The sequence below is a fragment of the Rhea pennata genome, chromosome 1, assembly GCF_028389875.1.
Source record: "Rhea pennata isolate bPtePen1 chromosome 1, bPtePen1.pri, whole genome shotgun sequence".
In the NCBI taxonomy this organism is placed as follows: Eukaryota; Metazoa; Chordata; class Aves; order Rheiformes; family Rheidae; genus Rhea; species Rhea pennata.
This window is the reverse complement of record NC_084663.1, coordinates 121,279,066-121,398,528: the sequence shown is the minus strand read 5'-3', so window position 1 is coordinate 121,398,528 and position 119,463 is coordinate 121,279,066. Positions and strand designations below refer to the sequence as shown.

General features: G+C 43.7%; 1 protein-coding gene and 1 non-coding gene across 2 annotated transcripts; both read right to left on the bottom strand.

The window, feature by feature from the left end:
- Positions 1–55,699: 55,699 nt before the first annotated feature.
- On the bottom strand, positions 55,700–55,772 carry TRNAR-CCG (transfer RNA arginine (anticodon CCG)). Its single transcript has one exon. It is a non-coding gene; the product is annotated as a tRNA-Arg (tRNA).
- Positions 55,773–64,855: 9,083 nt separating this feature from the next.
- UMODL1 (uromodulin like 1) lies at positions 64,856–117,881 on the bottom strand. The gene is given in 23 exon segments (XM_062576598.1): positions 64,856–65,229; positions 66,609–66,793; positions 69,603–69,704; positions 73,253–73,412; positions 74,993–75,229; positions 76,282–76,424; positions 77,120–77,577; positions 79,248–79,385; positions 81,177–81,390; positions 87,446–87,558; positions 88,231–88,485; positions 90,094–90,831; positions 91,356–91,493; positions 95,092–95,311; positions 97,194–97,306; positions 98,929–99,183; positions 100,509–100,628; positions 101,405–101,545; positions 102,523–102,715; positions 105,295–105,401; positions 105,802–105,963; positions 115,132–115,374; positions 117,773–117,881. Coding segments are annotated over 22 exon segments (4,524 nt in total). The 3' UTR covers positions 64,856–65,229; positions 66,609–66,628.
- Positions 117,882–119,463: the final 1,582 nt, after the last annotated feature.

The window sequence follows — 119,463 nt, the reverse complement described above, 5'->3', positions numbered from 1 at the left end:
TGACACCCTCCCTTCAGATACTTGTACACAGTGATAAGATCCCCCCTCACTCTTCTCTTCCCCAGGCTGAAGAGGCCCAGCTCGCAGCTGTTCCTCATAGGGCAGGTGCTCCCGCCTTCTGATCATCCTCATAGCCCTACGCTGGACTCTCTCCAGTAGCTCCATGTCTCCCTTTTACTGGGGAGCCCAGAACTGGACACAGTACTCGAGATGAGGCCTCCCCAAGGCTGAGGAGAGGGGCAGGACACCTCCCTCCACCTGCTGGCAACACTCTTCCCAATGCACCCCAGAAGACCATTGGCCTTCCTGGCCACAAGGGCACATTGCTGGCTCACGGTCAACTTGTCATCCACTAGCACTCCCAGGTCCTTCTCTGCAGAGCTGCTCTCCAGAAGGTCAGCCCCCACCTTGTACTGGTGCATGGAGTAATTCCTCCCTAGGTGCAGGACTCTGCACTTGCCCTTGTTGAACCTCAGGAGGTTCCTCTCCACCGAGCTCTCCAGCCTGGCCAGGTCTCTCTGAATGGCAGCACAGCCCTCAGGTGTGTCAGCCACTCCTCCCAGCTTGGTATCATCAGCAAACTTGCTGCGGAGGCACTCTGTCCCCTCATCCAGGTCATTGATGAAGTTGAACAGGATGGGACCCAGTACTGAGCCCTGGGGGATGCCACTAAACCACAGGCCTCCAGCTGGACTCCACACCACTGATGACAACCCTCTGAGCTCTGCCTTTCAGCCAGTTCTCAATCCACCTCACTGTCCGCTCGTCTAACTCACACTTCCTGAGCTTGCCTAGGAGGCTGTTATGGGAGACAGTGTCGAAAGCCTTGCTGAAGTCAAGGTACACAACGTCCACTGCTCTTCCTTCATCTACCCAGCCAGTCATGCCATCAGAGAAGGCTATCAGATTGGTTAAGCAGGATTTCCCCTTGGTGAATCCATGCTGACTACTCCTGATCACCTTCTTCTCCTCCATATGTCTGGAGATGACATCCGGAATGAGTTATTCCATCATTTTTTGAGGGATGGAGGTGAGGCTGACCGGCTTATAGTTGCCTGGGTCCTCCTTCTTGCCCTTTTTGAAAACTGGAGTGACATTGGCTTTCTTCCAGTCCTCAGGCACCTCTCCCATTCTCCACGACTTTTCAAAGATGATGGAGAGTGGCCTGGCAACAACATCTGCCAGCTCCCTCAGTACCCGTGGGTGCATCCCATCCAGGCCCATGGATTTGTGGATGTCTAGCCAGCTCTACTGAACCCTCTAGTGCCTTAAGCCATGAGACTCCACCAATTAGGTCTCTGAAAAGCCCAAAGCCCATTCTCCTTAAGTCCAGGGTTGCAATCCTGCTTGTTGCCTTACTTCTTTCCTGCAGGATCCTGAACTCCATCATCTCATGGTCACTGCAGCCAAGGCTACCCCCAACCTTCCCTTTAAGGGCTCAGAAAGTACTTTATTGTCTTCATTGATCCACTCATGCCATGTAGTTCCTTTACAGATAGAGAGTAGAAATAATTACTAACTTATTCTACTCTTTTCTTTAGTCTTGTCAGCCATGTTGCATTGATAGTGGGTCTGTACTATACACAGAGCACTGCTGGAACTCTTCTCTGTTGCCCAGCTTTGATATATTCATGTATGATTTACATGGTGGTAGACCATCATCAGTGGACCCTCAGCAACCATCAGCTTCCAGTTCTATGAGATCCACAATATCAAGTTACCCTATACTAGGCACAACGTTTTTCACTGTTACCAAAAGGGTATTTTTCAAAACTCCAGCAGTGGTTCACTATGAACTGTCATGGAATTCAGCGTATTTCCCACATTAAAATCTTTCTGCTTTTATTTCCACCAATTTGCACTCTGTGTAGTGTAGAACAGTAAGCCTCATTAAAAAAAAAAAAACAGATTACTTTGCACATCATTTGCGTGTGCACAGCTGACATCTGGAGTTTCCAGATATAAAGGAGCCTTTGGAGAGATGTTCCATGCCACCACGCATGCGTACACTCGTGGTATCATCTATGCCCAGTGGCAGCAGGATTTCCCATTAAGAAAGGCAGGACCATACATCTGGATATCTCAAACAAACATAGTAACTCCCTCAAACCCTGCTCAGACAGCTTTTCAGAGTAGAAGAGCAGGTACCTGAGGGACATAATATAAGGTAATCACACAGAAAGTGGAACTGTTTCAGTGCCTTTTTATTCAAGACACTGAATATCCACCTTCATAGCAGCCTACTAGCTTTTTGATGGGAAAGGGAGGTGAAGAGGAAAAGAGGACTAGGAGAGAAGGCTAAAAAGGAGCCTAGCTCTGTGACAGACCTTTGGGCAGGTCATAGATGGAAGTTTTCATTTCCCAACTCCCTGCCAGCCTACCTGGCACAGTGTGCTGAAGGACAGCCCCTGTAGCCTCCCTGGTCAGAGCCTGAGCAAGCTGACAGCAAAACAAGCAAGTTCCTGCAGAGCCATTTGACTTTGGCAATTTTCCACTGTAATGGTTTTGGTCTGAGAAATGACAACCAGTTTTACACTTTGAGTCTATCTCAGAGTAGTTCCGAAACTGAATAACCATTTCTCTCTCTTTTATGCCCCTCACCTCCCCTATGTCTTTTAAGAGCTGAGTAGTCAACTAAAAAAGAAAAATTAACTAAAAATGTCACTTGTAACCTTAATGAAAGAATGAATAATTAAAGTCATTATGAAATAATTACAAACTGAATTGTACAATGTAGGGAATGAAAAAGGAGAATGTTCCTAGCTACCATGGAGAAATCATTTCATAAAAGAGAGCAAGACAATTGTGATACAAGCTGTAGCACAAAGCAGGAAACTTTCCTCATATTTAAGATATCAATCACTTCTGACATTGCACAAGCAGAATGAAGTCAAATTACTCCTTACAGTGACCTGAGAGCTTCATTTGCTAGGCTTTTTTGTCTGTGAGAGCCAGACCATATTTTCTTGTAAGTAAACTGTAAATACATAGAATCATAGAATTGGTAAGGTTGGAAGGGACCTCTGGAGATCATCTAGTCCAACCCTCAAACAAGTGGCCTGTACGAGAATCGAACCCGTGACCTTGGCATTATTAGCACCATACTCTCACTGTAAATACACATTTGCACTATCCTGTTACAGAAGTCATTAAGGACAACCCAGCAAATACCAAGATATTTTAGTGCATCAGATTCCAGTTCCTAGGGTGAGATTGAACAACGCAAGGTAAATGGAATTTTCAAACATGACACAAGCTGGAAATTCTCTCTCACTTCTAACTAAGATTTTCAGCACTTCTTGCTAGAATTAAGAAAGTTGCATGTAGACTACGCTCATTAGCAACAGACCAACTCCAAGGCCCCATGCCCATGCAAAATATAACAGAAGGGGAGGAGAGGTTTATTCAGTTTTCATTACACTGTCAGAGGAGACACGCAGTGCTGCCAGCTTGTTTGTCTGAGACAGGCAGGTCACTAGCAGAGAGAAACAGAACAGGCGTCTCCTGCCAGGCTTGCGCAGCAATAACCTGCCGCTGCTCCCTTGCTGCTCTGAGAGCCAGTGCAGTAGGCTCCATGAATTTGCAAGACTGGGTGATGATTGGTCATAAGGAACTGAAGCAGTCACTGTTCTCCTTCACTAGTTTCCTTAGCTCTAGCAATATGCACTGACAAATCCTCAACAGTTAGTATAAAAGGAGTTTTCAGCTTATCCTTGCTTTAATCCTTTCTTTTTCTCCTCCCCGCCCCCTACTACATAATCCTCACACACACATACCTTTTTTAGGTCCTGCACAGTCTTGCCGACGTATATAATCTGGCTGCAGCTCTGCATGCTGGCTGCACTGGATGGGAAGCAGCAGCACTGTAGGGAGAAAAGGTCACTTGCAACAGCATCTTGGTGCAGCTGTGCATCCTTTCTGACACAGGCATGGTGGGGTGAAGATGCATGTCTGTCCTGACATGGGTGGTGCTCATAAACCTCTGTTTATGGGATGGAAAGGTGTGAAGGCTATATATCGTACCCCACACCCCTGTAGGAAGACCACCCTCCCACTTATACTTGAAATCAAGAGGAAAGGAAAAATGTTGGTCATGAATGCCACTGTCGTAAGCAAGCCCTATGGGCCATTAGTGCTTAAGACTTGGAGAAGAAGAGTAAAATCTTCTTGTACTAGCTGTGCCCCTGCAGAACCATAGTCTTTGCAATCAGATGCTGCAACTGCTAAATGCCCCGCTCTTGCATAAACTACTGCTTTTTCTCCATGATCCACTACAATATCCTGCTTAGGCTTGTAACGCCCCAGACTTGCTGACACCCCCCCACCACCCGCCCCGAACCAGGCCTTGGCATGAAGGACAACCTGGTACCTTCTGCTGAGGCATGACAGCTAACGGGGTGGAGGGTCTTGTGATCTCATATGGACATCTTATAATGCAGACATCTATGAGTTAATGTTGTTCTACATTTCTTTCATAGTCAAGGGAGAGAAACAGGTATCTCTGGGTGATTTCATCGTATCTAAAGCAGACATCTAGGCAGGGCAGATGAATCCTGCCCTGAAGATGCTAGTTCCTCTCTGTTGACAGTAGAGGCCAACCCAAGGCAAGATGGATGCCCTCATGCCTGTCACAACCTCATGCAGCAGAAACCACCACATCTTTGGAGCAAACGAAACCATAGTCCCTCAAGAAGGGCACCCTGCTCCATGACAGCCCTGCTTCTGGCCACCAACCCCTCTCCCCCACCAGCCTGGGGTGAGCTGCTCCCTCTGAGCTTGCTTGCCTTTGCTGCCCGCCCTGGTGCAAAGTGGGACCCCCAGCACTATCCCTGGTGAGCCCCACTTGGCTACCCCGGAGCTCCTGCCTGCCAGCGCCTCTTGGGAAACATCACCTTGATGCATCATTTTCACTGAGCAAGGCAACTCTTCCAGCCCACCCCAATGAAACCAGTTCCACCCACGCAAGAGCACAGTGGGAGCAGGATGGAGTGGGACAGCTTTCACCCCCTGTTAAACAAAAGCAATAGCATACATGTGAAAAGGTGGAAAAGAGAGTGGAGATTATACCATTCATCCCCTTGGCTCTGTAGGACTGTTTCTAGTGCAAGACTATAGGGTTACAGATTACTGTGCTCCTTGGTCACTGCCCTCCCTTTGCCCTATAGGCTCAGCAACACCCAAGTAACAAATCTGAGGTAAACAGCCCCAGGCTGTCTCATATTACCAATTACACATCCTTATCTCCCTTGCTTTGGTTCCATGTGTGACTTTAGTGAGTACCAGTCAAGGATTTAGGTGCTGTTCAGCAGAAATGAAGGAAGCCAGCTCTTTTCCTTAAACACTATTTAGGATTTAAAACCTAATGAGCAATATTCTGGCTGTGCTATTTGTTACTCAAGAGCAAACCAGATTGCTGATAGCCTGGCATTCTGCAGCTATCCATTTCCTTAGACAAGAGGAATGATTAAACATATGAAATGACCTTAATGATAGTTAAGGGAAATGACGCTTGGAATATCAGTCTTTTTAATTAGCTGATAGCTAATATTTAGTTACATTTTTGATTTATAGAGTATTTTTTACACAGATAACTTGGCCATGCTCGTAAAATTGTATCTTTTTTACACTAATTTACTCTAAGTTGCTGATTCAGTGAACCCAGTGTAAAAATCGCCATGAGAAACAGCTGTAATGATGAAGAGTCCACACAGTTGCACAAGGCGAATGTGTGTGAATGGAAATCAAATTAAGATTTTGAATGTACTTGATGTGCAATTAACCCTTTAATCAGAAGAACAGGTTGTTAGTTATTTTAATAGGATGAATAAAAGTTTAAGAGCTGCTATCAATACCAAACCACAGTGATAATGGGTTAGTAAATCTTACTGCCAAAACAGCAGTGGCCAAGTCCAATAAGCATATCAATACCCCGCCTGAAGCCGCTAGTGACTGCTTCTTGCTACTTTATTGCTGCATAAAGTTCACAGGTTTTACAAGTGCAGTCCCTTGCTCTCATTTCACCTTGTGCCAACCCAGAACATACAGAAGAAAGCAGAAGGAGTGGAAGAAACAAGTTAATCCCTTTTTTTCAGGACCATGTTTCAAATGGTATTTAGGTACTCAAAGGGATAGGCAGGATCACAGTGAAATTCCCATGGACACCTTTATCCATTGCTACTTTTGACTGTAATTCCACCAAGGGCTTAGCTACATGTGTGACTAGAAAGCTACATGGGTGTGCATGCCCGGGGTAAACAGACCACAGAGTTTGCTTCCAGTACATGGTCAAGGTGCAGAAGTTCCCACAGCCTTGCCAGCACCTCTTTGTTCTATGTCGCATCTTCAGACCTTACTCATTTCCCTTGCCCCTCTAGCTCTTGTGCGAATATATGGGACAATGGTAACTGGGTTGCAAAAAAGGATGTTGAGTCAGCAGGCTGACCCTGCTGACTAAGCTCACTTTGTAATTCAGATTCTGAAGGCAGTTTTACCAGCAACACGCATATTGTTTAGAAAAGGGATTCACTGAGACTGCAGGTTGCATCTCCCACTGTGCAGAAAGCAACCAAGGTTGTTCCCCAAACTGTCCACTCTCACTCTGGGCATGAGTGTTGTGTGCTTTCTCACACATTACTTCCAGCTAGCCTGTACCTCCTTGGTTTGTGGAGCTCAGCAGAGACAGCCTCCTTCCTCTCCTTTGAGTCACCTGCCCACCACAACCAGGTGACAAGCATATGGGAGCAGAGAAAAGACTAGTGGCTGCTTACACACAGGTGGTCTTAGGGCTTTTGACTTTCGTATTCCTCATCTGCAGGCCACCACCATGGGCAGGCTACCCCTACTTCATCCTCATGCACTGGGAAAAAAAGATATTTGTATGGCATTAATACAGGATTCAAGCTTGCTTAAGCATTGGAAAGGGGAGTAAACTTCCAGCCTGACCTGTCCCTGAGACTAAATCGGTAATTCAGGAGTTCCTAAAGATTTTAGTACTAACAGTTCCAGAAGCAGCTTATATGGGTACAGAGAGCACCATCTGGTGGACAATAGTGCCCGGTGCTGCATTTCTTAGTTTGACACCTTCATAAACCTGACAGTTTTCTGTCCGTGTCTAATCATGGTATTAATACGATTTTCAAAAACATCAAACACATTCAGTGTGATCCAAAAAATCCGAAAACCTCTCCTTGCAAAGGCAGTAGTTGTTACTGCAGTAGCTTTGAAGTCTGCCCTCCCTCCTTTTTTAATTAGCGTTGTAGGTTTTTTACATTAACTGCTTGACAGTGTATGTCTACTGCGGTGGAATCACATGGCTGCACTGAATCAGTGCAATAACTCAAACCAAAAGGGAAGAGCATAAAACTACAGAAAAGCAAGGTTGAACTCAGACTGAGCGACCTGAGTGGTCATGCAGGCAATGTCTGGATCCTGTGGCAGCATCAAGTCTACCTGAAAGTATCCTGATTTGCCTAGGCTCCTGTCTAACCTGTATTAATGTTGCTGTCAGCACAGGATCATGGAGTGCTTAGAGCAGGGCATTTATAGTCCCAGTAGCTGAAGCTCATATTGCCTTAAATAAAACGTCTATTTTTGCTGTGTTACCTAGCATGATTTTAAGTATATCCAACAACGCTAAGATCACGTCTCCCCAAGACAGTATGACAGACTGAGGAAAGAAGTGACCTACACCATACCACAGAGAAGAACTTTGGCTGGTTAAAAAGTTTGGCAGACTTTTTAACCAAGGTCATAAGATAGCCAACTGGACATGAACTCACAAAATCCCAGTTTCTTCATGAGCTTTCTACCTACAAACCAAGCACAGCCCTGCAGAAGCTGAGCATAGCCCTGTATTTATTGATTGCTTGAAAACAGAGTCCTTAACGAACCAGTTAACACTGGAGACAATTGACACATGGACATGTTTGTATAGCAAAGGTTTTTTTCAGAAGCAGTGCTATTCTGCTTTTCTTAGAGTGAAAAGTGGGTTTCCAGCAGACATATGCACCAGCATTATCCAGTCAGTGATAGCTAAACAGATATGTAATTGATCTGGGACCCCAGAATGCTACATCCTGGGATAACCCAGCTCTCATAAAAAAGAATAAAAATGATGCAAGTTTGGTTGGTTGGCTTATTAGTACTAATACTTCTAACGCTTGATTATTTCCATGCTATTACATTTTACAGCAGATGATGGCAAGTTCTTTATTACAAAATCAATCAGAACTAGCCACTGTCCCCTAATCAAGCCAGGCAATATCATGTGCAGGTAATCTGGGCCTGAGGGACTGAATATTCAATGTCTCTGCAGCTTGCACCTCTTTTTTTTCAGGGCCATAGAGCAAATAGCTCTGTGATGACTATGATATCCAGTGCATGCTTCCTGGTACCAGCTGCTAAGATCCTACCCAGACCCAAATCCTACAGCTCATGCCATTTTTCCAGGCCATGCTAAGTGCATGCTCTAAGGCTCTGCTCTCCTGGGTCTGTAGGTCAATATATACTTAGGATATCCTGAAGTCCCATAGCATTTTCATGCTGTTTGGGAAGTAAGAGGAAGTAAGCTTGCATAAGTCAATACGGACCACTGCTGAAATCACCGAAGCTGACTTACACCAGTTGCAGATTTGGTCCTTCTTGGAACTGTCTTGTCTAACTTTAAGGTAAATACACAGCTACATCAGCAAATGGCAGAGCCAATTCTCTGCAGAGGGGACTACTGCCTCTGTGGCCTCCCAGTGCTCATCAGCCAGTTCCCTCTGTTCCTCCAGCACCTGGCTCACAAGATGGACAGCAGGGAGCTCACATTTCCAGTGTTTCACAACTCCTTCTTGTTCAGTATGAGGATGTGTCCTATTCCCTCACTCCTCTCTCTTAAAGGCAGCATAATCCCCACTCTCCCTCACCAGTCTACAAGGTCAGGTGTACAGTGGTACACCTTCCTAGCACAGCCCACATATGTCCAGTTCAATAGAAGATGGTGACAGCACAACCTATTCATCCACAGCACGGGTAGATCCTGCCCTGAAGTGCCCATGCCCATGGGAATACAATACAAAATTTGAGCTAGACCTTGGTTTCTTATCACTGTCATTGCCACCAGAATATCTGATAATTTATCAGTGAAGCGTGGATAGAGCTTTTAGGTTATTGACAGCAACTGAAATAATAAATTGTGGAGAAGAGAAATTATTTAAAAATATTTGAAGTCTGGGTCTCATCTCATCATTTCCAGGGATATCACATGACATAACAAAAGCCAGAAGCTGGACCCACATTCATTTGTAGAACAATGAAGCTGACTGAGGCTTGATGTTCCTCTAGAAAGTCAATTTTCAGGTTGCTATCAGTTTCAATAAGAACAGGAACAGACCCTATAAATTGATGTTGAATTTGAAGTGACACAATAACCGAGAGACATTCAGTACTGCAAACAACAATCTCAAGACTGACCAAAATAATTTGTTTTTCACACAGTTTAGCATTAGAAGGAAGGACTCAGGACACAGAATTTCATACAGCCTTGCTCACAATTTACATAAAGGGAGAGATAGTTTAGGTGATGAGAGCTTAGAAGATATCTGAAAACATGAACAATAGAGATATCACCCACCATAGGATGAGACCTGCAAAACAGGCAGATTGCCTTTTTATCTGCAAGCTCTGGTATAAGGTAATGTTCACTTTCAGAGCTGGGATACCATGTTAGGTGGACCTTGTTTTCTAAGATAGCATAGCAATTCTTACATAGCAAGGTGAAATCTTTTTCTAGATACTAACACTACTGACCTTCAGTGGGAGGAATTCGTTAGGAGCCTTCTTAGAAGCCAGAAGGCTAATGCTGCTGTAAAAGGGAACATCTAAAACCCTTAATTGTTGGAAAATGGTGTAGAAGCCTGGCAGATGTGGTAAACCTTAGCAGATATGAGAATTCTCATATCTGCTAAGGTTTACCACATCTGCCAGGCTTCAGATGTAAACATCTGCTCAAGGGTGTCAAGAGGGCAGGTCTTGTGGAGGCTCATGGTTAAAATATGTATTATCATTATATATACTGGTATATAGACTTATACCAGATTCAGTGAGAGAGGCAGGAGAGCTCCAGGAGGGCCCCCAATTGGGAAGCAACAGCAGCAGCCAGGAGCCTAGCAGTCTGCAGTGTCTCAGCAGATGTTGGCCCCAGTAATCTTTGGTGGCTCAATTCCTCCTACAGTCATGTTGACCAGCCGGCTCTACAGCAGCACAACTGCCAGTCGTGTGGGAGAGCCCCGCTTTGGGAACTGCATTTGAAATATTTGGGTGCATTACCTAATTCCTGAATGGATGCTTAGCAAATATTGTTTAGACTTCTGAAGAGATGAGACTTGTATGACTGGACTGGCTCTCAGTCTATCAGCCCATCTGACTATTCAGCTGCCTTTGCCTCCCCTCCAAAAAACTTCTGCAACTGTTGGCCAACTGCAACTACTTTTGAAACCAAGTAGATGCCACCAAAGGCTCAGAGGTCTCTAATATAATGAGGTCCCTGAAGCTCAGGGAAAACAGAGGCTTATAATACTGCCTGTACAAAAGGAAAATTCAGACATTACCCAGGCTACACCACCTCTCATGCAATCAAACAGGTCTAGAGGAAGAAAGGGAGGAGGCAAGACTAGACAGGCTCTGAGGGAGAGGCTGGCACCATGGCATGACCTATGGGCTGAAGGCATAGGAGGTCACAGAGGACAAGATGGATGGCTGGTTTATTGCAGTGATGGGGTAGAGAGGATGGAGGAGGCCAATCTCTAGGAAACCAAATTTGTGTAGTTCTGCTGTTCACACACCAGTTCATCCTTACTTCTTCAGCCTGGAGCAGTGTAGGTCATTCAGTTTTGAGGGAAAAGTGTGAGTCTGAAATCAGCAATGTGCTTTTTCTCAGCCTTATGGGCTTCGACCAACAGAGGAATGTGGGTCTTTTAATCACACTGATACCAACAGGAGCCAGCCAGTAAGATATTCAAAGGTAACAGCCATTTCTTTGTCCCACCTGTTGGGCACACATCTCCCCTGGTAGGGTATGTGCCTACTGAAGCCTGACTGAATGCTACTTGAAACTGAGGAAGAGATTCCCTGTGGAAAGTGAAATTGTGGCAACTCTGGGTCTCATTTTCAGAGAGTTCCTAGGGTCTAGATACCACAGCATGGCTGTAGAGAGAGATCTTTTTTGCAATAAGAGGAATAATAAAGCCATATGTATTATATTTAGTTTTTCTTGTTTAATCTATCCCAACGAGATTGTGCCTCTGTTGAATCACACACTGGACCAAGGTTAGCTCTGTTATTGATAGCACTGGCCCCTTCCACCTTCATCAGGTAAAATAGGCTCCAAATTGTGTGGCAAAATAAAAACAGAAGATTCCTTAGGAATGCAAAATTGTAAAAATAGAGATTTTATTTGTAAAACATTAAAAAAAACCACTTAAAATAGCATTTCTATTCAGAGAGTTTAAAGATATTTTGTATGAACAAGTCCCAAAATTCTGTAGTACAACCCTGCTGTACCTGATCTTTAGTTCAATATTATTTCCAAGGACATCAGAAGTCTTTAATAACAATGGGCATTTGCTATTCAATGCACCCCACCCCCCCAAAAAAAAAAAAAAAAAAAGAAAGAAAGAAAACTGATTAACATCAGCAAGAGCACTCAACTGCATTTTCAACACACAACTCACAGAGAACTTACATTTACTGACAGAATGCATCATCAAATGACTGCTCAGAGAACACATCTCCAAAGCACATTAGGTTTAAAATCCAGATAAACCAGCTGTAACAAATATTAATCACACTGAATTTCCTTCAGTGAAGTGGGTCATGACTCCAAATCCCAGACCTGCATAGAGGGACAGCCAAGCGGATAGAGCACTGAAGGAAAGGCAGAGTGATTCATACAACAGCTCTCTTTCATTGGTCCCTGCAAAAACATATTCCAGCCAGGAGCATATATCACCAGCACAACTGTTTGTGTAGAAATGCTCTAAGTGCTCACATAGCATTCCCTTCTCAACTGCTGCAGCCCATCAGCCCTTCATGGTAATACTGCTGCTAAGCTGAAGACAGAGGAGCAAGGCTGGGTGCAACCTCCCTCATCATGATGATGATATAATCAAAACCAAATCAGCCTATGTGTGGTGAGGCCAATGTCTGGATGGGTTAGCTTTCAGCTTAACCAGGGTCTTCAGCAGGGTTCCTCCAGGAGCTGCACTGCAGCATGGGAAAGGAAGGATTAAAAAAATATCCCCCAAACAAAAAACAACAAAAAAAAAACCCCCAACCACTGGCTGCACCCAGAGGACAGCTGAGTAGTTTGTGCTCCACCAGGGTACCGAGGTTCCTTGTTTGCTGATGTCTTACATCAGCAGATGTGATGCTATAGGTTCCGGGCACCTCCTTGCTCTAACTCATGCCAACTAAACATAATGTAATTCTCCAAGACAAAGGGCCTAGGCGGTTTAAGAGGCATGAGCCAGGACCTCAGGATACTCAGTACCCCAACATGAAAGCTGGGCACTGGCATACAGACAAAACACACAGATGCAAGAAGAACTGGTTTAAGATGAGATACATAAATCCTAATATGTACAGTGATATACTACCATTTATTATTTGTTCAACAATACACCTCAAGCGGAAAAGTACACAACAGGAAAAACAAATTGTAACCTCAATGGGATTTCAGCTGGGAGTAGTGAAAGCAAATGAAGACCATTTCTTTTTATTGCTGAAAAAAAAAAAAAAAAAAAAAGCCTAATCCAATACCACAGGATCCTTCATGTTGGTTTCGGTGGATTCCACATTGCATTTATCAAGAGGAAGGTAAAAACGACATTCGATGGCACACCTTTGTTTAGCCATTTTTGATAAGCATGTTAAAGCTATGTAACTACTTATTTCTTATTAAATCACATCTGTATCTAGCATGATATATATTTGCCACAAGAAAAAAGGTTTTGTTCTTTCATAGCCCAGCAACCAATCTTGAACTCTAAAGCCTCCAGATCAATTTCCTGCTCCACCAAAGACTGATAGAACAAGTCTCTATAGCTTGGATGCTTTCTATTTCCCTTTAGGTTCCTAGCCAAGCCACAGGTGCTAGAAAACTAGTTGTCCTGAGTTCATTCTGTTGTCAGGGAAGAGAAAGAGGCACCCTCAAATGGTGATTCAAATCTCAGGTGAGGTGAATCACCTTTGGCTACATACATAAAGCTCAACACAATGAATCTGCGCTCAGATGTATAGTCAGATCACCTGCTATAGATGCAAAGTTCAGTCACCCCGATTGCTGTGTCATCTGCATTTGAGAGAGCAATGAGTCATTCAGATCTGGCCTGTTTTTATAGTCAATGAATAGGAATCATTGCAATATCTATAGTGGATAATCTGAATAGAAGTTTCTGTGACTTAGTTTCCCACTGTACAATGAGGAAAATTACTGTCACATACCTGAAGGCAATGTTATAAGGATAATTCACTAGATGTTGTAGGTATTTGGGAATTTAGTGATGGACATTGGGAAGGACAGTGTAGAGTTGTCTTAGGTTAACAAAAACAATTAACATAGAATTTTAAAACAGAATTATATTAACTTTTCTACATACCCTAAATATATAAAACAGACTGATGGCTTATATTATAAGTGCTTGTAGACAAAATTTCCCAGGAGTCCATTAGGTTCAACAAAGTATTTACTCGAGCTTTTCTTCTTGAAAAGGTAGGCCAATGTTATCAGAAAAAGTAGCACTAATGCAACTCCAAGTAAAACTCCAAGGACAATCACTGCAACTTTCCAAGCAGAACTTTCTCCAGGTGATGACTGAGCGGACAGTGCTGTAAATTTAAAGCACATTTTAGAAATGTTAGCTAGAAACAGTCAAATGTAAAGCAGGCATAAGAAAGCTTGAGTCCTGAGTGACAGTTCTATTTCACTTTCTGACAGCAGATGTTTTAAAATGTCTGAATAATGTTTAAAATGTTTTTGTACGTAGTAAAAAATATCAGCTAGGTAATTTTATGGCCCTCTCTCTGTTTCTGAAGTCACCTGTGGATGACATCTACAGTCAGTAACTCCGACGATTTGCTCACTGGAAGGGTCGAGGGGAAAGAGCTCCAGGCTGCACCTCCACAGTCACGCCAAGGTGTGAAAAAAGAAGTGCAAAATGAAACTGTAGATAATTTAATCCTCCCAGTCCAAGTTTATACCTACAAAGCAATTCTGAAAAACTAATTGTGGCTTAGCCTGCCAGCCACAATCATACCTGCCCATGAGCAGTTCACTGAAACCAAAATCTCCAAATTAACAGGCCAAATTCCTAACAGGCCAAATTCAGAAAGCTTGCTGACTGCCAGCTGAAGGCAATCGAAGGCCCTAGAACCACATATAAGATTATCTCATCTCTGTGGTAAAGATGGGTGTAATAAAGGTGGAAGGGAACACAATAAGTTATATTTCTGGGGAGCATTTCACAAAGGAAGGTTATTGACTGGGGCAGAAAGAGCACCTATTTTGCATGAACAGTCCCCAACTCACAACGGCTCAAGTGTGTTACCAGTACCACAAGCCTGGCAGATACTGTATTTTGCATGAATATCCTTCTGCACACATTCTGCTTTCTCTCCATGCTTCTCAGTAGCTCTGCACTATATGACAAAAGCCATGCCGCCGCTGCCCGGGAAAGCAGGGGCCAAAGGTTTTTAAGGGTTGTCCAGCAAAGGAGATGAACCCTTCCATCACATCCATGCCCAGGCAGCTGTATTGCAGATGCCACCACAGAAGAAATTGAAGCCTTCCCACTCCCTTCTCCACTAAATGCCTGTTTTAGGATCAGTGTGGATGGTTCAAAGACAGAGGACACTACAAGAAGCTCACGTAGCTCTCCTAGGTGAACAAACCCATCCTTTGAGCCTCAGATCCTGGAAGGGTAAGTGTAGTGGCTCTTTAAAATAGATCAGCAATCTACATGATAGTTAGAATATGTTTTCTGTGAATGTTGTTCAAAAGCTTGTGTGAAAGAGTACTCCCTTAAAACAAAAAGGTCAATTTGTCAGATTTTGGGTAGAGCATATTTGACCCTTTTAAATTCCACACCATCACAGACAAGCTGTTTTGACATCACTTACATTGTACAGTTACTTCAGTTTGGTCGCCAAACTTGCTTTTTAATATATCACTTAAGTATGCCTGCAGAACATTCACATCAAGGAGCTCTTGTTTTTGCAGTAGAAGAACGAAATAGACAATCACGCTCCCAGGTCTGAAGCCAAGCATCACAATGTCAAAGTGGTCATCTTTCAGTTTCATCTGCATCTGTCCAACAACCTGTATGAATGGAAATTGAAGTTTGATCCATTGCGTCAGTTAAGAGGCAAAGCAAGAACTATTGTGTACCCACACCAGGACATTCATTTCCTGTACTCATCATTCTTTCAGGGCAACCTCTTCAGAATAGCAACTAATTGAATAAAGACAATAATTTTGCCTGTAGCACAAAAGTACTTACTGAAGGAAGATTCTGGGGCAATGTACAGTCTATGATTGAAAATATGAAATCAAAGTCTGACTTTCAAATCAGTAATCTGTTTAGCTATCTATCAATGAATAATTCATAGAAATCAGTTAATTCTCCTCCACTCTCTATAAACCCATATGGGTCCTTGACTGCACACAATTTGGTATCTCCAAAGTGCACATAAAATTTCTAAGCCTGTCTTTAGGTTCCCCTGCTTGTTTTAAGATGTACAACTGAACTTCCAGTATGGTTGTGCATATGCTACCAGGGCAGAACCTGACATTAGAGATTTGGAACAGGCAAAATGGTGTTCTTATCACCAGATTGTCAGTCATGACATTACAGAATAACTATGCAAAAACAGACAAGGGTCTGATTTGTCTCTTAATCATTCTGGCAAAAATTAAATGTAATTCCATTGCGATGATTAGAAAGATTTCAGGTTTACACTGATGTGTCTGTAAAAACAACCTTGCCTAGTGCTTTCACATGGCTAGAAGACAACAGGCAGCTCCTTCCTTCTAAATAACACCAGATGAAACTTTTATGTCAGGACTGATTTTGATCCAACCTATTAAGAAAAAAAAAAGTATCTTCTTGCTGTGGAAAGATCTGTTGTTTTACCAGAAAACAAGTTTAAAGGATTATTATTTTTCATACATGATGGTGGTAGGACCCCTGCTCTGACTGTCTACCCTCAGCTTTCTCTACAGGATAATCTCCCAGCCCAAATTATATGTCCCATGAAGCTGTATAATAGTCACTGTGGCATGCTGCACAGAGTACAAGTGAAAGCTTATAAAAGGCAGTAGAGAGGTTCCTATTGCATTTAGTCATGTTTGGAGGAAACCTTTTAAATTCACTAAAGTGAGTTTTCTAGCCATGAAAGGCAGATGCTAACAGTACTAAGATAGGGTTATGGCTCAGCTGACCTTGTGGGAACACATCAATTACTGCACAGGAAATCCACAGAGATTTCGCTAAAAGGTATGATAATCATATTAAAAAATGATTTTTACTTTTGGTTATTTAAAAGCAAGTCTATGCCAATCTTGCACTAGTTTCACTTCTCCAGCTGGCTCAAGCATACCAGGATTCCTGAGAGCTGTGTAAATTATTAGTCCTTCTTAACATCCTGTTGAAGGCAGCTCAGTTGCAGGCTGCTGTTTTTCTCTATGTCAGCTTTACTAGGCTCTTCACTGTTTCTGAACTTCCCTTTTCTGTCCTGACTTCCTCCCCAATATGGTCCCCTTCATACCTCCTTCATTCTAACAACCGCTATCACAAAGCAAATTCACAGTAACCTGAAGTAACAGTACCCATTTGTAAAGGCCCCATATCTCCAGGTATATGTTGAAATGTTATTTTAGAGCATTAGTCTTTTTCCCTCTCCACAGGCATCTGCTTAGCAAGATGGAGAAAATAAATAGAAAGGGGCATTTCCTATATTTATAAAAGAGATTTTAAAAGTACTTCTTGCTAAATATTTTACATTTGTGGACAGGCTGGGAACATATTCCTCTTCACTGGACAATGTGCTTTCACTCCTTCTGTCACGGCAGTTCCTGTTGAGCAAGTGCTTCATATACTGTTTTATCAAGCTGTTTTCTTTTTCTCCTACCTAAATTTTGAATTAACTATAAGTCAAAGTGACTGATGTTGCTAATCACAAGAATTTTTTTAGTCCATTCATGATAGTAAAGGAGATTACAGCAACTTACATCTGTTTTGATACTTTCAGACGTTGTCTTGTACTCTTCACTATCAGAGTTATAAAGCGTATGATTAAATGTCTGTGTTTTTAACAAAACACTGCAGGAAAATGCTTGGTAATCTGGAGAAAAAGAAAAAAAAAGTGAGTCCCAGGACATCACTCCACAATTGCTTTTTGGACTTTGTTAACTCATGCTATTAGTTTATAATGCTAATTGATAAAAACAAAAAAATAATCAAATAATAAGAAAGAAATGTATCACATATGTGTGTCTAATGCATTGGCTTCTGATCCTTCAGAGATGAATCCTTGTCGTCTTCAAACTTGTCCCCCATCACATCTTCACAACTTGTTAATCATTCCTATATTATTCAAGGCACATCCTACTCCTTAATTCAACAGCTACTCTCCCACTGATTTCAGCAGAAGTAAGATCAGTCTTCTAGTTCCTGCAGGATACTGAGCACATTTAAATCCTCCTCAGTGGGTGGATAAGCCCTAAGCCAAAAGTACACTTTACATAGAAAAGTCCAGTCTAAAAATAACGATGGAAGTTGATGCTGAAGTTTGATGGAGGCAATTTCTTTGCCTTATGGCCAAAGAAATGAGGACTTTGGATGCTATCTGAATTGACATAATAAACTGGATGACAAAATACTCATGGAAGATACTATATTGTGAAACAATACACCATAGTTATGAATAAATACATTTTAAAAATACTATCAATCTTACTTGAGCATACAGTTTGTTTTAAGTCAGTACAGCCACGATTTTGTGGTGAGCAAAATTCAGTTCCACTGAAACAGGAAGCAGGATCTGCAACATAAATAAAAATCAGGATAATTGCCCTCTCTGTGCACTGATGATTGTTGCAAGTAAGACAGCAATGTGGTGAAAAATCTTCTCTAAACTCAAACCAGTGCATCATACCTCTAAACTGAAATAGGTGAAAAGTGTATTCATAATCAAGGCATCATTTAAACAGCATGATGTTTCACCCTGCAAGAATTTAGAGCTGCAGGCTGTAAAAATGGAGTACATTAGAAGAAAGGCAGGTGGTGGGTGGGTGGGTGGTTTTTGAGCATTTCAGTGAGAAGATGTTCAGAAAAGCCACCTGCAATTTCATTTGAAAACCATATGCATCAGGAAGGCATGAAATGTTAGTGTGCTTGTCTAGACTGACTTATCTGAATTACTTTAAATAGATCAAAACAGTAGTAAAGGGTGGTACTGGAGTTTTTACATGGTTAACTTATTGGGTGTAACATTAGCTTCCCTCACAAAATTGAACACAATATTGAACTCAAAGCGAAATCCAAATGACTTGGTCTTTATTGCTGTTCTTAATTAGCTCACAAACACTTTTCTTTTAAGGCAGACTGACTTCAGACTACAGAAAGGTTTGTTTTCTTTAAAAAAAAAAAAAAAGAAAATAAGGGAACTAATGAATAAAAGCCACAGGTCTGAAGTACTGAAAGATTTGATTGGAAATGATTATGAGAATTCCTTGACTCTGTGGTTCTAACGCCTAAGCCAGGGGAAAAGTCTGTAAAAATGAACCTCAAATTTAACTGCTAGAATAATACCCTAGAAGAGTTTTGAGAATAATCAGATAATTCATTAGAGAACAAAAAAAAATGTTTGCAACAAAGACAGTTATGTCTTAGAGGTCAAGAAATGCTAGAAGAAAGTAACAATTGCCAAAAGTCAAAACAAGTCAAAGGAAATAAAAAGAAATCATGAGAAGTTCCTCAGCCACTGAGAATATACGATAAAAGGCAATAATGTTTTATCAAAAGGGTATCATGCCTGATTAACCTAGTACCTTCCTTTGACTTTAAGATCTCTTCAGATGATAGAAAAGCAGTATTATACAGTGCCAAGTGGTAATTTTTTAGTGGGAAAAGACACAGCTAAAAGAATTGGTTAGTGGGGAGACAGCAATAAGTAGCACTGAAAGAAGCCCTGCCCTAAAGAAATGTTACAAATGGTGTTTCCTGAGAATCATTCTGGACATAGAACTTGTTCAACATTTCCACTACAGACCTTGCTGTAAAATGCAGGAATGTTCTCATAAAATATGCTGATGATACAAACTTAGCAGTTAGCACCAGGGAGAACTGGGATATCTTACAGAAAGAATTGGATGAAATTAAAGACTGGAGCAACAGCACTGGGGTGACTTTCTCTGGTACAAAATCAAACAGTCATGTATTTTGAGATTAATAATAGAAATATATTCTCTAACCTGGGAGCACAAGCATCAAAGACAGAAGGACTTCAGGCCCTGTGTTTATCACAGCTGTGATGCAGCTATGAAAAAAGCTTTTGTCATCCTAGGATGCATCATTCAGTACATTTCCAGTAGAGATGGGAATATTTGTAAAGGCACTAATATAACCTTACCTGGAAGCCTCTGTGTCACCCTGATTGCCCACATTCAAGGAAGGTGATCTTTAATTGGAAGGTAGGAAGAGAAGAGTGGCAGAAGTTGCCCAGGAAAAGAACTTCTCTCAGAAAGGGAGGCTAGAAAAGTATGGCTAGCAAACAAAGGATGAGAGCACTGTCTGTAAAAATGTTTAAAATTATTCCAGGGAGGGGAGCACAGGAAAAGAGAAAAGGAAGAGAGTAATATGTAAGCCAGAGGGCAATGCTGGCACAAAAGCAAATGGATGTGCATTAGCCATGGATACTTTTAGCCTGGCAACTAGATAATATTTTCAGAATGTTTTCAGGTAAACTTCTTTTCAATTAAGGAGGTCCTTTTAAGAGTCCTGGGTGCTAAAATGTTGGACCTAGATTATATGTGCAGTCCCTAAATGACTCGTAAGGAAGGCAATGTCATCTGGAAGGCCCTGTATGTCACATAAAAAATTTAATGAAAAGAATCAGGCAGAGGGAAAGGATGTAAGCATGGTAGAGTGAACATTTCCCAAAATATGTATCTGAAATTTTAGGAAAAAAATGTAGTGCATTTTCTACTTTTTATGATGTAATGCAGGGCTACAATTAAAGTTTATCATAACATCTATATTCTAGGATGAAATGAAAAAGGCAACAATGAAAATGAAGTACTGCCTGCATTGACAAAACAATGTACAATCTAAAATTTGCTTTACCAGAATATTTAGCATTACATCTGTAATGAAAATATCCTAATATTTGCACAAAAATATCTGGTCCAACAATATAGTATGGTCAGAAATTTTACAGAATAAGTACTTCCTCTTGCAAACTCTCGTTTTTATTCCAAATAGTCCCTTACAAGTGAAGGGGATGAGTCAGATAAATAAAGATGTTTTACAGGACTAATAGCCTAGGAAAACAGACTTATATCTTACAATAAAAAGACATTAAAGTATATTAATTACAAAGAAATGACAGGGAAATACCTGTTCGGACACTCGCTGAAGTCCTGCTGTTCTCAGCACAAGATAATACTGCCACAGATATTGTGTATACATGACCGGGAAGCAGATGGTTAAACACAGTTTTTGTCTCATTTGTAGTGGTTTTATTGATCTCCTGGTCTCCATCCATGAGGGAAGCAACATAGAGGCTGCCTCTTCCGCCACCCTCTAGGGTCCAGCCAAATTGTATTGCTTCCCCAGTCACATTCTGAACTTCGATGGACACTGGTACTGCAAAGAGAGAAAGTTTCTTATAGCTGAGGGAAGTTAAGTTCACTTCTATATTTCTACTCATTTAACACTGGAGGAAAAAAAATAAAAAATAAGCAAATACAAATCTTTGCAAGTTTTCTGAGGGCTGATTTCAGCCTTTCACTCTATTCTCCTGCAAAGGCAGAAAGAAATTCTTTGCTCTATGAATGCAAACCATACATTAATATACAGCATATGAAGGCTCCAACATAAAAAAGGGTGACATTCTCCTTGCTTCTAGTCTTTCTCACTACAGGCAAGGCAGCTGCTCTAGTGAGTATTAGAGATGGACTGCTTGGTATTTGACCCAAACTGGTATCTCAGGAGAATGGGTTAGTAAAACACAGTCAGGAAACCCCAAGTTCAGAGCAGTAGTTAGGCATCTTAAAACTGTGCTTCATAACAACTTCAAGAAAAATCACCTATCATTCTAGTTTATCCCTGGGGGTAGGCGCTTTTTCCCATGTAGGGCTTTACTAAGGTATAGAAACTTCCTTGACTGGAATTTGTACGATTATACATCTTCAGTGGTTCTCTCAGTCTTCTCTTTCTGAAATTTAGCTGCAGATTTTACTTCATAGCTGATGTCACTGGTGAACAAGAATACCTGATCTGATTTTGATAACGTTATTCTACATAGTTTTCATTCTAGTATGCAAGATTAAATATTTACTCACTGCAAGGTCCTGATCCAAATGCGGTAGTTAAAATGGAATTGGCTGTGGATCCTGTAAATCTATATGTAGCCCTTTCTGGAGGGACTGTAGTCATGTGTTCTGTAAAAATAACAGTTTGGAGGTCGTGAGTAGAATTACTTTTAATAGTTTCACCAAGTTTATGCTATTTAATCACTTTCTTTTTTTAATAAATAACTTACAAAAACCAAGTTCAGAAATACACTGACATTTCTGGTCTAATTTATTACCTGTAATGCTCATTCTCACACAAAATCCAATGCATCAAAGGCCAGTATAAGTAATCTTAATGAACTATTATTACCTCAAGGGAGATCAGGAGAGGGAAAAAAGTTTATATGCAAATTTTTAAAGCTTAAAGGAATGATAGAATAAAGCAGTTACGTGAAGGTATGTTCTGGTTTTTTTGACAAATTCGCCCTGGAACTTGGAGACTGTTATCTGTGAATCCTTCCTTGCATTGACATGAATAACTTCCTCCATCAGCAGTGCAGATGGCATGTTGGGAACAATCATTTAATCCTGGCTGACAACTATTCCTTGCTACAGTGAAGGTAAACAAAACAGAAAAAGAACAACATTTTAATTCATCATTGAAAAAAGGGTTAAACAGAATACTATTTGCAATTGCCTTACCACACCTAAATCCTATTTCACTGACTGTTCCCACTGGTGACAGGTAAACTAATATTTTAATTCATAATAAAGCATGAAGTCATACCTTCTATAAAAGTCCTTTTAGGATCAAATTTCAATAATGTACTCATGTTAAAGGCCTTCATAAAAACATCTGATATCTCTCTTTTTGTTATATTTTTGCCTACATCCAACACAATGTTGAAGTCCACAATCACACTGCCATTCTTGAGACTATTAATTACAATATGCATTTTTCCTTCCTTTATTAATTTTAGGATCTCCGTCGGCAGATATTCTTCAATCTGCAAGGTAAAAAGTTTAAGTTATTTTTTTTTTTTCTCCTTTACCATCAAGAATTGTTAGAGCAGTATACCAGCCATAATTTATCTAGAAGCATCTTTCATAGAAGGAGAATCTGTGTACCTGCCAGAGAGACTTTCATTTAAAGCAGGGCCTCCAAGGACCACAATATAAACAAGAAATAACACCTCAGTAATCACTACTTTGATTCCAATCTTCATCCCATCTTTCCTAGCCACAGTTAAGATTATTCATGCCTGCATCCTCATGATTATTTACATTAGAAAGAGCTCAACAGAAAAATGAATTTTATTTTAGAAGTCCTAAGTAAAATACCTCCTTAATGAACATAGTTTCAAACTCCTTAAATGCTGTACTCGATTTGTTCTGGTATTCAGGTATGAAATCTTCATTGGTAATCCTAGCGGTTCCATTGAAGACTTTAGCAGCTGTGGGGATATTGAAGACAGAATAACCAAAAAGTACAGGCACTGTTTAAAAATGGTTCCCAGCTAAGCACCTCTAAGGAAAGAACAGGCCAGAGATGAAGGTAGATAGGTTAACTCCCTGCACCACAGCTGGCCAAAACACAACTCATAAACACTCTGTACCACTCACTCACCCCTGTATTCCTCCCCTCCTCACCACTGTATTCCTCAGTTGATGCATCTCTGAGGGCAGAGGACAAGCTGTTACACGATGGGAAAGGATGGACCACTGTACCCCTGGGATATATTCCTCACAGCACAGCAGTTTTGAACCCTATCCCTTGCAAGAGACTTTTCCTTGTTCTGTAGTGCATTGACTATGAGGGCAGCTGAATATCAGAACAGGCTGCCTAAGAGATTGTAGAGTCTCCATCCGCGGAGGTATTCAAAACCCAACTGGATACAGTCCTGGGTAGCCTACTCTAGTTGACCCTGCTTGAGTAGGAGAGGTTGGACCAGGTGATCACCAGAAGTCCCCAATTATTTTGAGAGTCTGTGACTCTGCTCCTTCCAACGTGTGGCTTCTTGTACTTTGCATAGCTGCTCTTAGAATCACAGATCATGCCAGCCCATAGGGGTCACAGAGTAAGACTAAAGGTATTCAGTTGTAAATTTAACTACCCTGGTAGTTAAATACCCCGGAATGTTGCAGTCAGCAGTGGGAGCTGCAGGACTCCAGGCAATCCTAGGGCTGTGGCTTTGAATCTGGTGGCTACCAAAGGGAACTCAAAAGAGGGTACAATTTATATAGGAAGATGGAGGAGCAGGCCAGGCTTGGGAAGCAACGAGTATGGAGCTGGGAGAGACCAACATGTGGAACTGTGGATCAGGTTCAGCAAAATATTGAATTTAGCAGGAAGAGAAAGGAGGCTATGGATCTCAGCCTCATGAAAAATTTGCAGACTGGCTTCTAGCAGCTGAAAGTTTGGCCTCCCTTTTCCTGTTCATTTCAGGATATAGTTTATTCGTGTCTAAGGTGGTGTTCAATGAAAAATAGCTTCATCTTCCAGCCATGTATGTGTTAGCTTTGTAATAGAAAAAAGGAGAGATTACTGACGAAATACCTGTTCGAACTACCATCGAGGTACTGACATTCTTAGAGCAAGATAAAACGTCCACAGATATTTGGTATTCATGATCAGGAAGCAGATTTTGAAATGCAATGCTTGTTTCATTTTTGCTTTTCTCTGTCACTCTGGAGCCCTGCCACAGACGCACTGTGTAAGGACTGTCTCTTGTGCTGCTTAGAGGTCTCCAGCTGAACTGTATCATTGTGCTGGTCACATTCTCTAGACGTATAGAGAAAGTGGTAAGAGCTAAAAACGAAAAAGGAAACTCCTGTGAATAAGACATGTACTTACAGTTTATATGTCTCTAAAAATAATGTATCAATGCAAAACTGATTATGTAAGGAACAATTTAAGTCTCTACAAAGCTTCTGGATAAGTGTGAAAGACCAAATTCTGTCTTATCATGCCTATGCATATCTCCCTTTGAATACCATGAAAGCACTGTGCTCCATCCTGAGGTAGGAATAACACCTCAGCTCTTGCCTTCCAACTAGAAGATTGCTATTTTGCTGTAAAAATGAAAATCATATCCCCCCAAATGTCTTCTATTTTTGATTTGTTCAGAAGAGAAAAGGTCTGTATTCTCCTATTTTCTTTCTTTACATTGCTTTTATTTTTCCTCCATTACAAACTGAAGAGAGCTTCATTACTGCATAGTCTTTGAAGCAGACAGGTAGCCGCTTGACAAACAGTATGCACACAGTAGGAAAGAATTATTGGAAAAAAAAATCCAAGAGCTGCCAGAGCTCAAAGACATATCTGTGGAATTCTCCCAAGGACAGAACTGTCTCTAAACCAGCAAAGGGAATTTCAGAATTGAACTTAACAACAACAGCTTCAGTACCTAGCAAGATTACTTCACCTATGCAACATATCTATGCAACATTTTACCTCTGTTGAACCCTCCTGCGAACAAATACAGAATCTACCACTGCAGATCAAATTGCAGACTGCACTAGCAGTTTGTGGGAATTGCTGCACTGACCTACAGTTCTGGCTTAAAGTCACATTCTAATGGAGGTATTTGTCCACAATTAAACTGCTCAGTGCCAATGGCATGGCAGAACAGTCTACTCAATTATAAAAAATACTCTTACCTTTACATTCAGGATTAAATATTAAAATACTCACAGCAAGTTCTCGGTAAAGAAGCTTTTACAGATGTGAATCCAATAGGACTCTTAGCAGAAACTGTAGATCCTGTTCTAAAGCTAGCTGTGTTATTATGTAAATCAGTGCTTCCAGACATTGCTATCATAGTGGAGATTTCTGCATATACTCTGGGTTTAGAAGTCAAAGGAGGAGTACTCATTTCTGTAAATAAATATGTAGTAAAATCATTGGTACTGCAATATATAAATATTGAAAATAATTTACATAAATTTAACAGATATTGAAAAAACAGTATATGACCATAAAAAAGTACAAAATAATAAATAGCCAAAAAGCAATGAAAAAATACATTAAAAAAGAATAAAATATAAATTAAACACCACAAACACAAAAATTAAAAAAGTGGTAAAAATAAATTCCCAATAGCAAACAGGACATGAAGTGAAAGAAAAAACTGATTATTATAAACAAAATACAATAAAATAAAATTCCTCATGCAGGAAATAGAAATAATAGACAATATTAAAGTATTTCTCTAATGAAAATAATAAAAAATCTACCAGCATGCGCGGAGACCGACGCCTCTGAGCTGGCTGAGTCTGCAGCTGGGCTGTGCGTTGCCCCCTCGGCCGCCAAGGTGCCCAGCGCCGCACGCGTGGTGCCCCGACTGGAGGAAGGGCCGGAGGAGGAGGCCAGCGCCGGGGGGCCATGGGACGCGTTGGCCGAGGCCTGGCCCGTGCTGCCGCTGGTGGTGCTCTGCTGCGTGCTGGCAGGCGCCCTGGAGGAGCTGGGCACCGAGGTGGAAGAGACGCTCCTTGCCGCGGAGGAGCTGGGCGTTAGGGACACGGAGCCAGCACTGCCGCTCGGAAAGCCCACGCCTGTCGCAGCAGGCTCGGGACTGGCGCTTGCGAAGGAGGCGCTGGGTGCCTCGCTCCCGGCAAACGCTCCCTGGGAGCTCGCGGTCGTAGGCGCCGAGTGCCCGTCCGAGGGAGCGGGCGCAGGCTCCGTCCTCACTTTCCCACTCTCCGCCTGCGCTGTGGGTGCCGTCGCCGGTGACGTTGTGCGGAAGGCAAGGGTTGTCCTGGCGTCCGTCTCGAGGTCAGCGGTGGCGCCGCTCGCCTGGTTGCTGGTGGCACTTGCGCCTTTGCCCGCAGGAGTCGTGGCAGCGCTGGGAGCGGAGGCGGGAGGCGTGACAGGTGCTGGGCTCCCCGAGGGCAACGGGCTGGCCCCAAGCTCCGCGCTGGCGTGTCCCTGGCTGGCGGCGCTCAACCTGACACCTGCTGCCTCTGTGTCCGCACTGCGAGCCAGCGTGGAGGACAGCCTTGCCCTGGCCGTCCCTGAGCTCACAGCGGTGCCGGGCTGCGCGGAGACCGACGCCTCTGAGCTGGCTGAGTCTGCAGCTGGGCTGTGCGTTGCCCCCTCGGCCGCCAAGGTGCCCAGCGCCGCACGCGTGGTGCCCCGACTGGACGAAGGGCCGGAGGAGGAGGCCAGCGCCGGGGGGCCATGGGACGCGTTGGCCGAGGCCTGGCCCGTGCTGCCGCTGGTGGTGCTCTGCTGCGTGCTGGCAGGCGCCCTGGAGGAGCTGGGCACCGAGGTGGAAGAGACGCTCCTTGCCGCGGAGGAGCTGGGCGTTAGGGACACGGAGCCAGCACTGCCGCTCGGAAAGCCCACGCCTGTCGCAGCAGGCTCGGGACTGGCGCTTGCGAAGGAGGCGCTGGGTGCCTCGCTCCCGGCAAACGCTCCCTGGGAGCTCGCGGTCGTAGGCGCCGAGTGCCCGTCCGAGGGAGCGGGCGCAGGCTCCGTCCTCACTTTCCCACTCTCCGCCTGCGCTGTGGGTGCCGTCGCCGGTGACGTTGTGCGGAAGGCAAGGGTTGTCCTGGCGTCCGTCTCGAGGTCAGCGGTGGCGCCGCTCGCCTGGTTGCTGGTGGCACTTGCGCCTTTGCCCGCAGGAGTCGTGGCAGCGCTGGGAGCGGAGGCGGGAGGCGTGACAGGTGCTGGGCTCCCCGAGGGCAACGGGCTGGCCCCAAGCTCCGCGCTGGCGTGTCCCTGGCTGGCGGCGCTCAACCTGACACCTGCTGCCTCTGTGTCCGCACTGCGAGCCAGCGTGGAGGACAGCCTTGCCCTGGCCGTCCCTGAGCTCACAGCGGTGCCGGGCTGCGCGGAGACCGACGCCTCTGAGCTGGCTGAGTCTGCAGCTGGGCTGTGCGTTGCCCCCTCGGCCGCCAAGGTGCCCAGCGCCGCACGCGTGGTGCCCCGACTGGACGAAGGGCCGGAGGAGGAGGCCAGCGCCGGGGGGCCATGGGACGCGTTGGCCGAGGCCTGGCCCGTGCTGCCGCTGGTGGTGCTCTGCTGCGTGCTGGCAGGCGCCCTGGAGGAGCTGGGCACCGAGGTGGAAGAGACGCTCCTTGCCGCGGAGGAGCTGGGCGTTAGGGACACGGAGCCAGCACTGCCGCTCGGAAAGCCCACGCCTGTCGCAGCAGGCTCGGGACTGGCGCTTGCGAAGGAGGCGCTGGGTGCCTCGCTCCCGGCAAACGCTCCCTGGGAGCTCGCGGTCGTAGGCGCCGAGTGCCCGTCCGAGGGAGCGGGCGCAGGCTCCGTCCTCACTTTCCCACTCTCCGCCTGCGCTGTGGGTGCCGTCGCCGGTGACGTTGTGCGGAAGGCAAGGGTTGTCCTGGCGTCCGTCTCGAGGTCAGCGGTGGCGCCGCTCGCCTGGTTGCTGGTGGCACTTGCGCCTTTGCCCGCAGGAGTCGTGGCAGCGCTGGGAGCGGAGGCGGGAGGCGTGACAGGTGCTGGGCTCCCCGAGGGCAACGGGCTGGCCCCAAGCTCCGCGCTGGCGTGTCCCTGGCTGGCGGCGCTCAACCTGACACCTGCTGCCTCTGTGTCCGCACTGCGAGCCAGCGTGGAGGACAGCCTTGCCCTGGCCGTCCCTGAGCTCACAGCGGTGCCGGGCTGCGCGGAGACCGACGCCTCTGAGCTGGCTGAGTCTGCAGCTGGGCTGTGCGTTGCCCCCTCGGCCGCCAAGGTGCCCAGCGCCGCACGCGTGGTGCCCCGACTGGAGGAAGGGCCGGAGGAGGAGGCCAGCGCCGGGGGGCCATGGGACGCGTTGGCCGAGGCCTGGCCCGTGCTGCCGCTGGTGGTGCTCTGCTGCGTGCTGGCAGGCGCCCTGGAGGAGCTGGGCACCGAGGTGGAAGAGACGCTCCTTGCCGCGGAGGAGCTGGGCGTTAGGGACACGGAGCCAGCACTGCCGCTCGGAAAGCCCACGCCTGTCGCAGCAGGCTCGGGACTGGCGCTTGCGAAGGAGGCGCTGGGTGCCTCGCTCCCAGCAAACGCTCCCTGGGAGCTCGCGGTCGTAGGCGCCGAGTGCCCGTCCGAGGGAGCGGGCGCAGGCTCCGTCCTCACTTTCCCACTCTCCGCCTGCGCTGTGGGTGCCGTCGCCGGTGACGTTGTGCGGAAGGCAAGGGTTGTCCTGGCGTCCGTCTCGAGGTCAGCGGTGGCGCCGCTCGCCTGGTTGCTGGTGGCACTTGCGCCTTTGCCCGCAGGAGTCGTGGCAGCGCTGGGAGCGGAGGCGGGAGGCGTGACAGGTGCTGGGCTCCCCGAGGGCAACGGGCTGGCCCCAAGCTCCGCGCTGGCGTGTCCCTGGCTGGCGGCGCTCAACCTGACACCTGCTGCCTCTGTGTCCGCACTGCGAGCCAGCGTGGAGGACAGCCTTGCCCTGGCCGTCCCTGAGCTCACAGCGGTGCCGGGCTGCGCGGAGACCGACGCCTCTGAGCTGGCTGAGTCTGCAGCTGGGCTGTGCGTTGCCCCCTCGGCCGCCAAGGTGCCCAGCGCCGCACGCGTGGTGCCCCGACTGGACGAAGGGCCGGAGGAGGAGGCCAGCGCCGGGGGGCCATGGGACGCGTTGGCCGAGGCCTGGCCCGTGCTGCCGCTGGTGGTGCTCTGCTGCGTGCTGGCAGGCGCCCTGGAGGAGCTGGGCACCGAGGTGGAAGAGACGCTCCTTGCCGCGGAGGAGCTGGGCGTTAGGGACACGGAGCCAGCACTGCCGCTCGGAAAGCCCACGCCTGTCGCAGCAGGCTCGGGACTGGCGCTTGCGAAGGAGGCGCTGGGTGCCTCGCTCCCGGCAAACGCTCCCTGGGAGCTCGCGGTCGTAGGCGCCGAGTGCCCGTCCGAGGGAGCGGGCGCAGGCTCCGTCCTCACTTTCCCACTCTCCGCCTGCGCTGTGGGTGCCGTCGCCGGTGACGTTGTGCGGAAGGCAAGGGTTGTTCTGGCGTCCGTCTCGAGGTCAGCGGTGGCGCCGCTCGCCTGGTTGCTGGTGGCACTTGCGCCTTTGCCCGCAGGAGTCGTGGCAGCGCTGGGAGCGGAGGCGGGAGGCGTGACAGGTGCTGGGCTCCCCGAGGGCAACGGGCTGGCCCCAAGCTCCGCGCTGGCGTGTCCCTGGCTGGCGGCGCTCAACCTGACACCTGCTGCCTCTGTGTCCGCACTGCGAGCCAGCGTGGAGGACAGCCTTGCCCTGGCCGTCCCTGAGCTCACAGCGGTGCCGGGCTGCGCGGAGACCGACGCCTCTGAGCTGGCTGAGTCTGCAGCTGGGCTGTGCGTTGCCCCCTCTGCCACCAAGGTGCCCAGCGCCGCACGCGTGGTGCCCCAACTGGAGGAAGGGCCGGAGGAGGAGGCCAGCGCCGGAGGGCCATGGGACGCGTTGGCCGAGGCCTGGCCCGTGCTGCCGCTGGTGGTGCTCTGCTGCGTGCTGGCAGGCGCCCTGGAGGAGCTGGGCACCGAGGTGGAAGAGACGCTCCTTGCCGCGGAGGAGCTGGGCGTTAGGGACACAGAGCCAGCACTGCCGCTCGGAAAGCCCACGCCTGTCGCAGCAGGCTCGGGACTGGCGCTTGCGAAGGAGGTGCTGGGTGCCTCGCTCCCGGCAAACGCTCCCTGGGAGCTCGCGGTCGTAGGCGCCGAGTGCCCGTCCGAGGGAGCGGGCGCAGGCTCCGTCCTCACTTTCCCACTCTCCGCCTGCGCTGTGGGTGCCGTCGCCGGTGACGTTGTGCGGAAGGCAAGGGTTGTCCTGGCGTCCGTCTCGAGGTCAGCGGTGGCGCCGCTCGCCTGGTTGCTGGTGGCACTTGCGCCTTTGCCCGCAGGAGTCGTGGCAGCGCTGGGAGCGGAGGCGGGAGGCGTGACAGGTGCTGGGCTCCCCGAGGGCAACGGGCTGGCCCCAAGCTCCGCGCTGGCGTGTCCCTGGCTGGCGGCGCTCAACCTGACACCTGCTGCCTCTGTGTCCGCACTGCGAGCCAGCGTGGAGGTCAGCCTTGCCCTGGCCGTCCCTGAGCTCACAGCGGTGCCGGGCTGCGCGGAGACCGACGCCTCTGAGCTGGCTGAGTCTGCAGCTGGGCTGTGCGTTGCCCCCTCGGCCGCCAAGGTGCCCAGCGCCGCACGCGTGGTGCCCCGACTGGAGGAAGGGCCGGAGGAGGAGGCCAGCGCCGGGGGGCCATGGGACGCGTTGGCCGAGGCCTGGCCCGTGCTGCCGCTGGTGGTGCTCTGCTGCGTGCTGGCAGGCGCCCTGGAGGAGCTGGGCACCGAGGTGGAAGAGACGCTCCTTGCCGCGGAGGAGCTGGGCGTTAGGGACACGGAGCCAGCACTGCCGCTCGGAAAGCCCACGCCTGTCGCAGCAGGCTCGGGACTGGCGCTTGCGAAGGAGGCGCTGGGTGCCTCGCTCCCGGCAAACGCTCCCTGGGAGCTCGCGGTCGTAGGCGCCGAGTGCCCGTCCGAGGGAGCGGGCGCAGGCTCCGTCCTCACTTTCCCACTCTCCGCCTGCGCTGTGGGTGCCGTCGCCGGTGACGTTGTGCGGAAGGCAAGGGTTGTCCTGGCGTCCGTCTCGAGGTCAGCGGTGGCGCCGCTCGCCTGGTTGCTGGTGGCACTTGCGCCTTTGCCCGCAGGAGTCGTGGCAGCGCTGGGAGCGGAGGCGGGAGGCGTGACAGGTGCTGGGCTCCCCGAGGGCAACGGGCTGGCCCCAAGCTCCGCGCTGGCGTGTCCCTGGCTGGCGGCGCTCAACCTGACACCTGCTGCCTCTGTGTCCGCACTGCGAGCCAGCGTGGAGGACAGCCTTGCCCTGGCCGTCCCTGAGCTCACAGCAGTGCCGGGCTGCGCGGAGACCGACGCCTCTGAGCTGGCTGAGTCTGCAGCTGGGCTGTGCGTTGCCCCCTCGGCCGCCAAGGTGCCCAGCGCCGCACGCGTGGTGCCCCGACTGGAGGAAGGGCCGGAGGAGGAGGCCAGCGCCGGGGGGCCATGGGACGCGTTGGCCGAGGCCTGGCCCGTGCTGCCGCTGGTGGTGCTCTGCTGCGTGCTGGCAGGCGCCCTGGAGGAGCTGGGCACCGAGGTGGAAGAGACGCTCCTTGCCGCGGAGGAGCTGGGCGTTAGGGACACGGAGCCAGCACTGCCGCTCGGAAAGCCCACGCCTGTCGCAGCAGGCTCGGGACTGGTGCTTGCGAAGGAGGCGCTGGGTGCCTCGCTCCCGGCAAACGCTCCCTGGGAGCTCGCGGTCGTAGGCGCCGAGTGCCCGTCCGAGGGAGCGGGCGCAGGCTCCGTCCTCACTTTCCCACTCTCCGCCTGCGCTGTGGGTGCCGTCGCCGGTGACGTTGTGCGGAAGGCAAGGGTTGTCCTGGCGTCCGTCTCGAGGTCAGCGGTGGCGCCGCTCGCCTGGTTGCTGGTGGCACTTGCGCCTTTGCCCGCAGGAGTCGTGGCAGCGCTGGGAGCGGAGGCGGGAGGCGTGACAGGTGCTGGGCTCCCCGAGGGCAACGGGCTGGCCCCAAGCTCCGCGCTGGCGTGTCCCTGGCTGGCGGCGCTCAACCTGACACCTGCTGCCTCTGTGTCCGCACTGCGAGCCAGCGTGGAGGTCAGCCTTGCCCTGGCCGTCCCTGAGCTCACAGCGGTGCCGGGCTGCGCGGAGACCGACGCCTCTGAGCTGGCTGAGTCTGCAGCTGGGCTGTGCGTTGCCCCCTCGGCCGCCAAGGTGCCCAGCGCCGCACGCGTGGTGCCCCGACTGGACGAAGGGCCGGAGGAGGAGGCCAGCGCCGGGGGGCCATGGGACGCGTTGGCCGAGGCCTGGCCCGTGCTGCCGCTGGTGGTGCTCTGCTGCGTGCTGGCAGGCGCCCTGGAGGAGCTGGGCACCGAGGTGGAAGAGACGCTCCTTGCCGCGGAGGAGCTGGGCGTTAGGGACACGGAGCCAGCACTGCCGCTCGGAAAGCCCACGCCTGTCGCAGCAGGCTCGGGACTGGCGCTTGCGAAGGAGGCGCTGGGTGCCTCGCTCCCAGCAAACGCTCCCTGGGAGCTCGCGGTCGTAGGCGCCGAGTGCCCGTCCGAGGGAGCGGGCGCAGGCTCCGTCCTCACTTTCCCACTCTCCGCCTGCGCTGTGGGTGCCGTCGCCGGTGACGTTGTGCGGAAGGCAAGGGTTGTCCTGGCGTCCGTCTCGAGGTCAGCGGTGGCGCCGCTCGCCTGGTTGCTGGTGGCACTTGCGCCTTTGCCCGCAGGAGTCGTGGCAGCGCTGGGAGCGGAGGCGGGAGGCGTGACAGGTGCTGGGCTCCCCGAGGGCAACGGGCTGGCCCCAAGCTCCGCGCTGGCGTGTCCCTGGCTGGCGGCGCTCAACCTGACACCTGCTGCCTCTGTGTCCGCACTGCGAGCCAGCGTGGAGGACAGCCTTGCCCTGGCCGTCCCTGAGCTCACAGCGGTGCCGGGCTGCGCGGAGACCGACGCCTCTGAGCTGGCTGAGTCTGCAGCTGGGCTGTGCGTTGCCCCCTCGGCCGCCAAGGTGCCCAGCGCCGCACGCGTGGTGCCCCGACTGGAGGAAGGGCCGGAGGAGGAGGCCAGCGCCGGGGGGCCATGGGACGCGTTGGCCGAGGCCTGGCCCGTGCTGCCGCTGGTGGTGCTCTGCTGCGTGCTGGCAGGCGCCCTGGAGGAGCTGGGCACCGAGGTGGAAGAGACGCTCCTTGCCGCGGAGGAGCTGGGCGTTAGGGACACGGAGCCAGCACTGCCGCTCGGAAAGCCCACGCCTGTCGCAGCAGGCTCGGGACTGGCGCTTGCGAAGGAGGCGCTGGGTGCCTCGCTCCCGGCAAACGCTCCCTGGGAGCTCGCGGTCGTAGGCGCCGAGTGCCCGTCCGAGGGAGCGGGCGCAGGCTCCGTCCTCACTTTCCCACTCTCCGCCTGCGCTGTGGGTGCCGTCGCCGGTGACGTTGTGCGGAAGGCAAGGGTTGTCCTGGCGTCCGTCTCGAGGTCAGCGGTGGCGCCGCTCGCCTGGTTGCTGGTGGCACTTGCGCCTTTGCCCGCAGGAGTCGTGGCAGCGCTGGGAGCGGAGGCGGGAGGCGTGACAGGTGCTGGGCTCCCCGAGGGCAACGGGCTGGCCCCAAGCTCCGCGCTGGCGTGTCCCTGGCTGGCGGCGCTCAACCTGACACCTGCTGCCTCTGTGTCCGCACTGCGAGCCAGCGTGGAGGACAGCCTTGCCCTGGCCGTCCCTGAGCTCACAGCAGTGCCGGGCTGCGCGGAGACCGACGCCTCTGAGCTGGCTGAGTCTGCAGCTGGGCTGTGCGTTGCCCCCTCGGCCGCCAAGGTGCCCAGCGCCGCACGCGTGGTGCCCCGACTGGAGGAAGGGCCGGAGGAGGAGGCCAGCGCCGGGGGGCCATGGGACGCGTTGGCCGAGGCCTGGCCCGTGCTGCCGCTGGTGGTGCTCTGCTGCGTGCTGGCAGGCGCCCTGGAGGAGCTGGGCACCGAGGTGGAAGAGACGCTCCTTGCCGCGGAGGAGCTGGGCGTTAGGGACACGGAGCCAGCACTGCCGCTCGGAAAGCCCACGCCTGTCGCAGCAGGCTCGGGACTGGCGCTTGCGAAGGAGGCGCTGGGTGCCTCGCTCCCGGCAAACGCTCCCTGGGAGCTCGCGGTCGTAGGCGCCGAGTGCCCGTCCGAGGGAGCGGGCGCAGGCTCCGTCCTCACTTTCCCACTCTCCGCCTGCGCTGTGGGTGCCGTCGCCGGTGACGTTGTGCGGAAGGCAAGGGTTGTCCTGGCGTCCGTCTCGAGGTCAGCGGTGGCGCCGCTCGCCTGGTTGCTGGTGGCACTTGCGCCTTTGCCCGCAGGAGTCGTGGCAGCGCTGGGAGCGGAGGCGGGAGGCGTGACAGGTGCTGGGCTCCCCGAGGGCAACGGGCTGGCCCCAAGCTCCGCGCTGGCGTGTCCCTGGCTGGCGGCGCTCAACCTGACACCTGCTGCCTCTGTGTCCGCACTGTGAGCCAGCGTGGAGGACAGCCTTGCCCTGGCCGTCCCTGAGCTCACAGCGGTGCCGGGCTGCGCGGAGACCGACGCCTCTGAGCTGGCTGAGTCTGCAGCTGGGCTGTGCGTTGCCCCCTCGGCCGCCAAGGTGCCCAGTGCCACACGCGTGGTGCCCCGACTGGAGGAAGGGCCGGAGGAGGAGGCCAGCGCCGGGGGGCCATGGGACGCGTTGGCCGAGGCCTGGCCCGTGCTGCCGCTGGTGGTGCTCTGCTGCGTGCTGGCAGGCGCCCTGGAGGAGCTGGGCACCGAGGTGGAAGAGACGCTCCTTGCCGCGGAGGAGCTGGGCGTTAGGGACACGGAGCCAGCACTGCCGCTCGGAAAGCCCACGCCTGTCGCAGCAGGCTCGGGACTGGCGCTTGCGAAGGAGGCGCTGGGTGCCTCGCTCCCGGCAAACGCTCCCTGGGAGCTCGCGGTCGTAGGCGCCGAGTGCCCGTCCGAGGGAGCGGGCGCAGGCTCCGTCCTCACTTTCCCACTCTCCGCCTGCGCTGTGGGTGCCGTCGCCGGTGACGTTGTGCGGAAGGCAAGGGTTGTCCTGGCGTCCGTCTCGAGGTCAGCGGTGGCGCCGCTCGCCTGGTTGCTGGTGGCACTTGCGCCTTTGCCCGCAGGAGTCGTGGCAGCGCTGGGAGCGGAGGCGGGAGGCGTGACAGGTGCTGGGCTCCCCGAGGGCAACGGGCTGGCCCCAAGCTCCGCGCTGGCGTGTCCCTGGCTGGCGGCGCTCAACCTGACACCTGCTGCCTCTGTGTCCGCACTGCGAGCCAGCGTGGAGGACAGCCTTGCCCTGGCCGTCCCTGAGCTCACAGCGGTGCCGGGCTGCGCGGAGACCGACGCCTCTGAGCTGGCTGAGTCTGCAGCTGGGCTGTGCGTTGCCCCCTCGGCCGCCAAGGTGCCCAGCGCCGCACGCGTGGTGCCCCGACTGGAGGAAGGGCCGGAGGAGGAGGCCAGCGCCGGGGGGCCATGGGACGCGTTGGCCGAGGCCTGGCCCGTGCTGCCGCTGGTGGTGCTCTGCTGCGTGCTGGCAGGCGCCCTGGAGGAGCTGGGCACCAAGGTGGAAGAGACGCTCCTTGCCGCGGAGGAGCTGGGCATTAGGGACACGGAGCCAGCACTGCCGCTCGGAAAGCCCACGCCTGTCGCAGCAGGCTCGGGACTGGTGCTTGCGAAGGAGGCGCTGGGTGCCTCGCTCCCGGCAAACGCTCCCTGGGAGCTCGCGGTCGTAGGCGCCGAGTGCCCGTCCGAGGGAGCGGGCGCAGGCTCCGTCCTCACTTTCCCACTCTCCGCCTGCGCTGTGGGTGCCGTCGCCGGTGACGTTGAGGCGTGACTGGAGGAAGGGCCGGAGGAGGAGGCCAGCGCTGGGGGGCCATGGCATGTGTTGGTCAAGGCCTGGCCCGTGCTGCACTTCTGAGTGCCCCCAACCTCTGGTTTGCATGCTTGCCCTGTAATTATTTAACTTTATTAAATACTCTTCATTAATCCTAATATTTTTTCACTCAGATTGCTTTTATCTCAACTCCAAATGCCTTTTTTTTTCTTTTTATTTATTTTAGTAATGTATACCTTTATTTTTTTCCCATTTTTCTTATACACATATTTTAACATTTGTGTACAATATCCACTTGGAGAACTGTTTGTTATTTTATATAGTTCAATTATTAATGTTTCTAAGTTATAGGTATTTCTTTTTTACACATATTTTTCAATATTATTTTTTCTTTTTTCTCTCTAAACATCCCGTCTTCCCATCATATCCTTCCACAGCAAAATTTCTGGAGATATGGCTAGAATAAGCAATAATGAAAAGGATGTAATTTTTCCATGTAATTTTCTTTTTTTTCTGCAGTTCATGTATGTTCTATAATTTCAATTTCTCTACTTTTCAAGACAAGTATATCTTTATTACTTACTGATGTACCGATAACACACAAACATTTTCTCTGCATATATTTGTAGTCTGATACCTTCTATCATAAATAACCATGGTATAACATTCACTGCTTTCCTTTTTTTACCTGTATCACTAAGAATGAGTAAATATTAACTAGTGTAGTTTGCAAGCATGAACATTTATAAACATATCTAACGCTCCTCACATTTCCTTAAGTAGAAAAATCACATATCGTTTCTGTTTTGATGAAGTATTCAGGCTAATTCAGACTCATTTCTTGTACTTGCCACACTATTTTTACTTTGATTCTGAGGAGTGTTTTTGTGTCTACTGAGAAAACAGACACTATCTGCTGTCTCATATTAACATTCTGCCTTAGCATCCCTTACTTAATATCCTAGTTCTTTAGTTTTGGCTATTTGAAGCTTAAAGGATTCTCAGCCACGGTATACGGGAGTAGCTCTGCCGAGTTCTTAAGAGCTACATTAAGTAAATTCTTTGGACTCTACGTACCTGTAACAGCAGAGTAGGATTTGTCATACTGCGAGGGAAGTATATAACAGCATGTAACTTAACAACACATACTTTGCAAACTTCTTCCTACAGACTAATATATTTTCTGATCTGCCACACAGCTTTAACTATATGACCCTGTTTTTATATCCGTTGAATTCTTAATAGCAAGTATTGAATTCCAAAGAATCTAACTCTAACGCTGTATTGAATGACATGAAGCGAGACAGTAAGAATCGAATAATACAGCACTCTGAGTTCCTAGGTGTTATTTCAAACTGCTCTCACGTTACAGTGAGAACAGAGCATAATTAATGTAACACAGTCCGTGTTTTCTTACCAGTCTTTATTCATAAAGAGCCTCTCAGGGGAGATAGACTGGCAAAACAGGTATGTCATTCATAGGTCTCATAACTAAAAACGCTAAGACTTAAGGCTAAAAAGGTCATAAAATCTAGACAGTCACTGCATGTTTTATTTTTTAGATGAGGCATTTTCATATAAAGCATTTATCCAAAGAGAATTTATCTATATTGATTTTTAGCCCAAAAAACATGAGATTATTATTTCAAATCTGTTTCATAACGTTTTAAAATACAAAGCAAGGGTACATAGTCAAACAGATTTTAACTTACACAGGAAAAAACAGAAAATGAAATGCTGAAAGTCCTTCCAAGTTCCCATGACGAGTTTTCACCTCTTTGCAGCACTCTTTGCATTTGTGGAAGTGACATTTTGGGTTGAAGGCGTCAGTATTTTAAGCGGGGTGAGGCTGCATTGTTACGTCTCAGCCTCAGGTAATCCCTCACATTGGCAGGATCGCAGCCAATCTCATGAAGTTCTCACACTTGGCCTTACTACAATAAATTCCAAAACTTTCTGTCAAAGTAGGCTTGCTCGTCTTTCATAAAACAAAGTCAGGGTCTGGTCCAAAGTCTATTGAATCAAAAGGAGAGACTCTTACTGAATTTGGTGGGCACTGCATCATGCCTGAACATCTCTGGATATTTGATAGGCAGAATATTTTAATAATCTTGTGCCTGGTCAATGCACGACTAAGATACAGAACTGAGGAGTCTGGGGTCCCAAACTTTTGCCTTAATCAGGAGATAAAACTTTCTTTGCCACATTTCCCAGAACTTTAAATTATTTAGGAGTAGATGTTGAAGTATTCGATCTTAACTTGAACTTTTATTTAATTAGAATGCCAAATCACCAGCAATCCACCAAGCAGACCTCAGTCTTTGGTCCGTCCATCTTGTAAAGAGACTGGAGCAGGTATACATCTCTACTACCTCACCTTTTTGAACTAGGTGGAAAATAATAGATAATCATGCTTCTCATGCTAAGTTTATGCACATTTTCTTTAACAGGTCACCTCCTCCTAATTATAAGCAGTTGGTGCTGACCGATAATACCACTCACTTGTTCTGAATCATACCCTCAACTACCAGTGCCATACCCACTTTTCTTCAATTTAGTGACCTTTTATCTCTATACCTGGGGGTTTATTGATAACTTGAACATTTATGTTATGTCATATTTTTAATACCTTTTCCTGCCTCAGGTTTATGCTGGTAAGAGTCTTGATTAAACTATTTTCAATTAGATTTTTTTTCAGCACAGATGAATGCTTCTAACTAGACAGCACTTCTGGGCCTTTGCAACTGGGTGTCTTGCTCTGTAGCACAGCGGGAGTCCATACTGCCTCTCAGGGGAACGCTACCTGTACTGGCACAGCAAGTGCTGTGGCTATGCCTGTATTTCCTGCAGGGAAGGAGAAAAGAGTGCAAAAGGAAGGTTCTTTTATGTTATTTTTGTATTAGTGCAGCCTTTAAGTCACAACCTCCCATACCTTATTATACAAAAATATATTCTGTGTCTTTCCTGTTTCCTTTGTCTCTCTAGGTGGCTTTCACTCTGTTTCATCATTTTGCTTCTTTGAACTATATAGGTCCTGTTTTCTTAGTCACAGTCACTGAAGACACTAATTTCAGTTTTCTCACCATTCATTGGGAAAGAATGAAGAACTGAAGGATACAAATGAGAACAGAAAAATCTGATTCATAGTTACTGGGAGATTTACTCTGGCTTTCTACTACTACCCTATGTGATGTGGTTAGGGGTACAGGCTCAAAGGAGGAAAACTGTTATCTAGCTAAGCATTTTTCAAATTTTCAAAAGCTGGCATATCTATGGCTACATAAATCCTAGATTTTGCTCTGGAAGATACATTTTCTAAAATCAGTTTCACTTGGTTTCGCTTTGACACACAAAAGAGATGAAGGCAAATAATACTTCTGATGAACCCAGCAAAGGGTATTGTTGTTCTTTGGTGCGAGGTAGCAGATTTCTGCTTTGTGCGTTCATTGATGACGCAGAGTCAGGGTGTTTTCTTAGCAATCATTTGTTTACACTCATACATTCCGGCTTTAACTGAAATGTTTAAAGAACGCAAACAAGCTATTTCCTCTTGCAGAGATCATTGGAAATCCATCCTCCTTTTAACCTGGAGTCCAATGCCTTTGGGCTTCCCTCTCTCTTGAACTCTCATTAGTCTAACATTCATAGTCAGCTTGGGCACTTATGGTTGAACCATTCTACATACAAGGAGAATGTTTGGACCTTATCTCCTCCCTCGGCCTCTGCAAGTCCTACTTCTCTCCCAGCAGTGTATTAGAATCAATTCTCTTGCAAACTGCAGCTCTCTGTCCATACGAAGGAAAGGGCAAGATTTGCTCCTCCTTCCTTCTCTCAGCCAGTATCATCATGTGTGCACTGACAGCCATAGAAAATTGGCTTCAAAATACTAAGTCAAGATTTTCACTATCTTGGAAGAACCACTACCATTCTGTAGTGTATAATGACACTTAACTTTTATGAAAGGGGAAGTTTTTCATATACCAAAAGGGCAAACCAAGTTCAGAATTTAGCAATATGAGTCTATTTTTACTGACATATAACAAAAGGCATATTATCTTAATGCAAAAAAAAATAAATCTCTTTTTTTTTTGAGGGATAGATACAGTGGGCTAGCTAGTTGTTTCATCACAGCCTGTTATCAGAGCTAAGGTTCAAAGAAGCTTTTCTGTCAGGCAGCCTGGATTCTACAGTCTCTTTTTTTTTCACCAGGGACAACATATGTCCCAAGAAGCAAACTAACCTCTAAGTCATCTTGACATATATTTTCCCATAAAACTCTGCTTTCTGGCAAATGCAGAACAAGTTTTACCACATGCCTTAAAGATATCAGAGTTCCCACTATCAAACTGCTGTCACTTTTCAAATTTTTCTAATGCTTTTGACTCATCTCACACACCTATAAATTCAAGATTTGACTGACCACCTACTTTTTATATGTTTCTTTCATAACTTATGAGGCAGCTTGTGTTACACCTAAATGTAAGAGATGAAGAAACTAGACTGAAACTCCGTACAGTTCACTTGTTCGCTAGTCCAATACTTTGGCTTGGGATGCTAAAGTCTCTGGCCATTACATTGAAACAAAAACTTAGGATATTAATTTCCATCTACTCCAGAACATGTCATTAAAAGCCCACATTTACCAAGGCCTTAGCTTCTCAATAAGATGGAAGAAGTAAAAAGAAAAACAGAGGGTAGCTGCCATTGGCAGAAGTGATATCTTTTATAAAGTCAGCTAATACAATGGGGGAAAAAGCTGAAACTCTTTTGGTCATGTAATCCTCTCAGCCAGCCTAAATCACAGGTTGCAGATATTGGGGAGGGATGTTAGTTACTTCACAACTGAAAGATAAACAACTCATTTTGACGTACTCAGTTTTCTAACACGCCCTTCTACCAACCCTTACAAAACATTTCTGGATCCTTACTTGCCCATCTATTAATCAAAGGTAGAATTTCTTGGGGAAATGAGTATTTGAGGAAACGGGATGATACTGTCTTTAACATTTTTTTTTATCATATCACAGTTCCAAACTAACATATTCAAGAACTTCCAAAACCATACCAGTACTGTTAATGAGGATGTGGTTGATAATATTGCTCTGTGGGCATTGAGAGCAAGAGAAAAGTTGAGTTTTCTTTAATGTAATAACTCTCCTTTCCATATGTGTAAGAATGCTCATGTGGCCATATAACTGTAACTGTTGAAAATCAAAGTCTGCTCCACGGTGTTCTTAGAATAACACAAAAGGAGCACTGTAATCAACTTCTTCCCATACAACTTTCCCTGTAAATGAAACGGCCTTACTTAGAAACATGATGTGCCTGCACTGTCATGAAGCACAGCCACAATATAAATTTCAGACATTCAAACCCTGCTGCCTTTTACAGTCACTTAATTTTTGGTGGAGGAATAGATTTTTTAATACTATCTGTGGGTCAATGACATTTCCAGCTCACATGCAGTATCATTTACAACCACACTTGTGTAAGAATTGCCTGATCACTGAATTTTCTTTTCCGTTCATTTACTTAATGGGTAAACCTCATTTCAGAGCCTTAAACCTTAAGAATGTAAAGCTACATTAATTAGTGGAAATCACTGGATTTGCTCCAATATCAGCCTATTTAATATTAATTCAAGACTATCCCTGAGGTTTTATTTTATATTTGCCTTCTCATTATTCATAAATAAAAGTGAAATTCTCCATTGCCCAGATGTATGCAAGTACCTTCTCATTTACTGATTTCAGTGTCAGAGAATGTTCTCTTTTTAACAACTCTACTGCTTACTTTGCCACTGCAATTGATTCCATTCATTTCTAAATTCATTCAGTGTGATGTCTTGATAGCATATGCATGAAACATATTTTCTACTGCTCATAAAAGCCCCAAAACATTCAAAAAAATGCACAGATTTAAATGTGTGCTCAAATATTATTGCCTATGTGGTTTTAAAGGGCCACAGCGCAAAAAATAATGCTCAAGAGTACAAAAAGTTAATCAGATATGGGGAAATTAGATGATATTAACACCACACATTCACACATGATAATTATCTTGGCCAGAGACGAGCTCCTTGCTTTTTAGCACATCATGTGAGCTATGTTTTGTGAGGCCTTTCTCATACATAAACACACTGCGGGCTGGGGACATGTATTATTAACCCATAGCAGGGGTAATATAAAGATTTCCTAGCTGGTAGGCCCCAGAACAATCTAGTTGATAAGAGGGAAGAAAACTCTTCCTTTGTGCTACAGAGGACTTCTAAATACCTTTGAAAGGATCCTATTCATTAAGACTCACTGTCATAACACTGAAAACATGCCTGTGCCTGCTTTCCCTCTTCTCATGCGGTGAGGAACTACAGAAAACAAACCTGAGTATGAACCCTCAGATGTGAGCACCTGTCCAGGGTCCCTTTTACACTGTCTGCATCCTTGATTAGAGGCCTTTTCTTTTTCTTTTAATCTTTTGCCACCCTAGACAACATCTACAGTAAGGCCTGGAATGAGTTGCTCCTTATTAAAGGGGCTACACAGGGTGCTCTTAACATCATGAGGTCACTGAGCATGTGATTTTAAAAAGTCACTGAACAGTCATAATTCCAAAAGTAAATGGGATCTAAACATGTATTTTAAATGTGAATCATTTGCCATCAGGTTTCCAATGAGAGAAAATGGATTTCCTAGAAACTATTCCTATTTCAAGTTGGCAAAGCATATTCCCTTTTGTAGAAGGTTAATGATGCATAGTGTTGAATGGAGAGCCCCAAAGGTAATGAGTATGCTTTAACTAGCTCTGATGAGATGAAGACCATGTTTTCCTACTCAGAATTGTATTATCCTAGAAAGAGCAGAGGGAAGATCAGATATAAAATACCAGCAAAACTGCAAACAACACAGATTAAGAATCAGAAATACAGCTGAACCAAATCAACACCCAGAGCTCACAGCCTAACCTGGAAACCACAGGCCCCAGCTTTCAAACACGCCCCTCATGGATTTGTCAAAATGCTCTATTCTGGAAATAAGAACAGTAGAAAATAGAAAGAATTTTCTGTACAGGAAAGGAGGCATGTCTGCAGGGGAGAGGGGAAATATATTCTGCATTTGGAGAGGGCATAAAAACAAAAGCGTACCATCATCAGAAAATTCATCTACCTCATTTAGTAACACGGAGATCCCTGCGATAAGACCAATCAATCTGGCTCTAGGAGCAGAAGTGCAAAAGCCCAAGTGCCTTTTGACGTCCCACTGCAGCTACTTAGTCCTGAAAAAAGGGCAGCACTATGTTAATGAAGGTGTGCTGCTTCTTTGCTTGACTTTATTCTGCGCTGTGTAGATGCATCAGATTGCTCAGAGCTGTATCAGGGAAGTTCTAATGCAGAAGTGCGCAAGGCCGTGTAGAAAAATTGTTCTTGCAAATCTGGACAGGAAAAGGAAGAAAATAAAATGTCTTTAAATGAAAAGGTCCAGTTGTCCTCCAAGCGTTATCCCTCAGACAGCATCTGTTTCAGAAATGCGTGCATCAGGCCCACTGGCAGAGAATAAATATCCATGTTAAATCATAAACTACAGATCAGAATTAAGAAATTAACTGTGGGTTCCAGAAAAGAATTCCAATAACTGTGCTCAGCCAGGGATTACTGCCAGCCATAACAATGTAACTTTCATTATGGAGAGCTGGCATCCAAAACTTGCTGCATGGGATCTAATGCCTTTCTGGCTAACTAACAAAATGATGATGGCAGACATTGAAAGCAGCTGTTAATTTGGCTACTGATGACCATCACTCCCATGGCTCCGATTCTTGTTTTCTTGATGTTTCATTCTCATAATTCCACAGTCATCTTTATTTTTGTCTTAAATGGGACTTCCTAGGATTACTGAAAAGTTTCCCAAGTGTAGAAGATCTACATTTTATAGCATAACATTTGTAACTCCATATAGCATGTCAAACCTTCTCCTACAGAGAAATACAGCTCCCTTGGAGAACTTCAGACAACTACATGCACTGAGAGAAAGGCCAGTCTGTTGACCGAGACATCAAATTGAGCTCTGTGAAATTAACTCATTTCCAAGTCTCTCACAAGCACCTCCCAAAATTCTGAACATAATGGTCTCATTCGCCAAAATTAAGATTTACTTTCCTTGTCCGGGCTATTAAAATTACTATTCTTTGAAGAAAAGATCAGCTGCTGGGATTACTGCTTCCACATGTGAGCGTGCATACATCTTACATTTGCTAATGACGAGCCTCGTGACTTTTTAGGAGTACAATTATTTTATGCTGCTAAGAGTAGCAGACAGAGAAGGCAATTTTTTACATTTAAGATGTGCTTTGATGTTATGGCTAAGCTGAAATTGGGACTGAAAGGGGCTGTCATGCTCCCCACCTCCAGCACCTGGCTGTGCATAGCTGTGTCTGGCTTTACATTGGTTCAGTAAAATCATGCAGCCACAGCGTGGGGAGCTGACTAGGTTAGTTATCTAGCAGAAAACTTTTCATTTTCATCTTCTTTCTTTTTTGAAGGATTTATTTTAATAGGATCTGCCAGCTGAGCTGACTCTCCCTGAGGCCACAGAATCACAGGACCTGAAACAAGTTTTGCACACATAGGTGCGTGCCGCTAGAGAAAAGGGTGGCCCTGCTGTCTTGGCAGCTCCCAGGTGTTAGATTGGCATGGCTGTACTGTCATGTTGCAGCTTCATGATCTTTTATGAAACAGTTACTGGTGCAAAACCAGCAACTACATGGAAGAAATTTGAGCTAGTTCTAATTGTTCCACCAACGTGGAGTGGGGTTCTTAGCAGGCCTGGTCCAAAACCAGGACTACCATGAATGTACCCTATTGATCAATTTTTTGTTTCACTTACTGCAGATTGGAACAGAGAACTCTTTTGATAAGCCCCTTTCTGCTATGGATACTGTTTTGTGACATTTCTGAGAGAGTGTTTTATAACTCACCTTCTCCTCTTACCAGTCTTGTTCCACAAAAGTTAGCCACACTATTTTGCAATTTCTTCAGGCTCAGCATTTCCAAACATGACAGAAGGCATTAAGTGCCACAGGAATCTCTATTTGTTTCAAGACTTTGAACTTTTGCTTCATATTGACTCAAAGTGTCATCACTCTCCTGAGAATTTCTGAAATTTGTGAAGTGTGCTGATTTTTTTTTGCTGTATTAAAGAAAATTTGGGTTTCTGCCTGAAAGCTCTTGTTCTGACTCTTAAAAATTTAAACACTGTGATTTCCAGACCATATTAAATTGCAATGTGAGCTTAAAATACAAAATGACAAAGGCAAAATAAAAACTATATGATAATATTTTGAAAAGAAGTAATGTGATAAATTCCCTGGTAATTTCAGTGGAATCAGAGTACTTTTGAGGGAGAGCTTCTTTTCACTTAGACAGATTTTTTTCTACAGCTCTGTTCTCAAGCCAGCAAAAGCAGTTAAATACTGATGATCCAATGGATCAGTATTTCTCCCAGAAACTCCCCTAAGTTGATTGTCCTCTCTAACAAAACCTGGGTAATGACTATACAAGAATGCTGTGTTCCATATTAGGTTACACTTTCTTTATACCTACATTCCTTTCATCCACCACAGAACTCTGTAGAGGATACCACCACAACCAGAACTGGGATTTCAGCCTTCCATCACCGTTTTTCTAAAGAGCTATGGTTAATTTCACGTGGCTGCACAGAAGGCACAAGGCCAAGTCCTCACAGAAAGGAGTCTGTCTTTCTAGAAATGGAAAGTGAAAGATAAAAGGAGATGCCGAAAGGTCACCACCATCAACCCAAATATCACTAAATAGAAGAGAGCTGTGGACTGCTTTTGGGCCCCAAGGCCAGAGATACCAGCTATTTTGCAACTGCACTGCTTAAAGTTTGTCCCCCAACAGAGAGGGGGGACAGAGTTTTGTCTTGGAGAGAACCAGAGTGAGCTAACAGGTAAGTACTGTGGAAGCTCAGAGGTCTGGTGAGTGAACTCGCTCCAGTCTCTGGTCCATTTTTATTTAGAAGCAGAGGTAATCACCAGTGAGAATGTTTCTCGCTGTCTGTTGAGAAGTGATGTTCATGGAAGCTTTTCTCTTACTTCCTGTGAAAAAGTCTTATTGACATATGCAATGTCTAAGAGATGCCAGGACCAGAATCAGGAAATAAGAGCCTCATGAATAAACAACCATCATGAAAAAAACACACTCTGCTAAGGGTGTGGGGAATCTTTTGCTTGTGAGGACTAAATGCTGAACACGAATCAGAAAATGTGTTCTATAAGCTGCCACTTTTCAAGAGATCACTCTATACCTTTGGCCTAACCAGCTATGTTTTGTTGCTAAATATTGCCCTACCTGGCATCCATGATACTCATCTCCGTTTTTACATTCTGGGTTGGATCCCCTTCCACAGACACCACAAGGGCAATGTGCTCCCTGTCAAACACTCAGATTGCATGATTGACAATGTATTTCTCATTAGTCCAGCCTGCAGAGGAACCTTCAGGATGCTTGTTGAAATTTTCTTTGCTGCCTTTTCACATTTCACAAAGAACTGATTTCTGCTCACTAATAAGGAGAGAGCTAGAGCCTCTTCTTCTAGACAGGAAGCCCTTAAACAGGATTATCACAAGATAAATCCCTGCTCTTCATGCTTGAATACAGTGAGTAAATGAAGACACAGACCAGGTAAATGACAACACAATGAGCCACTTCAAAGAAGGGAGCATATGCAAAAATGATAGAACAAGTGCTTAATAGGTGATAGTAATATGTATAACACTCATTGCCCTTAAGATGTGCACAACAGAATGTGCACACCTCTATAATAAATATATCATATGACTCCCCCTCGCTTCTGACTCCCCTTAGCACCACAACAGAAATCAGTATCAGTTACAGTAATTTGTGACTAAGTTAATTCTATGAGCATGTGGAATATTAAATGCTTCCAGGTGCCTTTTACTCTCTATGAAATAACAGGCCCAAGCTTAATGGGTTTTGAAGAAAATTAATTCTCCGTAATGACTGTAAGCTGCTCAGTGTACCTGGCATGGCAACACAATCCCTTTTTGTGTTCCAGAGCGATCAGAAATATTACCCTGTGTGACATGGCTGTGGGAATGAGAAGTTGGTGACATTTGTGAATAGGATACAAGTAGCTTAGAATAAACCACCTTGGCTTCCTGCTGTCCCAACCAGCCAGCAATATTTTAGTGCTGTGTAAGTTTGCAAAGGATGACTTAATTTAAGGAATGACTTTTAGTTTGCCTGTGATTATTTATATGCTGTTTTGGGACAATGAGGAGCCATCAAAATCCTTTCTAGGTTAATTTACCCACTGGGCAAGGGCTGCATGGCTTCAGCTAGCCATGCCTGTTCCAGCATTCTTCGGGAGCAACCATTTTGCAAGATGTAACAACAGCAAGGGCATAGCTGGAATGTAAATTACTCTTTGGGGCCTGCCAAATTTAATAGGAGGAGGATGGGACTGGCATTCTTTTTTTTTTTTTTTTTTTTTTTTTTTTATTCCAGGTTCAGGACTGAATACAGTGAAAGATTTTGTTTCTTTGTTATTGTATTCCCCTGTAGACTCCAGTGGAAGATCAATGACTCAAATTTGTCTCCTACTGGTATTTCTGAATGTCTCTGTTCTTTTTTCCGAGAACACTTTTTTCTTTCATCACTTTCTCTAATTTGGTCTGATTTGGCCTGCAGTGGGACATTAATTTAATAAAGTAATTCCTGGCCTGCCTTCTGAACTTTAGAAACCTTCTCCTCTACCAGCCTTGTCTGTCCCTCAGTTTTCGAAATACACTTAAAATAAGCTGACAACTTTATCTGACAAGAATTTTCCTGGAAACTGCTGATGAGGTTCTCACTATTCGCTAAGTAAGGGATTCACTAGAAAATTCTAAGTAGATTCAGCTAATGAAAGTATCGAGGCCTTCAAAAATATTCTTCAGGTTCATATCTGAGTCTTGGAAAGAAATAAGCCTGAGAAAATACAGACCAAACACTAAAGACAATACCTGAATTTTTTTCTCAGATGGTCTATCTGATTCTAATAATGGCTATTTCTAGACTAATCCACTTTTGTACTCCTCCAGTGTTTATGCACTTTGCTACTCTTTGAGTTATGCATAGTTTAGCAGGAATACTGAAAACCCTGTGTTCAGTGTCATTGCTATGACTTTGACAAGTCCTACCAGTATAATGATAATTCCAAAGTCTCTTCAAGGATCTAGATACATGTAGGGCACCACATTATTGATGGTCAGGATCATGTTTTCACTGTAGTGTTTCAGTAAAAAGGAAAGGCCATAAGCACATACTTATAATCAAGCAGGTACTTAAGAGCTACTGGATTACGGCTTGACAACACGAAGCTGAGTCAGGAATACGTCGTGAGTGCAGAGTGCACAAGATAAGAAGAAAAAGATGTGTGATCAGTAGTTAATGAAACAATACTAAATCATTAAAAATAATAGTAATTAACAGTAAATTCCAGGCCTTCAAGCAGTACTATCCCTGGCAAAGTCCTTTGACTTCAGTATCTGAGGACTGTGAAACACAACCTAAAAGTTTTATCTCTGTAGGACCTGCCATTTGAGATTTTCAATCATGGCTTGGCCTCACTTCATAATGATCTGCCCCAATGGTTTCTCTAAGTATTATTACCCTGATTTTACTAACAGAGAAACTGAATAGTTAAATACCTTGCTCAAGGTATTTGCACAGAAGAGTCCCTGGAGACTATGAACATCACTTCACAGAGGCTAGAAATTTGCCCGCTCCAGCCAGGGATAGTTTTCAAGTGAATGGGTAGAGCAGAGACATTGGTACTAGAGAGAAGTGGAGGACTGGTATGGGGAAATTTCAAATGCTTGGAAAAATTTCTATCTTCCTGGGGAAAGTTTAAAAGCCAAGTAAATTTAAGTGATTAAACAACATCAGGATGTGTGTCTTGTTAAGATCTTAAGTACTCTGCCCATACTTTTACATGAGCAGAGTAAGTTTTGGAGAGTTAGAAGCAGAAATTCTTTGTGTGGCAAGTGAATGGAGATAAAGACGCATTAGGAATAACACTGGACTCTTATGTTAAGGAAGTTTAATTTTGAGAAGAAAGCTACACCACTTCCTTATGAAGTTTGTATTACAATAATACTGTGAAACCAATGGTTTCACTGAATGACTAAAAGTTTTAGGTGTTTCATTAAATGACTGACAACAAGGGCATTCTATTACAGTAAGTAATAGAAACTGTTTCTCTAAGGCATTTATGAACTATCTACACCCGTAAGATCAGTCTGGCATTCCTGTTAGTCATGATATGAACCTTACCTCTGCAGACATGTAGTTGCACTAACAGTGGCAGAAGAATTCTCTGCTGGACATTGCCTGACACAGAAATCTCACTTGGGTCCCCACAACTTCTAGCTGATCAGCTATGGTTAGAGACAAGCCTCTAGCCTCACATTATCAGGCTGTAATGGATGACATTATAACAAAGCTAGCAGTATGTAGACTCTCCCCCTGTGCAGGGAAGCTGATCGTTGATACCTTGGTCGGATTAAAATGAGAGTCCTTGGCTTTCAGAGAACATTAACAACTCTTGGGTGTTTTTTTTCTTTTTTTGAGGTGATGGAGTGGGGGATGAAGGAGGAGGTGTTCTTTATGAAGGAGCTTTTCTAGCATTTATTTCTCCAGCAAGCAGAGCAGAGAAAACACAGATACAGAGGGCAGATCCCTCTTACAGTTATCTTCCCAGGCAAGATTTTCTTGAGGATGCACTTTAAGTTCCAAAAGTTGCACCTGAGCCAAACAGTTCACTGCCTTGTGCATCCACGGTCAGGGTATCACTGCAGACCCCAGATGTTAAGCAAGCACTGTCCTCTAGTCACAACACAAATCCACTTGAGAATCTTCATGTCTGTGTCCCATGCAGATATTTATCTCTATAACCATACTGTCAGTCTGGATGACAGACTAACTTCTACAAAACCACCACACTGGGTCAATAATCAACAATCATAGCACATCGCAAAAAAGATCATGATATTTCTGTGGCCTCCCTATAAAAGGTATCAACCCTGGATAAGTGTAACACAGCCGTTTAGGCTTTTAGTCTACACCTTAGCTAGTGGTGTGCCATTTCAGAGCTACCTCAGTATGACTTAACATTTGATAGAAAGTCCTTGCAATTGCTTGTAAACTAAAGACTCTAAGACAAACCTCTCCTCTCCAGATGGATCAAAAAGGGTGCATTACATCTATAGCATGAATGAATCATAGATGCTCCTTCAAGAAAGAAAGAAGGTTACCAACTGATAATCAGAATCAGTACTTTTAGATGAGTTGTCTGTATGCACATTCATTACTCATCTACCACAATCTCTCTCTGATCAACAGATTTCTGCAGGTGAGAGGAAACCACAGCATGCAAAGTACATTGGGTGATGGGTAGTGTAAGCCCTTTTGTGTGGAACACAAGGGGAGGTGTGACCAGAAGTTGCTAGAACGAGAAAGCCTCTGTGCTAAGATCTTTATGGCATATGTGTTCTTAAAGTATAAAAGTACATATAAATTATATAAATATAGGCACATATGAAATACATACCATGAAGAAATGCTAGCTATTGATAAATAAATTCCTTTTCTGTGATTTCACACATATTACTGTATGACTTTAAAATAAACATAGATCTTTTTTACATTAGTTACTAGGCATTTCATATAATGTTTATTTCCTATCAGTTTTACACTGAAACCTCTCTGGAGCAGGGTCAGTTACATACTACAAAGGTCCAGCACCCAGCACTGGGACTCCCCAGCCAGGTATAGCCTCCTTGCTGTACCATAACATAAACTAATAAAAAAAAATTTTTAGTATTTCTATCAAACTTTTCATCTAATTATTGTTGAAGAGATAAAAGGAACTGTGAACACAGCCTCAAGAAGTGCAAACTGGCTGCACAAACCAGATGATTCTGAACTAACCTTGCAACAAGCTGCTCACAGACAGCTTTCTGCTCAGCTCTGTTGAGTAACAGGGCTAGGGGAAGTTATACCAGTGGGGCAACATGAAGGGGAATGGCAAGAATAACACAAGAAAGGAGCCTCTCCTTCACTGTGTAATCCAAGTGCGTGCCTCACTTTTCAGGGCTAATAGTGAGGTGAAAACTGCCTTCTCTCCTCTGCTTATCCTGTTACTGACTCAAAGAGCACATCGAAAAATTTATAGGGAAACATTTATACACAAGTATAAAAGAAAAGTACACAGCCAGGGTATTTGAAGAAAAACAATAATTCAGTTGTACCTTTGAAGCAGGTACTCTCTATAGCTTTCTTGGTTAACTGAGGTATTGTTGGTTGAAGGAAAGTTGATTGAGTTTCACTATAACGGCTGTCCAAATAAAGAACATTACCTGAAAGTAAATGTCAAATCTATAAAATTAGCCTACAAATGTCAGTATTTGCATTTGTTTAAGGAGAAAAAAAAGTGTAAGTGCCAGTGCATATCTTATCATTGTAGATCTGTATTTGTTTTTTCTTCAGTACATTCTTTCCTACTTGCTCCTGAAGCTGAGAAATGTGTAAGTGCCTCATGGCATAGCTTGACATCAGGACTGTTGATGGCTTTTCCCATCAGCCATTACTGTAGTGCCAGCTTAGAGCTGAGTTCACTCAGCTGGCACCAGATGCACTTGAGGAAGGAGAGGACCCAAACTACACTACTTGAGAGGAAGTTTGAGAAGAAACCATGGCTCAGTCACATCCCAGCTCCTTCAAGTGCAAGGATGGTGGATCTTGACTAGGGACAAAGCAAGTCCCTCTGGCATGTCTAGGGTGGCCTGTGCTCTCTAGAAAAGGATAGCAAGATAAAATCTTTATCTCCTCTTTCCCAAGTGCTACCAGAGACCAGTCACCAGGCTAAAAGATATCACAGCATTTATCTGGGGAATGACCCTGAAGCTGTGTCTGAGTGCTAATACTCCTGGAAGTCTTTTCTTCCAGGCACATAAGGGAAAAGAAAGTGATTGGGAACAGTAGTTTGGATTTATTGAGGGCAAATTGTGCCTCACTGGACTGAATGCCTTCTGTGATGAGATGACTGGCCCTGTGGACAGGGACTAAAGAGTAGATGTCTTTTACTTTGGCCTTAGCAAGGCTTTTGACAAGTTCTTCCACAGCATTCTTGTATACAACCTGGAGAGGCTTGGACTGGATGAGTAGAGAATAAGGTAAAAGGAAAATCGTCTGAACTGTGAGGTCCTAAGTATAGTGATTGGCAGATCAAAGTCAGACTGGCACCCAGCTATTTATTCATGTTCTTCAGCAGTCAATACTGGAGCTGATAGTGTTAAATATCAACAATCTGGAGCAAGTTCATGAATGACAGAAAATTAGGAGAGTGATCCTTTGAAGGGAAAGGTTACCATTCAGAGGAGCCTTGATAGGCTGGAATGGACTAATGGGAAACCCATGAGATTCAGCAATGGCAGGTCCAGAGTCCTACACCTGGGATAAAATAAGGTCCTTCAACAGTACAGCCTGGGGGCCAACTGGATAGAAAGCAGCTTTGCAGAAAAGGACCTATGGGTCTTGGCAAGGATGCAGCTGGAAGTTGTGAGGCTACATTGAGAATATTGTGTGAGAGTATCCAGTTTTGTGACTCTCCAATACAAAAGAGTTATTGAGACACTAAGCAAGACCAAGAAAGGGTTACCAAGATAGTTAACAGGCTGAGCCCATGACTCTTAGGTCTAAGACACAGGCTGGAGTTTCTCTTTGGTCAACAGATACCAAATAGAGTCCTCTAAAAAGCTTTCCAATAAGCTCAGTTCTGAGTATAACATGTTCACACACTGTCCAAAGGTGCTTTCCCTTTGTAGGCACTGCTGTGGGTCTCATGCTTCCCCCAGGGAAAGGGAAGCTGTGTCATGCTTGCTGCTGGAGGACATCAGCCTGGTTTGTGCTTGATGCTTGTACTGGCAAATGATGTTAACTCAAGGTGTCCCTTTTTAACTAAGAAAGATGTGCTTGGATAGTCTATAATGCAAGTGTGGTTAGCCTTACATGAAGGTGCCTTAAACTGAAATAGCTTCTGCCACTTCCCACACAGGTCAATAATTCCGGTCTGAGTGCATCCCCAGCAAGGCACTTTCGCTTTCACTGTTCCAATACAGCAAAGGCAACAACACTAACATATAAAGACAAGGCATTTTTGTATTTGAGGAAGGCAGGGGTAGGCAGCATCCTCACTGAGAGAGTCAAAAGCTTTGGACGCCATCATTCTCCAATTGTATGTGTTTTTGGGTGATCGACTCCCACTTCTTTCCCCCTCCTCTCCCCATGTTCTCCTATGACCAACATCAGAGAGGAAGCCATATTTATTTATTTATTCACACAAAGAACCTGTGAGAGGAGAGGTCAATGGCACAAAGAATAGTATGACCCAGCAGAAAAACCTTGACTTTTCTGGATCAAGCAACACACACATGAATTTAATTTATAAATATGTACTCATATTTCTTCCTTATTTGTCTAAAATAATTCTATTTGATTTGGTGTGTCTAAATGGACAGCATAATTCAGACTGGTACTGCTAAGTCTCACACCTACCTGTGTTCTTTTTACACAAAAATCATCCTTTACAGAATGATTACTTCTCCATACCTATAGACAGGCTCCTGATTTTGCTTGTTTCCTCTGTACTAGCACTGGGAAGCAATACTTTTCCAAGCCATATTTGACTCATATCACTTAGAATTAATAGTTACTAATATAGCTACCAATCCAGAGATAGAAGAGGGCTGTTAGAGATTCATTTTCTCACTGGAAAAGCTATTTTTCTCTCTGCTGCATTATTCAAACATATCCTTGCACAGAATCCCAGAAAACTCCCACTCTCATGCCCTGAAGTCTGAGATTTGACTCATTTTGGTTGAGTCCCAAACTCCCTTAACTTCCTAAAGTTCTTCCCTCTTTCTCCAAGTGAGTAAAATCTTTGCTTCTCCCAGAGGAAGACAATACAAAACCATAGTGGGCTCCAGTGAGATTTACTGCCAAAACTGTATTTTCAGCCATACTGTTGTTGCCAAGAGAAAGGGGAGGGGGGGAAGAGAAGGGGAGAGCCTTGAGTTATCAGTGACTAAGTAGTTTTTAATAATGGTGCAATGGCAAATCAAGACACCTCAGAAAGAAGTATAAATGCAGCCAAGTTTTATTCAAGAGATAAAAACTCCTTCACCTGACTGGTCAAAACTGGAAAAAATCAACAGGTGTAAGACAGAATTAATGACATACCTCATCTTGACCTTAACTCACTCATGCCTTTCCTTGGTTTCTTCTCCTAACCTGGGAAAATTCCCTGAGATCATGTGAGTAGACTGTTAACATCTTTGACAGATGGTTATCAGCAGAAAAGTGGAACTATAAAATGAGTCATGTTGTCATCTCTAAAAATTAGTGGCATATAAATGTTTTATTGCACTTGTAAGCTTTGGAACTTGTAAAATATGTGCTCATCCACATACATGAATACAATTGGGACAAGTAAAATACTGCAGAGATATAGCAGGTGTTAAACCTTCTTTAGGTCATGGAGTGTTTTCCAAACAGGGACCAGTACAAATCCGCAGGAAATACATTCTAGAGCACAAAGGCAAACCTACATGAAGGCAGATTCATCTTATCCTTCCATCCAAAATTTGGTCCCTCTACCAGAATTCGTGCCATATTCTACAGGCTGCTGCATTTCCTCTCTGATTTCACATCAGATAACCATAAAAGCTCGTGCCACTAATTGCAATAAAAAAGGAGTTATTTGGATGGCTTAAAGCTATAGAACAAGACCTGTGTTATGGAAGCTTATTTTCATTTTATGGATCATAAAGATGACTCAGTGTCTAGCTCTGTAAAGAAATGATATGGTCTTTGATCTGTATGTTCTTATATAGAATGTGCCTTCTGTTACAGGACAAAAAAAGAGAAAGCCCTAATAGGCATTGGGTGTTTATCAGATGAAAGCCCACAACAAACAGCAACAGACTGCAAACATCTACATTATGGCTATCGGTTGCTATTGTAAAGAGAGAGGTCTAGAAAGGTGCAGAGGAATGAGTGAGGAAGTTCTTATTCGAGGTCGGAACCACCTGCACAGAACTAAAAAGTAATTTCGGAAGAGGGAGGCAGTTGAGGGAGATGCTCTTTATGTGTTTTGTTTGTAACCTCTGTATCACAGATGGACTACTTATATTGGGTTTCTTGTTCATGGCTCTGCAAATCCCCTCAGCTCAAGGCACACTTTGTAAATAAACATGTATCTGTGATGCAAACAAATACCGTATGTATCATGCAGCAATAAATGTACTCTACCAAGACATACTAAGGCATTAATCTTTAAAATCTGCCAGAAAAGATAATCCTCTAAGTAGTTTGTATTGGAAATATTAAGCATGTTCACAATAGAAATGACATTATTTTTAATCCGTAAAGAGTGTAGTGACCTGCAATATGCTTACAATCAATATCTATCTAGCATCTACCAAGCAATATAGGAATGTATATATAGGGCTAAGCATCTCCTGGATCTGAGTTAATATAAAACTTGCAAAAACTCTCACAATTTCCCTGACAAAAATTTTCTAGTGAGCTTTAAAGGCAATTGGCACTGGCTTTGATGGCCTTGTTTCATAGAATCAGTAAGGTTGGAAGGGACCTCTGGAGATCATCTAGTCCAACCCCCAAACGAATAGTCCATAGGGGGATCAAACTCGCAACTTTGGTATTAGTAGCACCACACTCTAGTCAACTGAGCCATAATACACGGATAAATGTGTTGCTGTATGACCCAGATGGGACTTGAACCCACAATCCCCAGCTCCGGAGGCTGATGCCTTATCCATTAGGCCACTGGGTCAATAATGCCTTTTGGCATTAATTAGCAATCATCTCATTAAGAACAGGTCTCATTTTTCTAGACTGTACAAAGACAGAGCATGCAGTCATTTTCTAATAAGTATATATGTATCTACAGGAGAGAGCTCTTGGTGGGTATGTAGCTTTTTCTCATAGGTACAAGAATTCTTCTATACTCAGCCTTAGTGATCGTCAGTGTAACCCAAAAAGTGATTGGGTTAGAAATGGGGAGATTAACTTCTCCAACAAAGGACTTTTTTACTTAGTAGTAAATGTTACAGTACTTACATTAATTGATTTTCCCAGCATCCGTGTCCTATATTCAGGAAATTAAACTTAAAACTACACTGTGATATGCTCTGGGCAGGGTTTCAAATTACTTCAAACACACAATTATCTGCCTTCTTTTGCTTAGCAGGTAAACAATAATAATATACAAAGTCACTAGAAACTTTTCTTTACAGAATGAAATACTTTTACTTCAGACACTGAATGCCTTCTAGCTTCTGCTGGGAAAGGAAAATAGAGCAGTGTAGAACGACAGGACAGGGAAGTAGTGTGAGAACAGTACTTCTGCCAGGCATGGCGTGCACCGGGCTTACCTTACCATGTGCAGTCAACAGAACCAGTCAGTCCTATTCCTGTCTCCTCGCTTTTGTAATTATAGGTTCTAGAAAAGAAAAGAAGGCAACTGACTTTACAGTGTTGCACAATAGGGTCAGAACAAAACAAGTGCAACAAATAAGGTTTGGAGCTTGTTTATGCTCCTACTGGCTTGGAGGGGCTATTTTAGACACAGTTCATGCCATGAACTGAACTGAAGCCGTTTATCTGACTGCTCCTAGGCTTCTGCACTTAAACAGCTTCATCTAACTTTCACCGCAACTTTGGGTCAACACAGCCTCCAAGCCCCCATGTTGACTTCCATTAAGTATGCTCAACAGAGTATCCCATCAGTGGGACTGGAAACAGCAAGAACCATCATCACTATCTCTCCATCTTTTTCCAGCCACTTCATACTAAAAACAACACAATTGGTTCAGAGGTGTCTGGTGTCAAGTGAAGAGTCTAGGATCCACACACTGATGCTCTTCTGATAGGATGTGAGGGTGCTTAAGATAGTGGCATTGATACTTCTTGCCACGAATGCATACTTACATTTTAGGACTTAGGAAAACTACACCACACATCTGGGCAGTCTTCCGCATCTTCTACTACATCGTTAATAAGAGCTGGCAAAATCTGGCCCTGGAATGAAGAAATTGATATCCAAGTGAGCGGATATATGATATAAAAATAGCAGACTGTAAATTTCCCATTTTTTGATGACACAGCTCCAACAGGATATGGCATTTGTGATGGAGAAGATGGTTGAAACAAGAAACTCATGAGTCCAGCGGGAACCTCACGAATGCCTGAGCTGCCTCTGCCCTGCCGGTGGCCTCAAGCCCTTCCTCATCCGTTATACCTCTCAGGGGAGACAAGCCACATGATCCTGGCCACAAAACCTGCACTACTCTTCCCCCCCACCAACCAAGGTCACCTAAAATGTCTCTCATGTCGACAGAGGGGAGACAAAAGACTCTTTTGTGCCTCCATTTGCCCCAGACCAGCAGCCCCCCCCATACCTTTTGCTCTGGACCTTCACAGGGGCTTTCCACCCACCTCCTCACCACAGCACACACTGGAGGGAGACCCACTGCCACCAGCACCATGGCAGAATTGGCTGCCATTTCCAGGGAGCCTCATTGCTGGTAGTGACAGGCTGACCCTCGCAAGGAGGTTTCCAGGCTGGTCCACGCACCCCTGGCTGGGCTGGACACAACAGGCCCCTCCATGCAATGGGAATGATCTGCCAGTGCCTGACTCTGGCTGTCATCCCAGCACCATGGCAAGGGGCTGTGGAAAGGCTGCACTCACCCGCTCAGGCGGTGGCTTCCCATCAGGCAAGTAGTTTTCAGACAGCCCATGTGTCCTTCTGCCAGGTGCCCCGTGGCCAGTTCCAAACCACTGAGTTTCTCTGGCACAGAGGGAGCTGCCCTGTGAAGCAAATCTGCATTTTCTCCCTCCGTTTGTGTCAGCTGCCTGCCCTTCTCCTGCTCTGCTCCCATTCAGATCCCTCTGCACATCTTACATGTAGAAGAGGCACGTATCACTCACAGGCTTATGAGGAGCTGCTCCTCGCAAGCCTGTGAAATCATTGTCATGTCTAACAAAGCAAAGCCAGAGGTACACCAACGTGTACCTGGGAGAGAGCACAGAGAACAAGGAAAAGAGTGCAAAACATCAGTTCACCCAATTAAATGTACTGAGTATGTTAGCCAATGCCGGAAAAAATGCAGTAAACCTTTCCATGTGATTTTATATAGATACAGTTTTTAATGCAAGATTGGTTTTCAGGGACACCATAAAGCATTCCTTAACTACAACCGCTGTAACCTCAAACAAATTATGTGTGTAAATAAATACATTGCTGTAACTAAACCCAGGTTACCAAATAGGCAGAGCGTAGCTAAGGGGCTCTATCAAAAGTACGTTAGAAGGGTCCGTATTCCTCCCTCAGGAAGCTCTACAAGAAAAGACAGTTTTATTTGTGTCTTTGTGGGGACTGGGGAGGAAAACAACCTCCAATAAAATGTGCTTAGAAGACGCAATTCACCTGGCAGTTGTTAACACGTGTTCCTTAACCAGGAAAAAGAAACTGCAGAATCACAGGAAGAATTTCAAGGGTTCAGTCCATCCTTTATCTCATCTCCTATATTATCTATCACTGCCAAAATGTAGCAGGAACTCCAGTAAGAAGCTGACATGCAAACTTACCTCAGCCATCAGGAGCTGCCACAAAGGAGGTTATTATTTTTTCACCCAGCATCCCACCTCTCAAAAGCCCGGGGACCATCACGTTAAATTCAATTGCATTTCTTACTCTTAATTTCAGAGTGCTTTTGCCCCCATTAATAACCTCCTGTCCTCTCATTGTGAAAAGACTGACTGGATGAATACGTAGGCCTGAAAAATGGTTTCTGTGAGACAACATACGTCACATTTTGCACTCAGTGACAACCAGCTGAGAAAGTCACAGTTACCAAATGAATATGAACGGCACCAGTGCTTTGCTGGAAAAGTGAGGGCAGTAAAAACATTATGCACTGCACCAAGACAAAGTACAAATATCAGTTGCTTGTATTGATGGGAAGACATTGTTGGTTACAATTAAGGAAGACAGAAGGCCACAACATGGGCAAACCTCAAGTCTTCTTTCACTGCAGCGTCTGGCTTTACTCACTGAAAATATCAGTAACAATTTAAGAAACAAATTGTCCAGAGGGGAAAGGAGAGGGAGATGTTTAAAATAACAAACCTAGAAGTTACTGAACATATGTCTTCCCAGGGATGCCATGCAGCTGTCACTGATTTCTGTTAAGGAGCAGCTGAAGAAGGGCGGTGTGTAGTACTATGTTTTAAGAGAAACCCAGGACACAGGACCAGGGTCACACCCTGGGCATGCTGACACACTCACTTTTTTTTGATAGAAGTTAAGTGAGCGTTAGATGTTATTTTTAGGGGAAAGATAAAACTTTACAAGGTGGTGCTTCTGGCACATCTGGAAAGCAACAGACATACCTTCCTCCTGTTAAAGAATAAGGTGTCATAGCTGTGGCCAAATAAGGGGAAAGGAGAACAGGGAGCTGAATCAATGATGACAGACTCACAAAACAGGCAGCTAACAATATCTGGATATCTCCTGAGAAGTCAGCTGCTTTTTAAATGAACTGCATAATGTAGCCTCAAACAACTCATCAGCTGAAAATACACCTGGGACATAAACAAAACAGCTCCAGAAGCCAATTGCATTTTGTTTAACTGTTACTCCAGGCTTTTGCCCTACTGACATGGACAAGAGCTGTGGGGTTTGTTTTGGTCCTGTGCTCTACAATAGCAGTTTTCTGTAAAAATTAAAGTTAAATTCAGTAAATATCCCATTCCAAATTCCAGTTCAGCCCATATGCTTTGTTGAGTAACACGGTGGACATTATAATCTTACTGAGAAGGCATGATATAATGCACAATTAAATACACTGGACTAAGCATAAGAAAGCTATTGATACATAACATTCAGTAATGAGTCTCTCAAAGCTGGCACTAGAACAAACACAAGACCCTTCCATCCACATGTGCTAATAATAGTCATATTTGTTGAAAATGTTGAGGAGAAGCACTTCCTTCATCCTTTCAAATTGCCAGGTGTCAAAGGCCACTAATAAATGGGAACATTGTTTGAGGGCAGCATTTTACATCAAAGCTCTGGGTAGTATAAGAGGCAAAGCCAGACATTTCCTGGGCGGATTTGAAGAGGTTAAGCATTACTGAACATAAGCCATGAAGAACCCACACTGTCAATGTTATTAGCTGCCAGCACATTCCCAAGGATATTGTTTGCTGGAAAGAGCTATTTTACCCAACTGTCTCCATCAGAAAGAGGAGGAGAGCCTTGTGCAGCCATACCTAATTCCAGGCAGTTTCTTCCTGGAAGTCAGAAGTCACCACGACAGTCCTGGAGCCAGATTTCTTGGTACTTTGGGATGCACTTGTGTTAGCCTGTTGAGAATACAGCTTCCCTACAGCCTACTGCACCATTCCTGATCAACTTCCAAATACCAATCAAAAGTACCTCCATAACGGCACCATTCTTGGAGTACTCCAATACTCCTCAATGTTTATATATAGCTTTCCTATTTTTACCATAGGTTTTCCCAAATACCCCATCCAGCTAAGGAGAGAGTAAAACTTCCCATATAGCAAAGTGCCAAACATTCTCTGCACCATGAATAAGATAGTTGGGATGTACTGTCTCATCTCACTGTCCTTCAGTTCTGATCCTCCTCAGTTATTTGTAGCAAAAGCAGACACAAAACTGTCAATGAAAAGCAATTGTAAAGAGTTGGTGTTCTTTGAAGGATTAAATGGAAAGATAATGGAAAAGAAATGTCATATTTCTTGTAAAAAGGAGGACTCATATAGTAAAGCAAGAAAAGAGGACAATATCTTTTCAAATAAGAGCCTGTTACTTCATCTGCCTACAAATACTTGTGCTTTTCCAGAAGATAACAAATATTTTTATATTTGATTCTGGCTTTTTCTCAATTCCCCTTTTATTCTCACCTTAGGATTGCTAATAGCCTATGAGTCTCTGTGACTGTATTTGTATTAAGTCTCTATAACTCTTATTCGTGTGAGTCTCAGAGGAAAAATCTCCCTGTTTTTGGAAAGAAGAGCAGGAGAGGTAGAAAACACTTTCAAGTGATTTGCTGTACTTGGAAAAGTGCTGCACTGACAGTTTTCCTGTGTTACTCAGTTCACAACGAACCTGAGAGCATCTTCAGCACAATATGGCAGCTGTCAGCAGAGCCAGAGGGAAGAAAGTCAAAGAATCAGGCAGAGTGTCCCTGAAAACTCAAAGCTGAAGTACTGTCTCAAGCGGACCTGTTAAGATCAGGAGAGAGCAAGTGAAGAAGAGAAATCTGCAAAAAAAAGGAAGGGGTCTTAAAACGCAGCACCTTTATCAGTTTTAACTACTTAGCTTGCAACATGCCACAGAGCACAGGCTCCTGCACAGAGCACGTTTGGCTGTGCAGAAGTCATTAGGCGGCTCTGTGCTTTAGGTTTTCTGTCAGAAGGTAGCTAACATCATGTTTTTAGATCAACTGCAATTAAATATTCTCAGTTTGTCTAACTTGTTTCCTTCTGCAGCCTCCAAGAAAACTTTCCAAATGGGCATTAAGAAGCCAGCTCCTTTATATTTTAATGGCCGAGGACATTTTCAATTATCTCATTTTTTTTCCCAGCCCCCAAGGGATCAGAGCTTGGCAATGTTGTAATAAGATAGAAAGGCATAATGATGAGTGTTCCTGCACCAGGTGACCCCAGTGGGGTGTCCTCAGTGAACAGTGGGGACATCAGGCACTCATACCACTGCTCTTAAGTGCTTCTCAGGAAACAATGCAAGAGGTCAAAGCTAAATCTTCAAGATGCATTTCTACATGTTTTCAGCTGTGGTATTTGAGCCATTGGCACAAATAATTATCTAGAGCCAGCGCGTTATTAGCAGAACAAAAAGTGCGCAGCATCAGACTGTGGGGAGGAGGTGATCAGTGCTACTCCTTTGGAAGATCTCTTCTTGGACACAGAGCTATGTGCTTGGCAACAGAGTGCCTGATTGCTTACGTGGGCAACTGACCACAGGAGTCCAAAATGAGCCCTTCAAAGCCATCAATTCTTGCCCAAGCAGCAGACAGGGTGGAATCAGGAAGGACAGAGGGACCCTACTGCTCCATGTGTGATGCCTCAAATGAACAACCTGCTCTATGCCTCAGTGTGAAAAGGAGACACATGGGAACAGGGGTCTGAGAGGGAGGGGACTATTAGCCACTGAAGTGTAGTGGAGAAGGAAAAAAGATGATGAACAAAGAAGGGGCAGCAGCTGTGCAACACTTCTGCACGGGTATGATAAAGAAAGTAGTGGGACCAAGTGCTGTCATCCTTCCCTGCTTTTCACACTCAAATTCGGACAAGAAATCCACTAACATCTAGAGGCAAAGCTTCATTGAAGGAGCTCTGAACATACTTCCTTTGGAGCAGCCCTCAAAACTGGACAAATCAAATGCTCAGAGAGGCTGGTGTCACACTAGTTTTATATGGGATCACCACCTTATTGAAATTCTGTTACCAGACTAGAAGTGTTGAATTTGAATTTGAATACCTTTTTGGTTGCCTTAGATGTAAAACATGAAACCAAGAATACACTCATCTCCCTTGCTGCTTTGAGGAAGAGACTCTTAAGTAAGTGTGTGTACGTAGTCAGTCATAACTGCAGTACATCAGTATTTGGTCATGTGCTGTGTTTTGGGCATTGCTCAAACATTATACTGATACTGAAACAGTTCTTCAGAAGCTACCACATCCACAAGGCACACATCTTAATACCTGTGACTAAATCACGAAAGCAAAAAATAACAGTACAAAGGCCAACAGAAAGCTTAGGGAATATTTTTATTAAGACACCAAAACTGAGCTACACAAACTCTGATAGTCACGATAGCAGTTTCTGCTGAGCATGAAAGGTATCACATGCAAGCTATTACTCCGCATTTAAACCTGAGGACTAATGCTCAGCTTTTATAAATGACATAGCTCCACCGAAATCAACAGGCAATGTTCTAGTCCTGTCACTTTCAAGAAGCTAGAGTGTGTAAATATTACAAACTAGATAAATAGTAAATTTATAAATTATAGTAAATTAGTGTATCCTTTCACTGTGTCCAGAAGGCCAATACATTGTGCATTCAAGAGCAAACTGTGCAAAAGTAAAGTCACTCCTACAAAATAAAAAGTTTATAGTTATGTTAATCAAACTTTAAGATTGTAAGAATGAATAAACTGTAGCTTCATTAATGAATTGTAACAAAAGGGATTTCTATATTAGGATCTGAGATTCTTGCCTTTTCAGCAAGGAAAGCACAAGTCACAGATTTCTCTTTGTAAAGCCACTTGAATCAAAAGCAAAATACAAATCAGTGTTGAGTGGTAGTCTGGGAAATCTTTATCTTTTTCATCTGCTTAATCTAATTTTTGTTAGATACTAAGATTCCTGGTTAAGAGACTTGGCCTAATTGATCTCTGGGATCATGTCTGCCTTTAAAATCCATAAATAAATTTCAGAATAGATTTCCCAAACTACCACTCAACACTGATAAACCAGTACCTAAATGCTACAGCTCCAAAGAGTATTAGTGAGTTCAGGTTTATGGTTAATTTCCACTGAAATAATGCTGTCTATTGTGCTTAAAGAGGGATGAGCTTGTTCACTGTAAATTACTGGATCATATTTGACCCAAAGATAACAGACTAAACCGCTGTATTGGAAGAAAGCACGCAGCTATCAGAACGTGCTCGCTGTGGTGACAAGTTACCATGCTGCTTTCCTCTCCATCTTCCAAAGCACTCATTGGGGAGGCTTGGGGCAGCAGAGGGGAGAAGAACATCCTGGGGAGGAGTCCTGCAGGAGCTGCTCTTTGTGTCAAAGACTGATTTGAAGAGTCATGGCAATAGCAGGCCTTTGCCAGCTCTGCAGCCCTTTGCGTGTGACTTGCACCACAAATCTGACAGCATTTGTAAGTTTGGACTGCCATGGCTTAGGCTGAGCTCTGCCAAACCATGCAGCATCGTGCTTACTTCTGCTGAGCATGAACTTTCTTCTCCTTCAAAAAGTGACAGTCTAGGCCTTTCCCTCTGACACATAGAGGAGTAGCTTCCCTTGCTGTTACAAATATGTTGCAATTAAATTCCTATCATCATTTCTATTAATGGGTCGTTGCAGAGGGTGACTTAAGCAGCCAGTTCAGGACACAGTTGAAGTATGAGCAGCTGAGCAGGAACAAAAAAGGAAGAAGAAAAAAAAGCTCTGTAAAAATGCTTTTTATAAAGGGAAACTAGCATTGCAATAGTTGTAAAGTAAACCTTTCAGGAAAAGGGGACTATTGGAGGAAATTGCATGGCTTTTTGTTTCAGTTTATCCAGCTGAACAAACAGATTGTTGTTGTATCCAATGGAGCATGTAAACTAAACCCTTGCTGCTACATTATCAGTGGGATCTTGCAGCCAGTCAAAATACAGCTCAAATTTATATTTATTCCGCTGCAATTGGAGTGCCTTCACTTCAATGGGCAATACACTCTGGAGCTCAACTGCACAGTCACTCTGACTGACTTCAACAAACTAAATAGTTACCAATAGTTATCTGGAAAAATATGGACTCCCAGTAGCAGAAATAGCTTTTTTCCCCCCTTTCCACTAAGTCCTTATTGATTAGAAAATTTACAATCGTATCTCAAAACTCATGCTGAAGAACACTTAGGGCATGTTAAGCCTCAGATTCATGGTGTCTGTTCTTTATTTGCAGGCAAGCCTGCTACTTGTTCTCCAGCTTCTGTATACCTAAGGCGTTGTACAGCTAGGTCTTCAGCATGGCTGCAGCTCACCCTAAGTAAACAGGTAAATTGCAAATTGAAAAGGAGTTCTCTCCAAGGCTTTGCTGATTTAATTCCTAGAGTATTTATAGAAACATCAAGCTTGTCAACAGGCATACACACAGGTAATATAAGAAGGGCACATTGCAGCATGACATAGTGGGAGAGCCAGACAGTGGAACATGAATAGAGAACCATGAAGTCTTTTCCTTTTCCCTTTTGTTGTTTTTAATGGAAAAGCTGCCAAACAAGCTCACTTCAATCTAGAGCTGCTGACAAAAAAATCAGAGGGATACAGAATCCTTCAATATATGACATTAGCTTCAAAAATCGGTGATGCAACCAGCTGTGACCACCATCATGAAGAGTAATAAAAGCCAACCACTGAGTGAAGACAAGCTGCTGTTCTTTATGTGATGAGATGCGATCCATCTAGAAAAAGTAAAAATGAAATAAATCATGTCTAGGAGATGTAATCAACAACTTTCAACTATTTTCCAAAGTAGAAAAATGTGTAGGGAAGTAAAATGTGTATGGGAGAACACCTGAGTTGTTACAGAATATAAAAGGATCTGTTGGCTGAGACTCCAACATGCTTATTATATATAAGTGTTATGAACCTGACAATATCCTTTATGCTACAATCTCCTTGCACAACTCCAGAATTGTCATTAATTTCAAGTGTTGCAATCACTCATGACCACCAAGAGAAGAAATTACAAGAGCAGGATGATGAATGAAGGCAAGCCTCTCTTCTCCCTGTGCTGAGACTCAGAGGCTTTATAGACAGGTTTTAATGTACAGGGCCTAGATGTGCCCTTTAGGCAGGACTACAACTCCCCAACGCGACCTGTATCACCGATAGGACTGTACAGCTGATGAAGCTGTACCAAGAAGCCCCAAGCACCTTATCTTTGGGCATCAGACAGGCAGCCCTGCCTGCCTTCACTTTTAGAGATCTCTCTGGAGCTGCCCATAGATCACTGCAAGGGATGATCTTTGTAATATACCCACTAACACGATAATGTCAAATAAGCAAGCACCCAGGAACATCGGATCAGATACATAGCAAACATCCTTGAGTTGTGAAGCAATGTAGTGTATTATTTTTTGGCAAGCCAGTTTCCCCACCTATCCATCCTGCCCTTGAAGGCACAAAACTGCGGTGAGCAGTTAGGCGCATTCATTTTACAGCAAAAATGCTGAATCCTATGGCATTCTGGAAAAGTATCAGATTCCAAACTTGCAGAGATAGAATTTGTTGTAGTGGCTAACACTCCTCAGAGCTATCTTTTCAAAGTCTTTGTGGAACCATGTAAGTACTGCTTATGTACTGTCAATATTTCCAGCTCTTATGTCTAATGTGCCCCTATTTTCTTTAAAAATATAATCTCAAGCTTTTGCAGAAAGGCATAACTTCTGAAACAAAATTCCAGACAAAAAGACCTTGATTATAAAGACAGTGGTAAAGTTTCTCTCCTCTACTATACCAATCCATGATATAATAAACAAAGTGAAATGCTTTTTAGAGGTGGTTGTAGGCACTCTCCAAAAGTGGCATGTCATTTACTATGGCTGAGACTGAAGTTATGAAGGAAGAGAAGGCTGTCCTGCTCCTACATAGTCTGCAGCATTTGAAAAACAGCAAGAATAGTAGGAATTTCATGTTTGCTTCTATAATCTTCCCCCTTAGTAAAAAGGATATAGTTGTACAAATACTCTTAACTTGAAAAAGCTTATCTGCGAGTATTTAACCAGTTCAGGAAGAGCTAAGCAGTCAGAAGAGTAATTGACCATGATTCAGTACTTACTTCTCATATCTTGAAAATAGCTAATCGTAGAACACTTGGTAGCTGAAGTTGTCAGACTTGATTCTGAAATTGTATCTTCCTGTCTTTTGTTGGTACCGGAAAATGAAAAGGCCTGCAACTCCCAGCACAAAAACAAATGCAGCAAGGACAATAAGGATGGTGTATCCAACTCCTAGCCCAGCCTCCTTCTCTCTCTTTGAATCAGATGCTAAAAAAAAGAAAAGGTGAAAGACAGAAGCTTTGAAATTCCTAAATCTATTCCTCGGATAAGGAGCCAGTCAGTCCGTAGAACCTTGCCTGCAAATTAGACAGCGTACTTGTCAAAGTACGGAGTTGTAATATAGAATTGTTTTGGCCTTTTGGGGAGGGTGCTTCTCATGGAAATGTCTATGATCTACAATCCAAGACCTGTCTTTATATACAAGTATAGAATCCCTGCAGACTTATGCGTGATGTGTGTTTGGACTTTCCCTCTACAATTTTCCATTAAAATAAGACTTAAACAAGGGATAAGGATGTGCAACTTTTTGAAATGCTTCCCTACTTTCAGAACAACCCAGGTATGTAGAGGTGGAGCAATCTTTCATCTTATTCCTGCTCCCATTCATCCAAGATTATGAAAAACACCTGATTTCCTTTCATCTCATAAGTAATGCTTCTTTAAACACAAGACATTTAAGGAGAGATTCAACTTATAAATCAACACACTCATATTCAGCAGTGTATGTGAGGGTCTCTCTGTACATTTGGGAGTCTAAACTCCCATGCTGGTTAGCAGAGATCCAGCCAGTGCAGTCAGTGGAGCCAGGTAAGTGATTTACACTGAAATAGTCACCAAGGCTCAACTTTGTAGCCTGAGCATTGGCATCTAGTGGCACATGACAAGCCAAAGGGTATACAATGTCTGCACAGGGCTGGCAAACATAGCACAGGATCTACAGGAGACCTTTACTTTCCTGGAATAACATCCAGATACTGAGGGAAAGGAAGGAATAGGACACCGTCTATCATCTAAAGCAGCCTATGCATGGGATACACAGTGAAGTCCCTAGTTGCCAGCTCTCTCCCTAGGCCCCACTGACCGTCAATAAAATATATTCCCCTAAGTTCAAATATAGACATTGCCATGCAAGTGGCCAAATCTGCAGGCAGAACCTCCCACTTCCTTAACATTGTGCAACTATTAATGTTTGTACAGGTACTCTTGCACATTGCCAACTTATTCTGGCAAATGTTTGATGTAGCTACAGAAACATGTATTTGTATACATTCTCAGGACAACTCTTATTTAGCCTTGCACTTATACAATATCGGAGGTGGACAGAAGACAAGTACCAGTGCACATACGCCTGTAATTAGAGACAAAATCTTTGACCAAATGGCTCTGTCGATAACCAGGGATGTACACAATAGCAGAGTCCAAACTACATAGTGTCCAGGACATTACTCCAAGACAGGTCAAGGCAGTCTTGCATATCATTTTTAGGATTTACTTCTGAATTTCTGCCTCAAACCAAGGAATGAAAAAGAAGATGCACAATGCAAATGGCAGCCTGCAGTACTGCTAAGACCAGATATAGACAGGGGAACATGTTTATCAGTGGGCTTTGCTATAGCATGTTTTTTTCATGTTTCACTGCAGCAGCTTCCCTGACATAATAATTGACATTGACTCCTTCAATACAGAGTGAGATATCACTCTCTAAGACTAACTTCACACTTAAAATGCAATATGAGTATCTGAACTGGAAATATTAGACAATATTCTGCAGTGCCACATAGCTGCACATTTGCCTAGGCATGGATGTAGTACAGCCCAAATGCTAAAGCTCCCATCAAAGTTCCTTTTGTATGATGGCCATCTTTCAATATTAGAAATACATCAGGGTCTCTGATACAAATGGGAGAAAGATCTACTTGAAATGAGTGCTGTACAGACAGAGCTGTATTAATTGCTAAGGTTAAAAGAAAAAAAATGATTTGGAAGTGAACACTGAGAGCCTGTTCTAAGTGACTAATACTTGCATATAAAGGAAGAAAAATACAGTATGCTAAGGAAGAATTTGTTTCAAATTCCAAAAGAACATTGTGACCATCACAATAGTGAAGAAAAAGAAACATATAAAAATCAGTTGACAGTCTGGCACTATCTCTGCAGTTAGAAAAGCGTTAAATGACTGACAAAACAGACAATCAGCAGAAGAGCAGAGGGCAACTTCTGCCTATTCGTATTAGGTATGTATTATAACTCTGAAGCTGGTGTCTGCAAGTATTCTTAATGTGTATTTTACACAAATAATAAATAAGAGTGCAAATAGCTACAGGAGGCTAAATGATTCAAAATGTTAGAGGCAACAGTTGCCCTTGAAACCACTCGGGGCTAAATGCAGAAGACACAGAGAGCAGTGCAGACTGGACTTTGCACTAAGTACATGGTGCTGTTCTTCACTTTTTATTAACCCATATTGTACTGCTCCACTTGATCAGCCAAAGTGCTATGTACCAGCTAGGCACTGCCACCTTCCCTCACAGCATTAATTAAGTCAATGTCAGGGAATCTAAGGAAACATGTCAATGCAATTGGCAATGCAATCTCTTATCCCCTGTGATTTTGGACTTTAGAGTTCAATATAACTGGTTTAAGAACAGTGTAGTGCAAATGCTACAAAAACTAATTACAATCTAAAAGATTCCAGCCACTTTGGGATTCTACGATTGTAATAATTGATTTTGTGGATGCCTTTGGACTTCCTTGCCTGTGCAAATAGCTGTGTGAAATATTTCCTTCCTCTTCCTTTCCCCAGTTGCCTAACTATCCGATAGTCACTTCATTGAGGAGGGCAAAGACTCTTCCACACTGCCACATGGCTTCAGTAAGGACTCCCGCTTCTCAGAAAAATATGCAGGGGTTTTTGTATCTCAGTTTTTCAAGTTCCTTTGCCAGTGAAAAAGAATCTAGAAACGGTGGTTACTCTGTGTCACCTTTTTGTAAACATCTATTCTTAACTCACCAGCAGATTTACATAGGGGTCCCCAGGACGTTCTGTGTGTAGCAATTGTTTCACCAGTTTTCAGGGATCGAACGCCACGACATCTCTGTAACGATCAATTCAGACTCGGATAAATCATATGGCTGACTAATTAACAACGCAAAGCCTTTCAATGACTATCTGAAAGTCCAATGTTATTATGACTCTTTGGGGTTCTACTATGCTTCGTTACACGACAATGAACACCAAATGGAAAGTCAAAAGGAATGGCATTAGGGAAATATCAGTTTATAATCTGTAGTTAGTTGCACTGGAAAACACTTCCATGAACAGATATTTTACATAGACAATCTCTTTCTTTTCATTACTTTTCTGTTTGTTTTAGGGAAAACCTACAGGAGAAAAAAAATCTATTTTACATGCCAGGTTTTACAATCATTTTTATCCAGATACTTCTACTGCTCAGAGCAGGCACAGCGGATACTATAACCAGCACCAGCATCAGTAGTGGCATCTTTCACTCCCTGCCAAGCTTTGGGTCATTCTGAAGGAATGCACAACTCTTCAGTAAGACTGGGAACTACTAGTTTGGGAAGCCCTGCTCTGTGCAATATTGCGGGTGAACTAGCTACTTTAGCTTTCTGTGAGCAATATTTGCAGAATACACAGTACAGTGTCATCTTCTGTACACTTCCTCAGTAGCACCTTTTGGTTTGTTTGTTACTATTTTAGGTTGCAGCCTAAAGGTCTGTACTGGGGTCCATAGCCTGTTGAGGTTATTCTTAAGAAGTTGTGATTCTCCAAGAAGTGCATGTAAAATAGAGAAGCTGCAGCATCATACCATAATCAACAAATAAAGCAGGAAAGTGTCAAGGTGTTTTAACAGCTTATCTACACAAGATTGTTTCACCAGTGTCACCAGTCTAGTTATGCTGATACACCTATACAAGCCTTTGTCAGCAACAGAGCCTTTGGCCAGGTCAGGCCCCAATAAAATAGCCATATAACTGTAACTTTGGCCTACCCCTCAGTAGCTTTTCCAACTGAGCAGATCCACAGCCAAAGAATACAGTTACATAGCATACATACATTCCCTGATGGCAATTACTTTTTGGTTACACCTGGCCATAGAGTGGCTGTGCTCTCCTGGACATATGGCTCTGCCTAATGTTACTGGCATAACTTTCCTCTTCCCATTTAAAATTATGGTTTTTCTCCATTTCTTACTACCTTCCCCTGCACTATATGTATTTTTTCTACTCCAAACTTAAGAGCATCTTACACTCCTCCACCCAAGAAAACAAGGAATTGAAAGACTGGATGAGAAGAAATGACAAAAGAAGTAAGTCTCAATTTTGTGGGCTGACAGAACAGAAGCAAGTCTGCCACGAAGCAAGTCAGTATTGCCCGGAGCGGCAGACAGGTGGAGGAGCAGAGCAACGCGGGAGTATATACAGTGCCTCCCTGGCACTGTACCCTTTGCACAAGTCAGCTAAGGGCTGGAAGACATGCTGCCATTGCGGCCCACAGCAGGGCCCTCTGTCAGCACTGATTTCAGAGCCTACTATCAGTAGCTTCTTCCCCTGCTCTTTGAATGACTGAGTCGGATGCAGGGCAATCCCTGCTCTCTGCTAGCAAGGGCAGGCGGGAAGGTGGGGAAAGACTAGGTAGGCTTTGTCCCCTTTGCCCAGAAGTAGCTGGTCAGCAGCTGTCCTCTCTGTGCAGGTCCTGTGAGGTGGCCCCTTTATCCCAGCGGACCCAAGGGGCAAGCAAGCAGGCTCTTAACTAATCCTGCAGATACCGCTTTGGCCTAAACATGCCTCCCTCTCTGCTTTCCCCCTTAGCTCTGAGGGCTCCAACTCTCTCTCTCCTTGGTTTCCAGAGGGTTCGCAGTTGCCTGAAGTGATTTTTTGTCTTTGCTTCAAATGTCCTTGATCTTTGCATCTCTGGCAGCTCCTCCTCCCTTCTTTGTAAAAGCTATTGTCAATTTATCCATCATCTCTAGATATGTATAGTACCTGTCTTCTCCATACAACATTTTTAACTCAATCTAACATAAGTTTTGCATAAGAGGAAGAATAATATCTTTCCTTTTCCTTAAATAAATACTATCTCCAAAAGAGGAAGGTCTAGCTGATTACCTCTGCTGTGCCATGTTAATTGCTATTGTCAATCCCAACCATACCTCCAGGCCTCATTTTGAGTTCTTTTGCAGCCAGCTAGCAGAATTACACCATCACCAACCCCTGTAACTCAGATCAGAGTCAGGCTGTCAGCTGGACATATACCTAAGCCCCAGTCCACAGAGTTGCAAGTCTACTCCAACAGCAAACACAGCAGCTCCTCATAAAACCATAGCTTCATTCCTTGCATCCACCATACCTGCCCGCGCAGTCCTTGTTTTGCCTGTCCCTGTTCTCCCCTGCCTGACTCCTACCACCATGTCCCTCCTCAGTTGTGGGGGACACTGCTTGTGCCCACCATGTCCCTCCTCAGTTGTGGGGGACACTGCTTGTGCAGCCACACAACCAGCTGGGGGAGGGAACCACCTTCTCCAAAGGAGAGTATAAGCTGTTTTTTGCTTAAGCATTGATTTTTAACATGTAAAAACAGCTGTGAAACCTGGAGCCTTCTTTCCATCTGTCAATCACATTTCCTGTTCGTCCTTTTTTTCCTCTGGAGGAAGCTTTATGCTTTGAGAAAGGAAACAAGTATCTGCTGCTAGTCATTAGTAATCTTTTAGGAAAAGGTCATTTGCTTTATAATGAGCTCAAACTGAGTTCTTTAGAGCTGGAGGAAAATGTTAAACAATGGAAGAACACTAAATTGTTAATGAAAACATCCTTGACAGAAAAAAAAACCAGGAAAGTTGGCAGAGGGAGAGGAGAACTCCTATGTATACGGCAAAAAGGAAAAAAAAATCAACGAAAGCTAATTTTTCTTATTAATATTGTAGCAACATATTTTTAGAGGAAACTGTATCACATACTTAGAAATAAAAAGAAACAAAGCATTGATCTGGAAGACAATTGGGAAGACAATTAGACAGAAGTTGCTGTAAGAACATTGCTTGGTTTATTACTTTAGAAAGCCCTATTAAACTCTACTGGATTCACAGTCCTAGAAACTTAATGCCAAAGAGTTTCCTAGCCTGGCCCCTAAACTCTGACATGTAGAAGTAAATTTCAGGGGGAAAAAGGACAGAAAGACATCCTAAAACAATTTTGTCAGACTTTTTGCTGAAACTGCTAATATGGGTGTTAGGTGCCCATTTTTATAGTGTGTCCATCTGAGCTGTATAGGGATCATTGACACATATCTGGACGGTCTGTCTCATTTTAACTTCTATTCATTGCCCTCTAGATACCCCTGCAGCAGAAGTGAAAGGCTCAGTTCTCAAGTTCTTTAATTTTGATAACTATTTCTGTGTAAGCTCCATGCTTTTAAATAGGAGAACAGGGAACAGAAAGAAAAAGGTGTGCGCTTCCATATGTCTGTAATTCTTCCCAACTCCTCTGGGCTCTCAGTACAGAATGGAGGAAAATTTCAATGTCTATTTTATATCCTGTTTGGAAACACGAATCCTTCATTTTTGTAGAAGAGCTGTGTATGGCATATCAAAGAAAAATATGCATATAGGAACAAAACCCTTACCATCCTGCAGGTACTTCCTGGAGTCTCCATACAAATATGAACTTTGCAGTGTAGGTAAACCACAGAATTGTTGACAAAGGAAAAAATTTTCAGTTTAAACTGTGCTTTACTTGAATTTCCATTCTCTAGTAATGTAGTATACGTGTTTGGGATGGGACAGCTGAAAAAGGAAGAAAAAAAAAAGCATACACAGTAGCTAGGGCTATAGAAGGTATATTCTGGCAATAGCATATGATAACTCCAGTTATAAGCCTCCTTTTGAAAGTCATAGCCAGATGCTCTGTAAAGCAACTATGCTGCAGGGATTTTTTTGCTGCTTTATTGTTGCAGTAACCAAATGGAATAGGACATTCAAGAACTGTTTGAAGAAATGGAAAGAAGGAAGAGAGAAACAGGGAGAAGAATTTAAACTTGACTTCAGCAAACACAGAAAGTGAACCAAACAATACACTAGAAGGAACAGCTTTTGTTACTAAAAGAAAGGTCTATCATGTATTTTAAGGTGGAGGGTGAGCCTAGGGAACAAGATAGAAGGGTGAGGTCAGGAATGAACCTCCTCTCTCGCCAGAGCCTGCTGAATATGGCTTGTGAGTCACACCATATTTCCTGCACCTAGGGAGGAATAACTCCATGCACCAGTACAGGCTGATCTGTTGGAAATCAGCTCTGCAGAGAAGGACCTGAGAGTGTTGGTGGATAAGTTAACTGTGATCCAGCAATGTACCCTTGTGACCAGGAAGGCCAATGATCTCCTGGGGTGCATTAGGAAGAGTGTTGCCAGCAGGTCAAGGGAGGTGATCCTGCCCCTCTATTCAGCCCTGCTGAGGCCTCATCTTGAGTACTGTGTCCAGTTCTGGGCTCCCCAGGACAAGAGAGACATGGAGCTACTGCAGAGAGTCCAGTGAAGGGCTACGAAGATGATCAGAGGGCTGGAACATCTGCCCTATGAGGAAGGGCTGCGAGAGCTGGGCCTCTTCAGCCTGGGGAAGAGAAGACTGAGGGGGGATCTTATCAATGTGTATAAGCACCTGATGGGAGGGTGTCAAGGGGACGAGGACAAACTCTTTTCAGTTGTCCCATGTAACAGGACAAGAGGCAATGGGCAGAAACTGAAGCACAGGAAGTTCTGCCTGAATGTGAGGAAAAACTTCTTTCCTGTGAGAGTGACAGAGCACTGGACCAGGTTGCCCAGAGAGGTTGTGGAGTCTCCTTCTCTGGAGATATTCAAAGCTTGCCTGGATGCAACCCTGTCTAACATGCTCTTAGTGACCCTGGTTGAAGACGGAGGTTGGACTAGATGATTTTGAGGTCCCTTCCAGCCTCAACCATTCTATGGTTCTGTGATCATATAGGAATCACCTAACTTAGGCTTTCAGTGATGAGTCATGCAAAGCCTTGTCAATATCTGAACCACAGAGAAATGGGCAAAGCACATTTCAAATATACATACAGTACCAACTGCCAAAACCACTTATTTATTCAGATAAAAGGTACAATTCCTTTAAAAACTATGTAGGAGACAACCAAACAACTACCACATTCTGCTTTGAAAACATTTTCTTTTTATACCTACCTTCCTTGTTCAAAGGAGACATGACCTGTCAGAAGGGTAAAGGACTGTGCATATGAACAGTGAGAACACAGAAAAAAGACTTTTACAAGATATCACATTAGTTGTCAGTACCACTGGCATATCCAAGGTATGGCACTTTTACTACTTGCAAGTAGCATTTGCTGTACCTGTTGTTGATAAAAGTGAATGAGAGGGGATCCATCGAATTACTAGTTGGAGTTGCCCAGCAGTCAGTGAGTACCACCTTGAGCTTAGTGTTCTCTCTCTGGATCCCCACTTCAATCAGTATATCATCACTGGCAGAAACACTGAAATTTTTAGGTATTGGGTAGTTTCCAATGAACAACTGCATTTCTGTTCTGAAGAGTCCAGAGCCATGTAAATCCTCAAATATGGTGTAAATTCTGAAACAACAATTCATCTCTTTAAAGACCCCAGATTTGACTGTGTTTCTGTAAGTCATAAGCACAGTGTCTGTTTCTTCACCTCTCACACACATTATAAGGAGGAGTTATCTGCAGTCCAGGATATTAGGAAAATTTTCAAGAGAAAGGGGTGAAGACGCATCAAGTTTTTGGGTGGGGAGGTAGGAAGTGAGGGGGAATAAGACCATAAGCTGTCTTAAAGTTCAAAACAATGAGAGCAAAAGCCGTGAAGTGACAAGTCTGAACAATAAATGAGGGACATGAAGAAATGATACAGTTCAGAGTGAAAGAAGATACAAGGCCTGACAAAGATTTTATCTGGGGATGTAAAGGAAGGTACAGTGTTTGGAGAGACTCAGGAAACAGCAAGTGGATTTGGTAATAGTTTTAAGCTTGGTGCTAGGGCAGAGAGAGGAGGCACAACTGTACAAAGGGAGAACATTCACTGTCACATCAAAGTCTGCTGTAGCCTATTTTGTAGCCATAAATGGAGGTTTTCATTCCATCTTACTAGAAGCTGGAGCCTTTCAAAAATATTTGCATTACATATCTTCTCTTTTTTTCTAAGCTAATCAAGTAACAGTTTGTGGGAGTTAAAAATTCCCATCCTCTGCACCAAGCCTAGCACCCGCATAGCAGTCTGAATGCCTGAAGCAGTAGAAGAGATAAAACATAATTATGTTTCAAAAGCAGGTAAATATTGTTATTGCTAATTGCATGTGATTGCTCAGGGAGGCAAAGAGAGGTCAGGAGTTCTGGCTCCCAAACCTGCATCAGTAGTTCCCAAAGATTAATTTTCATTTACAGTTTAACCAGGCAACAGTCAAGCTTTATGGCTGTTCGATCTGTTGGCATGTTGGGTGGAGCAGCAGAAGAATACTTAACAGAGATCATTTGAGCTCAGGATTCATAGGTTGTCAGGTTATTTAGCACAGCAAGCGCTGTCACTGAATACAGCTATGACTGTTGGGGATTTTCCCCATACAGCAGTGCTGAACAAAACAGCATTTCAAGGCAGAGCTGTTACTTACCCTTCTGCAATGTATGCGGATGAAGTCAAGACATCATTCTGAAACACACAGTGAATTGGACTGGCAACTTTTAAGTGGTGGATTACTCCCTGAGAAGAAATGTCATTTCGAAGTATTGTTTTTACTACAGTATTAGTCACATTCTGGAACACAGAAATAAGAAAGCAAAACTTGTAAACATCAGTGTTTCTAGGGATATAGCAGACCTACACGCTTACCAGCTTCAAGTAGTTAGGAACTCTCCATTCTCCTGAGTGCAAAAAATCAAGCAGATTAAGCCTCTAGCATCTTTGTTGCTATAGAGCTAGAAAATAAAAATCCATCAGCCTTCCTAATACAGTCTGCAATGGTACTTGCTCTACAAGTGAATTTCTGTACTTTGGCATAGCTTAAGCCTTGTGTTTGGTTTGGGATCCAAAATTTTAAAGATATGGTACTCCCTTTAACAAAGACGGTCCCCTCTCATGATGCTCATTAATATACAGTAATAATTGGGATATTTGTTTAAATATTACATTGGAATTGCTTTTAAGAAAAGAGAAGCTTCTGACAGCTGCAAAGGGAACCCAAAGAAGCACTGGAAATGAGTGTCAACCAGGAGAGGCTGCTGGGTTTTGCTGCCTGAACCCAAAGGCTCTCTTCTCTTTCTTGCTTGCCCCCACACAGAGAGGTAACTTTCCACTTGCAAGAAGGGGTTTTCCTTGTCCAAAGATTTTTTTTGGACAAAATTTCAGCAATTAACAGATAGTATTCCTAACTCAGGATGTGTCATTGCACCCCACGGAGCGAAAAAAAATGCTCTGGGGCTTCTTCAGATTCACTGACTCAGAGCACTTACCGTCTCGATTTCAATGCCACAGTCGCCCCAGCCTGCCTGCAGTACAACATGAGTGCCGTTGCTGATGCTTACATTGCAGCGAGGCTCCCCCAGGTAGAGGGAGGATTCGGGGATAGATTCCTGCTGTAAAAATCTCTTCTGGATGGTAAGGACTATCTTCTCGATTTCACAGAACACTCTAACTGCATCTTTAATGGAAACCTCCTGGGCAGGTTTAAAAAGGGGAAGAGGAGATGTTTGAGGAGAAAAATCAGAAGTTGACATTGGATCTGTGGTGAAATGAGGCAACACCATATCAGAGAGGATGGTGTTGTCCAGAGCTTTGTGCCCTGTCGTAGAGGAGCCCAGTGCAGCAGGGAATGAAACATGAGTCGAAGTCTGCAGAGACGGCACAGGTAAAACTATGTTGTATACAGGTTTCTTATCCGTCATTGTTGCCTCTTGGTGGATAGGAAGTGCTGAAGAGTATCAAAAATAAAGGCACTGTTGTAATTTATGGATTCAAGGTGATTTCATATGACAAAGGCAAGCCCTTATGAGGACACTAGCAGTTACTGGCAGGAAATTAGTGCTTAAAAAAAAAAAAAAAAAAAAAAAAAAAACTCTATTTACTGCCAAAGCTGTGGCTTTTTCTTAATACACAAAGAGTCTGAGAGAAAAGCTAAGTGCTTCATTTCCCCAGAGCTGTAATAATAACTTGTGTGCTCAAGCAAACCAGGCATATAGCTTCTGGAAGATCAGCAAGAGATCTCCAATTGTAAGGCACTCGACAGGCATTCAGACTTTTTTGGCTAATACTGATGAGGGAACTGAACACTTCCGGTTTTGGAGGTCTAAATAGGAGCAGAGCTTGTAAAAAAATCTGGGTCCATTTGTGACTAGTTGGTACCTAGAAATTATGACCCTCCACACTTTGGAAAGCTTGCTTTTTGAGGAAATGAAGGGCAAACCTTATGCAGCAGGTCCATACTGTGCGTGTGCCCTGAGAGACAGAGTAGGGAGTTAAGCAAATGGTGTTAGTAGGATTCCAGGAAGAAATCAAACAGGGGAAAGGGGGAATCAGGAACTGATAATAATGTGCATGTGGAACACTCCACTTCCAGCACAGGCTCTGGTGTTTCCCCATGCATGTCTCTTTAGTACTAGAAACAGCCTGAGCGTTCATCCACCTTTGATTTAAAAAGCACCAACATAATAAATTCAACATAATAAATTCCTTCCAGGAATTTATGAAACAGGGTGTGTATTCCTGTAAAAAAAAAAAAAAAAAAAAAAAAAAAAAAAAAAAAACTCACAATATTTTTTACTAGAGTATACACATAAATAATATCAATTTCCCAAGCTGCACATATTAAAAAAATCTTTCTGGAACTCCCCTTCCCAGCTTTTGGGAGTATCCCACATTGGAAAGTTGCTGATTTGAAGACAAATGTTAAAAGAAATAGTCTGATCTCTTTCAGAACTGACTTTCTTAAAAGCTCATTATCAAATGCTAAGTGCCTGATTAAACAAAACAAATGAATGATCGGTATCAGTTTACAAATCCTTATTACTTCAGCCAACAAGTAGCTTATCACCGTGGTTACAAAAACAAATACAAATTACTGAAGAAACCTGAAAGAACTTAGAAGATTCATCATAAGTCAGCTAATAAATGATTCCAGGAAAGACAGAGGGAGCTAGATGAATTGACCAATATGAAGAAGTCTTTTGTCATCCCAACATTTCATATCTGCTGCAATACAGAGGTAAAGCAACCTACCCTACCCTACACTTTCTATTACCTTCTCCATTATTTCTGCTGCCTCCTTTACTACTGCTAGTGAAAATAACTCATGCTCCTGTTAATCCTATCTACTTTTAATGGCAAATACAATAAAACAGAATTGTTAAAAGAACATTACAAAGATCCCATTAAATATTCATACGATAGACTGGAGTATTGCAGTCAGAAATGCTTAAAGTCTGTTGCAAGACATTTCCCATTAAGATGCAATTGAATACAACAAAACAAATCAATCCCTGGCAAAATTTCAAGGCCTGTGGCAAGTGTGACCTAATGACCCAATAAAGATCAGATCACTAAGATTTCAGCCAGCCATTAGATAATAAAAGAAAGGTTTTTTGCCTTCACAGTTTCTTCCAGGCCTTTCTGGATGCATATCAGCAAATCCTTCATTGCAGCTGCACTCATAAAACCCAAGTGTGTTATGACATGATGCATCTGGGGAACAGTCATCTTCTTCCATTGTGCACTCATCATAATCTGTTGGGTATATTAAAAAAAAAAAAAAAGGTAAAGGTGAAAAGTGTATAAATGAAAAAGTGATGGTTGTGAAACTTGTGCACAATGATATCATCAGCATATCATGGTGGGATTACACTTTGTCTGTGAAACTGCACCACATGTGCCAGGTAGCTGCTGGCTCTGCAGAAAGCAAAACAGTAGACCTACAGCCTGGAGGACTACTTGCACGCCACTGATGGTTCCTCCAGGAACACTGCCACTAATGATGCTGGGGCGGGGGGGGAGCTCACCTAAATGTAGGCACCCCACTCCTATACCCCTAAACTGATCAACAGCCAAAGGGAACACTTGTAAAACCAGGGGGTTCCTCGGTTGTGTTCCCCATTCCACAGACCTGAGGAGATGGTTAATAAATGCCCAGCATTAAATGAAGCAGTCTGAAGAGCAGGGGGCTCATATGACTGGCCCAAGTTTCAGTGCAATTGCTTTTTTCATTTTTCTCTGGCCTAAATTTTCATTTTTGAAGAGAAAATATGCATAACTTCCCTTTCTCTTCCCAAGGCTAATCATAACTGTGCGGATATGAACATACCACCATAGATGGGATTGAGAAAACAGCACTAACCCTCAGCTCTGCAAGGACTTGTCTCTGAAATAAACCACCACCACAAGACAGTCTTGATCTTACTAAATAATGAACAGGTAGTGATGAGAAAGCATCACCACTTGGCCGAAACACAGCAAGGCAAGAAGTCTTATGGAAGTCAAGCAATCATGCCTGTACATACCGGAGATTCGAAAAGAGCACATACATAACCTGTACTAAGCAGTAAAAATGCAGACTTGGTAGTCCTTACATTTAGGACCACTTATCACAACCAGAATTCACAATGAGTACAGCTTTACTCAGCTGCAGTGTGACTAATTCTGGCCTTTAGGGAACAACACATTCATTGAAGAATATTAGAGCTCATAAATACTACATAATCCCACAACAAAGGCAGCAGCCTTTTTAGAGCACAGCTGTAAGGGTAACAGGCAGAGAGAATGTACAGGACAGGCTAAATATATTCTTCTGGTGTCATTTTGTCCACAATGTTAATTGACAGGCTATAACAACAGTCTTTGGACAAAGTCATTTTGAGGATATAGAATTTGTGATTTTTTTCTAGAGACAACATCAACTCGTGGGACAGGATTCAGTAGCACTTAGTCATGAGATTTATGTTTCTTGTTACCATCTTAAATTATATGTAAGGAAGAAGAAATTATACAATCACCCATTGTGCTGGTCTTGGTAAACTGCGGACTTTGATCCGAACTCTCAGCCCACAGGCATGTGAAGAAAGCAGATACTCTCACTGCAGAAGAATTAATTTATTTGTTTCTTAGGGTTTTTTTCTCTCATGCAAATTTATCAGTGCAAAGCCAAGGGAAATGTGTTTCCGAATGGTTTTATACCAGGCTAGACTGTCTGTGTAAAAGGACCTGTTTTCACTGGTAGCTTATAAAACCCTCCAATTGTGACCATAGTCTGTGATTGCTCCGTATCTTCTTTTCTATAAAATCCCCAGCTACAGAGCAAAACACTGCTTGGTTTTGTCCTTTTGGATCAGGTATATCACAGTTCTCATTTTATCCTTTGATACTCTCTGAAAAAAGTTTATGGGCAGAAGCAATAAAGGAGAGATAACGGCTTTTCATCCATCAGTTTTACAGTTACTTTCATCTCAAAAAATACAGGCTAATAAAAGGCTTTATCATCTTTTCTAGTTCTGAAGAACTGTTGTGATATAAGCTGCTCCTTACCATTTATGGAGAGACTGCTCTTGTCAACTGTGAAATAGGAGCTGTGTTCAAAGGCATCACGAAAAGCTGTGATGATGTAGTAGATATCCACATCTTCTGCAATCAGTAAATTGAAGCTTACCACTGTGCTCCCATTAGTTATACCAGTTATCAGCACTTTAATCAGACCAGCATCCATTTTCAGAAGAAGCTCAGGGGGCAGAGATTTATGTACCTGGAAGAAAAAAAGAAAATACAGATCAGATGGACAGATAGAAGCAATTACATTTTAGGCTTTGTATACTACCCAGAAGTGAATATTACACATTATAACTCTGTTGCTTACTCCAGAGGGCAGCAGCAGAAAAATGACTTTTTGCTTCTTAACAACATTTCCACTTAACAGAAATTAAAGGATTTGATATTTGATTGTGAATATTAAACAAGAAAAATGATTAATCCTCTCCATCTATCATTTGGCACAGGTAAACAAAATCACAAAAGCCTTTGGTAACAGCAAGTCTGCCAAACAGGAGGGAGCAACCCAAGACAAGGACGTGCAGCTGATGGAAGTGGAGAAGCCTCCTGGCACTGCAGGCTGTGTGTAAATCTACGATAATCATTTGTGGAGCTCAGACGTATCTTGCAGCTTAGAGCAGACCACCAAACTGTCTTCACAGGTGATTTCTCACCAGAGCTGAGCTGAGCTTCTTCTGCTTATCACTAAGTGTAAACCTGGCTCTTTTTAAGTACGAGACCAGGGTAAAGAGAACAGAAAGGCAGCTGTTTCATGCTATCAGCATTGCCACACAGCCCAACCACCTGTCAAGCCAGGACTCTACCTACTCTTCGGTTTAATTTCAGAAATATTTCATTAAAATCTTCCCTGAGGAGTGTTGTATTATTTCTGCAAATTCTAACTGCCATCTGGACACACTTGCCACACTTAGAGTCCCTCTGGAGAGCCGAAGAGCTGGGCAAGGAAATGACTGCACTATTTTGAATAGGAACAGTTGCCCTCAAAGTAGTGCAGCCCTAAACCACATCTGAGCTTAGGGCAGTCTAGAAAAATAGATAAAATTACTATTCACAGTCTGTACACAGAAGCCTTGGGATTCACTAATGGTCTAAGAAACAAAAGTCCACCTTTTTCAAAGCCTTGGTCACCACTAGCCCACAGAAACTGCCTCTTGTATTACACTGGGGAGCAGGGTGGTCTGCTTTCTACATGACCAGAAAAAACATAGCTCTACTTCAGGCTTTGCACAAGCTACGCTGCTCAGCCTCCCCACTGTCCAGCTCAGATGGAGACACCAACCTCTCTCAAAGAGATTTAACAGGCTGGAGCTCAATATTCAGCTTCACACAGAGAGGTTTGTATGGTCAGTCTTGCAGATCAGATGTCACGGCACCCTGCAGGGTAGACGCAAGCTGTTGATATCATCCACCAGCATTGTGAATTTGTCCATGAGAAGTGTATATTATCTTCTCTCCCTTTCTCCAGGAGATGCTAACAGATCTCCTGTGCTTCTTAATACCTTTTCCATGTTAAGCTCCCCGTCACGGGTACATGTGTCCGGGAAGTCTTTTACATTCTTCCACACTTAAAAAGTGCAGCAACAGAAAACACTGGGCAAACTTTCAAGCCTGAGTAGCGGAAATGAAATACCTTCATCAGCAAGTAGTACAGGCTATTTTGAAGTATTGATATTACAATTGCACATGGAGAGTCCCAGCTAAAGCCCAAGAGATGGTCCATAGAAAGAAAGCTGTTCCTAGCAGGACAAGAAAGGCAAATCCCATGCCAACCTTGCCATTCTTCCTGAATGTTCAGAGCCTGGGATACACACAATCTTCTTGTACATAACAGCCACTAGTTTCAATGAAAGACACAGATAGACAGAAGCAGAAGAAGAAAACACTTCCACTTGCTGTCCCATCTCTGCCGGGCTCCCTGGGGATGCCAAGAGAGGCAGACACACAGCAGCAGAGTAAAACACACTAAGAGTCAGATGAGCAGCACTTGGCCCAAGTAAAGCTGGCATGTAGCTGCCTTCTCTACAGGAGTCATGCATCTTCCAGCACCCCACTCTGCTTTACCATTTCTTTAGGACATATAACTCACTTCCTGGCCCAGCTCAACTTTCTAGACCACAAAAGCAATAGGACAGTGCTAATCTACAGTCCTCTCCAACAATGTATTCCTCTGCATGTTTGCTCAAGAAACTTCCTGAGAAAGAAGGTCTGATTTCAGCTGCGAGTTTAAGGCAAAGCTCCTGTCCACAGCACAGTGCTCAGGTGTGCAGGCAGGGACCGCTACACAGGAGAGCCCAGGCCCTGGGCAGAAGGAAGAGGGAAAGCAAGGGCCAGCAGTTAGGGCTGATACAAGAAGCAGCCTCATTTCTGCTGCACACACACACACAGCTTCTGTATTTTTGGCTAGGTTTTCCCAGGAAGCCATCGCTCTTGCACACCTACATGCCAAGTCTGGCTTGTCCCCGTGCACCATCAACCCTCCAGGCAAGCCCAGGATTTGCAGGCAAGCTGCAGCCCTTTACTGAGCTGTCAGAGCTGAGACGCACCACCTGGGTGACTAGGTAACACACGTGGAGTAAGTCCAGTGCTTACCACATGCCTAAAAGTCCCGTGGAGCAAGTGCTGCAGTGCCTCACAAGGCACACAGGCAGAGCTAGGGGGATGGAAAGAGGTAGCTTTGCCAGGAAAGCCTGAGCAGACTGCAGCTTGTCCTTGCCAGCCGTGCTATCTGCAGTATCAGCCAGCCACAGGGTTCTTGGGTCTGTTCTCTCCCTTTCTGCCATTTCACAGCCGTAAAAAGTTATGGGTCAGCCCTAAGTTTTCATCTTTCATAACTTTTTACCCGAACTTCCGGGTAATAAATACACCTGTGACATCCTCTTAGCCTATCCTCAATGTCACCAATATTCCCTTCCCATCTTTTTTCTGAATATTTGGTTTTATCGTTGCCTCTTTTTATTTGAGGTTTGCAATTTTTTGTTTGGTTCATTTGTTTCTGTCTTTATTCATATTTTTGCTTACAAAGCATGACTGAAGGCTTGAAACGCATCTTCAAAAGTACAGTCACATTACTTGCAGCTAGCCACTAGATGACACTACAAAACCCTTTATTCAGAAAGCTACATGATTTCACAATACGTACCACACCCTGGCTATCGAATTATCAAAATAATGGTTGATGAACTATGTAGGGCACTGGGGCAAGAAAATGAAGAAAAGAAAGAGTGACTTTTAGAAAGTAATGGTTCAATATATAGCATTCTCTAGGTTTTCTTACAAAAATAAAATATTTTTAGATCTGTAATTGTACCTACAATTCCTGCAGCATAAAAAAGAGAAAACTAGCAAGACCAAAACAGGGAAAACATGTATGCTAAAAGAAGAGCCACAAGAAAGGGAGAAAGTGCAGACAAAATTAACACTGACCTCTAGAGAAGGGAATGTCCCTTGTTAAATCTAGGAAAAATAGGAGAGAGATAAAGTAAAAGTTAAGGGCCAGATGGAAGCCACACTAAAAATGACTTAACATTATAGAAAGTGCTGACAGGTGTTTTGAGCAAGAGGAAAGTGCCAGGCTCACTCAGCCAGCCCCCCCCCCCCCACCCCCCCCACCAGAGGAGGCTATGGTTTTCTGGGATCTCCCATTAGCAAGTCCCAGGCCAGATGTCAGCATCTCATCAGAGCCATTGCAGGTCTCCTACATGTATGCCTGCATTTACAAGCCTGCTTGGCCAATACTGCAGGAAACACACTGGCATTCTGGAAACAAGTAAGAGGGACATTAATTTTATTAGAACATCCCACTATTCAGTAGATAACCTACATCAAACCTATTTTTCTGCTCAGAGAGCCTACTCCCACCACCTCTGCTCTGCGGAGGAAAGGTACTAAAGCACACATCTGCCCAGCCACCATCACAGTCAACTTTAAGGATCTCCCAACAAGGGGCTAAACTCAAATTAACAGAAAAAGGTGAATTTCCATTGGAACAGTGTGACTGCCTTAATTCCTGTATCATTGTTCATTCCACATTCAAATGGCTTTACTTACATTAAGTGCATTAAGCTACATCAAATGAAGGCTATGCCAGTTCCAAATGAGAGGGTCACCTTGTGGTATAAGGCAATATCATTTATTAGTTTTACGTTTTTTGTCAATCAATATTTAAGACATTAGAATCCCGAATGCTCTGTCCCACACAGGAATTTAATGCACATCACACTTGCATTCACACTTCAAACCCTTTGATTTCCCAGTTCATTTTCTTGAGGAAAAGCCTTTGCTGTCATGGTATTCTTCTCGGTAACTGCAAAAGACAAGCTGAGCAAAACCCAAGGAAAAAATATTCTCTCCCTCTTCGCAATGTTGTATTTCAGGTGCAATGCAAGAAGTGTGGTGAAACTAGCCTGGAAAATGACAGCACAAGTTGTCACATCAAGATTTTTATCTCTAGTTCATGTACATTGTTTCGCACAGTATTTCTATCTGCTGTACTGCTGATTTAACCACAAAGCTTTGAGTACTGGGGCAGCTCTACACCAAAGAACATTATACACTAGAGGATTTATAAAATTTCTGAATTGTAAATGGTAATACCAAAGACATTTAAGAAAAATCTTTGGCAATATTTAGTTAACTGGATCCTGATGCTGCTTATAAAGCCCATGAGACTTTCCCTTCCTATCTTAATAGGATCTACATGTAGCCCTTATAACCTTAAAAGAAAAATTGTAGATCTTTTCCTTTTCCTACACTTCCTTTTCATTGGCATTTGGAAACACAATATAAGCCCTATATCTAGTGGTTCAGAGATAGATGGGATCAAAACCATAACATGTCTAGCCAGCTGATTCACAAAACCTGCACACTGGAAAAAGGGTTTACCTTCTTATGGGCCACGTGATCATTTTCTGCCTAAAACTAGAGAACTGTGTAACACTGACACAAAACATACTTTAATTCCTTCATCTAATCATTTTGCAAATTCTCCAAGAAGATTGGTATCACTGATTTTCTGGCTTAATCAAGACTGAATAATCTGTGAAAAATATATTTATTTTAACCCACTTCAATAGCACACTGTTCCCGATTAGCTTCAGGCAGAGAGTGATGCTGAATGAAAGTGAGATCAGTGGAGAACTGGTCCCTTTTCACCCCGCATAACGATGTCACTGTCATGTTGTGACTATTTTCCTGATGTGATGGCCTGGGGCGGAAGCAACCCCAAGAAAGCTGTGCACATCCAGGAGGATGCAAGCCAGCAACAACCAGTGGGAAAGTTATTTCATAGCTAAGGAAATGTTATGCACAGCAAAAGAGGTTGCATTTGTCCCTTACAATTTGGTCTAATTTCTTGCTGGCCACGGTGTCTTTCTTTCTCTGGACTCTGCCTGAACCTGAATTGTGGTCATTGCGTTCCCCGCAGACAGCTGTATTTCAGTGATGGGCTATAACTCTGCACACAGTAAGAGTCTGGGGAGAGCTCTGCTGCTTTTGAAAAGTCAAATAATTGTCAGCAGTGGATTCATCATCACAGCTATTAATCCTTCCAAAAAGTAGACAGTTAAGATGAGATAGAGAAGGCAATAAAGCAGCGCAGCACAACCAGCGTTTTTCCAGCCACAGATGCGTGTGTTAAATAAATACCAAAAGGTGCAGCAGGAACAAAATTCTGATAAATTCACCAGGGGTTTAGGAGAGTAATACTGTTAAGGGCAATGCCTGAGAATTATAAGAGTGTTAAAGGAGTTGATATTGCAGTATGCTTTGATACCCTGTGCCCTAATTAGAAGTGATGGTAGAGGTGACTTGCCAAGAAATCACATTAGACTTCCTCTCTAGATATGCGCCTACGAAAAAGGATGATTATAAAAATGTCAGCCTTAAGGTACTATGTAAAATGGTAATAATAGACACACAGTGCATTAATATACCTCTGTGCAGGGCAAGGGTATCACTAGCACTTTGCAAATATTCATTAACATTTCACCACATCCCTGAAGGAAATAAATAAGCCAGTACAACTAGATGTGAGCAGCAGAGGAAAACAGAAGCGTTGGAGAATCCCCAAACCCTTGCCCACTCTAAAACACTGCAGCATGCTGCCTACACAGTCTCATAGAGTCAGTAGGACTCAGGACATACATAGGTGTGTGAAGGCGCACATGTGCGGCAATGCATCCTTTAATGGAAAAAAGTCACACACATAATTTTATTGAGACTAGTAACAGGCCACAGCCTTCTTATCCACTTACTTCATCAACAAAAAGCTGTGCAAAGTTTTGATATTCCTCACTGTTTGTATTGCTAAAGCCCAGAGAATATTTCACATTTGTTATCCGCACCATTCCGTTAAGTTTCCAGATAGCTGCAAAGCAAGAAAATGACAATTTAGATACATGCTTCATGGACTATGGCCCATGGATGAGTGTGTGACAGTCACTGGCATGCCTGGCTACACATGCATGTAACCTGTGTTACCCTGCAGGAAAACTGGCCCCTGCAGAGGACAAATCATTCCAGCACCTACATCTTCCCTCCAACCTCAGAAGGCGGCTAGATAACTATTGGAGAATGGGCATACACGTTTCAAATGGCTACTGTTACATGAGATAAATCTAACGCCTTCTCCTCCCAGAGAGGAGAATCACATTAAGGAAATCTCAGTCGTTTTAGATCGTTTCTTGGTATTATTTTTTTTTTTTTTTTTTTTTTTTTTTTTTTTGATTGTTACAACAGAGACTGAATGTGATCATGAAATGGAAGGGAAGGACTTCTTGAGACATGACTGATACCACTGCCATCATTTTAGCGGCTAGCCAAACATGCTGATTTATATCACCCAATACCTCAATCATTGCCAGCCTGTTGCCTTTTATAGGGCCTTCCAGCTGTTCACGGTTCATCTCCTTAGATATCCACCAAGATCTATGCTAGCTTCAATGTTTCTAACAAATAGAGGATGTTCTTCCACCAGAGACTTCAAAATCACTACAATCTAGCTAAGTTCAGTTTAAAAATTGTTTCTGAATCCAGTTACCAGTCTTCACTTTCTGCTTTACTGCTATACTTTCCTGCATACACATTTCTGTCCTGATTTCAACAGCATATAAGATACCAGGTTCCAATCCTGAGAGTGTCAGGCTCCTGCACTGAGTTTCAGTCTCCGCAGCGGCTACTTTTACAGAAGCAGCAAGAATTGAAAAGCAGGAATGCATAGACTCTATGGACCACATTACATGAAAACTAGTCTTTGTCACGTTGGAGACAATAATCATTTAAGCTGTGACAGGTACTAGAAAAGAGAAACAGTCTCAAAGTAAAGCTTTGCAGGCGAGAGGAGAAAGTCATGCCTACTTAAAGCAAGCTACTGGCAATTGGCTTTACTCCAAAATGTTTCCGATCCAGAATGACCCCTCACCATCACCAGCCAGATCAAAGAATTCGGCTCTGATTTCTGCTATGATTTGTCCTGCCATGTGAGCACAGGTGTTTAGAAGACAACCCATGCTTAGGTATCTGAAGTTTGGGGGTGTCCATGGGTAAATGTTCTGAATCAGTTTTCAGCTGGAAAAAAAAATCTATGTTAAAAAGCCTATGTTATTTCTAAGGTGTAATTCCCGATACATTTAAAAGATATGTCAGGCTACAGAGTTAGCTAGGGATGAGCTCCAGGTTAGAAATGTTGCCACAGGGAGGAGCTCTACATTAAACAACATCACCAAAGATGAAGTTTTGCATTCTGCTTGGGCTGGTGAGGTACCACTATGGTGGCCATTTACCCAGCTCTGTTCCTGGATCTCATCAATGCCAGGAAGAACAAAGGATATGAAGAGGATATGAATAAAAGAGAAAACAAAAGCAAAAAAGAGGCATCTACATGGTTGCTTGGAGACTAGTAGGGCTAGAGAAATTGAGACTATGGCACTGGAAAAGAGGATGAAGAAGCAGCAGAGATGGTCTCAGGAGGCTGAAAAAGAGCATTTAGAGAGAAAGGAACTAAAGAGAACCAGAAGGGTCCTGGATGAATAGAGATCTCAGGATTAGGAGATCCTAGCAGAGAGGAAGAGAACAGAGAAATGAGAGAGTGCAGTTTGTGATTGGAGAGATGTAGAAGGCATGAGAGAAAGAATAAAGACAAGCAAAAAAGCAAAACTGAAAGAGGTATCACTTACTAACACACTAAAGGAACAGTACATTTAGTAATGTGTAGAGACAATGATGTTCCTGTCTCAACCACAACAATAATTTAAAGACCAAGACCTTGAATTATGCTTCAGCTCCAATCAACAGAAAGATTTCCCAAGTAGCTGCAATAATCTTCCCAAACTCAAATGGATGAAGGCCTCCCCATCAGCCTCGTTAATCTCAATTAGAAGTCTTCAAAAAATGGCTTGCATATTTCCTTGCACCTCTTCTCCCCTCGGGGAATTTGCACTGTTCTGTCTAGCCCAGTCCATGTTTCACTGAGGGAAATATGAAAGTAGGTCATTTGCTTTCTCAGGTCTCTAAGATACCTCTATAGACTGCTGCTATGGTACCCTGGTGCCAGAGCATGCAGGAGAAACCAAGATATGTGGCAAAAGAGCAAGCAACGTATGTTTCAATAAGCCATGCTCTGAACACTTTATGATTCGTTTCATCTGCTTTAGGAGGAAATGTAACATCAATAGAACTACTGTCAAATTACCAGAAAATCAGAGTATTTTCACATGTTGATTTAGAAAAAAGGTGCCAAGTGCCCACAAGAAAATATATTTGACAAAGACAAACTAATTTCAGTCACCCTCATTCCAGGCCACAGATTACAATAACCATGCATCTTTCTGGAATTTGAGTGAGGTTTGGCTTCTTACACTGTTGAATTACTGTGGGTGCAGGCACTTGTTGGATATATACTCACTGCGGTCCGTGGCTGGACTTGGCGTTGGGCTGGAAGCCCGAGAGAACTCTGGCAAAGCTGTTGACCCCAGGATTCCAAAATTTATCTCAGACAAAGAGCTGTTGTTTCTTTCTGCCTTTACATGTATCTTGAGGGTGGTATTGAGAGCAAGAACTCCAGCATCTCCTGTGACCAGCAGAGTTGTACTGGGGCCACTCTCAGAGCTTACTTCAGGCACACCAAAAGCTGCATGTCTTACCATAGCAGCAGAGGCTGTTTGGTTTGATAACACTGGCACTGCCAAACTGAGTTGCTTTTGCCCAGCCAAGCGCCTGGGTGCATTTGTGAGAGCGGACACTTGTTGCAGTACACCAGGGGTAGCCTCTCCCACTAAGATTTGCTGTGACAGACTTACAGCTGCCTGCTGCTCTGCAGTCACAGCCAGTTCCTTGCTGGCTGTGGCCCTCATGGCCATGGAACTGTTTTCGCTGCCAAAGCCAATCTGTGATGACAGGTCTTTTTTCCAAGTGGCTGGAGGAGCATTGGTAGGAGAATGGCTGGGGGGTGCTTGCTTGTCACTCAGGGGCAGTACAGCAGGGACATGGATGGTAGTGCTCATCTTGGAGCCTACAGCAGCTGTGACTTCCATCTCAGTGATGGCCAGGGAAGCAGAATCTGCGGTGCTTACTTCAGGAGCAATCTCTGTGGTGCCTGTTGCTTCAGGGGCCATCGTTTCAGTAAGAGGGTTCACAATTTCACCTGCAGCACAACAAATGCACATGAAATGGAAACTCAGACTAAAAGAGAATGTAAGGACATGCCAGATCTGACCTGAGGAAAAGGCTGAGACCATCTTGCCACATGTAATGGTGTTATGGAAATGGGACTTGGATATTTTCTTAATGAATTGCACCATATGCAATTTTTATGGTACTGAGTTTTGTTTGTGCTTGCACAAAGAAGATTTGATTTCTGTATCTCCTCTTCTGGTTTGTGGGCCATAGATCATTACAGAGAAGGGAAATTAGCCCCAGAGATACTAAGAAAAGGAAAGTGTGCCTTATGTTTCTCAGCAGCCAGTCTTTAGGCTAATCAAAGAGTAGCTTTGCACTACTGTAATTGTAGAGTCACATTCATGGTAGACAAAGATCATATATGATTCTTCAGCCAGAGACTGCACTTTGTGCACTATACAAACACTTGTAACAAAAGCAGAGCTAGAAAAACACAGTTTATTCCCAGCTTTCAGGGCAATGGAAACTAAACAGTTGTCCCTTGCTCACCTTCACAGTTTCTTCCAGGTCGGGATGGATTGATGTCCATGGTTGTCTTGCATCGACACAGGTACGAGCCCATCAAATTAATGCACTCTGCAAACATGGAGCAGTCATTCTCAGATTGAGAAGCACATTCATCCCAGTCTGGAAGACCAAAACCAGATCATAGGTAAAAAAAAGCTTCCCTTCTACTGTATTAAGCTAGAAATAATCACAAGGTGCTCATTTCCTGAATACTTAAATTTACGGATGTGATCTTCCCCTCTCCTCATTTACATGACAAACAAGCTCTGAGTGATGCAGATCTACGTTGTTATTGGGTCACATAAAAAAATCAACCTTTGTCTTTTCACTCTAAAGACTATTTTCTTCAGATAAAGGATTTTTTAAAGAGCTTTTTTTTAAAATTATATTCTGATTTGAAGGGAGAAAATATTGTAGATTTGTGCATAACAAAGTCTGCTAAATATTAGAAAATAGAAACAGCGGTATAAGATAATAAGAGGCCAGAGATAGATAAATCAAAAGCAAACATTATACAAAATTCTGGTTACAATACCTCCAAATACATCAAGTAATGAATAGTTCCATTACCACTAGCTAGACTATTAAATACAGTTTGAAGTCAAATCATTTTCTGCTTGAAGTAAAAGATAAATGAAAGTAAATCCCCTCTTAGCAGAGGAAGTTCTAAGGGTAAAAACTCATAATAGTCTTCTTTTTACAGGTAATATTATAAAACTGTGACTCTCTTTCTGATAGCCTCAGAGAAGAGATCCTGATTCATCTGGGCATGATTATGCTCTAATGATATTTCTAAGGTCTAATTCCAGTCACTGTGGATAGGTTAAAGTAAGAGATGCTCCCATCATGGAGTTCTAGACCAATTTTATGGCTGAGTATTTTCACTCCTGAAAGATTTTGATCTAAGGTCTTATATCAGCGTTTGCACTGTGTTCCAGCAAGCATGTAAAGGGGGAGTTGATGCTTTACACGTGAATAATCTCAGTGAATTCCACATAGCCACTCCCTATGTACACTCACTTGCGCATATACGTTCATAGCCTCAGGCTTTAATTGACAGAGCAGGAAGCTAAACTAAAAATTCTACATCCTGGGACAAATAAGCCTGACCAGAGACTTCAAAATTCTTCTGCACAAAGCATTATTATAAGTGCTTGCTCTGCAAACATACAGACTAATTACTGTGACTATTTCTCAGAACAAAAGACCCATTTTAGAAACAGAAAGCACAGAGCACGTGTCTACATGCACATACATGCATTTGCCTTTGTGCTTGTACACAGGCTTCCCCTTTTCCTTCCTTCAAGCTAATATTTCAATTCTTCTTCCTTTCTTCCTCATTAAATACTTGTTATATCCATGATAATTTCCACTAGATAATTTCATGTATCTGTAGCTAACATCTGCCTATCAAGTTACAGCTTAAGTCACTTAGAAGGAACACAGAAGTAAGCAGAACTGATTAAAGCATCGGCAATGAAAATGCTCTCAGAAATGCCTTATGTGCTATGGGGCAATTGCGGCTCTTGATGGTTTCGAACACCTTTTGAGAAATGTCCTTGTGCCAAGTGCCAAATAATTTACATTCCCTGGCTCCATTGTCTCTGGGGGGTTTCCTTTCTCATTACCTAGCATGGCTTTTTAAGCAAATTTCTTCATCTCTGATAACCACATTCCACAACATTTGAGCCCAAAACTCATATTCTCTCCTCTGTGCTTGTTGGCACTAATACATACACATGTGGACATACACACAACCTTTTTTCCTCCATAGTCTTTGCATCTCAGCCAAGGTCTGTTCTGTGCTCCATTTCTGCACTCTTGGCATCTCTCTGGCTTGTCTCATTTAACAGGAGCCTTCCCTGCCCCCCACCTCTGCCAACAGCCCTACACACAGAATTATATAAACCACACTGCTTTGTTGGCCCTGATTACCCGTTATATCTGTACAAGGCACACACAGTGGGTGAAAATCTTTGCAACTCCTCATCTAGTGATTTTGCAGGTGCTGAAGGTTTGAATGATTTATGGACTCCATGGAGGAGAAATCCAAAAGAAATTATATTGGATTCAGGGAGTTCTGGAGCAGTTGGTAACTAGCAGAGGATTAGTGAGAGGCATCATCTACACTTGTCATTTATTTATTCTTCTGTAGGAATTGGTTCCTGGCTACTACTAAAGACGTGATGTTGTGCTGAGTGCACCTTGACCCTGGCTCAGCACAGGTTCCTTTCCCTTTTCTTACTATACCTCACACTACAGCCAGCCATTTTAGTGGCTATATATCGTGGCAGAAAACTTAATAATTGAGATGCAGAGAGACATGCAATTGACCATTCCTTCAGCTGTGCTATCCCTTTTGACTTCTTACCCTTGCTGTTTTAAAGCTGAATTCTCTGCTCCGCCACTGTCACTAAACCAAGAACACAGTCTTTCAGTGGCCAGGCTCCACGAGCATCTGAGCGGTGGCATTGCTCCTCGACACAGGAGGAGCCGTGCTAGCTTATGACCTACTAGATGTCCCAGGACTCTGGCTGCCCTGCTTCCTGACCCCATCATACAAATCTTTCCTTCATGTGTTGCACTTGTCAGCCTTATTTTCCACATTTGACTTTAAGAAACTCATACAAAACGATGCTGGTCTGGCCAGAGCTAAGAAATAGACACCATTTTCTAGCCCTAAAGAGGAGTGGTGGAGTTGGCTGTGCTTCTAGATAAGATCGCTGCTACTGGAAGTCACCTGGCTTTCTAAATTTAAAATAACACTCAAGAACTTTTGCCTCCTTCCTTCCAACCCTTTCAGTCTCAGGACACCCACAATCCTCTGTGCAGCCAGGAAGATTGTATCAATGATGTTTGTAAGGTATTTTGGTGCATGTCAGCATCTTTCAATTTGGTATCTGCTAGCAGTGTGATATTCATAGGCTTCAGGTCTTTTCTGTTTTTCTCCTCTCCTGTTCTCTCTAAACTTGGTATACTCTGCAACTCCAAAGATAATTTTCTCTGATCATAGTAAATAAGCTTTTAAGGGCACAATACTTTGAGAGAGAAGAATAACCCATTCTGTTGACTTTGGCAGCTGTGAACTCTGGCTGGCTTTGTCAGCTGTGAAACCTGAAGCCAGAACTCAGTGCTTTGAATATAAAAATGGTGATTACTTAAAATCAAACAAAAGCCTAGTTTAACATAAATTCCATACATGTTTCTTTAGTCCTATTCACTAAGGTGACATTAGGGAATTTCTCTGGTTGGATTTCTATTGTGAAGATGCTGGATTTCTTTTCTTAAGCCCTGACCCAAATACAATCCCACAGCCTTGAAGCACAAATTGTCTAGAGGGCATGTGTACTTAAAGGCTACAAATATTCCAAAGTAATCCTATCCTCAACTCAGTGCAAGATATGGCAAACTTCCAAAAGCTCACAAGAAGGAGAAGAGATAAATTAATAGGGAAACTGAGTGCTCCTGTCCTCCTTGAACATACCAGTGTAGAGGGAAAGAATGCCCACAGGCACTTGGGGACAGCTAAGTGCTCCTTCTTCCGGGCTTACAGATAAAAGCCCACAGAGATGTTTTGATGTTATGATTTTCTCTCCAATAAATCTCTGTTAGATCCGCATTATACTTTGTCTCTCTATAAAGTACTTTTCATGAAGAAAGCTAACGATACCATGGGTGATCAAAATAGGAACACTGCTTTGTTGTTTAAAAAAAATACCTTCTACTGAGGTGTTTTGTTGATCCACCAAAAGTCCAGAACGATTGTAGAGGTAAGAAAGCATTGGGGCAAATGTAGAGGCATCAACTGGAAATTCGAGATCCTGTACAGTGATTCTGAGTCTCACAATGATACTTCCAGCTTGCAGAGATTCAATTTGCACTTTCAGCTTCCCAGATTTGTATAAGGCAGAAATGTTGGGTGGAAACGAATTTCCAATCTGAATAAAGTGAGAGAAGCATCAACAATTAGGAACCCAATAAAATAGCTTATTTCAAAACTGAATCATGGTAGCACCATTTTTAAAGATGTATATACATGCAGTATGTGCAGTAGTAGAAAAAGGTAGTAAAAGGAGAAGTTTCAAAGTGTTTTAGAAATCCTATTTTTTCAAAGATTCTGTATGCACACAGAAGTGAGAGTCTCACTGGTGCACTAGGCACGCTTGAAAATAGGACCCATCTGACCACTCATTTTACCCAAGCAATACCCAGGCAGCATTTAGCATACGCCAGGGGCCAGTCTCAGTAGGAAATTTGATTACCACCATACTTTGGAAAGCCAAACAGTGTAGATGCTTTGTGCCATCTCATCTTAGCATCAGAAAATGATTCTGGAAATGTTTGATTAACCAATTTAGGCATAGCTTTAGGCATCAGTGATTATTTGAAATTCACCAGTCCAAGAATAGCCCGCACTGAGTACGGTGACAAAGTAATCTCAGGGTGAATGGCAAGAAAAATGGGCAGGCAGCTTCTAGAAAATGTATGTGAGACAGCTCAGCTTAAAGCCAATATCACAATACATCATGATTGATTAATATTCAGCTAAGTGGATGTACTTATTGAACAAATGGTGTTACTCTGAGTATGGAAGCTGGCATACTGCTGTCAATATTTGAGCTGTGCCGAAGCTGGCAGGTTTCACCTGCCAACACATCTCTGGGAAGTATCTCTTTTGCTTGAGCCTTTTTCTCCTACGTGTGCCTCAAAGCACACCTCTGAACATGCAGTCATAAATCAACACAGTTTTGCTCCCATTCAACTAGAGCTTGCTCAAAAAATTTCTACAAACATGCTGCTTAACTGGTCTAACTTCACGTCTGGGTGGCGAGGCAAGAAAAAAAGAGGAAAGAAATGAGAAATGGACAGCATGCTCCTAAACATGCAGTGAGGCACAAGAGGCACAGATTGGCAGCCCTCCTTTTCCTTCCCAAATTCATGGTGCCAATAAGCTCTGCATCAACCTCAGAGTAGATTCACTGACAAAAATTCTCCTGTGCAACAGAAGTGGACAAATTGCAGCTATGGGAAATAAAATCATGCTGGAAGGCTCAACCACCAACTTCTCATGAGTAAATGCCTCTCACATACTGCCTTTGAAAATATAGCTCCATTGTTGTTAGCACTTTTTTTCAGTTTTATATTCACATATGTTCATGAGTCCCCTTGTATTTTGGGAAAGATAAGTTTTGAATCAAGATCTGAAGTCCTCTGTCTGGGCCCTGTTCTCTAAAATAAAACTGTACAAGATTATGGTGTCTGAAATGTCATCCCTGTTTGGGAAGCTGAGAGCTGGTAACAAGCGCTCATGGCTCAATTTTGTTTAGGGCTGATTATACCTCAGCATTGATAGTGGCTTTATGTGAGTATGCAGTGAATGGAGTTAGAGAAGAAAGCCTGACCTAGTCGATTTTGCTTAAAGAAGAAAGAGCTTCGAGAGCAGTCAAACAATTATTAAGAAGACAGCACTGAAATGAATGCCAGCAATGTCATTTCAAAAGTCCATTAAAAAGCCTCAAGTCAATTTAGTGCAAGTTTATTGCCAAAGTAAAGATCCAAGGAAAGGAGTCTCTACTGAATGCTTGATTTTTTTCTTCCTTTACTCCTCTGTAAAGGAAAATTCCCATTGGCACCACTGCTAACAAGATCAAGGGCTTCATCTTTTTAGTCAGATGGATTTTGTTTTAATTACAAAGATAGGTCACGGGAAATGATATGATGATTTTCAAGGGACATTTCAGCTGTGCACAAAGTCCTCTATTAAATTAAATAAATTTTCAATTTAAAAAATATATATGGCCCATGATACTTTAATATTACCTCTGTCAACAACAGCCTTGAAAATTCTTGATATGCTGAACTACTGACATCATAGAAATCCTCAGTGAAGTTGTAGTTCAGGATCCTCATAGTGACACCAAATATCTTGGCCTCTGTAGGACACAATTTTAAAATACATGCTGACCAAGCAGAAGAGGAAAGGTTTCAGTCAAAACTGATGTACTCAGACCAAAATCTCAGAGGTATAGTCAGATGCTGACAGCCAGCAGTAATGTGGTATCAGCATACCTATTTCAGCAGAACCTAAGAAAAAATGTTTAAATCTAGAATTGATATGCAACTGTTTGTTTTAGACTCAAATACATACAGAGTACAAGACTCGAGTGTGTTGTTAGTAAGAGAAATACAGTGGGAGAAAAACTGCTAGTATTTAAAAGAAGATACCCCTTTTGTATTTAAAAGAAGGTCTCCTCCTCTTTTGGGGGAGGAAGGAAAAGGATATGAGAGGTAAAAGAATTTTTTATTAAACCAGGAAACTGAAATCAATATTTTTTTGCTGCAACACTTTTTACACTGAGTACGAACTTCAGGTCCGTAAAGATTTTTACATGCCTAATTCCAACAGACTGAGAACTGGGTGTACACATGTTCTTGTGGACCTGGCCCTACATAACTATTGCGTTTAATTTACATTCAGGGTGGAATGTCTGTCAATTCACCTTCAATTCATCAGTCACAATATTTTTTCTTCCAAATCTTGGCAGTGTGGGAAGTAAGTATACTCCTAAACTGAAGAGGAAAAAAAAGATGTGCATACTGCTTCCTCTGGCAAGCACGGACAGATGCTGCACAGAGCACATCAGCTGCAACCTAGAGCTGAGGAACCTATAACCTATTTAATCTGTATAAACAATCTGAGGCAGTTACTCTTTCCTCATCTTTGAAAACCTCCTCTTTTTTCCAAGAGCTCTAACTCCATACTCTGCAGGCCAACCTCCTGTTTCCCTAAGCACTAGACCTCCTACTTCCCCCCCTCCCATGAAGAGAGGTGGTTCCTGCTGACCCAAATGGGAGTCATCTCTCCTCTGATCAAAGGGAAAGCTCTTATAGACAAACATAAATAGCAGCATTCCCATGCTGGCAGACATTAAGTAGTTCACTGCCTGCTTTTTAAAGAGAATGAAGAGAGATTTCTTTTTGCAAGAAGGGTCAGGAAATAACTTAAGGATAAAGAAAAAGCAAAGTTTAATCAACCGATTAGGATCTCAGAGAACTCATATCGTTGGCTAAGTGAATTAAATTATGCAGCTATTCTGCAAGCTTTCTTGCACAGCTCTTGTCATTCACTTTAATCCTGGTCACTCACAAACTATTCATCAAATCTGGCCTTCCTCTGAGCACTTTCAGTAGCTCAGCAGAGCCCTGGCCAAACTAATTAACTGTATTCCTCACTTGCCCTAGCTGTCAGTCAGGAAAAAAAATACCCTGATGGGAGAAGGCTTAGTGGTAGTAGCAGAAAGTAGTGCCAACCAAGAAAAAAGAGTATTCTAGCTTAGCCTGATATCTGTCATTGTCTGAGTCAGCTCTAGCACTGCTCCATCAGCTGAGGCCAAAGCGCTGCTGCCTGGTAGTCCAGATTGTGAAAGTGCTGGGCTGGGGGGCAGAGAAAGTGTCAAAGGAGATGGGAAACAAAGGTCAGGAAGGCCCAAAGGGATCACTGCTGAACTGCAAGTGAGTGTAGAGACAGAGAGAATATTTTCAAGTGGCTATTTACCAGTTCTAACATTTTGACGGGAGATGCTGTTTTTTCCACAGGTTTCATAGCCGATCTCTACTGCATACATTACACCTGTTTCCAATCCAGACACCTCTATTTTCATTTCCTCTGTCTTCAGGTTTTGTACAATCTCCTTGTCCTTGAACACTTGGACTTGGAAAGTATGGTTTAGAGTGGAAGTGATGTGCCAAGACATTTCAAAACTGCTGCTGGTAACACTGAAGATACGGTGGTTTCTAATGGAAGGAGGATCTACCACAGTCCCAGAAAGAAAAAGAATTATTTCATCCTTAAAACATTGTGCTCTTCTAAATCCATTACAGATAGGCACTTCTATGATCAATAGAAGTTTCTCTTTCAATTATATCACAACAGATTCATCAGTAAGAGGTTCCCTCATCCATGAACCACTAAAGTGATTAATTGAATGTTCATTCTTTCTTTTTCCTTTTACTATAAGCATTTATGTTGAATCTCTGGTAATACTGATAATCTGACAGTGAGCTACGGGTTCAAGCAACAAAAGTAAGCTGGAAATAGTGAACCTGTGTAACCTACTTATGTTCACATTTGTTTAGTCTCCTATCACTTTAATCATCAAATGCACATCTTTAGGTGGAGATTCACTGCCTTGATTTATGCCTGGAAAAACACCACCAATTTCCACATAAGTCAAAGCAGAATGCAGATCCCAGCTACAGGCTGGGAGCTGGTGTAGGAAGGAGAGACCATTTACTTGTTTATACCACTGTAGCTCAGTGCAATTGGTGTCATGTCAATGGGAAAAGACAAGATTCTTCCTAGATGATTCCTCTCTGCAAAGGAGGAGGAAGAGGCACCTAAATTCAGTGGGATGAAAGGCTTTTGAGCAGGGCCTGTTTCTCTTCACAAACTACATAGAGAGCCCAGATGATGACCACAGACTAGATACCTCAAACAGCTATAATACAAAGCAGAGACAATATTCATTCACAAAGGTTAACTCCAGCATAGAGTGGCTGTGGCCAGCTCACTGGCTGAATACATGCCCCATCAACATTTTTGTGGACACAAAGGCAAAAGATCTGCATTGTGGCAGCCATGACCAGGAGGATCTCTTGCAGCTGGTACTGGATCCTCCCTTACATTGTTCCAGGACCAAACAGGGATGAATACTCAGCTGGGTCCAGAGGCGGGACTGTGGTATCCACCTCGTGCAGCCCTCGCTGGAAATCTTCTTCATGTTGGAGGCTTTGGATTATCCAACACAAGTCCTACAATGGGAGCTGCGCTTGAACTGCTCATCAGGCACAAGTGGCTTAAGAAACTCAACACAGGCACCCCACATCAAGGAGGCCAGCTTCCTTCGGTAGCCACCGGGATAACAAGGCCTTCTCTACTGGTCTGTTCATAGTACTACAGCTCCTGATTCCAGTCTCCCACTGGGGGACCCTCTTTCTTTCCGTTTCCACAGCTGGAGATTCACTCCCAAACTACCGTCAGCTTTGGTAAACTCTCAACCAGCCTCAGGAAAAAGGGATCAAAGCAGTGCTGGATTAAAAGCAAGACAATATTCATTCAAATCCAAGGTTACTTACAGCATCCAGCCTCAGTAGATTGGTTAGTCATGGACAAGAGAGTTGAATTACTTATAGACTGAGAGCTATTGCTGGTGTTAATGGGATCCAGCGTTGCAGTTGGAATAGCTGTTACTATGCCTAAGGGAGAAACAGTAAAGCTTTTCTAATAAAGCAAATACAAAGTAATACTATTGAAATTTTCAGTAGCTGCAAAGCGACAATAGAAGTAATACAAATACAAATGAAAATAGATGTATTATCACATAGATATAATGATAATATTTTATCTTAATATTTGAGACTAAGGAACTGTAAAATTGTTTTTGAACTAAAGCACTGAATCTGCAAACATTTATCTCATAATCTTCAAGCCTGTTAGCAGGCCCATTGATGTCTATAGACTGTAAGGACATGCCTACATACTTTGCTGGACTTTGCAAAGAGTAATTTCACCCACTGCTAAACTCCAACAGCCTCCAAAAGAGAACTCAGCAACAACTCAGCAGCTCAAGGTGCTATTATACAGTGACTGAGTCCAGGCTGTAGTCATGCAGTCAAAACGCGAAGGAGACTTTATGTACATGTCATTAATCACGTTTCCCCAGGGTGCTGGGGAGGTATATTGACTATGAGTAACTTACTCGGAGAGGAAGTCAAGGTCTGGAGCTAGAGAGATTTTGGCAGGTTTGTAAGGACAGCTGAGGGAGAGATGTGGGAGACAGTCTGGGACTGTGAGATAAATGCCATATTTCAATCAGAAACAGCTAACAGCTAGCTCCTATGGCACCTTTTTTCAAGAGGATGTGGGCTGCCCTGTATTCCAGAAATCCTTGCCTCCCTGGCAGCTCCTGCACTAGACCAAAATCCCACAGAAACAATCTCAGTATTTTCAAGATGAGGCTTACATTTCTTACCTTCCTTTCTTGTATTCATCTGCTGAGGGTTGACATCAGCGTGTTCCTGCTCAGGGCTGCAGGTGTAATAACCCTCCAGATTTACACAGGTGTCTCTCTTAGGACAAGCATTGAACTCAGCATAGGAACATTCATTGACATCTAAGAGGAAGAACACATCTTACACAGATCTTGACTGCAACATTGACATTGATTTGCAGCACATGTAGATCAGAATCTGGATATGATAAATTCAGTGAAAATCTACAGTAACTTTTCTGAAACAACTTCAGTTTCATACAAGTGCAGTGAAATCAGAAAGCTGCCCTTCCTTGAAAAAAGCCCTGATTCAGTTATAACTTTTTTTTTTTTCCTTTTTGCTCAAACTCTTTGTAATAAAACGGCAATAGTGGCAGCCCTCTCTTACAGTTCCAGCGTGTCATTCAAACCCAAGCCAAATGAGAGGCAAGGCAGATCTACTCTGTGATTTCACTGAAAGTTGGACTGAGTTTTGAAAAATAAACATAGAGTAAGAAGTGATAACAAACAGTCCTGCTGATGCATTTCAGGAGAGGAAACATTGAAACAACTATACAAAAAAAAAAAAAAAAAAAAAAAGAAAAAAAAAGATTAAATCTATTTAAATTAATATATTTAAATATTTACCTAAAATTTAAATACACTATAGTAACTAACAGACTATAAATACTCATTGTTTCATGCAAGCTTCTAGAAATAACACAAGTCTACACAAATAGAGTATATCTGCTTCCCAAGAATACCGCAAACACCTTTGTTAAGAGCCTCTTGTGCTTAAAATAACCAGTGATTGTGCCACAAACCTGCAATCCCTTTGATTTTCAATGTGAAGTTAGGCTTCATTTTGTCTCAATATTCGGAGACAATAAATTTAATTCAGGAAGCAGGAGTATTCCCCTCCAAATTATTCACTCCAAAGTAATTACTAACTACACTCATCTTTTCATCTTATAATGCATAATTTAGGGCCATATTTGCAAAGTTTACAAGATTTGACACACCAAATTTTTGAAAGCCAATGTATAGTCATACAGATAAAATCCTAAGTGAAGAGGAATAAAAAGGCTTCCTTCAAAGACAGTACTATAATAAATAACAACCTTGTACATCTGTGTCAAGCACTTCATATACACGTTTCACAATGTTCTTCAAGGAAGAAGAAACATCCACTAACGGAACTGGTTGATGCAATCCAGTGAGAACCTGAGAGGCCACTGTCCCAGCATATATATTTTCATGGTTACTCTGGATATGATACACAGAGGCGTTCAAGGGCTGTAACGCTCCAGTAATCTGGAAAACAGGTGAATAAACACTTCAGTATCTCATTTCTTTATCAGTACAATTGTATGCCAATGAGGCATAATCTATGCAATGATAACCATCATAAACTGAGTGCTCAAAGCACCGATTCAGAAATCTTAGCAAACTAGGTCTGCATTTATGTAAGGAGAGCTCTTATTATTATTCCGCTTCACAAAAGAGTTATGGTACAGTAATGACAAACTAGAGAATGCGTGGAGCCACAATGTCAGAGCTCAAATGCTTTGGCAGGAGCATGTAACCCAGAAAGATATGGAAATGTTCTCTTTGGCATGTAATGTTTAAATAGCAAAACTTCAATGGACAGAATATACTTTAGACAAGCTGTTTGCACAACTATAATAAAGCTGTCCAACACTTCCTACTTTAAGCAAGTGAAAAGAGTCCTTTAACTTTGCCATAGTTTGGCCAGGAGAAATAAAGTTTTCTAGGGGAGGAGTCAGCCTCTGGCTGATTTTTTTTCCTTCTGGTTGTTGAAGGCTTCAGATGAAATAATTCATTAATTCCTAAGAATTAGAAGCTATGAAAAGTCAATAAAGAGAATTCCAGAGACATTATGTGGAAGAAACTCTATCATCACCTGCCTCCTTAGAACATCTTGCCCTTTGGCATATGCGTAGACTGACTTGTGTAAGGATTGTGGGTTTTCCTCTTCCTAGGAAAAAGTGACCACGCTTATCCAAGTTCAAATGCACTGAAAAATTAGATTTCTGTCCATCCTCTCCAAGCGTGCTTCAGCCTCCTAGAGCTCTGAACCAGACAGAGTAGCTCAGCTTTTCCAGTGACTCCTTAGGACTTTCCTTACAATTTCAATCCTCAGCTGTGTTGTCTGGAGAACAAGCAACAGGCTGCGAACACAGAGCACTGCCTTTCCCCTTGCTGTTATAAATAGTGTACACAGAATATAATGGAGAAAGTGCGCTGATGGGGACACGAGGAATAAGAAATAGGCCAAAAAGGAAGGAAAGGAGTGACCTGAGAATAGAATGGGAGCTAAAGGGAGGGAGAAAAATCCTGGTGCTGGCAAAAGAAATACTAAAAAAAAAAAAAAAAAAAGTGGGGGGGGAAGGGGAAAGCAACAGAGCAAGGAGACTGGGGACTAAGAGCTATGGAGAGAGACAGTAGGACTGACTGAGTCCTCATAACTAGAAGTTACAAATCAGAGGGGGGACACTGAGACCAGCTGAGCATTGGAAGAGGAGTTGTTGGAGCAGACAGGGCCTGGAAGACATTCTTTTGAGAGAAGGTTCCTTGAAAAGCCTCCTTTTGGTGTTTTCTTTTGAGTATTTGACTTTTTGCCACAGCTTCCTTGAAACCAAAATAAGTAAGCTTTGGCAGCTCATTGTCCTCTACTCCTTATCTCAATAGGACAGGACCAGGGTTTCTGGGTTTTATAGTACATGGCAAGGAAGAATTTAGGCAAGAGGAAGAACCAAATTCATACAAAATCCCTGTGTTACTGATATCATTTCTGTTCTCCTGTCCATCAGTGCTAGACTGTGGTGGGAGAGGGGGGATCCTTTGCTAATTGCTCACTCCCAGCTGGAAACTGGGGAGGAGCAGAAATTAAAGTGGAGGGTAATAAAGAACTTCCCTTGTGGGTACCTTTCAGGCACCGCATCCAAGTCTGGTTTTCTCCATGAAATGGTGACATGTACCAGGAAAATGCTTCAAGTTTACTGTTTGGTGTCTTTGTCCTAGTTCATCAATCCAGTTCCTAAATATCACTCTATGGACAGAAAAAGCTATCCTGTCTGAACACTGCTCTAGTCTGTAGCCTGGTTCTTCCTGTAGACAGATTATCCTTTAGGGACGCTTGCCTCAGCTTCTTATCTGTTGTAGCTGGGATACTGAGATACATATTGTGTGGCTGTAATGTGACTATACACACACAGTTACCATGGCCGCTGCTAATCCATGCACAAGGCAGAGCCTTGGTCCTGTAGGAAAGAAATACTCTGTTGTCTCACAGAGAGCTGCTTGCTGTAGTAAGAATGAAAATGAAATACCTTTGACCCAGAGACATTCCCATGCCATGTTCCTAGATTTTGACTGGGAAACCTCTAGCCTTGCACAAGCCACCCTGCATGTAGCTCCCAATTTCATAGATCAGATTTGTCTCTTGAAAAGTTCAACTCAGAACTCCTTATTGGAAAATACCATACTTTGCAGGTCTTGAAACATCAACCCAGTCTGACTGTCACAGACATAGAACTGTACTGAGCTGAAGCAGGTACCACTTAAGTAGGAGAAAAATTACGTTTCAGAGTGTGAAAACTTTAAATTCCCCTTGGCAGAGACCTGAAAAAATGACTACAGAAGCTGTTAAATCAGCATTACTTGAGGTTCTTGAGGATGAAGTTGACATTCAGCTCTTCGGGCCAAAGCCAATTATATTGCAGAACAAAGGGGGAGCAGCAAGATAGCAAGATTATGTCCAGCACCAAGGACTATGAGATCCTTTCCAAACTGAAGCCATTAGTGGTTACTGAGTAACAGAAATGCTGATGCAATGAGCAACACACAAGAACATTTTTATTTATACATACCATGGAGTGTAACAGGCGTGAATGATTCAAAAGGTGGGGATCCACTCTGATTAATTCACTAAAATCCATTTTAACAAGCACTGTCACATTGTACCAGAATATTCTTTCTGGAATGAAAAAATTAAAGAGCCAAATCATTGGAGATCTGATCTGATATCTCAGTTCAGAGCTATAGGAAGGCCCTAAGAAACTAAAGCCAAGTTTACATTTGAAATTTTGAAGGGCCCATATAAAACCACGAGCTACTGCTACATTTACCATATTCTGCAGACAGCACCACTAGCTAGAAGAACTGGACCAAGGTCCGCTGGACCTGTAGCACCTGCTATTCAGCACTCGCAGGTTCAGTTACTGAAATTGAATATCCTGGAACTGATCCAAAACAGATTTCTATATTTGTTTTATGAAGAGTTATGGCAACAGTTGTTCTGCCCACTCCCATCCTCAGAAGCAAAAATAAAGTGTATTTTTGTATTAGAAGCAGTTTTGAATTCATCAATAGCATACCCTCTGGCATTGGATCCACACAGGCTGCTCCTTTGGATGTGTTGCAGCATTTTTTAAGTCCCGGACATTCAGTATCAAATGTGCAAGGATAATCAGATGTTTCCATATTCTCCGTTGGACAAACACCAGGTCTTGAGGAAAACACACTGGATCTATTGAGTGCTAAGTAACAAAAACATTTCTGAGAGCAAAAATATAGAACATTGTTTCCATAAAACTGTGGTGTTGAATTCATAACAAACACCTCCTCCTCAATCTAAAAGTGTGTCGGTTCTGAGGTTTTCAAGGGGATAAAACAGCAACCATTATTTCCTTTCATGCGTGTAAATGTAATCAGAATTTTCTCTTGTTCATGACAGTTCTGCTACAGAAATTTTGAACTATAATTTTCCATAAATGAGTATGTTTGTGTGTGTGAAAACATATATATACGTTGTACATATATATATAGTTTCTAAATATGGATAAATTGAAGCACTGCAGAATTCAGAAACTCAGGAAATGTACCTGATGTCAGCAATGACTAATCCAAATAAAATATAACGATCAAAGCAAACAAGCAAGCTAGAATTCAGGAGATTTTCTTTAACATTTTGTTTCAAAAAAGTTAACCTTTAGTTATAATAATCAAAGATGTTACAGGAGAAGTGAGATAAATGCTGTTCTCAGTTACAGTTAAATGGGTTACACGGAAGGACAGGAGACCAGAATTTAGCTCATGGTCTTTAACCTGACAGCATCCACTCAGTATCAGCTGTGCATCCCGTGAAGTTGCTAACCCATGGCAGACAACCCTGCAGAAAGGGTAGCTAAGGCAGGTGGTTTCTACTTCCCAAGCCAAATGCAAACAGTGGTCCTGGCTCAATGTCAACACCTACTCTTCTCCAGAGGAAAAGAAAAAAATATATATTTAAGTTCTACAAACATCACCTTCACCCACGCTCTCAAATATAGCTCCAAGTAACGCTCAGCTCTATTCTTTCCAGCTGGCATAAAAATTTCTCTTCTCTTTTCCGTTCATTTTGTGCCTACAGCATTTTGGTCTTATAAACTCTCAATATATTTACTGGGTACTTAAGTCGCTAGGAGAAAAATGAAGATGATTCTTGCTATAGAAACAGGTTCTAACAGAGAAACACATTTCTCATAATAAAATCAATTGCAAATGAAAGGTCTATAAAAAACTGGAGCAAATTACAAATCTATCATGAAATGCCAGTTTCCATGGGTTTTCAATTTCTGTTATCCCAAGGTTCTGAGTAAAAGTAAAACTAGCATTTCTGAGAAATGGAAGAGAGTATTGAATCTATGACTTTTCGCCTCAGCAAGGTAACCTTCTCAAACAGGCAAACGATCTTGATTAGTCAAAATTTAGTTTAAATCATGTAATGTGCTGGCACATGCACATTCCAGGTTTCCCCCCCCCCCCCCCCCCCCGCCCTATTAATCCACAGTAGACTGGAGCCTACTGCAGAGAGCCTTGGCATTTTAGCAAACTCTGTAACAGATCTCATTTTTAGTATTGTAAATCCCTAGTTCAATCTACAATCTAGGGATCAAGCTCAAAATTAAGCATGCAAAATTTAGCACACAGAATTTGCAGCCATCTCTGCAAATGGGTGTGCAGTCATATTTACATAAAGAGATAGTGCACTGAAATCAGTGGGTTTGAGACTATGTTTGTATATTCCTAGGGGTCCATAGTCTAATTGTTAAGGTTCTGTGAAAAGTAATAAAGAAAAGCAAACTTAATTTAGTGATGAGGATCCACATGTCTGCTGGAAAACCTGCCAGAATCCAGAGGCTGGAGACCAGTGAAGGCACTGAGATAAGACCCCTCAGCAGCAGGCATTTTATTTGTGCATGCAGTTTTAAAGATTTGTGCCCAGAATACATGGGTCTGTGCCTTTCCCACACTATTTTCTGTATTTTCTATTATATTTGGTATGCTCCATGTGTTTATTTTGGGTGTACAGTCAATGATCACACCCTTCAACAGGGCTGTGAGCATCATTCAAGTAGAGTTAGCACTAGACATGCAAGAGCTTTTGACAGGAAATAAGGAGCGTCCCCCAGCTCTGATGAAAAGTTGGCTCCCTTACAACTTGCAGGATTTGCTCTGCTACCTAATGTTCATTCTGTGTCATACACCCAGGTCTGTAGTGACAGGGTAAAACAAAACAAAACAAAAAAACCCAACCCTGTACAATTCAACTCAAGTTACTTCTGAGTTCAGCAAGTCCCCACATATATTTTGCTTGCCAGCACTGACCAGCGACCTCCGCTTTTGGCTCAGGCATTGTGGGAAGTGTCTTAGGGGCTGGCAGTGCAGATCATTCTCCAAAATAGATTCTACTGCTAGAAAACCTCTTCCTGATTTCAAGTCTAAAGCTCCAATAATCTCTAATATAGCCTCAGTCACCCTGAATGATTCTTCTGCAGGTTCCCAGGCTCATGCAGTTGCTCCATGTTAACCTCTCACAGAGGGAGGTAGGTTTGGAGGTGGGAGGCTTGCCAGGGTGACAGGCTGTGTGAGCAGGGCACTGTGCCCAGACTGCAAGGCCAGTTCCCTGCTCTGCAACAGACCAGCTTCATGTCCCTGGGCAAATCGCTTAACCAGTTTGTTTCCATCTGATGCTGGGGAAAAGGCTGAGAAATGAACCCTCCGCCTACCGCCTGTGGCAAGCTCTCCAAGCCAAGGAACTTCTCTCACTGGGACCTTGTAAGGAGACTAGCAGCAGGGGATTTCTCTGTGTTATTACAGCACCAATATTCCCAACTCTTCAAATTAAGTGAATTGCAGTAAGCTGGACTCAGCCAAACCCCTCCAGCTCCAAGATTCAGTTCAAGCAGGTTTGGGGTTCAAAGCACTTTTTTGCACACAGGTCTTTTTTTCTAGCATGTTGAACTGTGACATAAAGAATTTAATAAGTCACAGGCAATCTCAGAAAACATTATTGAATCCTGGCCGAGTGCCACGCTACCCATTTGTCTAAAACCTAAAGGTCATCGTTTTTACATCAGTGGAAACAGGGAAGGATTTACATCACATTTCTGCCTCATCATACCAGATGCAATTTGAAATTCAGTTCAGGTTCTCCATTTTGATCATCTTGGGGACAGTCACCCAGAGCTAAGCCATCTGCCAAGTAACACTGTAAGCATCGGGGAGCAAGCTGGCAAACACCTCCATCAGTCAGATAAAGCATAGATTTTTTTCCTTCATTATTTGCATAAACTTTGAGAAGTAGAAATGCAGCATCTACTGCCTAGCAACCAAAAGCTCAGTTACAAGCTATCCATACAGGAGCCACAGCGTGTGGTGTGACCGCAAAACTGGGGGATCTCCTAGGAGATAGATGCTGGGGGATACAATTTGTTCAACAGTAACTTCTCTTCTTTTCTCTCCTTTCACCCAGAGCAGCCAGTTTTCACCCAAAAGGTGCAGCACAGCTAAGGGTGAAAATCTTACATTTGTCTTAGGCATCAGAAGGTGGAAGCAAACCTATGATACTATAGAAAAAGCTCCTGGCAAAGCCAGTTACAAAGGCAGTCTGGTAGTTTTCATTACAGGATCCTGTTTTGAGGGTCTTTGAGCATTGCTAAATTTTAACTGCTCTGATGGAAATTCTCCATCCTTAGGGTCCACCCAGGGCTTAATCAGGATGGAGGGCACCATCAGGACGTGCTGGTTCAGTGCCTGACAAAATACTTAGTGCCCTTTCCTGTGAAAAGTTGTATCATTCACCAGAACACATTCAGGAGCCAAAGGCTGACGTTCAACAAGGATGCAACTATTGGACAACTGAGCTACATGGCCACTGAAACACAAAAACAGTCTGTGCATGCTCAGAAGAAACTTCATGAAGTTTAGCAACTATGTCCTCCGAAGTTTTTGCCCCACTGGCAGCATGGCAACATGGCCATGTTCTACTAGGCAGATGTCCACTCCTTCAATGGGAGCAGAAGCCGGCAGGGGCCCATGGCCCACTCGCAGCTCACACCCAGCTCTGAACACTGCAGCTCTCCCGGGCTTAACACAGTCTGGAAAGGCATGGAGTGGCTAACTGACCTGATGACAGAAACAGAGCAGATGATAGATAATTTGCAAGGAAAGGCCAAAAAGGCTGGGACCTGTCACTGTGGCATGGAGAAGGCTGAGTGGGATGTGATCAAGGTTTGCAGAATCATGAAGGTAGAGGATAAGGTAAAAGTGGAATGGCATTCACTAGAGCCCACAATAGCAGAGAATTGGTCTCAAATGGGTAAAATCATGTCCTTCCTCACCCAAAGGGGAGTGAATCTCTGTAATTTATTGCCACAGGAGGGTGTGAAGGCAGACAGCATCAGTAGACTCAAAAGATTAGATAAATTCCTAGACAGCAGGTCCATAAGCAGATGCCACAGGGAACAAGCTGTGATATACCCTCCAACAACCGTCATCGTGTTTCTGTGGCTTCTGGGGAAGTGGGAAGCACCAGACCCACAGTGAGTCCAGGCTCCTGAGCTCGCCATGGGGATCTGCCAGACTCACACTTCTAGGTGAGGCTTGCCTGACTCCATCAAGCATTTTGTACCTTCCCATCCCATGGAGATGCTGCCCAATCCAGGGCCATGGAGGAGGAAAGTATCCGCTATACCCAGTGAACATGGCCCCAGAGCAAGAGCTGCCTAGGAGAGGGCCATGAGATGCAGAGACATAGGCTGGGGGTGGAACAGAGCTCCAAGTCAATGGGGAGAAGGAGAGAATCTGGGAAGGAGGAGGAAATAGACACCCTAGAGGAGAGGATGCATGACAGCACTGGGGACAGCCAGATGAGATGTGCAGGACATGCAATCAGCACAGTGTCAGCAGAAAGAGAGAGCAGGGCAGCTCTGGCTGGGAGCTGAAGGAGAGGACAGACACTGGCAGGGCATACAGGAACCAGAGGACAACGAAGGAGTGATAGGGGAAGAGAGACTGCCTGGAGGGTCTGCAGAGAGGGGCTGGCACAGTGACCCAGCAAGGGAGGGAAGAGGATACCAGAGCCAGGGAGAGAAGGATCAGAGAGCTGAAAGAGAAGGTAGGAGGCAGGCTGCGCTGGGAAACTGGGACTGAAGTGACCTGGGGATGAGGGGCTGGGAACTAGCAGGGGCAACACCAGTAGAGGGACACATCACTGCAGGAAGAGGAGAACAAGTTAGGTTTGGGACAGATAAAGCATCTTGCTTCCAAAAGCCAGAACAGGTCCCGAGCCTTACTCCTCCTGCCCCATCAACAAATACTTAGCACCTCCGGCAATGCCTGCATCCCATTGCTCTCTGGTCATAGCCTTGGCAGCAGAGAGAGCCATGCTGCTATTCCCAGCCACTCCAGTTAGACCCAATATGCAAGGGTCTGAACACAGGATTTGCAAGGTCCCAGCTCTGCTGAGGAGCTACTTGGGCACCCAAAAGAAATGTTTTTTTTTTACTTTACAGTTGGTTTCCTGAAAACCTTGGAAAGTTTCACACACAAAACATACTCTAATTGAAGACTGGTCTTAACTTTGCCAATCGAGTGCTCTCAAATTAAGGAATTCCAGGATTAAAGTTGTCTAAATCTTCCTGTATCAACCTTTTTGTGTACTCATACCAGCCAGCACCAGCCCTCATCACACACTCTGTTGTTCCCTGGCTGTGGATTAAACAGGGATAGATGGTAGATAAGTAAATAAGGAAGGAGCCTCTTGCCTGTAGCTCTCTCATTTCATCTTACACAGTAATATGGAAGATGGGTGGCAAATGAACCAAAAAGAGAAGTAACCATGCTACTGATTCAGTCAATGGAAAACTAACCTGGAGAATTGGACCCTGTCTCTGCCTGAAAGAATTCCTGCAAGATGCTGAGAAAGTCACAACAAACTCATAACAACCTTTCAGATACAAGGGTTTTGCAGGCTCTGGAGACCTGATCTGCAGCCCTGAGATCTCCTTAGCAAATGTGGGATTCCTCATAGTCACCGTTGAAGACATTGGGCTGTATACTCCAAACACGTACACAGGTTAAAGGCAGCACTAAATGTCCTTAAGAAAGATCATACTCTAGATTTCTCAAAGACACCAGACAAAATTATTTGATCTTAATCTCTCTACAGCTCAGTTTTTAAGCTGTAAGATGGAGAACCTCCCTCCCTTCACACAGGCTTCATGAAGATAAATTACTGTTTGTGAATCACCCCAGGATTTACCTCAAGAGGTGATAAATAATTCTCTATTCAGAAAGAAGTTTAGCAGAGCACTCAACCACAGAGTAAACGCAGAGGCCAGAGTGATGCATTGCTGGTAAGTTCATTAGAAGGGTTTCCATCATCTCTGAGCATGACACGGGAACATGGTCCTCGGGGCAAAGCAGCAGAAGAACAGGTAATTTAAAAAAAAATGCATGTTTAGGCACAAAGAGAGTGAATAAAAATTGTATTTATTTAATTCTAACTTGAGAATTAACCCTAGTATTTCTTAACTTTTAGATATTTGACTTTCCAATCTTAATTTTAAATAAGTTAAAGTACTTTCTCTGTGTGTCTGTGTGTGTATAAAACTATCCTAATGGATCAGCAGACAACTAGTAGGAAATATTAGAGTAACTTGATTAATGAAGACAAATGATATAGGTATTTTTGCCCCAACAGTAAAGAAATAAGAAAATTAGGGCCTGTCATATCTCATGCAGGGGTAAATGATTCCTTCCAAGAAGAGAAGGTGGGGAAGTGGCCAGAAACAGGTTATTGTGAAAGGTCATGCTGACCTTTCAATTCCTAGTACGATGGAGAGAACACCAGCATGGATAACATCAAGAAGAAAATAACAGTAGTTCAACAGCACATGGTGCAGTAATTTCAGCAGTTCCAGTTTCCTCTTTTCATCATTTATTTAAGACTGTGTCTAGACAGTGCATTACCATTCACAGAATTTATGACTAATGCCCTGAAAAGCAAAGATACCGGAATAATCTAAACAGAGAAATCACCTAGAAACCATATGAATTCTTTGATGGTTTAAATTATTCTCGAATTAAGTTTGACAGGAAAGAGTCAGGATGATCACAGTATTTCATGGACAAACCCACCCAGGACACATATGAACAAAGTGACAAATTGAATCTGAAATTTCATAGCTAAGCTTTGCAGGAGACTTTTAATATTGGATGAAATAAACTCATAGACACCTCTCAAGCTTCCGTATTTGCTAGAGATGCTTCTAAAATGTATATAATTATACTATCAAAAAAAATTTTATATGTAACCAAGTATAGAGTTTCTCATTTAAATAGAGAACCATAACTTGCTAGTCACTCTTCAATATTTGGCTGCTGATGATATTCTCCCGTGCTACAGAATTAAAAAAGCATTTTTCCTCAGCTGCTTCTCAGCCTTGCCATTTGATTAATTTATTTATAGTACAAATATGCACACATGCATGTATGTTAAAAAGATATTACTGAAGTGACTATTGAACATGAATTAGATCCTCTGGGGATTTTCACAAAGCTGAAACTGCTGCTTGAAAAATATGTATTATCAATCGTCAGTCTTTTGCCAGTCTGACAAGACTGCCTGGAAATACTGTAACCTGCAGGTCAAATTTTGCCATGGTTGATGTTTGGCAATAGCCACAGAAACAAAACAATAGCAGGAAACAGTAAATGAGGGATGATGTGTGGCTAATTATGCTTTTTTTGTCTACAAAATCATTTTAAAAACAAATAAAACAAAATGATCACTTCTGTGTGTCAGTATTCCTGTTAAAAAGCTTTTTCTCCTAAAACAACATTCTATTAGCACTTACTGAGAAAAAAACTTGGAAAAGATGCTTGGAGGTTCATTTTTTAATGCCCCGAAGCAACTTCAGAGTAGGATGAACACATTCTTTTTGACAGATCATATGACAAGACATATGGTTCATACCCGCTCATGTCGCGTTATGTGATCTGATGCAGGAGCAGCTTTGGGGACATTCCCATAGAACTGAGTCACTCAAGTCATATGACCTAAAGGCAGGGCCAGGGCCGCAACAGGACCTTTCCTTTTTGATCTTTTGTTATATTGTTGATGCTATGTAAATTCCTAGGATCAGAACTTGAAAGGGGGAAATGAAGAAAACTCAATGTCATACCGAAAGTATGAGACAAAATTATGCCTTACAGAATTTTTCTGGATGTTGGAACTATCCAGTGCTTACCCAGCTAACCCAGGATGCCAGTTCAGCTTAAAAGCATATGGTTTTGTCGATAAAATAAGGTTGCATGAGTATAACTTGAATTATCTTCTGAAACAAATGCAGATAATCCAGCACAAAATGCTACCTGAACAATCTTTTTCAAGCATGATTTTTACTTGATTACAGATATTCTTGAAGGACTTAAAGCAAAATAAATTTCTCTTTTGCCAAAAGGGGCTCAGGCAAACCTTTCACACTATTTTACTTCTACCGGAAAAATGTTGACTTATACCAGTGCACCTTCCCCAGCAAACCAATAGCCAGAGGCATTTTGTCATACAAGCCCTTTGGAGAGTCCTTGGAAGATTTCAGCCATTTTCCTCAAGGAATCACTTTAACCTGTGACTCTCAGGAAATGTGCTAAAAATTAGGAATCAATTGTTGGCAACAAATAGCTCTGATGAAGGAAAGAGAAAAAAGTTCCAGCTTGAGTCAAAACTTATTACCTTTTCCAGAGTAAGCAGTCTTGTCAAAAGCTCAGAAGTTAGATCAGACCTGCTAAAGGGTTTACCAGTTTCTAGCCCTTCACGTAAATACTGCTGTAGGTAACTAAAGAAGCCCTGAGAAAATGGGCCCTGATACAGTTTTGATGATAGTTTTGTACGGTACAAATTTGCCCCGAGGCCATGAGTTGTTTGAACTCAACACCCAAGCTAGATGAGCAGTCCAGAAACTGACCCTGTTCCAAATTAAGCTGTTACTGTAAATGCAACCCCACCCAGACCAGGCACAGCACCAGGCAAGGCTATGCGAGTTATTCCACCTGGCCGCACATATTGGACTGAAATAGGACAACGAGCCCCCATATGGGAAACAAGTAAATGCCTTTTTCATGCTCACCTAGAACTTTAATTCTCTGGTAAATTTGTGAGAAAGGGTGACAAATGGGCAGAGCCCTGTGAATCAGGAGCATTAGTCTTTCATGTCTACACCTTAACATTTTGGATCAAGTTTACTGTAGTTTTTTTGTAGACTCAATGATTTCACCTACTGCTCATAACTGAATTGTATGTCAGTCTCTGTTTAAGTGAATCATCTTCCAGTCATCTTCCAGCAGAAGCACTTATTTCAATTAATCTGACTAAAACTTACCCAAAGAGCAGTAGAGTCCAACTTGTTCATATCCTTCACAGCAATCTGTAAGATTCATAGTCTCAGGAACTTCAACAGTGTGATACTGAGTTTTATAGTATGTCTGAGGACAAAACATCCATGGAATCCATCCTCCACAGGAAGTGTTTTTCTCATAGGACTTTTGATAGGCAACCATTTTAAACACATTTCTTGTCAGGCTATAGTTGCACAGATGGTAGCCTAGCAAAGAGAGGCCTTTTTCTGGGGGAAAAAAAGGCAGAAAAGAAAGTGGTCAGCACTACCTCTTCATCCCACAGTTTAAGGTTCTTGCAGTGTCCAGTTAGAAAAACTATTATGAGACAGCAGTAATAGAACCAATACAAATGAATGATTTCCAGGAAGGCTGATGTTAGGACGAATGTCACTTCAGAAAATGGACAGTAGAAAAAAAAAAAAGTAGCAACTGCTCATCATATGCATAATTTCAGTCATAAAAGGATGAAGAGAGGCAGAAATTTTAAATAGCTCTCAGAGCCTTCAGGTATAAAGCATAAAAAGTGCAATTTAATTCAAATATGTGTAAAGGAAATTAATAGACATGCTCCAAACTTCAGATGTGTCCTCATGGACTAAGAGCTTCTGCAGTTATCTGAGGAAGGGTATTTAGAAACATAGGAAACACAAAAACTGGGAAAAAAAATAAGCATACTATATTTTTAGTTAGGGACAATAGAAGTGGGGTTTATATGCACTACTTCAGCTATCTACATAGTCATCTGTATCTAAGTTCAGCAGCCTAAACTGTCTCTGTAAAGAGTGGAGAGGAACAGGTATTTCTAGGTCAAGTATTTCAGATGTCCACCCCAGGCTCAGGCCATCAAAGTGCCTGTCTTTCTCCACCGACTATAAATGGAACGAAGAATAAGTGACTTACAGGCAGAGGAGTCACAGTAGATGTTTGGAGGAAGACATCCTTTAGACATTGCTGTAGGCTAAAACTGGGTAATCAGACATAACTGGGGAGTAGTTCCATGTGTCTGAGAAAAACGGTATTCCTGGAGCTTCTGTGTTGCCTGTCTACATTTGTAATAGGTAGTGTTAGACCAGGTCCTCTGAGAGCTGCTATGGTTAATTGACTTCAGTTTCAATGAAATCACTGATAAGCTCATTAACTACGTGATTTTATGCAGGTCTGAGAATAAGACTCAGTTTCTAAGACTACAACTAGCAATGATGAGGGTAGATTTAACATAGAGCAAACTAGTTTTAAATAAAGCATGTAACAAAACTGAAAGTACTTGACCAGGAACAGTTAAACAAATAAACACAGCAAAGGTGGAGCAAAAGAATGAGCAGTGAGCAACCTACAACCATGTCACTGGCAACACTTTATCTCTGGACGCGGTATACAAGCCAGAAGGGCTGAGTCGCCCTGGGTCCCATTTGGGAAAGAGATGGAACAGAATTAATATGTCTGCACTGTCCTTTATATGAAGCAAAAGGAACCTTAATAAAGATAAATGTGAAGCGGATGCAGGGATTCAGCTAAAGCAGGATTGTTATTTTTTAGAGCTCTTAGGAACTACAGCCGGTCAACATAGTGTAACCAGCAAATACACAATTAAAATATTTAAAGCTTAGGGAATCAGAGAAGGTGAAATATGTACAAAAAATTTTTTAAAACCAGGTGCTTGGGAATCAAGTGCTTTCATTTCCAGTTAAGTAAAAGACTCAGGCAGAGTATGAACAGGACTGATATAAAGAGCTTTGAACAAGAAAATCCATTTCGCAGTACAAGGAAAAACGCCACAGGCCACATGAGGGTCCTGAGGCCAGCTCGACTGAGTGACCTAAAAGGTCTTCCTCCAGCCTTAATCTTAGCAACTGTTTGAATAAAAACAGCCTGAAAGACATCCCTTGCTTTAGAAGTTCAAAAGGCCATGATGGAAAACAGATTTGGAGCAGAAAGCAGTGGACACAGCATGGGAAGCACTTGTGGGCTTCAGCTTTTCCCCATTATCCATTAGCGTCCCCCAGTTCCCTAGGTAAAGGGGTGCTAATGCCTCCAACTTGCACCAGACCCTGAGCACAGGCTTCTGCAGCCGCAGAACTCCACACATCCTGCCCTTCTGTGCTTCCAGCCGGACCCTGGCTCTGTTTCCGCGGGCACCACTGAACAGTCCTGAGGTCACGGGGCCCCACATGGAGTGAGGTGTCAGTGAGGTGTCCCTTGCCCTGGGGCCACAGTGCCAGTAGCCCATGGTGCAGCTCACTCTGGCAGCGGGCAGTGGTGCTGAGCCCCTCTGCCCTGGGGCAAAAGGCAGCATTAGATGCCAAGGGGCTGTCAGGCCTGGGGTCCCCAGCAGCCCTTGTTGTCCCTGTCCCTCCACACCAGGCCTCCTCCCACCCAGCCTCAGCCCATCTGTGACCATCAGCTGCTGCTCCATGATGCCGCAGCGGTGCAAGCTACAGCCTCACCATGGCTCTGCCCCTGTCCACCATAGCCCCCCCTCCAAACTTCCCTCTTGGGTGACCACACCACCCCACCTTGGCCCAGCCCCACAGAGGTGCCTTGTGACCACTGGTGCCACTTCGGGCCCTGACCTGCAGATCAACTTCCCGGCTTGGCTTCAGCCCAGCTTGGTCAACATGAACTTGCCTGGTGATGTCACCTGGTCAAGCCTGCCATCATCTCCAGCCTGGCCTGCTCCCTCACTGAGGTGCTGCAGGATGACCCTGGTTGGTGGGGTCCCAGCCCTTCCAGCCATCGTTTCCCCTTAGCTCCCAGTTCCCCAGCCCTTAGGGAGCGACTGGTGCTTGCTGCACCTTTCCAGGAGCACAGTGGAGAACACGGGGAGAGCTAGAGAGCTCCCAGCAGGGTCCAGAGAACCACATGCTGCTGCTGCTGAGAGTAGGTCAGTAGGAGAACATCAGGAATAAGTGCATATCCTAAAATCTCGTCACTTGCTTTTTCCTCTTCCCCAACCTCAGGAAGGGCATCTCTGTGTCTGGTCCCTGAGGCTAGCTCCAAAGACAGCAGCTTAAAGGCTTTTACTTTATTAAAAAGCAGCAGAGTTGTGCTTTTTCCTTGAGAACAGAGTCAAGGGAAATGGTTGTGAGCAGCAGGAAGAGGGGACATGGCTTTTCTCAAGCCAAGGAGCTCAAATCTGTACCTTGCCTGACACAGCAGAGAAACCTGATGGCTAGGATGGAGGGTTAAAGGGATAACAAAAACCTGTACGCAGCTGTGGGACATAAGTGAGCCAGAGAAAGTAGCCTGGCCTTCCCATGCCTGGTATGGTACCCTTTCCCAGGTACCACTCTGGGAAAGGGGCAAGAGAATAACTCTAGGTTCCAGATCATAAATAAGAGGCCAAAGGATGTTTTTATCCAGTGCATTTGACTGATTACCATTTTACCTAAAATGCAAAGCAGTGCCTCAGAAGAAACAGGTAGCCATCACTGCATCTTGTAAAGCATTCCCTTGATACTTGTTAGGAGTGCTCTGAGAATATCTACCATAGCAAATGTTTCTAGACATATAGACATGGAAAAACAAACAAAAAAAAGATTGTTTCTGGACCCTGATCAGGATTATATATGTGAGATATAGATAAAATAATGCTTCACCCTATCCAGACTAGGACAGGCCTGAAAGCATGCACAAAAGCATACCAGGATCCTTCCTGATCTTTATGTCTTACTCTTTGGAAGCAAATGGTGGAAGGCAGGTGTTTCCAGGGCTAAAGCTGTGGCTGGAAGGGAAAGGGCTGAGAGGATGGGCCACGGTTTTGGACCTGAATGGATAAATACCCAAACTGGTATGAAAAAAGTATCTAAATCATTTTAGATCGAGCCTTTATCTGAAGAATGTACACAAACACCTGCTGGCAATCAAAGAAGGTGGGAAAAGCAAGACAACTTTTGTTCTATGGAAATAAGAAAGAAAAAGTTAAGGAGTTAAAGTATAAAATCATATTAGGATGGGGTGGGGGCTATAAGAGAGAACTGTGTAACCTGACTCCTGTCAGTATTACTCCTCCATTTCACCAGAGTTCGTATCAAAGCACAGCTAAAGCAATGCAGGAATTCAGAGAGAGCAACCAAATAAGGAGAACATCGAAGACGTGTGTCAATGTGGAGCTGAGGCTGCAGCAAGGACATCACACTGAAAAGGTAAAAATTCCACAGTCAACTGAACTGGCTGAGGCTTTACAGCAGTATGCAATGCAAATACAGGTATGAATACAGATAGTAAAATGGTATAGAATTAGACACAGTTTATAAATAGAAACTACAGCTGTCAGAGAGATATGAAATCATATTTCATACTTAAACAATGACACTAGG